This window comes from Megalobrama amblycephala, linkage group LG4 (genome assembly GCF_018812025.1).
Source record: "Megalobrama amblycephala isolate DHTTF-2021 linkage group LG4, ASM1881202v1, whole genome shotgun sequence".
NCBI lineage: Eukaryota > Metazoa > Chordata > Actinopteri > Cypriniformes > Xenocyprididae > Megalobrama > Megalobrama amblycephala.
Window position 1 is genome coordinate 33468037 of NC_063047.1, and position 116266 is coordinate 33584302.

The following is a 116266-nucleotide window of genomic DNA, read 5'->3' on the forward strand; positions in this document are numbered from 1 at the left end:
GTAGCAAGTCCCATACTTGCTCTTCAGCAGAAGCGTAGCAGATCTATTCTGCCAAGTCCAAACATATCAACAGTAGCCACGTTTACATGTACACTTTTTTTGTCATTCCGTTTAAAATCATTCCGATTGAAAGATTCGGTGGACCGTTTACATGAAACGTAATCTTATCTGATATGGTGTTTACATGTGCCAGCACTTTCAATAGGAATGACTTTGTAATATGCACACATTAGACTATGTCCCGTTTGCCGCCTTTTATTCCTGTCAACATGGAGTTCCATTATTTCTTATGCATGCTTTTTGGTGGCTGTGCATCTCTAAGGAGCATCTCAATACCACCCCTCCCTCCGAAGAAAAGCAGAAGAGTGTGGATGAAGGTCCGTAGTAACAAAGACTATAGAATAACACAAGACGTGTCACTCGTATTGTTTTGAATGGGAGAAAGTGTAACGCGCAATATGGCGGAACAAGTCCCGCCTTCTAAATAAGTGCCAATCGCTGTCTGGTAAAGTCATCGCGTCACTTCAGCGGCCGTTAGAATCACCGGTTTCTATAGAAACAGTCAGACGCGCACCTCCGAAGAGACGCGCATTTAGGTCTGCGCATGCGCATTAGCTTGATCCAGCCTGAAAAATACAGTTTTTTTGTGAAGATTCGAAAATACCCTGTGAAGTCCACTTCGCAGTCCACTTACGGTCGAATGGAACGCACCTATTGTTTTTTGGCCGCCGAGTGAAATGACTTGTCTTAAAGGGACTTTGGTAGTAATGATAGGCTACATTGAGTTCCTTCAGTGTATTTAATAAATGTGTTGTTTCAGTTTTACTCAACCCCCAACCTCTTGACATGATAACGTAGACGCAAAGTAATCGATTTAACGCGTTTACATGTCAGAATTTTTATTTTGTTCGGTTTATAGAAAGGTTTATCCCACCCCTCTCAAACCGATTACAATTTCATTTGGTTTGGGCACTTTTATTTCGATTGAGGTGTTTATATGGAGCATCTTCATTCGGATTGGACTTTTAAACCGATAACAATGCTCCATGTAAATGCACCTATTGTCATATCCATTACCATGCCAAACAGTAAGAAAGATAAAGAGAAGATAAGAAAAACAGAATGAGAAAACAGACCAGTATGTAGGTAGTCAGTGTATCTGTTCCACATGACATCACTAAGAACATTCTCATTCTGTTGCTATAGCAATGCATGAGGAAACACAACAACAGTGACAGAAGAGCAACATAATTACATTATTTATTATTTTTTAATTTATTTTGTTTTTCTTCTATTGTAACACACTGTTTAATAATATAATTATTTATGATAAATTATTTGTCAACTTTATGAATGTAAATGTCAATATTAGATATTGCAAATAATAATAATATGCTAACACAGCCATATTCATAAAGTTGATTTCTAATTATATACATATCAATTAGAATTTCTAATTACGCATATCAAAAAGACTTTCCCAGTATAGCCAATAGTAAACTACTGTGTGTGTGTGTGTCAATTTTGTTTTTGTCACCTCACACTGAGAGGACAACTCCGTAACTTAAAGTTTAGAAATAACTACCTTATCTGTTGAATATGTAATATTCTCTACTACTATCATATCTTTTTTTCATCTACAATATAAAGAAAGTCATATTTCATTTTATGAGACGTGTTTGATTAATAGCTGAGATGGAGAAGGGGGAAACCCTTTTTTTTTTTGTTCTCTCTCTCACTCTTTTAACTTGCTTTTGGCAGATCAACCCTATTCAGCCTAGACCATTACACTTAATCATCCATGCTGGGTCAAAGTCATTATCTGTAATGGCAGGGACAAAGCTCTCCCAGATTTGGGGGGATTCTGGGATGGATTTACATTCTCCTTTAAAGAGAGAGCGGTTCCAGCCACATCAGTCGTGTAAATCAACTTTCATGTGCAAATGTCTGTTCGTCGCTGCCCATCTTAACCAGACTCACTGGGTTTGATTAAGACTTTTTTTAAGATATGGTTCATTTTTAATGTTTTAAAAATAAATCCACTGAGACTATCAGAAGAGAAGCACGTAAAAGTGAGAGATGAAAGGTTGTGCATCTGGTTGCCTGAGCATGTCTGAGTTTTTAAGTGCAACCTGTAGGGACTGAAGTCAGACGGAACAATCTAAAAAGCTTTTTGAAAAAACAACGCTGTTTAATTTGGCAGGAGGATGCAGTCACAAAGCTACATATTCATGGTGGTATACGAGGGATGGAAGAAATATGATAGGCCTTAATTGAATTAAGACACCAGAGATTACATGTTGTCTTCAAGCTTGGTTGACAAAGAGAAATGAGGAGAGAAGGGTAGAAATAAAAACGGACTCCCATCTGCGAACATTTGCATTCCCTGAAACGATGAAAAGCACAGAGGGGTAAAAAACAAACAACTGGAATATGAACTTTGAGACAATGTCCAAGGGAATAAAGAAATGAATATGCAAGACACCTTAAGCGGACATACTTACAATGCAAATGCAAAGACCGTAGTTTCCATATCTCCCCAACCAGCAGACGTTTGTTGAGCTGGCACGTCTCTGCAGCTGCCAATTCTTAGAGTTTCCTCAAAACGGTGGCAGATTGATGGGAACTCTAATGGTTTCCGTTGTAATGGAAAGGGGGAATACATCTGCAAGGGAGGAGTGAGGTTTTTTTTTTTTTTTTTTTTTTTCTGTTCCCGCTTTCTGTGGTGTAGTAAAGCGAGGTACAGGCCTTTCCTGTGGCCTCCGCAGAATGACGCTGAACGTTAAAAACAGAAGTGACTCAGGAGATGATGAAAAACATACTGTCTGCCCACTCCAGAAGTTCTGGAAAATTCTAATGAGGATGGAGATGAAATGTGTCTGACTGAGGTCAATAATCTATGGTTTATCTCATTTCTGATGATTTCTAGTTTATATAAAAACTTAAGAAAACAGCCTGTTTTTGGCTCATACACTGTACTTGCGTAAGAATACCACTTGCCTTTTGTTGCAGTTCAGTTTACGCACCATTTTCAACTAAAAACTGAAAACTTTTTATACGTTTTGGCCATTCATTTGCACGACAATGGTGTTTTGGGGGCCTGAGAATGCAAACTTTTGAAAACGGGTTTCAAAGTGCACTTTTTTGAAAACGATACTGTTATGGTCTCCATGTAAATTACAAAAACACAAATTTGTGAAAAGTGTTCAGTCTATAGGTGTATAGTGTTTTTTTTTACACAGTGACATTGACAACTTCTGGCCTTTCATGAAAAAAAAACAGCGTTTTCAGTCGTTTTTCGCGGATCTGTTTGAACGGGATCATTTTGACAACATTGTTGTCTGTTCACGAAAAACATTTACGGTTTTAGTACATCGTTGTTGTGTAAACGTACCCTTATATACAATTGATTTTATCAATAGTGATGATCTACTATTATCAGTAGTAGCAGCTTTATTAGGAGGCAAGCAAAAACTATCAAAGCAACAGTACACTCAAAAAAGGCCCATTCACGAAGTTCATGCTTATTTACAATCCTCTTCCACCAAACTTTACATATTCATACGTGTTCATCCAAACACTTGTTTTGTTTTTGCTATAGAAACAAATAAAACACTCTTCTCAAGAGAGGAAAAAACACATTTTGCAAAGTGCAAAAGTTGGAGAAAAAGTGTAAAAGAGCTGCTCTCAAGAACTAAACATATACAAGTTTTTGAAAGTAGCCTCACCAAGAGTATTTGATCAAAACCACAGTAAAACAGTAATATTGTGAAATATTGTAACAATTTAAAATGACTGTTTAAAGGTGCCATTGAACGTTTTTTTTACAAGATGTAATATAAGTCTAAGGTGTCCCCTGAATGTGTCTGTGAAGTTTCAGCTCAAAATATCCCATCAATTTTTTAAAATTATTTTTTTTAACTGCCTATTTTGATGCATAATTAGAAATGCGCCGATTCAGGCTGCGGCCCCTTTAAATCGCGTGCTCTCCGCCCCCTCCCAAGCTCTCGACTCTATCACTGCATAAACAAAGTTTACACAGCTAATATAACCCTCTAAAAGGATCTTCACAAAGTGTTCGTCATGCAGCATGTCTAATCGCGCAAGTATGGTATTTATTTGGATGTTTACATTTGATTCTGAATGAGTTTGATAGTGCTCCGTGGCTAAAGCTAACATTACACACTGTTGGAGAGATTTATAAAGAATGAAGTTGTGTTTATGAATTATACAGACTGCAAGTGTTTAAAAATGAAAATAACGACAGTCTTGTCTCCATGAATACAGTAAGAAACGATGGTAACTTTAACCACATTTAACAGTACATTAACAATATGCTAACGAAACATTCAGAAAGACAATTTACAAATATCACTAAATATATCATGTTATCATGGATCATGTCAGTTATTATCGCTCCATCTGCCATTTTTCGCTGTTGTCCTTGCTTTCTTACCTAGTCTGATGATTCAGCTGTGCACAGATCCAGACGTTAATACTGGCTGCCCTTGTGTAATTCCTTTAACATGAGCTGGCATATGCAAATATTGGGGGCGTACATATTAATGATCTTGACTGTTACGTAACAGTCGGTGTTATGTTGAGATTCGCCTGTTCTTCGGAAGTCTTTTAAACAAATGAGATTTATATAAGAAGGAGGAAACAATGGAGTTTGAGACTCACTGTATGTCATTTCCATGTACTGAACTCTTGTTATTCAACTATGCCAAGATAAATTCAATTTTCAATTCGATGGCACCTTTAATATATTTTAAAATGTAATATATTTCTGTGATGAAAAAGCTGATTTTTTCAGTGTCAAATAATCCCTCAGAAATCATTCTAATATGATTTGGTGCTCAAGTAACATTTATTATTAAAGGTAATATTCATAAATGATAATTCATAAAATGTAATAAGTGCTACTTAATATTTTTGTGGAAATTGAGATCAACATTTTTTTTTCAAGATTATTTGATGAATAGAAAGTTTAAAAAATATAAATCTGTTTATATAAATTATATAAATCTGTATAAGTCTTTGCTGTCACTTTTGATCAATTTAATCCATCCTTGCTGAATAAAAGTATCATTTTCTTAAAAAAAAAATATTACTAACGCCACAGCTTGAACAGCTACATAAAAATGTAGTTCTGTTTCTCTGCTTTTCTACATTTCACCTCCGTTTTTGCTTGGATATTATCTACCCTTACACTTTAAACTTGTCTTTGCGTGATACAAATATTTATTGGCTCTTGCTTGTGATGTTCCTCATTTTTAAGTTGTTCTAGAAGCATATTCTAAATGACAAATGTAAATATATATTATATATTAAATATATAAAAATATATTTTCTTTGTGAAAAACAACAAATTACAGTCTGTGGGTCTGAGTTTTGGAACAACATATGAGTGTGAGTATATGACTTTTTGAATTTGACAAATGAATTTTCATTTTTGGGTGAACGATGCCTTCAACAATGTCAATGAAAATGTTGGTATAGTCTTGTAAAGAGATGTAACAGCTTCTCTCAACACTTCATTAGAAGCTCTCATAAACCTGCTGCTCTTCTCATATTCACTCTTAAATAGAAACTCAAGTGCATTGGATAGAACGGCCAGAGAGCCTTCTCGGTATCAACTCAAGTAGAAGTTTACCAGTGTCACTATCTTGAAAACCCATTTTTTTCTGAAATTTACAAGCACTTTCTGAGTAAAACATCAAATTATTCTCAGTGTGTTTACCCATTTGTCTTCAGTCAGATCACTCAACTCTTGACCGAGTTGATTCTGGGAATCTTACGCTTTCCAGCTGAGTTGACTTGTCTGGATATGTGCCTAGCTGAGAAGCTGATGGATTATAAGAGTGACAAGCTGACATGAGCTTTATGAACATTTACACCTGCACAAAAGTGTCAGACGAACGTAAGATGTGCTAAATCCCACTGTTTAACAGGATAAAAAGGTAATGTAATGAGAAATTTGGGCTTTGAAAGTAAACAGGCCAGAACAAATCAGAGAGATTTACCTGCATTTCACTTCACTTAAACTAATCAAGCTAAATAAACGCAAGCACATTGAAAGCATTCACAAAAGAATGTATTCATCTTATTTGGAGTACTGCTCCACTGCATCTCCTTACCAAGGTAGACTAACACATGAAAAGATCTGAAATTAGAACAAAGTATGATTAAACGTCTTCCGTCCTTATCTGTGAAGACCACCATGATGTGGAGCTCCACAACGGTGGTGCGTTTCATCGTTTTAAAGTAACGTCTGCAACCGATTGTTTGGCAAAAGACACAATGAACATCTGCAAGTGGAAAAGAGTGCTAGTTCAAATCACATTCACAGTGGAAACACTTCTCGTCAAGTGGTCCAGATCATTTTAATTGGGGTGAGCAGCGGCCGCACATGCTGACCATCTATCGCTCAGAGTCATCAGGGCAGGGGCCGTACTTACCTCCTGTTTCCCATTCTCTTCCCCACGTTTGTTTTCCGTAGGAAAAGTTACTCCAGTGAAAGCACTTGTGGCTAGAACATGGATAGGTTTTCTGGGGAAGTTTGCCCTTGTACACTGATCCAGAGCCAGCTTCCCTTACGCCAGCGCTCTTTGTGGTTTGTGTGTAAAATGAGACAAATGAACACTGTTTGGGGCTTTATTTCAAAATCAAACTGAATTGAAAAGTAAATGTAGACTAACAAAAAGATATTCGAGAAAAGACCTGCAAACTCACACATGAGCTTTGTTCTAAAACCTAGTTAGCGGCCTCGCTTGTTGCATCCTAACTGTTATGGGATCTTATTATAAGGCCCAGGTGGAATCTGCAGACTTGTAAAATGTATTAAATTGATCTTAGATTACAACATGCTTTTGGTAGCTGGAAGCATATCCAAAATAAGCCAAAATGTTCAATATACAAATAAGGGATGAGATATGATGCAAGAGATGAGACGTGTAATAAATGTAGAATAAGCAGCAACTTTTTTATATTATATACACACTGTACAGTAGTCAACATTTGAAGTGGATCAAATCCTTTCATCAAAGTTGTCCTAAAACCTTCTTCTTAGGACAGCTTAGTTCTTAGGACAACTTTGATTAACTTTTTTGATCCACTTCAAATGTTGACTACTGTATATATATATATATATATATATATATATATATATATATATATATATATATATATATATATATATATTATACAATATAGATTTTAAGTATATGCACATAAATATATTTTGGTAAGTTTTAAATACTAATATATATATATATATATATATATATATATATATATATATATATATATATATATATATATATATATATATATATATTTATTTATTAGGGGTGTAACGATACGCTTAGGTCACGATACGGTACGTATCTCGATACAGAGTTCACGATACGATACGTATCACGATATTTTGAACAAAATGAAACTGAAATTCAAAAGATTTATTCAAAAAACATGAACAAATTTCAATAATTGTTCTTGTTGTACATAGGCTACAAGATCACATTTCAAGGTTTAATAAAAACCTTCTGTATTCAAATTAACAGTTGAATAGGGCTGTCTGTCACTGAAAAAATGTTACATTTAACATGAACTTAGAATTATGAATAGGTGCTGTTCACATATCGCGTCTAAAAACGCGTGGAAGGCGCGGCCGCACCGCTTCTCCTTCTTTCCAAAGCGCTTGCGCTCCCGTGGCGTCGGTCGTTGCTATGCAACCATGAACTGAGCTCTCCAAGAGGATCAGGATGTTTCTGCAAAGGATAAATGATTTCTAGCCCTTGCATTAGTTTTACTACGAGATATATTGATGGAGATAAGATATAAAAACCACCATGTACAGCTAAGATCAGCTGTTCGGCTTAGCTTTTGATGTTTTGTTACGGAAAGGCCATAGCTGATCGGTTGATTCTTGTCACACGACCTGCGGTGCGCTTGCGGCATTCTGAAAAGTTGAGAATTGCATGCGCGTCGCGACCGCGTTGATCCCATTATGAGCGCGCCTGCCGCCCGGCTACATTTGAAAAAAATAACTGACATGCACGCGGAAAAGACGCAATATGTGAACGGCCCCACAGAACTTCTTAAAGCAAAGCATCGCAAGCGTCTTTTGCTTTTCTGTGAGCACAGCTGTTGCTGTGCACTGCGGTGAAAGAAAGACACGACTTTTCTCACGCGACCATGCAAGAGACTGACATGAGAAACGTTTAAACCTGCTTGCAAGATTCAATGTGTGCCCGAAACACTTACTGAACTAGAGAGCTGATTGAGACACACCATTTATATGCGGTGACAACCGGCTTCTCTCACTGCCACCTTGCAGAGTAGGTCACGTCGGCAGCTCAACCAATAAGATTAAACTGCCGTCATATCGTAAAAGTATCGCCATCACTCTACGATGCATATCGTAACATGTTTGCATCGCGAAATATCGTACTACGATAAATCGTTACACCCCTAATATATATATATATATATATATATATATATATATATATATATATATATATATATATATATATATATATATATATACACACATACCTACACTATTTGAAACATTTTTAAGATCATATTTTAAGATTTGAAATAATATTTTCTTGGCATTTGAAGGTTTAAATAAAACATTTTGAAAAAGAATAAAAAAAATAAAAATAATTTGAAAAATATATTTCCTTATACAGTGCTGCTATATATATATATATATATATATATATATATATATATATATATATTTTGGCCAGAAAAAAAAATATTTTGAGCCACATGGTGATTTATTATTTTTCACTGAACAAAATACATTCTGGAACTGTGTTTACTGTGATAACATTTTTAGAAGGTGGCATCATCTTGTTCATACCTTTTGGAACAAACTTTGTGTCAAAAGCACTTCTTTGATGCCTAAAAATGGGCAGCTTAATAAGTTTTGGAACAGAGCTATTCTTTATGTAGTTCAGTCTCCCATTTGTAGTTCACAGCCAGACAACACAATTCTAGAGACAACTTAAAGTCATCAACAGAGGTACAAGTCAACGCTACAGAATACAGACCAGCCAGATCATTCTAGAAGCGGACGTTACACTGATCAGATAATCAGATTTTTTACAGTATTAGCAGACATATCAGTCAAGAAAGATACTAAACTACTGTCCATGGCCAAATATTTAATTTAAAACAGAATATTAAATTAGAAACATAAAATTTATACATAGACTAATACTGTTCATAAAATCTTTTTACAAATGTATAAGGATGTACACTTGATGAACATCACAGTCGTGATGCATGCTGCTGATAAGTCACCTTGCCCTGTTGTTTCATCGCTTCTCTGGAAAAGAAAAAAAAAAGAATACAATATAATTATCAATAATATGTACTAACTATCATCAAACATCAGATATATGGCTATATTTTACATTAGAAAACACATGAAGAAACAATTGCATATTTGCACACACACACACACACACACACACACACACACACACACACACACACACACACACACACACACACACAGGTCTCCTCCCTTTGGCTACCCACAGGTGTACAGAAAGTCCTGGCTCTTTGAATCTGTCCACACCATTATGATCAGAAACACCCCCAAGGTTTTTTCTTTATGGCATTCCAAGAGCTCATTAAGACTATCATCTTTTTCTTGTATATATAAATCACAGGCTTGGGTATGAGAACTACTTTGAGAGAAGATCAGTCTCTCTTAGTCAGTACTTTAAGAGTACACTAGAATATTTAAAGCAAACACAAATGGACTAAAAAAATGATTATAAATCTTTAACTAAACTGCCAAGAACCACCGAAGAACCAAATTTACCCATTTAGACCGTGTTTACACGTGGTATTTAGAAGCGTTTTCGCTAAATACAGCTGTACATGGGGTTTGAAACGTTCTTTCGACCACTTCCAGAGTCAAAAACACATTCCACCGGAATGCGTTTGTACTGTAGACCGTTTACTCTCCGCCTACTGACCTAATGCGTAAACATTATGGGAAGCGCGCTAGGTTGGGATTTAAATGTTGTCGGCTGAAGACCCAAGTTTGGTTTGAAGATGAAAAACGTACCAAGCGCAATGTTCTCTCACCATTTTTTTGATTTCTAACACTTGATTTTGGTGTGGTCTTGCAGCTGTCAGAGAAGAAACGAGAGCTGTTGTTCTCCGAATGTTTTTCCGTCATCTCCTTTCGCGTTCACCTGTAAATTGTGCGAGCTTATTTCGTCCATTAGATCGAAAGATCTGAAAAAGCAAATAAATATACCCACCCATAGACCCCCTCCTTGAAGAAATCAGGACAGAAGTGGTCAAAAGTGGACAAAAGAGAACACTAGATGTAAACGTGAACTTGTCTCCCTCGACCGCTTGTGATCCGATCGATCAAAACGCAGGTGTAAACAGTGCCTTGGAAACAATTCTTTTGAAAGTAGTTATAAGTTAAGAGAAGCAGGTTTTTTGTAGCCCATATATTTAGTGTGAATTTGGCACTTTATAAACCTCCACTCCAACTAATTTCCTTAAATGTTTATAAGCCTCATACACTCCATGAGCCTTTATAATTATAAGATACAGTAGATGTTCAGTAGGCAAAAGTGTTGTAACCATCTCTCCTGTGCGGGCCCCTGCTCTGACTTTGATGTGTGATAGGACCAGAATGAGGAACCATAATAGCACATTAGAGGGAGTGTGTGTGTATGTCTGTGTGTGTGTCAGTGTTAATGACTTTGCAGCAGGAGGGAGAAAGGCCTGCTGAGGCCTGCTAGGAAATCCAATCGCTGGAAAGTACCAGGGACTCTAAGGCAGGTAAGCACGTAACACACACACACACACACACACACAAATGCACAGATGAAAGAAGGAACAAAAGAAACACACTGATGCCGACACAGATACATATACATATGTGGCGACATAAAGACAGACACATACAACACAAACGCACCTACACACATGCAAGCACAGTATACACGTGTTTACAAAGAGGGAAGTAACAGACAAATGTTTTTTTTTAACAATTTCATTTTTATCTACGATCTGACTAAAAGGCTGGAAGACAAAAGAACAGATGCAAAAAAAATCGTATCAATATTTATTTAGATAATTATCAATGTTTTTGCTTTCAGGTAAAAATATCTTAATCTTGGACCCACTTTATATTAAGTGTCTTTAACTACTACTTTACGTACGTACTAACATTTAAATACATATTTGATACAGTGATACAATTGTGTACATGCATGCTTGGGCATTTTACTTATATTTAATAAATACCTGCATGTAATTACATCATTAATTTCTGTAGACACAAGTACATAGTAGTTTGGATAAGGACACCTAATATAAAGTAGGACCTTAATCTTAATCCATTCTTAAAATAAATAAATAAAAATATTTGAGAGGACAAATTGCAAAATATGATAAAGTTTATTCTTAAAATAAAAAATAAAATGATTTTCTAATGGGATAAGAAAAATAAACTTAAGATATATTCTCAGACAACAAATGTTCTTATCTTGTACAATTCTGCTTCTCCAGTAAGTGTATCTTGTTTTATGAATGTTTAAATATTTGTTCTAGAAACCAAGAAAATGTCTTTTATCTCCTTTGTATGTCTATTTGGTGAAAGCCCTCCCAACATAATTATACTGTACATACATTATAATTCTAAGATAGCTCTTCTAAGTCTATCTGCAGAATAGGACATATACATTGGAAAAATTTTTATTTTTTTTTTTAAATAAAATTTTAATAAAATTGAGCAACACTGTAACATCAAACTCTATTGGAATCAATTGTGAGTTGTGAACTATTGTGGCACCTCTGAAGCAGAGCTATTTTGTCTTGGGCGAAGAGTTTTCATATTTGAAAGCTTATTTGAAGTGTACTAGCATGACGACAGAAAAACTAGAATTAGTAATAACACATATACCTGCATATAAGGACAGAAAGAGAGGCCCTGCTTACCTCTATAACCACAAATATAGGGGTCTGTGACTGTGTGGCGTCACACCCTTGAGTTTTATCAGAGTATCTGTATAAGGATAGTCGAGAAGCGGTACATCCCGCTGAACACTGACTCTCTCTCTCTCTCTCTCTCTCTCTCACTACAGGTGTGCACCTTTGACTCCGGCGCTCTGATTACCTTCCCCCACAGGATGAAAGAGGGATGGGTTTTATGAGGGGCAGGTGAGACATATTACCCCCCATGGCTGAAACTCTAGACATGATCTAACTGAAAGCTAGAGGCTTTATACAACCGGGGGAAAGAGGAGAAAGGAGGGGGGGATTACTAGAGTGGGGGGCGGAAAAGGTTAGTGGTTGAGAGGCTGTTAATGTCTATTTTTTGTTGATGATAACTATGCCATCACATTCTTTGTGAACGTGAAACTGTTTAAACTGACATGACATAAAAAAGACTTAAAAAATATATATATAACACACGACGGTGAAAATGGACAAGATAAATGGGTGATACAAATCATGTTTACACACCAGAAAACAGTTGGAATCTGTTATATGTCTCTGATGTCTTCTGTGACATCAGGTTTCAGGCCCAGGTGTGATCTTTATCGCATAACAAGATTATATATGACAAGAACAAACATTTGATTAGGAAAGTTCAAATATGACACATTTGCTTGATATTTCCCCATAAATTACTCTCAACAGAAAAAAAGCCGGTTTGACTGCAGTAATTAAAGGGGTGGTTCATTGCCATTTCACTTTTTTAACTTTAGTTAGTGTGTTTGAGCATAAACATCTGCAAAGTTACGACGCTCAAAGTTCAAAGCAAAGCGAGATATTTTCTTTTAAAGAATTCTCTGTTTAAGGACTACAACAAACGGCTGGTAGGGACTACAACGAGCTTCTTCCTGGGTTGGTGACATCACTAACCCTAAAATTTACATAAACCCCGCCCCCAAGAACATGCAACAAAGGGGGTGAGGCCATGTTATTGCAATACAGAACATAACACAAATGTCATAGCATGTCATAAAAGCAAGATGCCAACATAAGTTATAACCGTAACTAAATTAAACTATACCTGTTCTATCGTCATGCAGCATATATTCTCTGGCTCTGTAGGCATCTTACAACAGTTCCCACATGAGCGATTTATAGATTATCATGACAGAATATTCTAAACACTAACTTTAAGATAGTTAACTCCACATCAGCTACATAAATTCATCAACTAACCATTCAGAAATGTCCTGTTCTTGAGTCTCTCCATCATTGTCCGGATTGAATATAAAAGGCTGAACAGTTTCTGACATTTTCAGTGATTCTGAGGTAATCGGCGCTGCTAACACGAGCTCTTGAAACTCCGCCCTCTTCTTGGGAGCAGCAGCTCATTTGCATTTAAAGGGACACACATAAAAACTGAGCGTTTTTGCTCACCCTCAAAAATAGACAAATTTAACATGCTATAAAAACTGTCTGTGGGGTATTTTGAGCTAAAATTTCACATACACAATCTGGGGACATCAGAGACTTATTTTACATCTTGTAAAAGTGGCATTATATGACCCCCTTTTTTATGAGACAAATATTGAATAGTTACAGTATATATATTCAAAGTCATGATATTAAACCCATTTAACATGAGACATATTTGGAAAATTGTACTGCACATTATTTCCCATGCAATTTCAATGAATGAATGGGGACAAAAGACTTTATTTCGTATAAATATCCTCAAAAGTTTGGTGTCAGTATTTTTTTTATTTTTTTTTTAGCAAGGACGCATTAAAGCATTAACTTGAACAAAAGTGATAAATGCGAAATAAATGCTGTTCTTTTCAAATTTTTATTCATAAAAGAATCCAAAAAATTGTGGTTTCCACAAAAATATTAGGCAGTAACTTGTTTTCAACATTGATAATAATAATAAATGTTTCTTGAGCACTAAATCAGCATATTAGAATGATTTCTGAAGGATCATGTGACACTGAATACTAAAGTAATGCTGAAAATTCAGCTTTGCCAACATGAATAAATAAACAAATAAAAGTATTTTAAATTATTTTATTAGTTATTTTAAATTGTAATAATATTTCACAATATTACTGTTTTTACTGTATTTTTGATCAAATAAATGCAGCCATGGTGAGCATAAGAGACTTCTTTCAAAAACATTTAAAAAAATTACCGACCCCAAAAAACTTTTGAGCGGTAGTTTATATACCAAAACTTTAGTCCCAGTTCATTGTAATTGAATGCGAAATAGTGCCCAGTACAGCTCTTTACAATGTCATCTTTTGTGTCTTGTATGGAAGAAACAAAGTCATAAGCTGCGTCCGAAATAATATATTGTCTAAAAAAAAAAATACGTTCTATATAGTATGAATATAATTTCATATAGTATAAATGAAATTCAGATGTAATGCATTTTTTGTGTACTATGAATTTGGACATAATAGTCTTTTGATGTTCTGTTTTCCGCACTCTATAGACCTTATGTAGCCCCGCCCCTTTTCAGCGTTGCGCTCGTTGTCTTTTGACTTCCGGTTTGTATTTCCACAGCGATTTTACATTTATGAATGAACTGCTCGTTTTAAAATCTTCCCGATCTACTGACATGTGTTAAGACATCTGCTTTAAACATAACAATGCTCATGATAACTTTCATTAACTCTACAACAAGTAAATCCACTTAACCAACTAATTATTCTTTGACAGCGATGCCATAGAAATGAACAGAGCTACCGCAAAACGGAAGGTCAAAGACAATTTTATAAAGATGGCGGAGCGCTTGTTTCTGTGGTAAATAAGGTCTATATAGTGTTAAAGTAGTATTCCTTAAAATAGCTCATACTAGGGGATTGTTAAATGCTTGAATCTGATTGGTTGACGAACGTTCTAAGGTGTGCTATAATTTTCAGGGAAACGTATGGCTAAAGTAGTTCCAGGAAGGTCTTGATTGCATTACATGTCCATATCACTACGCCAAAAGATTTCAGTTATTTCAAAGTTTCTTACAGCCTACAACAGCAAAAGAAACAAAACCCACAACAACACTGACCAAACAAATAAATATAGTAAACAATGGGATAAAACGACTAATTATTTCCATGTTTTTTTGCCACAAAATTGTGTTGGTTTTTTTTGCCACAAAATTGTGTTTTTTTTTTTTTGCAAGGAAAGCACATCCTCTCTTTCTCCCGCTCTCTTTCCCACTCAAACACACACACATACAGTACGGACACACACTCGCACAGAAATGTGTTGTCAGCACTGCTCTGATGATTTTATCAGTAAAATAGTTTAGCAACTTAAAAGCTACATGACATTTCTGACTAGCAGTAGCGAGGTAATAACGCCGCTGTTCTTGAAGCAGATAAATGTACAGCTTTACTATTAGTAAAAACGCTGCTGCAGAACACTGTTGAGAGACACAAGGACTCAGGTAATTCATACACACTTAATCTCTCTCTGCAATAATAACTAATCTGACTAATTGATAGTCTGCTATCAATGGCTCAACCTCTGTTACTAGCTCTAAAATGACAGACAAGAGCATTTTAAAGACAAAAACCTGACAAATGTCTTGAAATACAACATCTGAACAATGTCTTGAGGTGTGGTAACCGTAGTATGATATGGTGTCGCGCCTTGGCCGCATCACCACCTCAAGTGTGCATTATTTTCTAATAATTCAACGGACCGGAGTCAATTATTCCTTACATAATTTCACCTAATATTCAACATATTTACAATAAACAAATGAACAACTTGAAAAGAAACACATTTGGACTCACCTTTTCTGTTTCTTTGTGTACACAACAATTGCTATCACCATGACAACCAACGCCAACACCGCACCAAGACTCCCCAGGACAATGGCCAACGTATTATCTGTAAGGAAAAATGTCGATATACATTTGTAAACAATTAATAATAAAACATGAATATAAATTTGAAGAAGAAAAAGATGGCAGTGCTTCACTAACAAAACAGTAACAAAAAGTAACACCATGGCTTTTGGACAATAGCAATATGTTTTTCTTGGTATGTATTCATTGAAGTACTTCCACACAGTAGTTTCTGTGTAAGGGTTGTTTTAACAGTGGAGCATTGCAGAAATATTTAATTATGAACCTTATTACCAATTCAAACTAATTTTTTTCTACAGAACTTTGTTTCTCAAGCTGAAATGATATACACCCTGTACAATATTAAAGTGCAACAATACACTACACTTGCATTCTGTACATTTTCATTTATTTACAAAAGAGGAATACTACAACTCTAATACTGCAGCTGCATGCAGTGTCTAAACCTGCTTTGCATTTCATCCAGTTGAGTGTTCTTCTGTTGATAAAGTTAAATAATCAGTCGAGCTTTCCAATGCAAATGAAACGGTGTTCTTCATTAGAACACAAACTTCCTTTAGCCTCCGGTTAAATTCCTGACATGTCAAACATGGCTGAAGACATGTTTGGTAAAACAATTTCTGAGCATTTTATCCAGGTGCACTTGGCATGTTGTTCCGACACTGGAGAAGTCTTTATAACAATCAAAAACTCTCTGAAGGACACATGCACACAAACACACACAGCCCCTGATGTTCTGAGATGTCCTTCCTGAAGATTCCCATTAATATTTCCCATTTGTATAACTCTTTCTGAGAATTGACCACAGGATAAATGTGTTTGTATGCAATCCCTCTGAGAAGATGTACCATGCAAGTGTGTATGTGCCTCTGAACTGATCTCAGGTCCTAGACTGTTGCTATGGCATTGTTAGGTGTTCTAAATGGTTGCTAGGGTGTTGCTAAGATGTTTTGAGTGGTTGAAAGGGTGATTTGAGTGGTCGCTTACTGGGCTAAGTCAAATTATAAAACGGTTAGTTCCTGTCCTAGATTCTGATTGGTCAATAGCTGTGTTTTATTCATGATAAAACACGGCTATGACCGCTTCACCCAACGGTTCTGTGCATCACTACACAACACTCTTAGCAACCACTCCTAGCAATGTAAACTGTATGTTCTCAATTGATATTGTTCATTGAAGCTTACTGCATTATGTAGAAGAGTACTGTGAGAAAGAGATCGAGTGAGCGAGTTTTTTTACCTGCATTCAGGTTTAGAATTTTCCTTCAGCTCAGTCCAATGTACATAATAAAAATATCTGTTTAAATGTCTGATGTTTTATCTTGTCCTTTAAACAGTCAAGGGGTTTTCCCATGACTGACAGCACTAGTCAAAGCATTTGTCAGTTGCGTTTTGTTCCGTGTTTAAAACAATTCAGTCTTTTCAATGTTAAAGTCTTTGCTACTGACTGACACACTCATAAAGACAGTCTTTGCCTCCATCTAATGGCGTAATAATGTAACTTTTGTTGCTGTTCACGGTCAGGGGCTATTTTAATGGTGGAAGGAAGGCTATCAGTAAGAGTTTACTTCATGAAAGTTGCATTGTTATATATTTTTGGCTTTAATATTTGTATTGTGTGGTAACCGTTTTATAAAAGTAATAAGGTACTCAAGGCTAGTGCTGTATCGTGAATAAGTCACGGCTGTAGGGGTTGCAAGCACTCCGCTTCGCGTCGCCCTTCAGCCGTGACTTATTCACGATACAGCACAGCCTCTCGTACCTTATTGCTTTCATAGACAAGTGTCTACAACATTTTGATTCTTAAATGTGCTTTGCGACCCTCCTTTACTACAAGTCTTAAATCCATGATATTTCTTTGCCTGCTTTATCATCAGGCAAGTCTAATGACTTAAAGTAATTGCACAGTTCTCCTCAAAAAGGCACAAGTATCAAATTTGGCAGTAAACTCTTACATTTTTACAAATATATCTATTTCAAATAAATGTTATTCTTTTGAACTTTCTATTCATCAAAGAATTTTGAGGGGGAAAAAGTATAACGATTTTCAACAATTATAATAAGAAATGTTTCATAAGCACCAAATCAGCATATTAGAATCATTTGTGAAGGATCATGTGACACTGAAGACTGGAGTAATGATTGAAATCACAGGGATAAATTACATTTTAAAATATATTCAAATAGGAAACAGTTATTTTAAATTATGATCACAATATTAATGTTTTACTGTTTTTTTAATCTTGGTGGACATAAGAGCCTTCTTTCAAAATCGAACTGGTCCCAAACTTTTGAACGGCAGTATGTAGCACAAAAGATGTTATAAGTTGCAGATAAATGTAGAACAAACTCCTTTCAGTAATAATAGTATGAGCAATAATAATAGTCATGTTTGTCCTAACAAGCACAACTAGTTAAACTCATCATTCAAAACGTACAGTACAGCTGCTGCTGGCTCTATAATGTATACAGCACAGTTTTTGCTGCATTGCATGCGATGGGAATACTGATGCCAACAGTCCGGCATGTTTTTCTAGCCCCTCTCAAACGCACTAGAGGGCTGCAGGTGACTTGGACCGATGCTGATGACACGTTCCCTTGGGAACAAGAAAAAGAGCAAGTTAGCGGCTAAACTTACACTGTCAGTTTTATTCAGCATCATATTCTTCCTCTCGCTGCCACTGAGTTCAATCTGTCATAATGCATTTTCACTGGCGGCTGTGTCCGTCATTTCTTCATGCCCCCTCCTGTCATGCTGTTCCGCATCCTTCTGTCTCATTGGGTTGTGCACTCATACGTGAGTGTCCTCTATGAATATGAATATGAATATGAATATATATATATATCTCCCTCTGTTCTTGGAACTCTGAGAAATGATTTCTTTTTCACTTTCACTGCTCTTCCTAATCGACTTCTTTCCTTCCCTGTAGCCCCCTTTCTCCCATCTTGTGCCTCTTTACGGATAGAAAGTTATAACCAGTGTAATTTGACAAAGCGGTACAGCATCAGTACCATATGTTGAGACTCGGGGCATCTGCAGTGCAGTGACGCATATTTATATACACACAGAGTCCAGATGCGGTCGGACCCAACAAAACAGTGATAATAACTCTCAAAACTAGAGCTGCAACATCCAATCAATAACCTTTTTAATCAGAATAACAATAATAAACAACAAATGTAATTAGAGATTAGTCTTCTATCAAGGAATAATGCAATACTATGAAATAAAAACTATGTAAAACATAGAAATAATGTGAGCATTTACATTTTTCAAAACAATTTATATAGTGCCTGCATGCATGTCAATCAAGTGGAGTGTAACAAAAACAAACTTTTGGGGAAAAAATACTACATATGCAAACAATACTGGTCAAAAGTTTGGAATCATTAATTTTTTTTATGTTTTAATTTAATTTTTCAGCATCATTACTCCAGTCTTCAGTGCCACATGATCCTTCAGAAATCATTCTAATATGCTGATTTACTGATTAAACATTTCTTATTATTATCACCAATGTATTATCAATGAAAAGGTTTATTACTGCTCAAAGGGATAGTTCACCCAAAAATGAAATGTCTCTCATTAATTACTCACCCTCATGTCGTTACAAACCTGTAAGACCTTCATTCATCTTCGGAACACAAATAAAGATATTTTTTGATGAAATCTGAGAGGTATCTGAACCCCACATAGGCAGCAACATCATTGCATCTTTCAAGGCTCCAAAAGGTAGTAAAAACATCGTTAAAATAGTCCATGTGACTACAGTGGTTCAATCTTAATGTTATGAAGCGAAGAGAATACTTTTTGTGCGTGTTCTGACGTACAACCCAGTTGTGTCTACAACGTCAACAGCATAGGAGAATGACAGGGAAGAGAAGAAATTGTTGAATAAAGTCATAATTTTTGTTTTGTTTCTGTGCACAAAAAGAATTCTAGTCTCTTCATAATATTAAGATTGAACCACTGTAGTCACATGCGCTTACTTCTCTATTATATAGTACGCGAAAAACAGTATGCGAACAGAGTAGCATGTCCGAATTCATAGTATTTGAAAAATAGTAGGCGAAAAATACCCGGATGACTTACTACTTCTGTTGAGATACATGAATATAAATAAAGTGCGCATACGATGGACAATTTACTATCCCATGAGGCCACGGGAGAGGATTTGTGAATGGAGTTGAAGGGACGTAACTGATGCTGGTAGGTCATGTGACAGTAACAACATAGCGGATGTAGTACATCCAAATTCATTCATACAATATTCATTCATTCGTACTATATAGAACGTACTTTTTCAATGGTCGTGAAGTAAATTTAAATTCAAATGTAGTACCTACTCAACAGTACATGATTTCGGACGCAGCTATGGACTATTTTAACAATGTCTTTACTACCTTTCTGGGCCTTGAAAGCTGCAATGACGTTGCTGCCTATGTGTGGTTCAGAAACCTCTCGGATTTCAACAAAAATATCTTAATTTGTGTTACGAAGATGAATGAAGGTCTTACGGGGTTGGAACGACATGAGGGTGAGTACTTAATGACAGAAATTTCATTCATGGGTAAATTAACCCTTTAATACTTTATGATTGAGGAAATAATCAACAGGTTATCAAAATAACTAGTTAGGTTACAGCCCTACACAAAACCACATGATTGTCCTTTTTGTTAACATGTACTTTTCAGTTCCTTCATTTCACCCTCACTTTCCTGCTTTTTGCTCCTCTGAATTTGAACTGCGCTGGAATGCATGCAAATAACCAACCGTTGAGGGTTATTTACTGAGGGTTCAGAGCGCTGTAAATGGAAGTCAATTACAGGCCGGAGCAGCTCTTTGATCCTACCGCCGCTGACATGCTTGACAGGGATGTGGGCTAGGATGTCAACCTTTATCAGCCAGAACAAAAGAAAGAGAAGGAGAGAGCAAGAGAGGGAAAGTAGAGGAACAGATAAGGAGGAAAAGATCACTGAGACCTCACATTGTCTTGGAACATGGGAATAAACATATGTTTAGTGGGACTATCAATTCAAGTGAAGGTGGAGCCCTGAGCCCCTCACTCACTGAGACACTATGACACATATCAGCTCTTAGGAGCGCCAGTCTGGGAAGGCTGACCTTCAAAACGAAGATAATGACTATAGACGTGCTCAAGAGCAACAAATACGGCCATACCATAGGAATGAAATATGTACTGTATGTGTGTGGAGGGCGGTTATCTGTAGGTCGTACTTTCACGTTAACTAGAGCGTATCTGTCTGAATCCTATTTGACAACTGAAAAATTACTTTTGTAAATACAAAACAACCACCAAACTGGTCTTGCGTCATTCTCATGAACAACACGATGGATGTCAGTTGCTGATAATACACACTCATACTTAGAGAAAAGAACGTCATCTCTGCATCTGCTCTGAGTTTGGGTTGCTTATAATGTGCATTCAGGAACGCAACATACGGCAACCATCTTTCCAAATTTGTAATGAGAAGCTCTTATATACTGCTGTCAACAAAAGAGAAGCTTCAGAGGTTCTCTGTGGTTTTCTGACAAAAAAAAAAAAAAAAAAAGCTGGATGGTTTTACATTTGAAAATGATGACATTAAGACAACCATAAATATTAGTATTGCAATTTTACAGTTGTACTGTAAAATAAAAAAAAATTATAATATTTTCTTTAATACTTTTTAAATAAATAATAATAAAAACATTTAACAGTGAAATAATACAATAGTAATATTTTGTATTTAAATATTTAATTTAGCGAAAAAATAACAATTATTATTATTATTATTATTATCATCATCATAATTTTATAGTCATATTGATATATAATCAACACTTTTGGCCAAATTGTGCAGCCCTACAAAAACCAGGAGCTTTCATTTAAAATCACACACACACAGGTCTGTTTTTGTGAATTGTGGGGACATTCCATAGGTGTAATGGTTTTTATACTGTACAAACGTCTCGGTTACGTATGTAACCCTCGTTCCCTGAAGGAGGGAACGGAGACGTACGTCAGTAGTGACCGACGAATTGGGATATCGCTAGAGAGCCCTATCAGCTTCGAGTGAACTAAAACAAGCCAATGGAATTGGCGTGCGATATTTGCATAATGCGCACCGCCTCCGACAGGTGTATATAAATAGGAAGCAGATGCAATCGCACTCTGTTTTTCGCTGAGGAGACAACTTGTGTCCGCACTACAGCGAGGGAACGTTCAGGGAACGAGGGTTACATACGTAACCGAGACGTTCCCTTTCAGTCGGTCACGTTCGACGTACGTCAGTAGTGACCGACGAATTGGGATCCCAAATAAAGCGCCACAGTTACGAAACCCCTTCCAGTGCCCAGCGCAAGCTCGGCCACCCATAGCACCAGCTGGAACGGTGAAGGGGGCGAGCTTACGCCGAGAGAGTTTACTGCTGTCTTACCGAATACCCACCAAGTAAACTAGACTACACTGGGGAAGCGAACCCGTAAGGGACGCTGCGGAGACCACAACCTGCCCAGTGGGGAGGAATTTACGTGGGAAATACACATATGGACTGGCCCGTAAGCCGTACGCATATGGAGTCCCTGGGATGGCTCTGCCTGGTAGGGGGAGACTCATCTGACAGGTGACAGCAGAGCTGGCTCTGCTAAGGGAAAGACACGGACTCACCCGTAGGGAGTTTTAAACCGTGGATAATTACACATATGGGACTGCTCACGTAGAGGAGTCACGACATATGGACCCCAGCCAACAGACAGCGTCAGCGACAGATGTAGGCCTGGCATCAGACACTCCGCAATGTCCGAGCCGAAGGGGGAGGCGGAGGAACTCGACAGGGTTCGCCAAGCGGGGAACACGACTGGAGTGAAAAGTATGCACGTATCCGGCCCAGGGGGCGGGAATGGCATTGCAAGCCGACACTTAGAGCGGGTACAACACGTCTACCGACTAGTGGATGCGAGTACACGTGAAGATACCAGCTCTACACGTAGGCTATAAAACCTAGCGAACGTGTTAGGTGTCGCCCAGCCCGCAGCTCTACAGACATCTGTCAGCGAGGCGCCATGAGCCAGCGCCCAGGAAGAGGCCACTCCTGGTGGAGTGGGCTCTCAACCCGAACGGGCAAGGCACGCCCTGGGATTCGTACGCCAGGGCGATGGCATCCACTATCCAGTGGGCCATCCTCTGCTTGGAGACAGCCTTTCCCTTCTGCTGGCCTCCGTAACAGACAAGAGCTGATCTGAGGTCCTGAAGCTTTGCGTTCTGTCTACGTACACACGCAGAGCGCGGACGGGACAGAGCAAAGCTAGAGCTGGGTCTGCCTCCTCCGAAGGCAGCGCTTGCAGGTTCACTACCTGATCTCTGAAGGAAGTGGTAGGAACCTTGGGCACATATCCGGGCCGGGGTCTCAGGATAACGTGAGAGTCACCGGGCCCGAATTCCAGGCACGATTCGTTCACCGAAAATGCGTGCAGATCCCTAATTTGCCAACAACTGCATGGTGATGTGCGGCGATAGCGGCATCATACACCTTGAGGGTGGAGGGAGACAGCCTTCGCTCCAGGCCCTCATGCAGGAAGGAAAGCACGGATCTGCCGAGCATAATCGGGGGTCCTCTCGAGAGAGGAGCACCATTCAACGAACCGGTTCCACTTCAACGCATAGAGGCTCCTAATGGAAGGAGCTCTAGCGGAAGTGATGGTGTCTACGACCGCTTGCGGGAGACCACTCAGAACCTCCGCATCCCGTCCAGGGACCACACGTGGAGGTTCCACAGGTCGGGACGCGGGTGCCACAGGGTGCCCCGTCTCTGAGTCAGGAGGTCCTTCCTCAGAGGAATCGGCCAAGGAGGGGCTGTCGTGAGGAGCATTAGGTCCGAAAACCAGGTCCGAGTGGGCCAAAACGGAGCCACTAGCAAGATCTGCTCCTCGTCCTCCCTGGCCTTGCACAGGAGCTGTGCGAGAAGGCTCACTGGGGGAAAACGTACATAGCGTAGACCCCGGGGCCAGCTGAGTGCCAGGGCATCCGTGCCGAGCATGCCGCCGGTCAGGGAATAGAACCACTGGCAGTGGGCAGTTCCTGGGGAGGCGAACAGATCTATCTGGGCCTCGCCGAAAGCTGCCAGATCAGCTGGACCGCCTGGGGATGGAGTCGCCACTCATCCGCAAGTGGAGGCTGCCGTGAGAGCTCATCAGCTGCATGGTTGAGCACACCTGGGACATGAATGGCACGAAGCGACCTCAGATGCTTCTGACTCCATAACAAGAGATGGCGGGCGAGTTGCAACATGCGACGGAAGCGTAGACCACCTGATGGTTGATGTACGCAACGGCCGCAGTGATGTCCGAGCGGACCAGTGCGTGCTTGTCTGACAGCAGCTCCTTGAAGCGGCCCAGTGCAAGACGTACTGCTAGCAACTCCAGGAAATTGATATGCCAATGCAGTTGAGGCCCCGTCCAAAGACCCGACACTGCATGCCCGTTGTACGTGGCCCCCCATCCGGTGGCAGAGGCATCTGTGTGGACCACAGCGTGCCTGGACACTTGATCGAGGGGCATTCCTGCCCGCAGGAACGAAGGGTCCGACCACCGGATGAGGGTGCGACGGCAGCTCGGTGTCACGGGGATACGGAGCGTGCCGCGCTGCCACGCCCATCTCGGGACCCGGCCGCGGAGCCAGTGTTGAAGCGGCCTCATATGGAGCAATCCGAGCGGCGAGACCGCGGCTGCAGATGCCATATGCCCCAGGAGCCTCTGAAGTCTTTCAGTGGGGCCGCTGTCCTGCGCTTGAGCGAGCTCAGGCAGTTCAACACTGACTGGACGCGCGCCTCGGTGAGACGCGCAGTCCGTGTGACCGAGTCTAGCTCGAGACCGAGATAAGAGATCCTCTGCCCAGGGGCGAGTTTGCTCTTGTCCCAGTTGACCCGAAGACCCAACCGGCTGAGGTGAGCTAAAACCATGTCCCTGTGTTGGCACAACTGCTCTCGCGAGCTGGCCAGGATCAACCAGTCGTTGAGATAGTTGAAAATACGAACGCCTTGTTCCTGAGGGGAACAATGGCCGCCTCCGCAACCTTCGTGAAGATGCGGGGTGACAGGGCCAGCCCGAAGGGTAGGACTTTGTACTGACATGCCCGACCCTCGAACGCAAACCGCAGGAAGGGTCTGTGTCGAGGAAGAATCGAGACATGAAAGTACGCGTCCTTCAGGTCGATCGCTGCAAACCAATCCTGGGGACGGACGCATTCGAAAACGCGCTTCTGCGTGAGCATCTTGAACGGCATCCTGTGAAGATACCGGTTCAAAATGCGCAGATCCAGGATTGGCCGTAGCCCACCACCCTCTTTGGTACAATGAAGTAAGGGCCATAGAACCCTGACTTCATATCGGCTGGAGGGACCGGCTCGATTGCATCCTTCGCCAGGAGGACAGCAATCTCCGCCCGGAGAACAGGTGAACTGTCCAACGACACCTAAGTGAAGTGGACACCCCTGAAAACCGGGGGACGCCGGGCGAACTGAATCGCATAGCCGAGTCTGATAGTGCGAATGAGCCAGCGGGACGGGCTGGGGAGCGCTATCCAGGCTTCCAGACACCGAGTCAGCGGGACCAAACGCACCACAGACGTACTGGGGGTGGGGCAGCGAAGCAGAGTACGGGGACCCGACTCCGACGGCATGGTAGCGGCCGGGAGTGTGATCAGACTCTGCAAGGTAGCAGTGCGTATGGGAGACGGCACACGGGGTGCGGCCTGCACCATCACAGTGGCACCTGCTGGCGATGTGAGAGGGGCTGCGCGTGGCAAGGCGGGGCCTCGCACGCTGACAGCCACAAGCAGAGTACGGGGACCCGACTCGAATGGCATGGTTGCGGCCCAGAGTGTGGTCAGACTCTGCGAGGTAGCAGTGTGAATGGGAGACGGCACATGGGGTGCGGCCTGAACCATCACACTGGAACCTGTAAGTGAGAGGGGGCTGAGAGTGGCAAGGCGGGGCCCCGCACACTGCCAGCCACACCCTCTCGGGACCTGGAGTATCAGACAGCAGTTCTATTCGTGGGTACCGCTGGACTCCGGAGAGCCAGCGGCGGAACAGACCAGAATTCTCCCCCCAGCCCTCCTCCGGGGAGAAAGAACTGTTTACCTCAGCTCCAGGTCGCCATATCTCCAGGACCGCTTCCCGCTAGCCAACTGGGTTGACTGCGGGCTAAGCGGGCTGGGTTTTAGGCCAGCTTGTTAGATGAGTGCATCGAGAAAGCGTACTTTGACGACGACACATCCCAGCAAGACTAGCCAGGGGTGTTTCCGGACCACCACGGTGGGCATTGTCTGGCCAGGGGCCTGCGCTATGACTTGCACCATGCGTAGCTCAACCCCGACTCAGAACTACCCAGATGCAATGAGTGCTTTGGCCTACCACGGACTTGCCGGTGACCAAGACCCATGCAGGGCAGAGGTGGTGTGATCGTAGCACTGCCACCCCACCCCAGAGGGTAGTGAGAGAGAAAAAACTTGTAATGCAGATTATGGCCCCTTTGGCGTTCCATATTTGACACCAAAAAAGGCTACAAACCGCCAAGTTTTTCCATGCACGTCTGGGCTAAAGACAGGGGGCGGGGCAAGGCGAGTATGCGTCGCACCACGCCCCCAGGGGCCCGGGAAAGCATGGTTGTCAAGTCTGAATCTGATTCAGCATGAGCACATCACAACCGTGGGACACTCAGCCTCATCTTCACGTTCAGAACTCAACAATACTCTCTACAATGTAGCAGTCGACGTCTGATCCTCTGCTGGAGCCCTGACTAAGACGCTAGGTCCCCCATGAGAAGGACCAGCAATCCATGCAGAGGTTACCAGCCTTGTTGGACCGTGAACGTGGCCGTCCAACTGGACGACACACGGCGCACTGGGCGCCGACGTGGCTATGTTGAACTAAACATGAACCACCCACGAACAAAGTCACAACATGTTTGCGATGCACTAGAGGAGTGGGGGGCCCACGGAGAATGGCTCGGCGGGTAATGCCCCACTGTGATCCTCTGGTCACCCAGGCTTATTAACCAAAGTAGTATTTCTCTGATTCAGAAAAATAAACTAGATCGGGGAATAAGTGAGGGGACTCCACCTCATTAAAGGCACTCGAGTCTCGACTGTGCATCTAGAGCGCCAGACAGCGCGCAGGGTCGCCATGGCAACGCGCGCTGTCAGCCGGCAGCTCGACGGCACACGGCGCGCTGAGCGCTCAAACCCTTACGAGAAAGACGCAGTGTCTGTCTGTGAAGCTCTTTTAGAAGCTTTTGTTCTTTGTGCCGAAGCACACAGGGAACAGCCGCGATGTGACTGCAGGAACAGCTTTCACTCCCTGAGTCACATACACAGAGGAACCGGCCCAAATCGCAAACCAAACGGGGCAAATAATGCTGTGAAAACAGCAGTTGAGAGCTAAATAACAGCTCGGAAAGCTCACTCTGGAAGCTCGCAGCCTCGCTGTACGGTGCCATAATACCAGCACTGTAGAACGAAAGCTCTTCAAAGGCTTGAGAAGTCACTCTCAGTCTAATAGCAGGAACACACAGGTTGGCTCCGAAGCGAAAGACAGAGTGCGATTGCATCTGCTTCCTATTTATATACAACTGTCGGAGGCGGTGCGCATTATGCAAATATCGCACGCCAATTCCATTGGCTTGTTTTAGTTCACTCGAAGCTGATAGGGCTCTCTAGCGATATCCCAATTTGTCGGTCACTACTGACGTACGTCGAACGTGACCGACTGAAAGGGAACTGTATTTTCTATCGCCCTACACCAGGGGTAGGCAAGTTCAGTCCTAGAGAGCCGCTGTCCTGCAGAGTTTAGCTCCAACCCTGAAAAAAACCTTCAGCTGCCTATAGCCTTAGTAATCCTGAAGAGCTTGATTAGCTTGTTCAGGTGTGTTTGATTAAAGGGTTAGTTCACCCAAAAATGAAATTATGTCATTAATGACTCACCCTCATGTCGTTCCAAACCCGTAAGACCTCCGTTCATCTTCGGAACACAGTTTAAGATATTTTTGATTTAGTCCGAGAGCTTTCTGTCCCTCCATTGAAAATGTATGTACGGTAGACTGTCTATGTCCAGAAAGGTAATAAAAACATCATCAAAGTAGTCCATGTGACATCAGTGGGTTAGTTAGAACTTTTTGAAGCATCGAAAATACATTTTGGTCCAAAAATAACAAAAACTACGACTTTATTCAGCATTGTCTTCTCTTGCGGAATCGTTTCCATTGAATTGATTCCATTGAATTGATTCCATTGAATCCTTTCATCTGTCGGCGTTAGTAATGCACTTTTACGTCGCCGTTGTTGTTTTTGGCGATTAGGACATCCGCGACATGCACACTTACGCACCATTTTAAAAAATGTAGCAACACCAAAATACAAACTATGTAGAATAGCTTGAATACAGCAGCGTCTTACATCAGCAGTGTCACTAATTAATTACATTAATTACATAATTTTCATTTTTGGGTGAACTAACCCTTTAAGGTTGGAGCTAAACTCAGCAGGACAGTGGCTCTCTAGGACCGAACTTGCCTACCCCTGCCATACACCAACCCTACACCTAAACCTACCCATCACAGGAAACTGTGCACATTTTTACTTTCTCAAAAAAAACCTCATTCTGTATGATTTATAAGCCTTTTGAAAAATGGGGACATGGGGTAATGGGTGTAATCATCCTCTCCTTGTAATACCTATGTCATAACCATGTCATTATACAAATTTGTGTCCTGATATGTCACATACACACACACACACACACACACACACACACACACACACACACACACACACACACACACACACACGCACACACACACACACACAGGTTTCCATGTTTTATGGGTACTTCCCATAGCAAAAAATGCCCCTGTAAGGACAAAATTTACTGGTATGACTATCCTTGGAATACCAGGTACATACACATTATTTTCCCCCCCAAATTGTGCAATTCTGTAAAGAATCAAGGGTTATACTTATTTTCGATTGTCCACTTTAGACATTTTCTTAACTATAAGTAACTTGTCAACTATATGTCAAGTAACTTTTATTAGTATTAGTAGACTGTTGGGTTAGGGTGTTAGGATTCGGGTTAGTAGAATAAGTTGACATGCAGTTGCAAAGTTACTTCTAGTCAGTAGAGTGTCTGTTTGAGGAGCATCAAAATAAAGTGTTAGCAGATATTAAGCAGACAGTCTACTAATACTGTAATGAGAGTTAGTTGACATGTAGTTGCAAAGTTACTTAAAGTTAGTAAAATGTCTGAAGTGGATCATTAAAATAAAGTGTTACCAATTCAAGAGAGACAGTTAGGGAGAGATGGATAAAGAGGAATGTGAGAAGGTCAGTGAAAGGGAAAGACAAGAGGGAGAACAAAACAGGTACAAATTAAGAAGAGACAGGTAAGAAGAGAAATAAATGGAAATTGAAGAGATAGAGGTAGGTTGTCAGAGAAGTCAGGTGAAGAGAAAAGAGACAGTTAAAAAGAAAAAGAAAGGTAGGGAGAGAGAGACTTGTAAGGAGAAAAAGAGATAAAGGAGAGTGAGACAGGTAAAGAAGAGTGGAAGATGAGTAAAAAAAGGGGAGACAGCAGTAAAGAAGATCAAGACATGTTAGTAGGACAGAAAGAAAGTAGGGAGAGAGATGAAGATGAAACCGAGAGACAGGTGGGGAGAGATAGACATAAAGGAGAGACTTGAAAGGAGGAAAGGGCAAGAAGAGTGAGACAGGTAAAGAGGGAGTGGAAGACAAGTAAAAAAAGAGAGATGCAATGTGAATGAACTGGTACAAAGGAAGGAGAGATAGGTAGGGAGAGAGATACACAAGTAGTGAGTCAGAGAGACAGAAAAGAGAGACAGTTAAAGATAGGAAGGAACAGAGAGAATGAGACGGGTAAACAGGAATAAAAGACATGTACAAGAGCAAGACATGTTAAAGGGATAGTTCACACAAAAAATGTAATTTTTGTCATCATTTACTCACTATGGAAGAGGATTAGGGCCAAGCAATAATAAAAAAAATAAAACCTTCTCGAGATTAAAGTTGTTAAATTTCGAGAAAAAAGTCGTTAAATTTTGAGAAAAAAAGTCGAGCTAAAATGTTGAGAATAAACTCGTTAAATTAGGAGAAAAAACTTGTTAAATTTCGAGAAAAAAGTCGAGATAAAATGTTGAGAATAAACTCGTTAAATTAGGAGAAAAAAATTGTTAAATTTCGAGAAAAAAGTCGAGATAAAATGTTGAGAATAAACTCGTTAAATTTCGAAAAAAAATCAAGATAAAATGTTGAGAATAAAGTCATTAAATTACGAGAAAAAAGTCGTTAAATTACGAGAACAAATTTGTTAAATTATGAGAAAAATGACGTTAAATTTCGAGAAAAAAGTTGAGATAAAATGTTGAGAAAAAACCCGTTAAATTTCGAGAAAAAAGTCGAGATAAAATGTTGAGAAAAAACTCGTTAAATTACGAGAAAAAACTCGTTAAATTTTGAGAAAAAAGTCAAGATAAAATGTTGAGAATAAAGTCATTAAATTATGAGAAAAAACCCGTTAAATTTCGAGAAAAAAGTCGAGATAAAATGTTGAGAATAAACTCGTTAAATTACGAGAAAAAACTTGTAAATTTTGAGAAAAAAGTTAAGATAAAATGTTGAGAATAAACTCGTTAAATTACGAGAAAAAACTCGTTAAATTTCGAGAAAAAAGTCGAGATAAAATGTTGAGAATAAACTCATTAAATTATGAGAAAAAACTTGTTAAATTTCGAGAAAAAAGTCGAGATAAAATGTTGAGAATAAACATTAAATTACGAGAAAAAACTCGTTAAATTTCGAGAAAAAGTCGAGATAAAATGTTGAGAATAAACTCATTAAATTATGAGAAACAACTCGTTAAATTTCGAGAAAAAATTCGAGATAAAATGTTGAGAATAAACTCATTAAATTATGAATTTGTTCTCATAATTTAACGACTTTTTTCTCGTAATTTAATGACTTTATTCTCATAATTTAATGAGTTTATTCTCAACATTTTATCTCAACTTTTTTCTCAAAATTTAACGACATTCTCATAATTTAACGAATTTGTTCTTGTAATTTAACGACTTTTTTCTTGTAATTTAATGACTTTATTCTCAACATTTTATTTTGACTTTTTTCTCAAAATTTAACTATATTTTTCTCGAAATTTAACAACTTTAATCTCGAGATGGTTTTATTTTTTTTTTTATTGCTTGGCCCTAATCCTCTTCCGTAACTCACCCTAAAGTTGTTCCAATCCTGTATGAAGTTCTTTCATCTGCTGAACACAAAAGAAGATATTTTAAAGAATGTTGGTAATCAGACAGTTGACTGTAGCCATTGACTTCCATAATAGGGCAAAAATACTATGGAAGTCAATGGCTACAGTCAACTGTTTGATTACCAACATTCTTTAAAATATCTTCTTTTGTGTTCAACAGATGAAAGAAACTCACACACATTTGGAACAACATGAGGGTGAGTAAATGATGTTCATTTTTGGGTGAACTATCCCTTTAACAGGACAGGTGGGGATTCAGAGAGACAGAAAAGAGAGACAGTCAAAGATGAGAGAAAGGAATAAAGAGAATGAGACAGGTAAAGTGGAATGAAAGACTGTATGTAATGTAATGAGGAGACAGGTAAAGAAGAGAGAGACAGGGAGCAAGAAATAAACAGGTAAAAAAGGAGAGAGAAACAGGTAGGGAGACATCTGGGAATGACAAAACAGCCCTAAATAACTTGTTAAATTCAGTGTCAGTGCCAAAAGTTTAATAAAACCCTTCATGCATTACCGACCTGCCTGACCGCAGCGGTGTGAGCGGTGCCTTGTCTGTGAGCCCCCATATATCTAGAAAAATGCTCTCCTACAATTTCCTGATGATAAATAATGATCTGTTTAGCTGTGCGAGATGGCGGCGAGCGAACGATGGCCTGCCGTAATGGTGCATTAATAAAAGAGCACCTACACAAACCACAAAGTAACTTTGCAGGTAGGTAACTGTGTGTGAGTTTAATAAAAACCCTTTATCTGAAAGTTTCAGAGTTCACAAATATGATTATCAAGCTGGATAATAAACTCGGCGATCATTAATCAAAGCAGATAATGTCTGCTTTATTGATTTAAAAAGTGTACTTGTATGCAATGTACTTTTACTACCAGCAAATAAAAGGCAAACATTGACCAATATCATGTTTGACAAACTACAAGCTTCAAAGCATTGGCTGAACGCCAACAGTACCACATTTACTTTTTTGTTTATATGGATTTTTTCCCCCAATAAGAATTACCCAACATGTTTGCAAAAGCGTACATTCAGTAAATTCATTGCACAATTATTTGGATCGCAGGCCTGATGTGTTTTATAAAGCGGGTTGTTGCTTTGTTTTGGCTCCTCAGTTATCCAACGAACCCCCAGAAAGGCCAGAGAGCCAGCGGGGGATGAATTCTCAGCAGCTGTGGGGCAGATAAACGATTCATGTGTTTGATGGAGAGAGTCCAGATCAGATTCTAAACAGATCCATCCTGTAGATGCCTATCGAGAGGAAGTATGCCGTTCCGCTCTAATGAGACCAAGGGGTCAAGAGTTAACAAGCTCAAGTACATCCAGGTCGGTCTGTATGACTGCTGCGCTCTGTCTGTCTGCATGACTGACAGATCAATGGACCGGTCTGTCTGAAGAGAGGCAAAGACTGTGGAGGGAGGAAGTGTAGTGCCCGACAAGACACTGGGTATACACTACTGTTCAAAAGTTTGGGGTCAGTAAGATTTTTTAACTTTTTTAAAGCCATTAATACTTTTATACAGGAAGGATGCATTAAATTGATCAAAAGTGACCATAAAACCATTTATAATCTAACAAAAGCTTTCTATTTCAAATAAATAACTTTCTATTCATCAAAGAAACCTGAAGAAAACTTTTGAATGGTAGTGTATACAAAGACTGGGCAACAATTGTTTGACCGAGATGATTAAGATAATCCATAATGCAATTAGGAGGAAAAAGTAAAAGCTAGAAAACTCTACTACAGCCTTCAAAGAATTACCACACAGGGATATGAACCTTGAAAAGGGAAACACTGCCATCTAGTGGTTTTGAACAACATGATGACAGAATTTTTATTTCCGCTAGTACGCTTTTACCTACCAGCCACACAGTGCGTATCCTGTCCAGACCACATGCCATCCCCTTGACAGGTGCGTTCCTGGGACCCATAGAGGCGGTATCCACTGTTACATGAGAATGTGACCGTTGCCCCCTCCAAGTAAAAGGTTCCTTCCTTCTGACCGTGGTTAGGTGGTGGCAGCCAACCACAGGACTGCACTGAGATCACAAAGTTACAGCCATAACAAAATCATAAAAATATATTATACAGATAACAGTCAGATCATACGCAAGTCTCTAATGCTTTATAACTGAGATATGGTCAGCGATGACATTTTTAATAGTGTGCTGCTGTATATTAATCTGCAACTGATGATGTTGAAAGTTCAATGAACAGCTAAATGTAGTTGTCACTATATAATGCTGGCATTGGTCTTTAACCTCTTAACAAAATATAAATGCTTAACATATGATAAGACATCTATGAGCATGTGTAAAAAAAGAAAAATAGTGCTAAGACAAACTTCAGGTGACCACAGTAAGCACCTTTTAGAAGATAATCAGTAATGAAATAAAATATAAAATAAAATAAAATAATTCAGCAAATTGAAAATAATAAATAAAATATAATATAATAAATAAAATATAATATTATAATATATAATAAATAAAATATAATATTAATATTAATCAGCATATATTCTACTACTAATAGTAATATTAATAATAAATCAACAAAAAATAATAATGAAATGAAATAAATATTCAACAAAATGCCTGTTGTAAAATTAAGCAATTAGCTACAAAAGGCTCTAGTTATTATTACTATTATTATTATTATTATTATTACTACTATTACTACTACTACTACTAATAATAACATTACAGTAATTATTCCATGGTTTTGTTAGGCTTAAGGTAAATAAATAAAATATAATATTAATTAGCAGTCCTGTAGATAATAATAATAATAACCTATAATCTATAATTAATAATAGATCTATTTTCTATGCTTGATTAGGCATTTCATTAACTATCAACTTTATGGTGCCAAGCAACAGAACTTAATGTAGAATTAATTTGATGTTGAATTAATTGATGCATGAATACATAATTGAATAGGTTTATGTTAAAGCAGCTTTGAATGCGGCTCATTCGTTCAGATTTTAGGGCCAGAAATGCATGCTCTTTAAAGTGTATTGACACAGAGCACCTAAATCATATAGAAATCTGGAAAAGGAAATACTGTAATTAACATTCCTGCAAAAATCCAAATAGTTTGAATTGGAAGCTTCTTCAGAATAGGTTCCCTGTGTTCCCACTCACCAGGTTCCAGAGCTTTCTTGGTGGACGTATGACTCCGGTAAGACAGTAGTGTGGCATTGCCTTGTTGCAGACTGCGCATGCTTAATGCATCGTATTTACAGAAGGAAGCCCCCTCTCCTGCACATAGGTTCAGCGTTGGCTCTAGCAGGGGATCCTCTGGGTCTTCAGTCATAGAAAAGTTAGGGATAAATGACGGATCGTGCTTTGGGGCATAATAATATTCATTCAGGAGGTGGGTTGAGTCGTATGTAAACAGTGAAGTCTCATTCGTAATGGCCCCTGGTGAAGAAAAACACATGGTATTTTGTGAGGAAAAAAGCAGGCAAAACATTTAAACTATAGCTTGAAATTTTAGAAATGACTTTTCTTATGACTGATCTTCACAAGTTTGTAATGAGAATGGTTTATAAATCTGCTGCCAACAAAAGAGAAGCATTTTTAAAGTTTCCCTGCAGTTTACAAAAACTCTATGGTTTACTATTTGAAAGCAAAGAAAAAAAACACCATAAATAATAGTATTGTAATTTTACTGTTGTTAAATAAATTAATAATAATAATATCTATTATTATTATTATTATTACTACTATTATTATATAAATTGAAATGATTATGAAATACTTTATAGTTCAATAGTATTATAGTGATTTCTTTATTAATGTGTTTAATTTAATTAAACACATTAATAAAGAAATTTGACTGTTATGCATACACTTTTATTTGTATGCCTAATAATTAAAACCACAAAATGTTTCTTGTCTCGTCTCATTCAGTTAGGAATGAATCACGTAAATGATACCATATTTCCAATTCAATAAAACCTCAATTCAATTTCAATTTTACTATTACTTTTAACATCACACATATTTTAAAAGCCACACGTAATGCATGGATTAGTCACGGAATAAATATGAAATGGCTTTGAATTAGCAAACTATCGCTTTACAACAGATTTTTCAGAGCATTTCTTAAATAGTGTGACGGAATGGCTGCCTCCCTCTTATTATCAACGCCACCCCATCCCTTAAAACAACTCTCTTCGCCAGGTTCTCGACAGGACTGGGTATGAGAAAGGAGGGCGTGGTAAACAACCAGGACTGGCGGCGCATGATGAGAGACCAGAGACCTAAAGGTGCCCTAGATTCAAAAATTGAATTTACCTCGGCATAGTTAAATAACAAGAGTTTAGTACATGGAAATGACATTCAGTGAGTCTCAAACTCCATTGTTTCCTCCTTCTTATATAAATCACATTTGTTTAAAAGACCTCAGAAGAACAGGCGAATCTCAACATAACACCGACTGTTACGTAACAGTCGGGGTGTACGCCCCCAATATTTGCATATGCCAGCCCAATGAGCCCATGATCGAGGCATTACACAAGGGCAGCCAGTATTAATGTCTGGATGAAAGGCATTAGACAAGGGCAGAACGTCTGGATGTGCACAGCTGAATCAACAGACTAGGTAAGCAAGCAAGGACAATAGCAAAAAATGGCAGATGGAGCAATAATAACTGACATGGTTCATGATAACATGATATTTTTAGTGATATTTGTAAATTGTCTTTCTAAATGTTTCGTTAGCATGTTGCTAATGTACTGTTAAATGTGGTTAAAGTTACCATCGTTTCTTACTGTATTCACGGAGACAAGAGCCGTCGCTATTTTCATTTTTAAACACTTGCAGTCTGTATAATTCATAAACACAACTTCATTCTTTATAAATCTCTCCAACAGTGTAGCATTAGCCGTTAGCCACGGAGCATAGCCTCAAACTCATTCAGAATCAATGTAAACATCAAAATAAACACTGTACTTACGCGATTAGACATGCTGCATGACGAACACTTTGTAAAGATCCATTTTGAGGGTTACATTAGCTGTTTGAACTTTTTTTATGTTGTTTAGGCAGGGAGCATGAGAATTAAAGGGCCACACACCCTGAATCGGCTCATTTCTAATTATGCCCCAAAATAGGCAGTTAAAAAAATGAATTAAAAAAATCTATGGGGTATTTTGAGCTGAAACTTCACAGACACATTCAAGGGACACCTTAGACTTATATTACATCTTTTAAAAAAAAAGTTCTAGGGCACCTTTAAGAGTCTCTTCCCCTGTGCATGCACATTGGTGTCCTCGTGGGTCCAGGAAGGGGAGCATGGAGGTATTCATGCACCGCTGTATGGACTGAGTCACCAGACCCACGGTAAGGATGGGAAGCACAAGTTTGCACGGCTAGGATGCCGGCCGGCATTCACTTTCACATGCCGTGGCCTCAGGGAAGCGTGTGCGGCCGCCGGGCCCCGCCCCTTTACCTGGACCCATTCTGACTGAACACTGTCCCTCCTTCACGATTCCCCCGCATGACAAGGACACCAGATTCCCTGTTTCCCTCTGACACATTTTTATGTTTTACTTTTGTTAAATAAAACCCCACACCCAGTGTCTGTCGTTGCTCCCCCCACCACAATAGAGTAATTTAAATCAGATGACAAGTAGTATAAATTTTCAGTTTCAATCAATTTCATTGCAAATTCATCACTGACTGTACTGGCAGGTACATTGAGTAAAGTAATGTGAAAGTGAAGTGAAATGGTTACTCACAGCCAGCACAATAGGTGAATATGTCTTGTGCACTGCTATTGAAAGGGATGATCACGCCATTACTAGAGGTGAATTCATCTTCAGGGTCATCATTCATTGTACCGAGCAGACCCTGCGTGTGGTTGTGTAAGTCATGGGGCAGCAGAACAGTAAGGGTCATGACCCCTCCACCTGCTCGGACCTCTACTCCTGTCCCCGACGGAAACATCACCGTCACATTAGTAGGTTTAGGGGAAAAAACAAAAACACCTGGAATGACACAGAAAGAAAAAAAAAAGACAACAGAGACTGTAAAATAGACCAGGAAGAAACAGATGCATCATATACTGTATATTACTATTTTCATTATTATTACCAGCAATTTATTTCATTATTTTATCTTTATTTACAAGTAAAAACGTCACAATTACAGCCTTACTGAGCAACGTTGCAAACCGTTCCTTTGCGCTACCTGGTGGTGATTTCTCGAACAAGCGCCACACGTGACTGGGTTGTATTTAGAGGTGGCGGTAATAGGCATTTTGGTTGACTACCGTATATAAACAAGTAACACAAATAGTGTTACTTGTAAATATACAAGTCTATATTTACTGAGAACAGATGGCCCATAAAATTAGTCTGCTAAGCATAACAGACTATGATTTTTCATCTTACACATCTGCTGTAAGTTTTTTTTTTTTTTTTTTATTTACATAAACTATAAATGTCAATGCTTACAGTACATTAAGAAATGATGTCAACTTAAACTACTACTCACTCTACTCAAGTACACTATTACTGCAGTCTTCAGTGTCACATAATCCACATGAAATCATTCTAATATGCTGATTGGGTGCTGGAGAAATATTTCTACCATTTTGTGCTTTTGATAGACTGTGTTTAGCTAAAGCTGACTTTGAGAGGATAAATAAACTGGTCTTACCTTTAAGGTCGATCCATTTTTGCTCAGAAAAGGAAAGCACCTGTTGGTTCATTAAGATCTGGAGCTCATCTACTTGGTCTCCAAGACGCACCTCGATGATATCAGAGTCTTTCTCCCTCATGGCCACTGAACAGAGTCGTGTTGCCATAACCACAGAACCTAAAAGGACAATTTTCGTAGCCGACTCAATGTAAGAGGTCTGATTCAATCCATCCTTATTACAGGAGGTTATAGAACTCACCATTCTCTGATTTCATTGGTTCAGTCCTGCCTTGCACAGACAGCTCATAGGCTGAAGAGTGAACAAGACTGTACTCTCCTTTCCCATTGAAGGTAAAAGTCACGCCATCGAATGTCATGAAGTGAGGGTCACCAAGGACAGCAGCTAAAGGAGGAAAACAACAATTGAACAAAAATCTAAAGATTTAGAGCAGTGGCCTATCAGATTTGACAAGTTTGCATTTGGTTGCATCTGGTTTACGACATTTCTCGATCTTCTCTCTATAATTTTCTGTGATTTCTCTAGTATTACTGTCAATAAAAGTGGCAAAAATGTAAATAGAAATAATAATAATAGAAAACAAAATAACATTAAACATAACAATGAATAAAAGAAAAGAAAAAAAAGACAGATATTTTCTTTACCTGCTCTAGGAGGACGATACGTTCTGCAGTCACTGGACGGACGGTGGGTAAAGTAGTATTCACAGTTGTCTGACCACAGGCAGCAATAGTAAAAACTGATGACATCATACTTCCAGTGTGAGAATCCTGGAACTCTAGGAGGCTTCTTGTACGGCGGCGCCCCCCAGTCGTGCCCTCGATCAGGGGTGCTGCCACCAATAGAGTCCCCCGTGAGCACCTGAGCTCCAGTGCTGTCATAGCAACACTGCTGACCAGCACCATATTCAGGACTGCAAGAAAACAATATATCAACAGGCTAAATATAAAACAGAATAAAATGTTTTTTACATGAATGAGAATAGGTTATTAAATAAGTTAAGATTTGGATATTTTCTACAGTGTGTTACTGTTACTGTGTAATTTCCCCACATGCAGTTTTGGTATCAGTATAATTGATATATTGGGCAATATCGACCATTACAAAATGTACTTGCAACCTCATGAATAGATAGTGGGCATTTTCTGTTTTGAAATATTTTTTGTGAATTTTGAATATTTAATACAAATTACACAAATTAGCAACTTTGTATACCAGTGTGTATGTATTTATGTATGTATGCATGTGTAATATATATATATATATATATATATATATATATATATTACATACATACATAAATAAATATATTAAAGTAGAAAACAGGTATTTGAAATTGTAATGATACTGTATTGTAAATATATATATATATATATATATATATATATATATATATATATATATATATATATATATATATATATATATATATATATATATATATCTCCTCATATTGGCAAAAAGTTTCATTGCATTATCACAAATACTGTAAAACAATGGACTCCAACTTTTGGCCACTACTGTACACACACACACACACATATAAAATCCATATCTCAACTAAACTGAAATTCTGATAAGTGGCATATTACCTGCCCTGTATGGCTCTAACGCAGTGAACTGCACCTGGATGGTAAACGCAGAAACTACCTGCCTCAATATCACAGCCATAATCAGTCTGAAAAATAAACACACATACATAACTCATCAAAAGGAGCTCTACTATAGACACTTTAATAAATAAAGATTTAGCAGATTTAACTTACCCCATGTATCTATGATCACAAAGGCCTAAATTTGTGATAGGTGGAGAATTCAAAATTCTCAAATAATTATGATGTTGCTGGTTATGCAACTTTCATATAAAGTTTAGATAAAGATATTGTTACCCACATGAAATCTGCCGGTGTCAGCACGAGCCTGGGCCAGTGTGCAGGGGCAGTCAGTGATCTCTGTAAGGAAGTTGGGCATTGCTTTCTCTTCTTTATCCCAGTTGATACACTTTTCCCGGGCCCAGCCTGCAGAGTCCTTCCTGAAGGCCTCCTCTAGATGCCAGGCGATCGCATGCGCCCCACTCCACAGGGCGTTAACATCTCTGCGCAAAACATTATCGTCTCCGTTATTCATCAAAAAAGGAAATCAACTGGTTTTAACCACAGTGCTTTAATAAAATGCTATGAAAAGAATAACAAATTTTAACAATTGCTAGGACCCATTTCTCATTACTTTGGTAATTTTTTCAAAACTCTTCACACAGTTCTCCTAATTTTGGCACAACAGTTAATTTTACATTCATGCACTAAAAATAACAAAACACTTCAAACTTCATGTCTCAAATCCAAACATTCTTCCAAAAAACTAGCAAAGTTGTGACTAGTTGTGACCTATCAAATACCTTTTCACTCATAAAACAATGACTTAAAATACTAACAATGTAGCATTACACAATGTTGTCTTTTGTAAAATTTATTTTCAAAACAAGAACGACAGCTCTCCACTGTTTAGAAATCACTGTAGTATATGTGACATGGTCCATGTTTAAATTACAGTTAAAAGTTTCCCCATTTTCCGATTCCAATTCCAATTTATTTATAAGGCACATAATAAAACACCAGTGTTGACCACAGTGCTGTACAATATACTGATAGAATAAAATAATTGCAAAAATAAAAAAAAAACTAATTACAAAAGATCTGCAAATACCATTCGAGAAACATTTTAACAGCAATACCTACGACAACAATACCTCGTCACTCATTCATGATCAAAAGCTAATGTAAAACAAAATGTTTTTTAAATGTCTCTTAAATTCACTCAGAGTTGATGATTGTCTAATATACTCTGGTAAACTGTCCCATAGCCTTGTGGCGGCTGCTGCAAAACACTTTAATTAAATTCTGGATTCTGGACTTTAATTTAGACCAACAGTAGGAACATGTAGGAGTTTTGCATATGAGATCTCAGTAATCTTTTCAACACCGTCCACTAATAATAACAAATGTTTCTTGAGCAGCAAATCGGCATATTAGAATGATTTCTGAAGGATCATGTGACACTGAAGATTGGAGTAATGATGCTGAAAATTCAGCTTTGTCATCACAGAAATAAATTGAATTTTTAAATATATTAAAATGGAAAGCAATTATTTTAAATGCTAATAATCTTTCACAATATTACTGTTTTTACTGTATTTTTGATTAAATAAATGCAGCCTTGGTGAGCATGAGAGACTTCTTTCAAAAACATTAAAAACTTTTAATGTTTTCAAACTTTTAACAGGTACTGTGTATAGGGTTTTGGTGGTGTTTGTGTCTGACTGAGAAATGAATTAATGTAATTTGAAAGATGTCCTTGTTGAATGCATTTTGTGCCAAAGCATTGATAAATGATCCACAGTTTAGCCCACATGGACTGCTGTTGTGCTCACTGTTTTGAAAATGTGACCCAAATACTGAGAAATGGGTCCTAGTGATTGTATATGAAAAGAAAAAAAAAAACCTGTAATATAAATAATAATATTAACTACTAAAGGCTCTTACTGGGCTCCGTCTTGTTTAGAGCTGGGGCTGACCCGCATGCTCCCTAGGTCCCAAAGGAAGTATGGTTTTTCTGCAATTTGTGGGGTGAAACTGAAAAGTCCACTGTTGGGCACATCTCTGCCCACGGTGTACAGATACTTCCACTCTGCCTCCCAATTAGCAGAATATGACTCTCCTGTTAGTTTATCATAATAATAATAATAATGTTAGTTAATCCTAATAATAATCTCCTATAGACAGATCAATTGATAGAATAATAGATAGACAGAACGTCAGAAAGAAGGGTGGATTGATAGATAGAATGATAGAACAGTAAGTAAACAGAACAATAGATAGAATGATAGGCAGAACAACAGAACAGTAGACAGAACTATAGAGAGAACAATAGACAGAATAACAGAAACAATAAAAAGAACAATAAATAGACTGATAGAAGAACAGACAGAATGAAAGATGGCTTTGGAGACAGAACAACGGAAAAACAGATAAATATAACAGATTCGCAGACCGACGGAATGATAGAACGATAGATTAAATAATAGAAAGAATTATAGAATAATAGATCGAATAACAGATTCTTAGACAGATAGAATGATAGGACAACATATAAAACAGATAGAACGATATAGAAGAACATCAGATTCAGACAGAACAACAGCTAGAACAGACAGAACAATAAAAGGATACACTATAGAATGACAGACAGAATGAGATAAATTCATAGAACAATTGATAGAATGATAAAATGACAGAATGATAGACAGAATAGATTCACAGAGAGGTAGAATGATAGATAAAGTGATGAATGGTATAACAATACGGTGATGGATAGAACAATTATTAGGATAATGGAAAGAACAATACATAGATTCAAAGACAGAACAATAGAAAAAGACAGAACTATAAAACAATAGATTGAAAGATAATAAGAATGATAGAACAATAGATAAAATGATTGATAGACAGAACAATAGATCAAATTACAGTAAAAATGACAGAATCAGATAGATATATGGATAGATTCATATACATTCACATATAGAACTGATAGATCGATTCAGACAGGTAGAATGGTCGAAAAAATAACAGAATGATACATAGAACGATGAATAGATTCATAGACAGACAGAAGGATAGATAGAATGTTAGAACAATAGACAGATTGACAGAACAATAATGACAGAACAATAGACAGACAGACAGACAGACAGACAGACAGACAGACAGACAGACAGACAGACAGACAGACAGACAGACAGACAGACAGACAGACAGACAGACAGACAGACAGACAGATAGATAGATAGATAGATAGATAGATAGATAGATAGATAGATAGATAGATAGATAGATAGATAGATAGATAGATAGATAGATAGATTTTTCTATATAGAAACTTGATCTACTTACCAGTCTCATTGTACCCCCACAGCTCGATGTTGACTCTCTCTGCTTTTATTAGAGATGGTATCCATATCATTTTTAAATCCCCGCTGACATCTGGTGTGCCGTAGTACTGCCACTGTGTGGCATTGACCAGAACGATCTTGTAAACAGGACCCAGCTTACTGTGATGGACTAATCAATCAATCAATCAATCAATCAATCAATCAATCAATCAATCAATCAATCAATCAATCTTATCATAAAAAGAAGCAGTACTACATTAAAGAGATAGTTCACCCAAAGAATTTCATACAGGTTTGGAACAACATGAGGGTGAGTAAATGATGACAGAATTTTCATTTTTGGGTGAACTATCACTTTAAGACAAATAAATTCCAATGAACTTGAGTTGTCAAATGTCAAATGCCTCAGGAGGTTGGATTACTGATTATTCTAATCAGTACATTATGCAATAAACCATACAATCATACAGTAACTGATATCAACTAAGAACAACACTAAAGGAATGTTCTAGAAAGGAATGTCTGCTAGGTTAACACAATGTCAGCAAGCATTTATGCAAATGTGCATTAGGAAAGCAAATTAGGTCAATTTTAAGGGGTTAGTTCACCCAAAAATTTAATTTCTGTCATTAATTACTCACCCTCATGTTATTCCACACCCGTAAGACCTTTGTTCATCATCGGAACACAAATTAAGATATTGTGATGAAATCCGAGAAGTTATCCTCAAATGAAAGCAACAAAATGACCACATTCAAGGTCCAGAAAAGTAGTAAAAACATCGTTAAAATAGTCCATGTGACTTCAGTGGTTCAATCTTAATGTTATAAAGAGACTAGAATACTTTTTGTGCGCAAAAACAAAACATAAAATAACGACTTTATTTAACAATTTTTCCTCTTCCCTGTCAGTCTGATAAGCAGTTGACGCAGTGCTGCATTTCCGTGTTTACGTCCGAACGCCTGCTCATTATTGGCCGGCTCCTGCGTCAGCATCACACACATGCACTGTGGTGCTCACGTGAACAGCGTCGGCCAATACTGAGCTAGCGTTCGGATGTAGAACCTGGAAGCTGCGACGAAAGTAGCGTAGCAGAGGAGAGACGGGGAGAGACAAATTTGTTGAATTTTTTGTTTTGTTTTTGCGCACAAAAAGTATTCCCGTCTCTTCATAACATTTAGGTTGAACCACTGTAGTCACGTGGACTATTTTAACAATGTTTTTACTACTTTTCTGGACATTGAACGGGGTAATTTCATTGCTTTCAATGGAGAAAAAAAAAACCTCTTGGTTTTCATCAAAATATCTTAATTTGTGTTCCGAAGATGAACGAAGGTCTTACGGGTTTGGAACGACATGAGGGTGAGTAATTAATAACAGAAATTTCATTTTTGGGTGAATTAACCCTTTATTTGACATTCCCACAAACCTTAGTGTGCACTGTGATATCTGTAGCTCACCTGAGAGCCACCTCCCTGCTCTGTCATAGTTGACTCCATCTGTGGACACCTCAAAAGGGATCCAGCCCGACTCATAGAGCAGTGGAGAGATACAGTGACCCACGCCGCTCACATCCACATAGCCCTCTGTCAAAATCTCTGAGTTGAACCTGTGAAACATACTCTGTTAAGCACTGGTAGAATAATAGTTAATTTACTATGTGCTTTTATCAGAGCGACTGAAGGATACAAAAAAGCAATTCACCCTAAAGTGGCAGTAACATGAGAACATTTTCATCTTATCTCATTCAGCCTTCACCAAAGCCACTTGTTGTACCAAATAAAATATTTTAACTCAGACTTTGACCTTGAGGATTTGGGAGGAACACAATCAAGACTCAAATACTTGGAATATTCTGGAACAAGCTTCAGCCAAAACTTCCTTGATGCCAGAACATCATATTGCTGAACATTGTGCATTAGTATTCTGTTCATACATAGTAAGTACATTACTATATAATATTACTTATATATTAAATCAAAGTCTTAAGTCTTATTTTAGTATAATTGAGATGCTTTTATAGTTTATTAATATTTTGAATTTGTTTTTATTTTTATATTTTCAGGTTTCATTTGAATTTTAGATAAAGTCTTAGTAAATTTGTTGTATGTTTTATACATTTCTATAATATCTCTCTATATATTTGTATTCATTTTTATTCCAGTTTTAGCCATCTTAGTCAGGTTAAGAAATATTACATCTGGTTAAGAAATACAGTGGGTACAGAAAGTATTCAGACCCCCTTAAATTTTTCACTCTTTGTTATATTGCAGCCATTTGCTAAAATCATTTAAGTTCATTTTTTTCCTCATTAATGTACACACAGCACCCCATATTGACAGAAAAACACAAAATTGTTGACATTTTTGCAGATTTATTAAAAAAGAAAAACTGAAATATCACATGGTCCTAAGTATTCAGACCCTTTGCTGTGACACTCATATATTTAACTCAGGTGCTGTCCATTTCTTCTGATCATCCTTGAGATGGTTCTACACCTTCATTTGAGTCCAGCTGTGCTTGATTATACTGATTGGACTTGATTAGGAAAGCCACACACCTGTCTATATAAGACCTTACAGCTCACAGTGCATGTCAGAGCAAATGAGAATCATGAGGTCAAAGGAACTGCCTGAAGAGCTCAGAGACAGAATTGTGGCAAGGCACAGATCTGGCCAAGGTTACAAAAAATTTCTGCTGCACTTAAGGTTCCTAAGAGCACAGTGGCCTCCATAATCCTTAAATGGAAGACGTTTGGGACGACCAGAACCCTTCCTAGAGCTGGCCGTCTGGCCAAACTGAGCTATCGGGGGAGAAGAGCCTTGGTGAGAGAGGTAAAGAAGAACCCAAAGATCACTGTGGCTGAGCTCCAGAGATGCAGTCGGGAGATGGGAGAAAGTTGTAGAAAGTCAACCATCACTGCAGCCCTCCACCAGTTGGGGCTTTATGGCAGAGTGGCCAGACGGAAGCCTCTCCTCAGTGCAAGACACAAGAAAGCCCACATTGAGTTTGCTAAAAAACAAAAATAAAGATTCTCTGGTCTGATGAGACCAAGATAGAACTTTTTGGCCTTAATTCTAAGCGCTATGTGTGGAGAAAACCAGGCACTGCTCATCACCTGTCCAATACAGTCCCAACAGTGAAGCATGGTGGTGGCAGCATCATGCTGTGGGGGTGTTTTTCATCTGCAGGGACAGGACGACTGGTTGCAATCGAGGGAAAGATGAATGCGGCCAAGTACAGGGATATCCTGGACGAAAACCTTCTCCAGAGTGCTCAGGACCTCAGACTGGGCTGAAGGTTTACCTTCCAACAAGACAATGACCCTAAGCACACAGCTAAAATAACGAAGGAGTGGCTTCACAACAACTCCGTGACTGTTCTTGAATGGCCCAGCCAGAGCCCTGACTTAAACCCAATTGAGCATCTCTGGAGAGACCTAAAAATGGCTGTCCACCAACGTTTACCATCCAACCTGACAAAAATGGAGAGGATCTGCAAGGAGGAATGGCAGAGGATCCCCAATTCCAGGTGTGAAAAACTTGTTGCATCTTTCCCAAAAAGACTCATGGCTGTATTAGATCAAAAGGGTGCTTCTACTAAATACTGAGCAAAGGGTCTGAATACTTAGGACCATGTGATATTTCAGTTTTTCTTTTTTAATAAATCTGCAAAAATGTCAACAATTCTGTGTTTTTCTGTCAATATGGGGTGCTGTGTGTACATTAATGAGGAAAAAAAAAAAGAACTTAAAATGATTTTAGCAAATGGCTGCAATATAACAAAGAGTGAAAAATTTAAGGGGGTCTGAATACTTTCCGTACTCACTGTATTACATTGGTAGCTAGCTGAAATAAAATAAGTTTAAGTTTTTGTATATTTTATTAATGAAAATGTAATTTATGGTTTTAGTTAACTCTAATAACACTGTATTAAATATAAACATATAAATCATGCTATAGCTATGCAATAATTATTTTACAACAATTATTTGAATACTGCATCAATTGATTTGTTTCTAATGTAGGGAAAAAAAATTCAAAGGCAACCTCAATAAAATTATTTATTAGTATTATCGTATATAATAAAGAATTGCTATATGAATATAACACAGAGCCCAGGATTTTTAAAGGGATAGTTCACCCAATAATAAAAACTCTGTCATCATTTTCTCACTGTGGAAATTAAAAGAAGATATTATGAGGAATGTTGGTAACCAAACAGTTTCTGGTCCCCATTGACTTCCATAGTTTTTTTTTCATGAAAGTCAGTGGGGACCAGCAAGGTTTGTGGCTCTCTTACCTGCAAGTGAGGTTAATGTTCTGCTCAAATGTAACACTGAGGATTTTAAAGTCTGTTCCTCCCAGCAAAGACCCCGAGTGTGGTTCAATGTCAAGGCAAAACTGTTTATAATCTGCACAGCAGTCCTTCAGAGATTCACATGTTGCATGACAGGAGCATGTGGTAAACTTCTCACCACAACTTTTGGCACATGACTGTGCTGTGAAAGCAAGCGAACACACATTGCTGCAATTGCTCCACAAATTTAGCATTGAATTGCTTTCTCTAGAAGACAGAATAGGGTTTCTGTAAAAGCCCAACAATAGAAACACAACACTTGATTATTACTCCAGTACATGTATGAAGATCTTACCTGCAGTCCTGGATAACAGCTGAAGAAACAGTACTATGAACATACAGAGATGAATTTTGTCCTTATATTTGCACAACATTGTTTCTGGCTGGAATAACCCGAGATGTTTTGAATATCAGCTTAAGGCGTCGTATGCATACTAAAACACGTGTGGTTCTCAGCCATGACATTGTGACAAAGGTCTCTCTCGCTCTCTCTCTCTCTCTAAACGTACCTTGTAACAGTTTAACAGTCAAGGACTCGCTGCAGCACAGCTTGCAAGGGAAAGGCAATAAATGAAACTCCTGGCAAAAGAAATGTGCATATCAATGTCCTGTAATGCTGCTATCTGTGCGATGCATTATCATTGCACGTTCATCACATGTAATGGCATTATAAAGTTTTGAACTTGTCCTCGTGCAACTTTCTGACTTGGCACACACACCAGTTTGGAGTGTGTGAGATGTGACGATAACAGGAATACCCCCAAATAAAGCTTCAAAATTAAAGTCCTTGCAAACAAGCAAGCAAGTAAATAAATACATATTTATTTGAATAAAATTATCTTCCTTCGCATCAGTCGACTCCTGACATGATTCACAGTGGCAGTAAAGCGACTCCCTCTAAATTATGATTCACACAGAAGTCAGGGGATATTACTATCATCCTTGAGTTGACGAAATGTTGGAGCAATATTCAAATTAAGTTTGTAATATTAAAAACTACTTAACTCTATCCTGAAGGGTATTTTATCCACTGAAGAGCTCGACGGCTTGTCATATTGTGAGGGTAAACAAACACGCTTCTGCATATAAAGCTGGTGTGAGATAAAAGCTTTGAGGACAAATACCACAACCATATGAAAGAAAACGAAGACATAACTGATGGTTTTAAAAGTTTAAATGCAACCTAAGGGCACATAAAGTGTCTTTAATGTAAGCCACAAAGAGTGAGAGTATTTCACGAACGCAGCTGAAAAAAAACAAAACAAACACCTTCCGACTTGAGCGAACAAGTTATTTACAGCAATATTTATAGATAAATCAAGCATCGAAGAATGTCTCAAAGCACAAACCTGATGAAGAGAACTTCACTAGATGCATTACTGAGGTCCATCTCAAACTGAAATTAATAAGCATATTAATAAGAGGCATGAATATTTATACGTAGCTGCATTATAAATAATTCAAGTTGCTTATAAAAATTGTCACCAATTTAACTATAAATGATTTGTATAGTCAAAGTATCATAATTAACACAGCTATTTAAAATGGAGAGGCAATACAAATGAAGGAGAAACAACAGCTTTCAGTTTTGGATCATGTTTTTTTTTTTTTTTTTTTTTCTCTTCCATTGCACAAAACATGAACTTAAAACCCATGGCTTATTATTTCAAAAGGAAAAAAAAAAAAAAACAAAGTTACCAGCAATCAGATTTCACATGTTGCACAAGTATGAGTCACAAAACACTTGAGATGTTTACAGTAATTAACATAATGCCTTCATCATAGCCAGGTACACTGGCCTCCACCATCCACTACGAAAATAAAACAATGAGATGCTGATTTTCTCACATACTCTCTTACAGCAACAAAATTTAAAGAGCAGTTTCCCTCTTATCAGTTAAATACAATTACTGATGACAAAATACATAAATCAATAGCAAAATCACAAACATTCACACACATTCTACACTACAAAAGTCTTTAAATATCACTGAATTTAAAACGAGGTACAAAAACTTAAAACTTTTCCCACTGAATGATGGCGTTGAGACTTCCTCCTCTCTTTAAGGCATAAACTCACTTCAGAGGACGTCAATGCATAGCAATAAGACGCCAGCTGAAATAATGGTTTCAACTAACTTGCACACAAAGAACGCAACTTCCACATACACTTAACAGACAAAGGGGCATTATAGAAAAGTAACGCTGATAGTCTAAATGCACAGAATATGCAATTACAACCGTGAAAAAAAGTTATACTCAGATCTGTTGACCAGAAGCTTCACGCTCAGTTCTAAAATGACATTTCAAACAACGAACAGAATGTTCGTGGAGCTGTTTGCTAAACAGCATACTGGGCTGTCAGGTTCAATTCTTATGCAGAATATTAAGAATATTACTATAAGCAATGGAAGAATACATTTTATCTGGAAGACAAAAGTCATAACCGGGGATCTACTGTATTGTGAGCAAAGGTTGATCTGAAGCGCAAGTTAAATTACTGAATCTCATAGTTTTTTCTATTTAAATTGTATTTTGCTGCATAGAAATATAACATATCTGTATCATAAGACCATATGTATAAGAACAGTCCTAATTAACTTCTAAAATTCAAGCCGTTTTAAAGCCGAAGTGTCTTTTTTCTTCTAATACTAAAATCCCATCTTAATATGCAGAAACAAAGTTATAAGTCATTTGTGTGAACCTATCCAAACAATCAGTCAGGATTTTGCAATAACTTTTGAATAAACTAGTGCCACAGAAATTACATACTTCAGCTTTAAATGGTATTCAAAATGTGTTCAAGTGGGTCCTGTCAGTCTAAATGCTAAATTAGCAAAGAGCTCTAAGTAGTGTACTGTAGTGCGATACAGTATATAAAGGAAAAGTGTAACACTGTACAATAAGGTTCCATTTGTTAACTTTGGTTAATGCATTAACCAACAATGACTAATACATTTATTATTATTACAGCAGTTATTTAATTTAGTTTAAATAATTTAGTTAACACAAATACAACTGTTCATTGTTAGATAATGTTAGCTCAGGTACATAATATTAGCAGATACTTTTGATTTTAATAATATATTAGTAAATGCTGAAATGAACATGAACTAAGATTAATATATGATTTAGAAGCATTTTTCATTGTTAGTTTACTAATGTAGTTAACTAAAGTTAACCAATGGGACCGTATCGTAAGGAAATCGACCAGGAAAAGTTATAAGGAATGATCGTATTATTGTAGAGTCACTACGACACCACCTTTATGCACACATTTTGCTTGCATTTCCTAATTATTTCTTAAATTATGAAGAGTACTGCATTCAAATTAAATGAAAAGATGTGGAAAATATTATTAAAGAGTATTTATTATCTAATAAATAATAATAACAACCAGCACTGTCATAATTTGAGAGCAATTATAAACTGAAGTGGGTGTGATCTTTTTTCTGTCTGTCAATTAATATTCAAGGTTATGCAAATTAGAGGAGGGTACAATAAAAATGCACACCAATTATTCTGGTCATATAAATGGAAAGAAAAGTTGGATTTCTCTCAAAGAAACTTGGTCTCTGCTTTTTTCTTAAAGTAGTAAAAAAAAAAATCATCAATAACAAACGAATCCTTAGTGTTTCAAGCTTTTTGCTTGCTATTATGGAATGACGTTGAGGAGAGAAACTAAGTACGGATAAATTTGTGAACAGACACTGCTTTGTATTTAAACTAAAAGCTACTTATGCAACAATGCAGAGTAACCTTTGATTAAAGTGACCTACATGGCGTTCAGTTCAGTAGAATTATGAGTGACAACTAACTAGTCTATACAGTATCTATATATCTTGTCCCTAAGCATTTTTATTTTTTCGCTGTTTATTTTTTCTACTGAATAAACAAAACCATTTGGTTTGAAGCATCAGAAACAACCTGCATTTGACCAAATGTCATTAAAATGAGTCAAGTTTTATCCCATCTGTTACATGTCAGTCAGTGGACAATACTCTAATCATCATGGTCAGGAATACAAACGTGCTCTGTCTCCGAAAGAAAGAGACTTTTTGTTGAAAAAAATTAACATTAGAACACAGAAATCAATACAAAAATACCCAGATGTACATGTTAGGGTACTGGAATCCACTCAGTACAGGGACATTGTGTCCTAAAGCTTTGAGGCAAAAGAACGAGAGAAGGCCTAAACTAGATGAATGGTAAAGCATCCATCCATAGGTCTGGGTTTTGGATGAATTTAAAGCAAAATTCACAAGTCAGTCAATTCTAGCTTCATTCAAACAGTCCAGGGTTTGAGCCCATAAGATTTCAATTTACGTCATCATGACCTAGTCCAGCTGGGCAAACGTTTTAAAACAAGCCAGCACAGCTGGCTCATATTTAAGTCTGGAGGTCCCAGTAGGTCTCAGGTTTAAGTCCAGGTGCTGAGTTAGTCCCTCAGGGTCTGAGTTTGTATTTAAGTCCTCTGCTATCCAAGCTGTATCTGTCCAGAGTACATGGTGAGTAGGAGCATGATAGCAAACCCTGTGAGCAGTCCTGCGTTCTGGATGGCGAAAGTGACCAGAGAGCCACTTCCTCCGGCCTCCTCTTCTTCACGACTCACCTCGTTCATCTCTGGAAACTGCAGAGATGGACAAAGGAATATAGAGACACATGGATTGTAAGACACGTTATAAAACTCAACAGAATCAATTTTGGGATAACCATATGGGTAATGGCATTCTCTGTTTTCATGGTTATTGAGTAAGACTGGAAATTAAACTGCTTATGTGTTACCGGATTAGTCCAAATTTTCTGAAGAGTAAACACTGGTAAACAGAAGCTCATGAGGTTCATTCTTATGTTATGCAGCACGTTTGAGCTTCTGCAAAAACCAATGAGGTTTGTTCTTGTGCGTCAAGCAGGTTCGGTTGAGTTTCTGTTTATGTTCCCTGATCAATGTTTATATGTGAATAAAAGCTTAAATTCAATCTGTTCATCATATAAAGTGATCGTGTCTCTTCAGAAAATTTGGACTAAAAAGCTCAATACATATGGATTACCGTATTGTTCCGAATATAAGGCAATTTTTTTTTTCTTAGAAATACATCTGAAAAAATGGGTTCGTCTTATATTCAGGGTCTAGACTTTTACGTCAATAATACACCCGCAACAATAAGTGGTGCCAAATAAGCGTAAAACAAGTGTGCCAAGAAATATGTGTCAGAGTGTAATGTTAGAAGATCGCAAGCGCAAAAAGAGAGTTTTAAAAATGCAAACAGTCAAAGAAAAGCTTACTGTCTAAGAGCCATGTGACTCATGTTTGGGTGCCTCGCTGAAGGGACCAAAAATCCCCGTACGTGATGTTTGATGGTACCCAGGTTTCAAAATAACAAGATTTCACTTTTTCTGAAATGAAATTTGGTAGGCTACATGGTTTTCACTGTGAGATGTATAGCCTAATTGTTATATAATTCAGATGGGCTACAGGTTATTTTTAAGGTATGCCAAAAAGTGTTTACTTTTAAATGTGATCATTGGTACATTTTACCAGTATTTACCATTCTTTCAATACAACAATTTAAATATGAAAAATATGCAATATACATTTTTTTTTCCAATTAAAAAAAATTTCTTTATAAAATTTTATAAAATACAAGGTTCAGTCTTCAAAAAGCTTTTTTTCCCCAAAAGGTACATCTTGAAAAAGGGGGTTCGTCTTATAATCAGGATCGTCTTATATTAGGAACAATACAGTAGTTTTACGATCTCGTTATGAACTTTTTAAAGCGTCAAAGTATTAGCTGCGTAGCTGTCAATAGAGGGACAGAAAGCTCTCAGATTTCATTAAAAGATCTTCATTTGTGTTCCAAAGATAAACTAAACTAAAGTCTTGCGGGTTTGGAACAACATGAGGGTGAGTAAATGATGACCAAAATTTCATTTTTGTGTGAACTAACCCTTTAATACAATGTGTAAAGAAGGCCTATATCGCCATCTGCAGGTAGAATGTATTTTTCCACACAAACATGCCATCCAAACAATTTCACCCATGTAAATTTTATTTCATATAGTTTTTAAGTGTAGTTTTAAATGTCATTAAATTATTTCAATTTTCATTTCATTTTTTTTTCATGTATTTAAATGAGTAATTTTCTTAATTTTAGTTTACAATAGCACTGGTATTAACTTCTTTTACACCTCATTAATCATAGAAACCTTCAGGAATCAATAAAATGAATCAAATCATTCCCAAAACCCAGCTAATTTAAAGCCAGCAAACGATCAGCATGATGTCTCTTACCATATCAGCTAGTGCAATGTAGAGGAACATGCCCCCGGCTAGAGCAAAGATCCAATTAGGAGAGAAGTTGTTCCCAGCCAGGATGCCGAAGCCCATGCCCAGATAACAGCAGCACGCTGACAGGAAGTTAAAGAACAGTGCCTGCTGGATGCTCATGCCAGCGTTTAGCAGGATTACAAAATCACCTGAATACACAGATGCAGAAGAGCATGACAACACATTCAGCATGTTCATGGCCATTTTGATTGGTCACATTAACGGAAGGGTTAAAGATGCTGTACTACCCACCCAACTCATGTGGAAACTCCTCACACAGAATTGCCACTGACGTACTGATGCCCTGGAACACAGAAGCAGTGAAGGACGCTCCGATAGCCAAACCATCTATGAAATTATGGAGACCGTCGCTTAAAGTGATCATCCACGCCAGAGTACCGATGTCAGAGTATGCCCTGCCCTTCAGCCAATAACATCCACCCGTTCCAGCACCACCTGAACTCTGAGCGTCCTGTGTCAGGGACACAAACAAAAGAAGTTAATATACACTTCTGTTCAAAAGTTTGGGTAGATATTTTTATGTTTTTTGAAAGAAATCTCTTGTACTCATCAACACTGCATTTATTTGATAAAAAATAATAATAATTGTATAAACTGTAATATTATGAAATCACTACAATTTGAAATAACTTTTCTATTTTAATATATTTAAAAATGTAACATATTCCTGAATTTGTTCCATGATCGTTCAGAAATCATTCTAATATGCTGATTTGGTGCTCAAGAATCATTTATTATTATTATCAATGTTGAAAACATTTGTGCTGCTTAATATTTTTGTGTAAACAATGATTCATTTTTTCAGGATTCTTTGATGAATAGGAAGTTCTGAAATAGAAATCTTTTGTAATAAAATAGTCTTTTTAATTTGTTCTTGCTCAATAAAAGCATTATTTTCTTTAAAAAAAAAACTTTTGCACAGTAGTGTAAATAATACCAGTAGTCTTTGACTGAATCGTGAAACATACTCTTTTAGCACCTGCAGGGTTCTTTTAGAAACATTGAAACATAAGAAATGTTGATTTAGAGATAGATGATGTTGCCATTTAATAAAAGTTCTGCATTTTATCCATAAAAAAAAAAAAACACACACACACTGATGCCGATGAATCATGCAGTTTTCAAGTTGTGCTGAAATTATGGTAATTATCAGATGACAACACTGAGATGCTGGTCACATCCTCAGAAACAGAAAAAATTGTTTCTATGGAAACACTCACAACATGACTGGCTCTGATGTTGATGATGACAAAAGCACTATATTAATTCATTCTATATGCTCTTGAAACACATTTATTAGATTTATTTAGAAAATGCACCAGAATTGACATAATAAAATGACATGTGTAGTGGTACCAAGTACCTTGGCTGTTAAAGCCACAGCCATTTTGGCTTAGTTTACATGATGCCGTTAGTCATTATCAAGTGAGAAAAGTACAGGTAAGTGTTCATTAAATTCAGAGTAGTAATTATAAATTAGAAAAAGTCCCGGACAGTTTTTACAAGTTGGAAATTCATAATTACAGTAATTCAGGCATGACATTTAATATCGAAGAGGCCGTATTATGCCTTTTTTCTTGATTTTGGGGTCTACTAGAATAGGTTTTCATGCTTGAATGTTCAAAAAACACATTCCTTATTTAAACATTATTTAAATAAGGAATATTGTGATGTGTACAAACACAAGACTACAATCTAGGTGTCTCAGGGAGTTCAGAAACAGTGCGCACTGATACAGAGAATAATTCCCTTTGGAGCAACTTTGTGCTTTGTAACTTTGCAGACATTTTTCATGCTCAAACAGCAACATTGAAAATGTAAAAAAAAAATAGGTCTTCTTTAATATACCATCTGAATAGTGTTCATTTGGATTTCAAGTGGTCTTTAAGAGATATAACAGGTGTTGTTAGTCAATTAAGCTCAGTCAATTAATTGTACAAAGTATAATTAAAATTTCTTGTCAGATTTGTGTGTGTGTTTGTGATTTGTAATACCACTGGAAAATATAATTTAATCAATTGAAGTAGATTAAGGTTTGCGTTATTTCTCACCTGTACCGTCTGCCCAGTGCTCAGCATTTTGTCATCTTCTCCAACCCCTCTGACATCTCCTTCCACTCTGGGTAAAGATGCTCCTCCAGCCTCTCCATTCTGCAGTTTCTCCATCACACCATCCTCTAGGTCGCCATTAGAGTTGGCATAGCGCTCTGCAGGGAAGTGACTGTGGCCGTGGCCGTGCCCTCCCTAACAAGTGTGAATTAGATAACAAAAAGGGCAAGAAACAACAGTGAATAAGCTTGCAAAGAAAATTCTCCACTAGAGGGTGCTGCATTACAACCCATCACAACCTCAAAAGCAAAGAGTTTAATGATAAATCTTTTGATGCATGTTAAATGATTTGCTGGCTCTGCCTAAACCATTATAGACTACAATAAAAACCCTTAATGCATTTTAATGAGTATTAAGTTCCTTTTTTAAATCCAACTGGATGACGCTGTCTTATAAACTAAAGTATGCTACAAAAGAATAGTGAAGCCCTTGAGGAACTAAAACCAGACAAGCACATTCTGTACATGCTGTTCACACATTTCAATGCAAAACTTCATGAGTTTGAACTTTTTGTTCTAAAAATAACGTCCTCCTTGTGCTGTCAACTAAATACATTTTAGATGTCACTGGGAACCCATGTCACAATGACAATGTCAGATAAAGCCATTTGCTAAAACAATCACTTCATGGTTTACTTGTACAGACCAGTAGTCTAAATTCTCACCTTGTCCTTTGGCTTTAAGATCATCTTCAGGATTTTCTCTGTAAAAAAGAACAGGTAGAATCCTCCAAATACGACAGCGGACTTGGGCACATAATAATCCTCCATAGGGTCGAATCCAAAGGCCTACATAAAGAAAAAAGCATGTTTTAAAATGTCAAATACAATTTTATTCTAATTTCATTATTTGTTATTAATCTCAAATCATGAAAATGGTTTTTACTATAATAAAAATTATACGTAAAATGTTGAACTGAACTACCGTTCAAAAGTTTGGGGTTAGTAAGGTTTTTTTTTTTTTTGACAGCACAGACTTCTTTTTAACTTTCTATAAATCAAAGAATCCTAAAAAATTAAAGTGTCATGGTTTCCACAAGAATATTAAGCAGCACAGCTTTTCAATATTGATAAGAAATGTTTCTTGAGCACCAAATCAGCATATTAGTATGATTTCTGAAGGATCATGTGACACTGTAGACTGAAGTAATGGCCGCTTTAGCTTTGCCATCACAGGAAAAAATTACATTTTAAAATATATTAAAATAGAAAACAGTTATTTTAAATTGTAATAATATTTCACAGTATTACTGTTTTTTTTTGTTTGTTTTTTTTACTGTATTTTTGATCAAATATAAGAGACTTCTTATAAAAATAAAAAAAAATCAACCCAAAACCTTTGAACTGTAGTGTGTGTGTGTAACATTAAGTAGTGTAGGCTGCATATAATATGTTTAAAATCAGAATGTGTGCAGTGAAGTGCATAATGTCTAGTATGGATACAATCCAAATACAAGCCCCTAATCACTCTCCTAGACACAGGGAAAATACTCTCTTTCATCTTAAAACATGGTACTGTTACAATCAAGAAATTATTTATCAAATTAGAAGACTAAAAGTATTCTTCACCTTTATTTCACACTTGGTTACTAGCAGTCAAGAAGAGTGAGTATGGGATTGATTTTAGACTGGGTCTTTGTGTACTAGTTCACTAATGCCTCAGAGATCCCGCCCCCCTTTTTGCTTGGCTTTTCACCTTGTGATTTTAACAAATTAGACCAGACTGGGTCATTCATTTAAATAGTTCACAAAAAACTGTGTGCTCCAGTTTCATGCCACATTGCCTCAAAAATGTAGAGTGAATGGGCATTACTATGATTTTAAAGAGGTCATGACATGAGAAATCAAATTTGCCTGATCTTTTAACATATAAGAGGTCTTTGCACAATTAAAACATCCTGCAAGTTTCATAGTTTAAAACATCGTCCTCGTTATAAACAAAGCATTAATTTTTTTTAATCAAGCACCAAAAATGGCTTGTTTTGATATTGCGGGATCTGTGATGTCACACAGGCAAATACATTTGCATATGCCTGCTTCCAGAGCAAGACATCAACGAATAGTTATACATCATCACACCACAGGCTCTGCCCACTGGTGTTCAGTCATTTAAAGACTGATAATACACTGGATCTGAGTGTTGCGTCAAAAGCAAATAGTACCCATTATAATCACTGACACTGTCTACACTGGATACAGTATACAGATGCCTGTTCACTTTCTGATGTACTCCATGCGCTTTAGTCTGCCGACAAGAGGACAAATAAAAGAGTAAATGGAAGGATAAAGGAACTGGATCGCATCAGACGATTATATGTTTGTTCAGAGAATTTGACAGCAGATTGTTTTGTAACCGAGGCACAATGCTTTGTGCGTAAATGACAGACTTATGTGGATCATGTTCACATGCAATAGTGAGTGGGTGTTGACACTACTGTTGTCAAAAGCACTGGCTTTAATACCAAGTCAGTACTGAAATTTTAAAAATGTGACGCTTTGAGTGCTGTTGAGCGGATTCGTAAACACCTCTGATTGGCTATTGTGTTCATGCACTCATCAGATATGTCTGTGATTGGAGACACGTGTCACGCTCTTTAATTGTCCACCTGGAAACACAGCCGCTGTGACGCCAAACCCATTAATGGAAGAAAGCCATTGTGTTTACAACTGTGACATGAGCGCTTAACGGGATCAACTAAATGCTGGATTTTCAAAAGTATGTGAAGTTCACGGCTCCATTGTTGCAGTAAACTTGCACAATGTTCTTGAATGAATAATTTATTAGATGCATACCGGTCTGTTATCGTATGGACATCGACTTACATTTTCACTCCCCTAAACATAATAATACGGAACAAAACAAACTGATTGGTTGCTTTACAAGTCAGTCAAGTGTCCTCTAGGGCGGTGCAAGGCCAATGAAAGCTGTGATGGAGTCTAGGCCTTCAGCCGACAGTCTGAAGGTCTCGCTACGAGAGACTAACTACACAATAACACTAGCTAATCATAACAGTGGCCATTTACTGACAAGCCTTAAAAACTGATAATTTCAGACAGAGGGTCAGAATCAGGGTTTAAAATAATCGTTTTTCCACAAATATATATATTTTTTTCTGTATGTGTGTGAAGAACTATATTAACATTATAGGTAAACATCAAGGAACATGTTACAATAATAAAAAATCCATGTCATGACCCCTTTAAAAGAAGTCTGTGTCCTGTGTATGAATCAATACAAAGTTTCACTCTATTTTTTAGCCTTCCAGATGGGAAGAACCACTGAGGCTGGGAAAACTTATATTTGTGTTATTATATAAGGAATATTGACCTGAAAATGAAAATTCTGTAATCAGTTACTCTCCCTCACATTGTTCCAAAACACAAAATGATTTAAGGTCAACCTCAAAAATGACAGTCTTCACATCTATGCATCTCTAATTTCTCACTGCATATCTTTAGTAAATCCTTACAGTAGTTTTTAATACTAAAAGAGGGTTTGCGCTGACGCAAGCTGTTAGCAAATCTGGCCCTAAGAACATTTTCATGGCAAGAACAGAGCGGAATCACTTTTTTAAAAATTCTAAACATATTAAAAACAACTTTTTAATTAACAAACGTATTTAAAAGAACACAAGAAACAGAAATAGAATAAATCATTTGTATACAGAGAGAAAAAATTTTTCTTGATATTGCATAAAATATTTTCATTTGCATTGCAGAAAGTCTGGAACAACATGAGGGTAAGTAAATGAAGCGTTTTCATTTTGAGCTAACTATTCCTTTAAATGTCAGACTCAACATTTAAAGACTCAACCAGAATGTTTCCATCTCTAGAAAACCTTGATTTCTAGAACTCTAGAACTCTAGAGAGAGTCTGGTTGTGTGGCACACGTCTATAAACCCGTTTCCCACACGTGTCCACTCTACCTCTGGGATTAGTTGAAAGAGGGCGTTGGAGTACAGAGTACCAATGGCCAGGGCTATGAAGTACAGCAGCAACCGCTTGTAAAAGGTTTTCCTCATGAAGGGAACCACACTCGCCCCGACCAGTGAACACAGAGATATCACTGTCACACACAGGAAACCATACCCCCAAACTGGCCAACCAACCAAAAAAAGAGAGAGAGAGGGAGAACAAGGGAGGTGGAAAAGAAAGGGAGAAAAGAAGAAATAATATTTGAATTAATCAGCAGAATAATTAATACTAGGTGAAAGGTTGATATTCATAATCTCAATTGTGAGATTTACTCCCTGAGGGAGTTCTGTGGGCCACTGATGTATCAAATCAATTCATGCAACCACAATGAGTGTTTTACATTTGAAGGAAATATGCAAATCTCATTCATAAACTGCATTTACAGTAGATCTCATGTTCATTTATATAATTAATTAACAGTAATAAATCATAAACATTTCAGAGTCATGCTATTACACTACCATTCAAAAGTTTGGGCCTGATACTATTTATTTTTTGTTTTTGAAAAAAAAAAAAGAAAAGAAAAAAAAAGTTTCTTATCCTAAGCAAGGCTGCATTTATTTGATTAAAAATAGTTTAAAAAAAATAATATTGTGAAATGTTATTACAATTTAAAAAAATGTTTCTTGTGATGGCAACGCTGAATTTTCAGCCTTTATTATTTCATTTTTCATGACTCTTTAAAAACTAGAAAGTTCAAAAGATCAGCATCGAAACAAATCTTTTGTAAAATTATAAATGTCTTTACTCTCACTTTTGATCAATTAAATGCATCCTTGCTGAATAAAAGTATTAATTTATTTAAAAAAAAATGACTGACACCAAACTTTTGAACAGTAGTGTATGTTGTTCACATTCTAGAATCCATTGTTTCATTCACAGAGGAAGTAGGGGGAGGTGGCTTCCTGTTGACCATCACAGAACAAATGATGCCTTAAGACACGAGGTCATTGAAAGTCATTAAATCTGATGGGTTAACTAAACATTCCCCTCCTCCTCTCAGTCCATACATTCTTAAACTAAGCAACAGAGGAACTGCAAACACCTGTAATTACGTTGACCAGTCAATGAACCATCAACACCCAGCACAAGGTGTACCTGTAGGTCTGTTTGAGCTATGACAGCACCAACAACCCAACAAAAAACATCCTGGGACATGCAGCGCTTCATTAGCTCTTTTAATGTGCATGGGATTTCCATAACCGATGAGCTAGTGAATAAATGGAGTGTTAGTGGTCTACTTTAAAGTATTCAGGGGGTAGAGGAGCAATTTGAAAAGCAGTGGAGGCAAATTAGGGCAGGGGGTATTGATCATCTCCAAAAAAACGGTGGAGGAACATTAGGTTAACTTGACAATCTAAAACCAAAAATCCAAACCACACCTATAGGCACATTCACCAAACACGACTGGCTTGGCTTTTGACAATTTAACCTTTATATTTCAAGACATTTTTCTAAACTTTCAAGCAACACAAAATCCAAAGATATTGTTGAATAAAATAAAATAAAATAAAATAAAATAAAATAAAATAAAATAAAATAAAATAAAATAAAATAAAATAAAATAAAATAAAATAAAATAAAATAAAATAAAATAAAATAAAATAAAATAAAATAAAATAAAATAAAATAAAATAAAATAAAATAAAATAAAATAAAATAAAATAAAATAAAATAAAAAAATAAAATAAAATAAAATAAAATAAAATAAAATAAAAATAATAGTCTGATTCTATCAGGGCCCTTAAGGAGTCTTACATATAAAATTATCCACTCTATAAATGAATAGTAAAAAAAAAGAAAAAAAAAAAAGAAGAAAAACACTAAAAATAGAAAAAGAAAAACAATAAAATAAAATAAAATATCCTTACGAAAAACAATGTGATTATTAAAAATATGTTCCCCTAAAAAAGGCATTTAAAAGACCACTGTGTAAAATCTGGGCCTATTAATGGGTCTTTTTTAGCAATATGCTTTTGCCAGTCATCAGAGTAGTATTTATATAGGAAAAAAGGAGGGGCTTAAATTAAAAATTATCAGCTAAAGTGAGTTAGACAGACCTTGAACAAGGGTTAACAGCTTTTATGGTCCTAAAAAATGTACCAACAGAACAATCATGGAAGAAATAAAGGCAACTGGAGAGGAAGAGCTTCAAGAAGAGGAAATCACCAGACAAAGAGGTGTCTTCACTGTGGTTAGGGGTGTTTTGTTGTGTTTGAAAGGGAGAAAACATTGTGTGAAGGAGGAAAGAAGGAAAAAGGCGACAATTCCAGACACCCCTCTGAGATTAATCTTGATCCGCGGTTGATTTGGTGTGTTTGGGAGGAAATGGGTGGATGGATACTGAACCTCAGGCAGGAGCTGCAGGATGGCGGTGGAGAACAACGTTCCGATGGAGAGTGCGATGAAATAGATGAGAGTTCTGCGCATGAACCGTGTCCTCATCAGGGGCACCACTAAAACACTGGTCAAAGCGAACACACTAACCAGAGTCACACTCAAAATTGAGTAACCCCACACTGCAGGACACACACATACATACACCTTTTAATTACATGACATTACACCCCAGCAGACACATCCCACAGCTTTTGTGTGAGCGTGGCTTATGGCATATATTTCAGTCTGGCAGCACTACTCTGTTAGTATTTCATCCAGTCAGACTGGAATTCCTAGAAATACAAGATATCCATCACACAATACATCACTGAATGGACACATGTGCAGTATGAGAGAGAATGTCATTATGTGGGAGTGGATCGTGGCAGGTGCGTGTTTGTGTACAGATCATATATCAGCTGGCTTTCTCCAAAACCACAGAGCTGCATTTGTTTACAGCTGAGAAAACGGCTGTCAGCACTTTAGCTAGAGAAGAAGTAAATCATTCATAAAAACACTGATGCATTTAGGAAATCTCTTTCTTTCATATAACAGCAGTAACATGGACTCATAACCTTCAGTTAAAAAAAAAAAAAGCGAGTCACTGGGTGTGTTTACACAGAACACTGATAATTGGTTACTTTCTCACCTACTTCAATGTCTTAGGGAGTTTTTTTCCCCACACACTGTTACAACGCACTATATTTCTTTCATCTTTATTATTTCTGTAAAGCACCTTTGGGACAATGTTTATTGTAAAGCAATACACAGATACATCAGACATAATCTCATTATGAAAACCCAAAAAAAGCAAGAAAGCCATGTTTACAGGAGGCTTGAAATCGTTTGGATTTACTATGGTTATGATATCAAATCGTGAACAGGTCAGAGAATTGGGTTTTTGCCCTATACTATGATCCGATAAAGCACACAGTTTAAGCATTTAAATTTTCTTACATATTGTCAGTTTATTAATCAATCGGTTTGTGCATGTAAATATCAAGTTAGGCAGTTTTCAAAGTTTTTTAAAGAAATAGTTCACCCAAAAATGAAAATTCTATCATTTTATTTACCTAGAATGTGGCAGCCCATCTAATCTGTCACACCAGTTTCAAAATAACCCGAAAATATATTTACACTTGTCATAAAACGTAAGAGTTTTTTGTGACATTGCTTTGGCAAAGCATATGTCAATCGAACTAAAATCAATAGTACGATATGGCTTAGTGCACTTATCAAATTGCAAAAGTCTATGATGAGTGCCAGTTATGCTCTTTCACATTTACATTATTTCCAACATTTCTGTGGACAGATGATTACAGGATTTCACTAGACTTGTAATGTGAAGGGTTTGTAAACCTGTAGTCACAAAAACTTAGTCTCCCTACAGTTTTCTGCCAAAATAAAAGCTTGAGAGTTTAACTCTTGCAAGTCAAGATATTAAGAATTTTAGGATATACTGATGAAATATTCATTTTTCAATTACATTTGTTTTACAATAGTAATATATTACTGTAGTATTTGTCCATACAACGAAAGTCAATGGGGGCCAATGTTGTTTGAACACTGAAGTTCTTTAAAATACCTTCTTATCGATTCGACAGACATACCGTTTTGAAACTGTGAAGGAGAGTAAATTATGACAGAATTTTCATTTTTGGGGTGAACTGTCGTTTTAAGTTGTTTATTGTAAACACATTCAACAATCTGGCTTTTATAAAGAACAAAATGAATTTTAAACTGTTTAAACTTTTTTTTTTTATGTTTAAATTTGCACATGAATGTATTTTTTTTTACTTTGTACTAGTTTAAACTTTCTTTTCTTTATTTTTTCTTTTCTTTTTCATTTTGGGACTCCAAATGAACACCTTAATCTTCCCACATTCTGCATTGGGAAGGGTGAGACAGAACCCAAAAAAAAAAAAAAAAAAAAAAAAAAAAAAAAAATTGCAATCTTTTTGAAGTTTTGGCACATGCTACGTTACATTTTATGCACACTGAGCTGTGGCGCTTATGCAAATGATTCTGGTTTGGGTCTGGCATACACCCAGTCTTAATCCTATTCCCCTTCTCTTTTCTGATCACTTCATGTCCCAAACCACCAGAAATACCATGGAATTATTTGGTACATGAACGTAGTAATACGCAGTACAAAAGGCATCACCGTCACTGTACCGTGGTGCCAGTACAGAACTTTTTGTTAAGGACTGAATGGGACAGACTGCATTAAAATAGGATGCCATAAGACTTCATCTCTAAAAGAACGCATTTCTCTCTCTCCTTATCACTTGAATCCCGGTGGGAAGCGGCACTGCGACATCTTCCATTTCCTCTCCCGCTGCCAGGATGCACAAGAAATGCCAAAACCCAGAAGTGCCTTGTTTATTAGATAAAGAACAGCAGGAGGTGACAGGAAATATCACTGAGCCAGAAAATACGGCGCACAGATGTTGAACACGTTCATTCACAAAGAGTCATATGCAGGCTGATTAAAAACAAGAATTTCAATAAATGAAATAAAATCTATCCGTTACAGACATGGTTTATTTTAGCTTATGGTGAATACGAAAAACTGCACAGATTTGAAATGTTTGTAAAAATAACAAATCACAGATTATAGAGTACATGTGAAATTGTTTCCTGTTCTCCATCTCTATGACTTTCTCTCCTGAAATGTCCCAGCAGGCTTCACACACGCCCATGAAATTCTCTGAACTCTCCCTGTCTTGACTTTTTATATCGGTCGCCTACACAAGGGATATTTCAGTTCAGCTTTTGAAAGACTCTCTAAACTCACAGACTCCCTTCAATTCTCCTGTCTGACCAGAGTACTGTGATTGAATCCAGATGTTGCTGGCATCTGAAATATACAAGCTTAGCCATTTTAAAAGTCAAGAGATCTTATTTTGATAAGACAAGAAAACATTCTTCCAAATTGTCTAAAATGCCAGTACATAAATGCCTACATTCTATTTATACCTATATACACAGTGACCCCAAAAGTATTTGGGCACTTAAGCCGCGGCATGTGGGGAAAAAAAAAAAAAAAAAAAAAAAAAAAAAAAAAAAAAAAGGACTTTATTCAACAATATCTTCTCTCCCCTGTCATTCTTCTACGCCATTTCCGTTCAGCGCTTCCATGTTCTACGTCAGAACGCCGACTCAGTATTGGCCGACGCTGTAATAATAATATTAGCCAATAATGAGTCAGCGTTCTGACATAGAACCTGGAAGTGCTGAACGCTTCAAAAAATATCTTAATTTGTGTTCCGAAGATGAACGAAGGTCTTGCAGGTTTGGCACATAATGCAACAAGGACCTACTAATCTCTGTGTAAAAATAAAATGATTCAATTGCTTCCCCTGTAATTTGGCTTCAAATCTCAGATCAAAATAGTCATTTTGACCCCCTTCTACAAAACAGTGGATTACTCAGTAAATATTCATAGCATTTACATTCACAGCATTTAACATTTTGGCTTACTTCTTCATTTATTATTATTTATTTATTTATTTTATCAAAATCAAAATTTCTAGCAGGGGACCTCGGGCTGAGTTGACAAGGAATGACCCTATTTCATCACATTACCTATATGAGCATGAACTAATAAAGTTGAAAGGGTTTCAATATTTTTTTGTATTTATTTTTTAAAACACTATCATTCAAAAGTACGATTTTTTTTTTGGGGGGGGGGGGTATTACTCACTGATATGATTTGATATTTTGTTTTCTAAATCATTAACATTTCTGTTTTTCACTGTTCAAAGAGTTGACTATTCCTATCATTTTAAAAGGAGATCAAGGCTCAACACAAGAGAACACCTGCACTTTTCCGACTCTCTCAGTCAGATTTCAAAGAAAACCAGCTGATTCACTGTATTTTTCCTAGAAGCCTAATTTGATGGCCAAGTCAAAGATTGTCTACGGTGTACAACAGATATGAACTAGACTAGTCTGCTATAAATACGGCAAGATGTTGCTCTTTATCTATATTGATAAAGTTTAACACACAGCGTCACCTGAGGACGTGCAGCACATGGCGTTTTAAAGAAAACATTCCAAGAACTGTTAATAAGTGTCATGGCATTCACAGTGTGCACAAATATAACAAGGCAGAACAGTTAGAAGCCACACATTACCCTTGATACTTGACCAAAATATGTTGACACCTGAACGTAACACAAATATGTGATTCTTGAACAATTTTAAAACAGCCAATAAATTGACTTTATTGTGCATATCCTATTTAAATGTTTGTTTAAGGAGACTACACACCTGTGTGATTGATTTAACTTATTTGTTACTAATAGGTATAGCTAAAACAGTCAAATGAGGGTGTACATATACCTTTGGCCATGTATTGTATTATGATTAAAACTGATAATAAAAATTAGACATCAATAATATTATCCATAGTCTCTCAATGGATAGTCAGTCTTACCCTCAGCGTAACTGGGTCTGGGGCTGGTCTCAGACTCTTGGTCCTGTTGGGTCTTGCATGCTTGTGAGTCCAGCTGCTGTATCATGGTAGGGCAGATCTCTCGCAGGCCTCGTTCATCTATACGAGACTGTTCGCTCATCCCGTACGCTGCCAGAGTGTCTGCAGCCAAGCACTGAGAGCAGAGGACAGGACAGAGGTTTCAATTACTGATCACAGAGGAGAAGCTTGAATTACAGCACTGAGAGTTTGTGCTGGAGCTGTTGCAGCACAGGATAGAAACCAAAGACTTGACCTTGAGGTCAAACAATGCAACATTTCAAGGTCATACTGAGATAAATATCAGGATTACGGCTCAAAAATGTTGAAGACATACCTTATAATTACTTTTATGAAAGCGAAAAGAAGAGTAAAACATACATTTCCTAAGCTGTGTTTACAAAAACCTTCATACTATGAAGTGGAAATTGTTTTAAATATGAGATCATGAACAGAAATATGAGATCAAAATATGATACAACGAAAAAAATAAAAAGTACATATTCTGTCATGACAATTAAATTAAAATTTGGTATATATTTTTGAAGAGAAAATTTACAAAAATAGTTTAAAGTAATTAAATGTATAATTCATTAAATGGGACCTATTATGCTCTTTTTCAAAGACTTGTTTTTGGGGTCTACTAAAAAAAAAAAAAAAAACATTATTTTTCACTTATTTAACATTGTTGCAGCACCTCTCTTTCCAGTCTGTCAGTAACACTCTATTTCCTGTCTCTATGACGCCCCTCCTTCCGAAAAGCACAATGTGCTCTAATTGGACGGCTGGACCAGTGTGTTGTGATTGGTCAACCGCTTCGAGCAAGTTTCGGAAATGTCACGTCAACTATAACCTATAGTTACTATAACCACGAGTTTTATCACTCTATTAACGCAACACAACAAGGCCTCAACCCCTTTTTGTGAACATGCCTTGGGCAGGAATACTGTGACGTTTACTTTCTTGCAAAAAAAAACCCCTCAAGACTACAATCAAGGTATTTCATGTAGTTCAGAAACTGATATAGAGAATAACTCCTGTTGGAGTTTGACTTTGTCACTTTGAGTGGCTTCATAGCTTTGCAGACCTTTTTCATGCTCAAAAAGTAAGTTGTAAATGTAAAATAATAATAAAAAAAAAAAGCATAATAGGACCCCTTTTAATTTAATAAAAGGTCAGAACAATCTTAGGTCAATTGAGGTCACAGCTGTTTAGCTGACAAAAATGCATTAAAAACCAGGAAGCATTTTATTGCTATATTAATGTATTGAATAAACTCAATATTGGACAATCCTTCCTTCAAGGAGAAAAAAAAAAAAAAAAAGATGTGCAAATAGTGTAGATATTCCACTTGTGGTCCTTGTAAAAGTTACACATTTAATCCTTTAACACAACACATGCTATCTGTTAAGTAGAAAATTAATGACAGCTCAATATAGCCTATTATCAGTGTAGACAAACTGATACAACAGTACAATATGTTACTCTTGGCTAACTTACAACTTGAGAGGTGGCACAAGAGATAACACCTCTGATAAAACACTTATTGACGCAAGTATATAAATGCCAAATCAAAGACAATATGTGTGTGTGTGTGTGTGTGTGTTTGTTCATGAAGGCTGGAAATGAAAAAAAAAGCCTTATATTGAGGGGTTTTAATTATTATGCAGGTTTTCTTTTACAGGTAAAATGAGCCAAAAAAGACATTTAACTCTTAAATGCTCATGAGAAGGAAGCAACACTAACTGCATTCTAGTAAGTTCAGGCATGACCAATGGACAGCAAAACGCTCATTGGGTCAGCAGTGTCAGACAAAAACAGGTGGAGAAGAAAAGACACGTTAACTGCAAAATAATTAACAATTAATGTGAATAATTATGTCTAAAAACAACAGGAACCCTTTAGTCTCCAGTGCCACCATTTTCCAGAATTGCAACCTACCTGGAGTCTACAGAAGTGCAAGGTTTCAGGATCTCAGAGACTTAGGTTAGGTAAAGAATGAAAAAAAAATGACCCCCACTTAATAAGAATCACAAGCTCAAGTGTAATAAAATACATGAAGACATTATACATTTTATAGGCTTTATAGACAGACAGATGTAGAGTGACTCTTGAAGGACCAGCACCACATCCTCTTGTACCACTGTTTGAAGAATTTATCTTCCAGAATCTGGCAGTAAGTTTTGAGAGTCAGCAAACTCAGCAAAACGGACTTCACGGTAGGAGATGGACTAAATATATATATATATATATATATATATGATAAATGAAAAGCAGTGAGGGCTACTCTGTGCAATAACACCTGTCCTAACAGTTCAGTGACTGGTGTTGTGGCAGTTGGTGTGGCAGAGGATTAGACCTCTGTCATGTCTTATAAAGAACCCTGAGAAGATCAAACTCTCATGAGTTAGCATTGAATCAGGGCTGACACTGAGCTTTAAAAGTATTTAAATCATCCCTTGCAAACCGAAGCATGTGAACCAAAGCATGAAAACAGCACATTTTAGATCAGCAAATATAAATCTAACTTGCCATAAAGAGGGTTACAATAAGGGATTTTCATATTCAAATACACACATGTAAGTGAAGCCATTGAACATTGGACAAAATATGCATGTATTTGTTTGTGCAACAAGCAACCAATCAGAGGCACTAAAGTTCCAACAGCCAGTTAGACATGTGAAAACGCTCTCTGGGAAACAAACACAAATATTTTTGACTCACCTTAGATACATTGGTTTTGGTGGGCTGTGTTTGTGCGTCATGTTCTCCACTCTGCCCTCCGTTTAACCGCATGAGGAGCGATCGGAGCTGAGGGACAGAGATGCTGGTGTTGTCACCATAGCGTGTCAGCAGCTCCTGAAGGACTTGAGCAGGAGACAGTCCATCCTGACCACTAACATCTTCTATTGGCCATTGCAGCAGGCCTAGAGTCAGGGTCAGGCTAATGGTCAAGGTCAGCTGTTTGCAGCCATTGGCTTGTCTCAGGGTCATGACTCTACCAGCAACACGGTGAGCACTGCGTAGACATGTAGAAAGAGGGAAAAAGAGATGAGAAAATTAGGTAAATTAATAAGAATTACATCACTAATGGCCATCATGAAGTTTATCTTTCAACCCATATCATCTTTATACAGCCATCTTTAAAGTGTGTGAAATCAAAATTGACGATTTACTTTCTATATATTTCACAGGTGTACATTATTAAAAATAAATGTTTAGGTATTGTTTTAAGTATTGTTTTGGCAAACTTGCATTTAAACTGACTCCATTATGTATGTAATTTAAGTACATTGAGTTCAGTAAATATTTTTTGTTTCAATGTTTCAATTAATTCCTGATAGATAAAATCTAGTCCCACCATTTTTCATTTACTGTACCCTCAATATCCCGTCTGACTCTGAAATGAATGAATGATCGAACAAACAAACAAACAAACAAAAGCTAATTGAGCTAATTCAAAGAGCTGATTATAAGCTAATTCAAAATATAAACCAACTAACCAAGGTACCAGAACTATTCAGACCAGGAAAAATAAAGTCCAGTTGTAAATGAATGAACTCATAACATGCGATAACAAACACTGGATAATTGGCCTCAAAGGGACCCCTTCTGAACAGGTCCCAAAGGTTACTGTTGTAGGAGGAGGGGGAGCCGCAGAGAAAAGCCAAATCAGTCAATACCACTGAAAATGTGAAGAAAACTGAACTCAACAACTAGTTGTTATTAATGACATGGAAATGAAGCAGTCAGTCAAGTTAACATTATTTAGTAAATGGTTTTCCATTTAATTAAAAAAAAAAAAATTATCTTAACTACTGGGTGCAAACTGTACATTATTATTAACTAATATATTTATTAATGAATAGTTTCGATTTGGCCTTTGATTATTCTGTTTTTACTAGTTGCTGTTATCGTTACTAGTAGTGGTTAAACGGATCGTTGATCCGAGAGAGAGAGGTGCGTTTCAGATCGCTCACGAACTCCAAATTGATTTCTCTTTCGTGTCCTAAATGCACTTGGATGGACACATACACACATTATATCAGTCAAAATACCCCTCTCGGCAAGTATTCTCGCAAACACATTCGGTTATGTCTTAATTGAACGAGGTGAGAATTCGGATGTGTATCTCTCGGATGTGTGCGTGCATGGGGTCTTACTCTTAAAGTGACAGCAACCTATAAATACCTGCTGTTGTCCGTCATGTGAATCAAACAACAAGACAAGCTTTAACAAAGATTAATCTATATTAAATTTATACAGTGAACAGTGTCATTTTATATTTAATTATTACATTTCTGTTCATGAAAATTAATACTACAGTTAGACCCAGTGCTTCCCACAGGTTTGAAATATACTTGTGGTGGTAGCCGGGTAAAAATCCTCCTATTACCCACGGCACAAAAATGGTCTACTACATGTGACAAACAAATAATGTGTGATTTTTAACTGTATTTTTATTTATTGAAATTAATTTTAATTACATAGCATACTATTACATTTAATTATATACTAATATTATGCATTATTATGCATTGTAAATTATGCAAAATTACAGCATTTAAATGGTTCTCCTTTCTGTCATATACAGTAGTGTCTTTCTCAGTGAATGGGACACAGATTTGAATAGTAAAATTTATAAAATGAATAATATATGTGTCAAATAATGTTCTTAGTCTTTTCTTCCTGTGGTGGAGACTACAATAATTAACTATGAATTAAATGGAAATCAAATTAAATACAATTTATTGTGTAACTAAAATACCAATAATGCCCAAAAGAAAAAGAAAAAATTTAGCGTGTGACAAGCCCGAAATACACCGGGACTCTTATTTTGAAATTTCTACACAGTTGCAGGCTGATCCTTCAGATTCTTACAACCGTATAAAACATTTTATATAAAAGGCCATGAAGTAGACATTGTAATAATTCATCAACTTGAGTTCATTAGCAATCGCTTGGCATAAATCTGCGCTTTTCATTGATTGAGAATCACTTTGAAGCAGTCTGAAGCGCGAGCTTGTAGAACGGGCAACAGCGCCACCTTGTGACTTTGCAAAATGCAGCGCCCGTGGGAATGTTAGCGGGAGTAAACAGCTCTGACGCACACATAACGAGCAGGTACGAAATGCCTAGTTAATCGATCGCGGATGGTTTCATTATCTTGGGCGGATATCAAAGTATAAGAGGATAAAAATAATAAAAGCAAAAATGTGTCTCCAAATATACTTGGGCGGCCGTTATTAAACCTGGGCGGCCCGCCCAAGTAAAGTCTATGTGTGGGAAGCACTGTACACCTTATACTTTATTTGTAACTTTATGTTGTATTTATCTGTGCTTTGTAATTGGTGTACAGTATTTGTAAATGTGGAATCAAGGAAAGAAATATTTATTTTGTGCTTTGCATCAGCTTTGATCTCTGGATGTTGTGGAATGACAAAAGGGTTTTTATAATACTTGATCGCTTTATGATTCAAGCCCAAACAACAAGGTCAAATTTCTTATAATAAGTGGACATGGCAACACTGCAAGTGAGCAGCCATCAAAGCATAAACAAAACAAGACGCCTCTGTCAATGGAGGTTTGGTAAAACTGCCAAACATAGCGAGTCTTTTAGGGGTATAACTTTGGTTTAACTTTGGTAATATTACAGAAAAAAAAAAAATTTAAAAAAAATTATTTAGGGTATTCACTCCCGTGTTTAAATACAGATGTCACTTCTGAATCGTGTGTATGTGGCCCATGACTCGTCTGCACCAGGGTTAATCTGGGTCAAAAAGACTGAATGTACTAATGAAGTACCAGAAATGGCCCTAGAAAATCAGCCATGACTAAGTTTGCTTAAACGTAACTGGCCAAATCCTTGGCTGACTGTGGGGCCAAGACAGAAAGAGAGCAAAGAGAGAGCGTCTTCAAAGATCAGTCAAAACAAAAGTGTGCTTGTGAAAGAGAAGTAAATCCTGCTTTCTGAAGTCAATACTGATTGCTACCAAGTCAATTTGAGGAAGTAACTAATAGCTTCTTAATTTTATTTCATGAAATATATCTGGTTAAATATTGATTCTTCAGCATGATGCGTAATCCAGGGTATAAATTACTTTGTGGGTGTAAAAGTGCATGAGAATGTTTATCAAAAACAGCAGGGTGTGTGACGGAGAGGTTAACCATGCCATGCTGATGTCGGTTGTGGTATGCTGACTATGCTTATGCACGTAAGTTGGAGAGACAGAGGAAATGTGATCCTCGATGACTTATTGATAATTTATGAGGGCCTTCAAAAAGCAAGGTGTGCTTCTGTAGTACAGCACACACCTTTGATAAGTGGTGCAACAGACCACAAAACTCAGTTCGGATCATATTACGGTTTTCGAGTCACGGATCGGATCATTTTTCGGGATCAGCAAAAATAAATAAATAAATTCAAAAATTTACAAAAGCAAATCCTTAGCCCACCTAAAACCAGCATTTATATTGGACCAAGCAATCACATATTAACACTGTCACGCTGCACTGATATGATTTCCAGCAGCATTGCATCTCAGATAATGGCAGGGGGTTATGATGACCCTGTCTGAAGAGATCCTTGTGGACTGCTGCTATTTCAGGAGACAGATTCATAAAGAAGAATGTCTGGTATTCAGTCTGAAGTGAAGTAGCTATTGCATCTGCATTACAAAAATAATAACAATAATAATAATAATGCTAGTTTATTATCATCTTTAGAACTAGCATGGTATGTCTGTGATTGCTCATTTCCAAAAGATTTGAGGTAAGACACAGTGCATTTAACATGGATTGAAATGTACATGAATTAATATAAATAGTTTAGATAAAAACAACTGTCATCAATTTAAATCCAAGTAGAAAAACACCAAAATAACTTAAGGAAAACATTAAGGCTAGTTCATTCTTCCCAATATAGGCTAAAAGTCATGTGTTTCTACATACCCGTTACGTTTTGTGAAAATCCGTGAAAAATAGCAGGGCTTTTAGAAGGACCGTTTTAAATTTGAAGTGGTGTTACCCTGTTAAAATTTGCTAATAAGATCAATGCTAGCATTGTTTTTGTTTTCTTCCATCTTAAAAACAGAAGTTTTACAATAAGGTTCAATTCGTTAGTTATTAAAATTAAAATTTGATATTTATCTGTTACCCCCAGGGCATCCAAGATGTAGGTGACTTTGTTTCTTCAGTAGAACACAAATGATGATTTTTAAATTTTTAAAAACATGCATAGACAAATCCAAATTAAACCCTGAGGATCGTGACGACACATTGATGTCCTAAGACACATAACAATCGGTTTGTTCGAGAAACCAAACAGTATTTATATTATTTTTTACCTCTAATACACCGCTATGTCCAACTGCGTTCAGTATCCGGTTGGTGAGGTCTGAAAACGCGCTCTGATGCCGGAAGTGATCTCTTGTTGCGTGTATATGTCAATGAGTGCGAGCGATGACTTCCGGCATCAGAGTGCATTCAGACCTCACACACCGGATGTGCAAGGCAGTTGGACATAGTGGTGTATTAGAGGTAAAAAATTATATAAATAGTTTGGTTTCTCACACAAACCGATCATTTCGTGTCTTAGGACATCAATGTGTCGTCACGAGCCTCAAGGATTAATTTGGATTTGTCTGTGCATGTTTTTTTTACTCTTATAGACGAAGTTCCCATTGACATGCATTATACGACTAACAGACCACACCGGTTGGAGTTAAAATTCATCATTTGTGTTCTACTGAAGAAACAAAGTCAACTACATCTGGGATGCCCTGGGGGTAATTTTCATTTTTGGGTGAACTATCCCTTTAATGCATTAGGTATTATGAACTAACAATGAACATTTACTAATATAAGTTAAAGGTGCAGTAAGCGATTTCTAAGAAACACTGTTCATATTTAGAATCAACCCAAACAAACACATCCCTCCCTTCATTGCTCCGACCCCAAAATGCACAAAAGCGAAAAGCAAAATAATGCTTCAAAATAAAGCAAATATGATGAACAAATGAAAAGGAAGAACAAAAAATGAACATAGTACACAAGAGTATACAAGCAAGAGTTTGTTGTTAGTTGCCAGCAGAACATATAGTTAACATTACAATATAGTTTATATAGTTAACATTACAACAACAGCATTTCTTGGTTCTATGAAACAGCAAAACAAATGTTACTCACATATGGAGCAGAAACAACGCAACCTCGCTGTCCGTATTCAGGCCTACCCGCACTGGAAAGCTTTTCTAATTTTATTGCGGGTCTTAAAGCTCTCCTGATTATAACCCTTCTTTTCCCAGTGATATTCCTCTGAACTTTTGTCTTTTGTAATGTCTCTCATCCATCTCTCTTTCTACAAATCTCTCTCTTGCTCATTCTCTCTTCTCCTCCATCATGAGTGGATACACCCGATTGGCTACAGGTGTGTTTCAACAGCTTCTCAAAAATGGCTAACTGTATCATTAATGTTAATATATTATATATATATATATATATATATATATATATATATATATATATATATATATATATATATATATATATATATATATATATATATATATATATATATATATATAAAATACAATTGTATGTTGTATTGTTAATTCATGTGATTCCTAAAATCTTGAAATTTAGTTATTTCAGATAGAAAAGGCAACAGAAATGTAAAATGACCTAAATAACCAGAGACTTAAACTCACATTCCATCTGAATGTCTCTGGATTAGGAATGCAGACTAACCTGCACACTAGTGGAAAAGAAAGCAAACCTTTCCACTTTATAGACATTTCACTCTGCTGACGTGGCAGGTTTTATAGCATGACTCAGGGGAAAAAAACAAGAGAGGTTCAGGTTGTTATCAACAACTATACACCTGTTGTCAAGCAGACACTCTAAGAACACGCAAAACTTCAGGGAAAAGACAACAGGGAAAACAACTGACGGAAAGGTGACAGAGAGGGAAAGCTCTCCAAGGAAAGCACTGGAAAAGCTTTTCAAAGTTCAGAGACGACGTGCTGTGTACTATGCCTTACAGCAAGCTGTACAATAATACTTTTTGCTCCAAAAACAACCCTATCCAGCCAAATATGAGAAAAGCAGTTTAAGTAACAGTGTTCTAGGTTGGATTAGCATTACAGCTACACTTACACACAAGCCTGCTGGCTGTTTATCACTACCACTTTTACTTTGACACTTTTACTTAGTAATGCTTGCACAGCCAAACATCACTACTGCTTATATCCTCATTTTTAAAGGGACAGTTCAACCAAAAATAAAAATTCTGTCACAGAAGAAGATATTTTGAAGAACACTGGGATCCAAACAACATTGGTCACCATTGACTTTCATTGTATGCACACACACAAAAAAAAAAAACAAAAAACAAAAGATGACAATTTTCAAAATATATTGGGTTCCACAGAAATTCATACAAGTTTGGAATGACAAAGGTGAGTAAATGATGACAGAATTTTAATTTTGGGGTAAACTATATCTTTAAGGTTAGAATACACTAAGAATTAGGCGATTACTATACCGCATAACTTGTCCCACACATTTCTGCAATATGGCTTATTGAGAAGATTGTTCTCAAACTCTGGTAACACAAAGCCAAATTGCTTTAGTCACACAATGCAATCAAAATTTGTTGTAGTGCAGAAATGAACGTTACTGCTTACAGCAAGACATACTCTATTGCAGAACAAACCGTCTTCAAGGTTATAAGGAATTTGAGAGCTATGACTTTGTTAATGTAGATTTGCTGACTGCTGACAACTTGAATGCTGTTGTTGGCAAGACTTACAATCTTTCTGTAGGCTGACAGCTTCTGGCATCATTCGGAGACAGAGCAAATATTAAAATCTCTGGAACAGTCACTAACTCCCATATTCAAAGTCCATCAACATTTTGAATCCACAAGCAATGTTAAAAAAAACAAATTTACCTGTTGCTCATCTACTTTATACAGGAGTTCTTCTTTAGTCCTAAACAGCTGGTTCAATTGACACATACAGTCCAAGACTTTTCAAATGCCCAGGGCCTCAGTGATCAAAGCCCCTTTATACAGGAGACAATGAGGTTAACAGAGCCACTGTAATTAAATCATCAGACCTGTCATTAAATAAAACGACCTAATGCCAGAGAGCACTTCCCTTCAGCTAGTGGGGGCATCCTCAAAAATAATTACCACCAACAAACAGGCATCAACATCCAGCATTAATTAAACCCTTGCCTAACCACTAAGCTGGAAAAATGGATAACAAGCAGTTCTGCTGTTTTCCACAATACGTCAAACCTGTCAACCTCCCCAAGGATTTTGTGAGAAGATTTTAGTCAATGACGATAGTCAGAGGAGTAATCAACCCTGGTGATTACTGTAACTTCTGTTATCTTTATTTTTATATCAAAGAACAGCGAGAAAAGTACACAGTCTCGGTTACATTTTAATATAAATCAAGACAATTTATTAATTTAAAACATATTATATAATATTTTTATTATCATGGATCCCACACTTTTTGGCCAATTAATTTCTGTATTTATCCATACTAGTTAAGCTTTTTAAAATCATTTTTTAAATCATTTATAGACTCTCAAAAAGAGCAATTTCTACGTGACAAAGTAATTAAGGAGAAAAAATGAGAATCATATTCACTACAAAAATTTCCAACTTTATTATAATTACAATATTTTGTTCTGTGAAAACAGGAAACCTGTATTAATAATAAAAATGCATTCGTAATGCTTTAAAAGTTATTTATCAAAGTTATTTTGATATTAATTTGGTGAATTTAACAATTCATAAAGGCATAGTTTCTGTTTTCATATTTTTGTGACTTTGAACGAAAATATTATGTTAAATAAATATTAATTAATTAATTAATTTTTTCAGACTCATTTGCCACCATTAAACTGTTCTATATCTGCATTGTATTGCCATTGTTCATCCTGTTCTCTATATATCTCTATATAGCCGCCTTTAAAAGACCCATGCGATGCCATTAACAAACATTATTACACAGTATAATGCTTAACAATTCAACAGTTAATGGACAGAATGAAAATTACAATTATTGCATTATTATCATTATCAACACAGCATAGACAAGTCAAGCTGTAAATCTTCACAAGATATGCAGACAACACACTTCATGTCTATACACCATGTCAGAAGAACAAAAATAAAATCTTAACAGACTTTCTTAAAACTATTCCTTTAGATTCACCGATTTAAGACAACAAAATAGACCAGTTTATTACCATGATGTAACACTGCCTGCTCTAATATAATAGTGTAGTGATGATAATAATAATCACCAGGAGTAGTAATAACACGAGTGGAAAACACTGGCTCTCAGATTTGTGGTTGGTCATGGCCAGTAAACGGCAATGTAAGACCTAAAATTGTGAGAGTAAACACTACTGATGAAGGCACGATACTCATACTTCTGCGTATCATGATAAACATCATATCATCTATGCTAACAACAGGCCATCAACAAACATCAGTCTAGTTTCAGCGTCAGACACTCTCACATCCATTAATACAAGTAATTACGCTACTAACGCATTGCCTATAACACGATTTATACTCGCACGGATCTGATGAGTCTCAGTAAAAGCAGCAAACCTCCTTGACGCGGTTAATGGTTAGCCAGATAGCCAAGTAACGTAAATTAAAAAAGATGCCGCTCACCAAATTTGAGATTTCTTGATCTGTCGGCGCGCGACAGGTCCGTTATCTGAAGGTCCAGAATGTACGGAGGGACATAGGGGTAACCGTTTAAAAGCGAGAGGCCGAATGGCTTTCTGTTTTTTTTTTTTTTAGTCTTGACCCATTCACAAGACAGCAGCGTGGAACTGACACACAGGGCGGGGGGAGATGACGTCACTAGTGAGCGCCGCCCCGCGAATTTCCGAATTCTACTTAATATTCAGCAGCCCAAGCTTTCGCATACGTTCGCATAGCGTAAAGTCATTGAATATTAATTAGATAAGCATCTCCTATTGGAGTTACTTCGGAACAATATTTATTATTCATGATTAAGTATTTGCCTATTTCAGTCTTTTGTAGAGAATCCGCTTTACACCAGAAGCATCCAAACAGCGGAGAGAGAGTTTTTGGTTATATTTTAATACTTTGAATCGAGATCGTACGTGAGCAATTCAACGTTCATACCATTTAGTTAGTTAGATGAAGTTAGAAGTTAGATAGAAGACGATTTTTAATGCATGGGGGGGAAATGGGTCACAGATTGTGCACGTGGCGAATCTCGCGTTTTCGTTTCATGATGTCGAACGTTTTTGATAATTAACTAATAAAAGTGAATTGTCTTTTATTTTCATCGAATTAAAATCCCTAAACGCAAGAATGCAACGGATTATTATTTGAGGAGACTTGCTGTGAATTTACATAAACATATTATGTATTTTATATTTTAAATCTTGTACAACACACGTCAGTGAAGGTATCCCATATTTATTTGAAAAGACGTATTATTATGTATTTTATGTTTTAACCCTCTACTGCACACATGTTGATGGCACATGAAAAAAAAAAAATATTCCACATCATTTTTTTGGTTCTTTTGGGAACTTTTTATTGCTAAAACATTTTTTTGCACCTCTTTGGGTGTTTCTGCACATCTTATATTGCCAGTGTGAGGTATTGTCCAAAACATCCTCGAAAAGTACCCCATATCACACAACGTTGCCCTGAGGCAACAAAAGAAAAACTGAATTTCTGAACATGCAAACAAAACAAAAAACTTAATAAAACCTGACAAAAGGCTTCTCTACATCATACACACACATATTTTTTTATGTACAGTTTATGTTAATTTAAATAAGATTACTAAAGCAAATAATCTTGCCTTCTTCTCACACCATGTGCTCCTGTGACCATGTGTCAGAACAGGACGTTCCACCTTTAAATGGTGCTTGATAGTGACTCCCACACCTTACTTATATTTTCTCGACCTTTCTAATTCGTTGTAATCGTTCAAAGAATAATGTACTAAACATAGGGCTTAAGAAATCTTTCTGTTGCCTGAGGGCAACGCTGTGCTGTAGAGGGTTAAATCTTGTACAACACAAAGAGAGCAAGTGTCCCAACATTTGAAAATACGTAATATTATGTATAGCCTATTATTTTCAATTTTAAATCTAGTACACGAGAGTGATCTATTTGAAAATACGGTTTGAGTTTAGAACTGAACATATTTTCATCATTTTGGTCAAATATTTGTAATCAACTCTATGGCAATGTTGACAAAGAATGTTCACTTTCTAAAAATTATTCTGCCTAGTATTTTTTAAAGTGAAATCTGCTTCTGATTATACACACTGAGGAGGTAAGATAAGCAGCTGAACATGACGAGACAATAATATACAGCAATATTTGCCTACTTTGATAGAAAATGCAGTCAAATAGTTGTTTTCTATGTGGATTTATTGTAAAATGTAGTTTATTCCTGTGATCAAAGCTGAATTTTCAGCATCATTACTCCAGTGATCCTTCAGAAATCATTCTAATAGGCTGTATTTTTCATAAACATAAGAATTTTTACACTCTTTTCCACAACTGGACCTCTATTCCATAAAATGACAGTTGCAAAGCTCCTGAAAGGACAAATACTATGGCACCATAAAACAGTCCACATTCTGCACTACATTCTAAGTCTTAGACAATACCAGAGCATTGTTATATATGGACTTTAATGGTAGGTATTATACTTTAGTGATTTTAAACTTCCCTGTATGGAAAAGAGATTTGAATTTGTTTTCAAAATTATGTACTATAACCCGAATTCCGGAAATGTTGGGACATTTTTTAAATTTGAATATAATGAAAACTAAAAGACTTTCAAATCACATGAGTCAATATTTTATTCACAATAGAACATAGATAACATTATAAATGTTTAAATGGAGAAATTTTACACTTTTATCCACTAATGAGTTCAAATTTGATGCCTGCTACAGGTCTCAAAAAAGTTGGCACGGGGGCAACAAATGGCTATAAAAGCAAGAAATTTTGAAAAGATTCAGCTGAGAGAACATCTAGCAACTAATTAAGTTAATTGATATCAGGTCTGTAACATGATTAGCTATAAAAGGGATGTCTTAGAGAGGCAGAGTCTCTCAGAAGTAAAGAGGGCAATAAGCTCTCCAATCTGTGAAAGAGTGCATAGAATGATTGTGGAATACTTTAAAAACAATGTTCCTCAATGTCAAATTGCAAAGGCTTTGCAAATCTCATCATCTACAGCAGTGGTTCTCAAACCTGTCCTGGGGACCCCCCACCACTGCACATTTTGCATGCCACCCTCATCTAACACAATTAGTAGAGACTGCAAGTGTTGAATTGGGTGTGTTAGATGAGGGAGACATGCAAAATGTGCAGTGGTGGGGGGGTCCCCAGGACAGGTTTGAGAACCACTGATCTACAGTGCATAACATCATCAAAGGATTCAGAGAAACTGGAGAAATCTCTGTGCATAAGGGACAAGGCCGAAGACCTTTATTGGATGACTGTGTTCTTCGGGCTCTCAGACGACACTGCATCACTCATCGGCATGATTGTGTCAATGACATCACTAAATGGGCCCAGGAATACTTCCAGATACCACTGTCGGTAAACACAATCCACTGTGCCATCTGCAGATGCCAACTAAAGCTCTATCATGCTAAAAGGAAGCCATATGTGAACATGGTCCAGAAGCGTCATCGTGTCCTGTGGGCCAAGGCTCATTTAAAATGGACTGTTTCAAAGTGGAAAAGTGTTCTATGGTCAGACGAGTCCAAATTTGTCATTCTTGTTTGACATTTAGCCTCCGGGCTAAAGAGGAGGGAGACCTTCCAGCTTTATCATCAGCGTTCAGTCCAAAAGCCAGCATCTCTGATGGTATGGGGGTGCATAAGTGCATATGGTATGGGCAGCTTGTTTTGGAAGGGACTATGAATACTGAAAGGTATATAAAGGTTTTAGAGCAACATATACTCCCCTCCAGATGATGTCTATTTCAGGGAAGACCTTGTGTATTTCAGCAGAACAATGCAAAAACACATAGTGCAGCTATTACAACACCATGGCTTCGTCGTAGAAGAGTCCGGGTGCTGAATTGGCCTGCCTGCAGTCCAGATCTTTCACCTATAGAGAAAAATACGTCAAAGACGACCACAAACTCTTCAGCAGCTGGAAACCTACATCAGGCAAGAATGGGACCAAATTTCAACACCAAAACTCCAGAAACTCATAACCTCAATGTCCAGATGTCTTCACTCTGTTTTGAAAAGAGGAGATGCTAAACCATGGTAAACACGCCCCCGTCCCAACTTTTTTGAGACCTGTAGCAGGCATCAAATTTTAAAGGTGCCCAAGAACGTTCTTTCACAAGATGTAATATAAGTCTAAGGTGTCTCCTGAATGTGTCTGTGAAGTTTCAGCTCAAAATACCCCATAGATTTTTTTTAATTAATTTTTTTTAACTGCCTATTTTGGGGCATCATTAACAATGCACTGATTTACACTCGGCGCCGCCCCCTTAAATCGCATGCTCCCTGCCACACCAGCTGTCGACTATATTACAGCGCATTTACAAAGTTCACACAGCTAATATAACCCTCAAATGGATCTTTACAAGATGTTCGTCATGCATGCTGTATGCATGCTTCGAATTATGTGAGTAAAGTATTTATTTTGATGTTTACGTTTGATTCTGCATGAGTTTGAGGCTATATGCTCTGTGGCTAATGGCTAATGCTACACTGTTGGAGAGATTCATAAAGAATGAAGTTGTGTTTATGCATTATACAGACTGCAAGTGTTTAAAAAATGAAAATAGCGACGGCTCTTGTCTCCGTGAATACAGTAAGAAACGATGGTAACTTTAACCTCATTTAACAGTACATTAGCAACATGCTAACGAAACTTTTAGAAAGACAATTTACAAATATCAGTAAAAATATCATGCTATCATGGATTATGTCAGTTATTATTGCTCCATCTGCCATTTTTCGCTGTTGTTCTTGCTTACCTAGTCTGATGATTCGGCTGTGTGCAGCTCCAGAAGTTAACTGGCTGCCCTTGTCTAATGCCTTTTATAATGTTGGGAACATCATGGGCTGGCATTATGCAAATATTGGGGCGTACGCCCCGACTGTTACGTAACAGTCGGTGTTATGTTGAGATTCGCCTGTTCTTCGGAGGTCGTTTAAACAAATGAGATTTATATAAGAAGGAGGAAACGATGGGGTTTGAGACTCACTGTATGTCTTTTCCATGTACTGAACTCTTGTTATTTAACTATGCCAAGGTAAATTCAATTTTTGAATCAAGGGCACCTTTAAATGAACCCATTTGGAGGATAAAAATGTAAGATTTCTCCATTTAAACATTTGTTATGTTATCTATGTTTTATTGTGAATAAAATATTGGCTCATGTGATTTTAAAGTCTTTTAGTTTTCATTTTATTCAAATGTAAAAAACGTCCCAACATTTCCAGAGTTTGAGTTGTATTTGCCATGCGCACCAGGAAAGAAAAATAATAACATAAAGAAGTATGCCAGTCATTCATTAATGTTAATAAGCATTTCAATAATAATAATAATAATAATAATAAAATAGCATTTATTTTTCTGTATAAATAGCATTTATATTTTTATGTTATAAAAAGTGGTGTAAAAAAATTGCTTTGTGCAGAATGAGCTGGTGGGTCCGCCCCTGAATACTCCCCTATTATATACCATGCAAAATCAGATGCATAAAATAAGTATATATTCTGAATATTCAGCAAACAACAATACTAAGATGGTTAATTAATGCATCTACTGAGATTCTCAAGTTTGCAACCAGTGCCAATAGGACACTTTGTTATCCCAAAAGGCCATGAGGTAGAGAGCTGTCAGATTTGCAATGTTTAAAAAAATAAAAATGGCAGAGTGGCTAAAGTGGCTCTTTTCAAGTGTAAGTGTATTTGTACCAAGAAAGTTGCTCCTCGTGGTTAAATTGCACTTGTTTAGCCAAAGTTTCCTCAGTTGTTGTTAGTACATCATAGCTCAAAGAACAAACGGGTCAAAGGTCAATAGCAAAAGTGGATGTAGAATGTCAGAGAATTAAAAGTGGGGTATAAATTTTGTTTCTTTTTGGATTAATTACTACTGAAAAATTATAATCCTAATCCTACATCCGTTCTGAAATCTCAGATGGTTGGACAGTGATTAATCTTTATGAATCGTTAACATGTTGGTGTCTGTGATGCAGTGAGCACAAACACTGTAGTTTTAATATATTAGGTTAAATGTGTAATATGAATAAATAGTGCTCATAAATGGCTGTTGAGATAAAACAGCCATTTTAATATCAAGTGATTGATTCTCAAGTGAACCGAGTAGAGGCTTGGACCCGGAAACAGTATTCCTTTCAAAGCAAGTGGAAACTAAGTATACTTCAAATCCATTAACATATTTATTGACATATCACTTAAGACTTACTGATATAAAATTATAATTAAACATTATTTGGAGTATTTCTTTATTGCACAATGCACATTTTTTAATATTATGCCTAAAAAGTGTTTTAATATCACTATTAATAAGGATTGTATGATCTTTGTATAATATCGGTCTTTAAATGCAAGATATTTAAAGTGAATGTAAAGTATTTTTTTTTATTTAAAGGTTCTGTGAAACATCCTGCTGCTAGTTTTTGCGAATCGATTTTAGCTAGTTTACAAAATTCTTGTTTAGTGATCATGAAAACACTGACATCTAGTGGAGACAAATACTGTTTCACAAATAGTACTAATGTTCCATTGAGCCCTAATGCAATGTCTCTGAATTTCCAGACAGATTGCTCTGCATATTCTCAAATTTAATTTAGATTTACAGGGACATATTGTAGATTCTTTTTGTAGACATTTCACATTTCATATTTTAACTTTAGTCTTCTCCAATACATTAGTCTTCAATGCATCCTTTGTTACTTGTAAAATGCTGAAACGGAGTAATGCAAGTCTTGAGATGTTGATGTGGCATTTTAGAGCATTTTGTTGTGCTTGTGTTGAGAGTCAGCTGCCTAGACACAAATTTGACAGTAAATAGAGCTAAGCTTCTTTGGAATAGAGAGAAAATAATCATGGGTACTTAACAATAGGGCCTCATTTGTTAGCATTTCATAAAACATTAGCTAATATATGAACTATCAGTGAGCAATATATTTTTTACAGCATTAATTCTTTATTAGTGAGATTAAAATGTGACGATTTCTCGTCTCGCGATATTGCCATGAAGGAGTGAGGGTGAAATTAGGATAGAATATGTCACCGCTATTTACATTATGTCTCCACTGTGGTTAACTTGTAGCAATAAAAACCAATTCAGTTGGATAACGGTCACTTCAATTCCATCCAGCTCATCCAACACGAGCTCGCTGATGCATGCAAATATCTTCCAATATGAAAGCTATCTTAGGCTGGGCTGTGTAGTTGTAAACATCTCTTAGCTCTGTATCATGCTTGAAGAAAAATTTGGTCTCTACTTATGTTTGCCCTTAAGACCAAAAGAAAACAGTGTTATTCATTTTTATACTGTTTTTATTTCTATTATCAATTTGGGGAAAGTTTAGTTAGGAGGTCAAAAGTTGAAGCTCATAAATCATGTAGTTCCAAGGTCTGAAGAGAGTCGTGTGAAATCATACAGGAGAAAAGCCAGTCCATTGAGTTTGTGGCAAAACCTTTTACAGTGCTTGAGTATTGTTGTGTTTTACAGCATATGATAATTCATACTCGGAGAGTAGAACTAAAATATTTCAAAAATGATTAGTTAAAACATTTCAAATACACCCGTGAACAATTTTTCTATTTATGCGTTTCATCATTGAGGATTTCTCAAAAATGCTGCGTAAAAATCTCGTCTTGTGAACCCAATCTCGTAACCCTATTCTTTATGATAGTAAAAAATATGTTCACAGTGCATTAACAAGTGTGCAGGATTTATATTTTTCTGAAATGTTGAAACAAATATTAAGATTAATAAAAGGCGTGTAGAAGTATTGCTAGTTCATGTAAATCAATGTAGTGAACTAATGCTAACAAATAATAGCTTATTGTAAAGTGTTACCAAATTATTATTTCCATTTACTCAAGAAACAATCATCTGGTAATATAGAATATAGCCTGGCTCTGCCATGCTACACACCTGAGCATTATTTCGTATCATCAATCACTGATGAGAAAGACACCAAAGAACAAAAACAAAGATTGACATGCACTTTATTCTGTAATGCTCCACAAAAGTGAACAACTAAGAGTTACAGAAAGAAAGAAAAAACACTTGGATGGATGTTATTTGGATGGATTACACGCAAAGAACTTTTTGAACAGTACTTAGAACAGAACATTAATAAAACAAAACCAAGAACAAAATTCGAAGATTCAAAGATGAGGACCACTCTCTGGGGTCCAGCTGAGATGTTTAATGGGTCTCATTCACAGAAAGAACAGTTTCTCTGAGAGCTGGATAGCAGGCTCTGAATGGAGGTACTGGCCAGAGAGGAAGGCCAGTTTGTGGGCGTACTTGCAAGGTGCAGGAACACGTATCGTTCCGGGCCAGTTCCAGTACAGGTGGCACATCTTGAAGGTCAACCTGTGAAAAAAAAAAATTGTAAAGAAATGTTTCATTTTATGTGTGTGTGTTTGAGTTGAAAAATCTGAACAGCTTCAGTTAAAAAACACCAGTAAACCAGAACCAATTTCTTACCTCTGCAAGTGGTCAGGGGTGAGGTTTGCGGTGTTGTACACTGCTATGTAATGAGTGGGCAGGCCGCAACCCTGTCGAATCGAATGTGCCATTAGGTAGAAGTCCACCCTGAAGAGAAGAGAAACGCGTCAATTCATATACCACATTGTTATTCCTTCTGGTAATGCTCTTGACTAGATCTCAGTTCTGTAATGCTTTGCACATCTAGCTGCGGATCCTAGAGCACTGCTAAAGCAGTTTGTAAAATCCTAGTCTGGACATGGAGCACAAGCTTCAGCTCTTATAAACCAACCAGTCTCTGTTTGTGACGGTGTGATCCAGCACGGTTCCTGGCGAGGGGGTGCCGAAGTGGTCTGATCCATAGGAGTACAGGGTGGTGCTGATTCTTTTCTGCACCACGATGAAAGCCAGCTTCGGTTCGTAGTTTGGGATGGTCTCGAAGCATTTCAGGATCTGAGGGATCTCGTAAAGCTCCACGGTCTTCAGCTGTCCATCTGACACACCATCACGATAGATGACAATCTTCTCGGGAAAGGCGTGGTTCACCTGTTTATAAAATAGTAGGATGATCAATTTTTGCCTTTGACCGACTCCCTTTTGAAGAGGCTACAGCTATCAGCTGTTGTAGAGCCTATATTTTATATGATTAAGTTTTTTACCTCATAGTATTTCTGCAGGGCAGCCAGCAGACACACTCTGAAGCCGTTGATTATCTCCTCGTGAGGCATTTGGAAGGTAACCCTGGAGTACCATTTGGTCAGCATGCTACACCGGGACAAACCCAGGGTTAGGTCTGATTGTTTTTAAAAATCAGATTTCACATCTGCTGCATGTAAGCAGCACATTTTCAATTCTGCACCCTTATTAAAAGGTTGCCATATTCACACGCATTTGTTGGGGAAGCTATATAAATAGTAGCTTGATAAATTACAGTTTTGAAGTTCCAATTACTTATAAAGCACATTTAAAAACAACCTCAGTTGAACAAAGTGCTGTACATAAAAAAACAAAAAAAAAAACACAAATGCAGTTGCAAAAGTTTAAAAACACTACAGAAAAGATGTGTTTTCTCAAAGTAGTTAGCTACACTTCTGTTAGACACGCTAACTCTATTAAATGTATCATGGGGGCAATATCTTAAAGTTGGCATGAAATTGAATCAAAATGTCATAACTGGATATTCGGGGGAAAACAACAGACTTCTCTCTGGTGATGTATGCAGGACTTCTCCAATCATTTAGTCTGCTTAGACCCACCCTTGTGAACTCATGTTCATCTGCCTCCACTTTTGAGTGCAACGCCCACATCTCAAAATCGAAATCGCAGCCGAAGCATTATACAGTGGTGGTCAGAATTATTGGCACCCTTGGTAAATATGATCAAAGATGACTGTAAAAATAAATCTGCATTGTTTATCCTTTTGATCTTTAATTCATAAAATTAGCAAAAGTCTAACCTTTCATTGAAGAAAAAGAATTGAAAGTGGGGGGAAAGTCACATTATGAAATAAATGTTTATCTACAAAACACGTTGGCCACAATTATTGGCACCCTTTTATTCAATTTTTGCAACCTCCTTTTCCCAAGATAACAGCTCTGAGTCTTCACCTGTAATGCCTGATGAGTTTGGAGAACACCTGACAAGAGATCAGAGACCATTCCTTCATGCAGAATCTCTCCAGATCCTTCAGATTCCCAGCTCCATGTTAGTGCTTCTTCTCTTCAGTTCACTCCACTCATTTTCTTTAGGGTTCAGGTCGGGTGACTGGGATGGCCATGGCAGAAGCTTCATTTTGGGCTCATTGACACATTTTTGTGTTGGTTTTGATGTTTGTTTTGGATCATTGTCCTGATGGAAGATCCAACCATGGCCCATTGTTGGATTTCTAGCAGAAGCGGTCAGGTTTGGATTTATCTGTTGGTATTTGATAGAATCCATGATACCATGAATCTGAACAAGATGTCCAGGACCTCCAGCAGAAAAATAGGCCCACAACATTAAAGATCCAGCAGTATATTTAACTGTGGGCATGGGATACTTTTTATCCATGTGTGCACCAAACCCATCTGGTGGGTTTGCTGCCAAAAAGCTCTTTTTTTTAGTTTCATCTGACCATAGATGCATAGATGCTGGTTTGAAGTTCCAGTCGTGTCTGACAACTGAATATGCTGGAGTTTTTCTGGATGAGAGCAGAGGATTTTTCTTGAAACCCTCCCGAACAACTTGTGGGGATGTTGGTACGGTTTGATAATTTTTTTTAGGCTTTCTGAGACTCAAGACTCAACTAATCTCTGCAATTCTCGAGCTGTGATCCTTGGAGAGTCTTTGGCCATTTAAACATTGCTCCTTACTGCACATTAGGATGATTTAGACACATGTCCTCTTCCAGGCAGATTTGTAACATCTTTAGTTGATTGGAACTTCTCAATTATTGCCCTGATAGTGGAAATGGGGATTTTCAATGCTTTAGCTATTATTTTACAGCCACTTTCTATTTTGTGAAGCTCAACAATCTTTTGCTGCACATCAGAACTATATTGTTTGGTTTTACTCATTGTGATGAATGATTAAGGGAATTTGGCCTTTGTGTTTCCTCATGTTTATACTCCCACGGAACAGTCAGTCTCGGCTTTCATGTTCATGATCACCCTGGTGTGCTAAAAATTTTTTAAATATGAATGGGAATATACTTCAGAGATATTTTACTCATAAAATATTCTAGGGGTGCCAATAATTGTGGCCAAAGTGTTTTGGAGGACAACATTTATTTCATAATGTGATTTCCCCCCCCCTTTCAATTCTTTTCCTTCAATGAAAGGTTAGATTTTTGCTAATTTTATGAATTAAAGATCAAAAGGATAAACAATTCAGATTTATTTTTACAGTCATTTTTGATCATATTTACCAAGGGTGCCAATAATTCTGACCACCACTGTACCCGTCCTACATTTTTTCTTCATCAATAATCTGACAGTAAAGACTATAATATACAAAAGATTTAAAATAAATGCTATATATAAATGCTATAAATATGCTATTGAACTATATACTCAATGAATCCTGAAAAAAGCACAATTGTCTTCATCATTGATAAGGAATATTTCCTGAATATCAAATTGGAATATTAGAATAATATCTAAAGGATCATGTGACAATTCTTATAAATTGTACTATTTTACAATATTACTGTTTTTGCTGTATTTTTTGATCAAATAAATGCAGTCTTGCTGAGCATAAGATACTTTTTTTTTTTTTTTTTTTTTTTTAAATAATCTTACCAACCCCAAACTTTTTAACGTTTGTGATTTGGGTTTTAAACAAGTCCAACTGCACTATATTTCATGTGGTTTCAAGTTACCTGTTGAGACTTGCCACAAAGCCCATGACAGATCTGCTCTTCTTGCTTGCATCATGGTGAACATCCACTCCAATCACCATCAGGTATTTCTGTTCAAAGGAAAATTGGTGATTAGTAGCTCTCCCCTTTGGTTAATCACATTTGCTGATATTTAATTTTTGCAACAATCCAACATCAATACCATTGGAATAACTCATGACACTTAAACCCGGTTTCACAGACAATGCTTAAACTAGTCCTAGACTAAAATGCATGTTTGAGCCGTTTTAACTGAAAGGAACTTGCACTGACATATCTTAAAATATGTTGGAGCCATTGTTTTGTCTCAAAATGCACACCAGTTTTTTTTCCCTCTCTAGGGTATGTTTATAAAAGCTAAATACCCTAATTGAACTAAGGACTAATTCTGGCTTAGTCTAAGCCTTGCCTGTAAAACCGGGCCATAGGGTTCTTAAGTTCATGCCTTTTTTTATCCTGCATTACTTCTCATTTAATCAATTATAGGTTATTAAAAATTGTGAACAAAGATAAGTGAAAAATGATATTTACAAAGAAACATTTTAAAAGGCTCATTTAATATTATTACTATTTTAACATTAATGCCATTTTAATGCTCTCCCGCCAACTTGAGACTATTAATTAATTTGTGACTGCTGGTTTTGAGGTAAAAATGTCACTTAAAATATGGAGGAACAGTTTTATACTGAAGAAGAAAATCAAGATGTGAACCCATGAAACTTGCATTAACAAAAATAAACAGAAGAAAATGGATCACACCTAGCTATCGTATATCGGTTCTCACTGTGCAGTGACTGTTTTCAGGTTCATTCCCAATACTCAATATTTACTTAAGCATTTTTTATTTAATCAAGAGTGACACACAGTACAGTAACTCCAGTACCACCCATGGGCAACAGGTCTGATTCGCACACACTTACCAGAGGAACATTCACCGTCCACAGCTCTCCTCCCAGTTTGCAGTTAATCTGCAGAAGGATCTTTTGAGCGATGCTGCGGAGTTTCTGTGGCTGGGAGATGGTCCGTACGTTAATGGCCTATGAAATAAGAGTCACTGCGATTCAGACATGATATGTCTAACAGCACTGAAGAAAGCAATGTCTAAATGTCTAAAAGGAGCACTGAAGAAAGCAATGTGCTGAAACATCTGTTCGTGCTTGTTTAGCTTTTAATTCACATGCACCTTGCACTTTTTGCAAAATGCAGTTTATAAAATAATGCATTTTTTGTCAGTGTGTGGTTAGCAATTTTCTTATTTGTATGGAGTGTCTAATACAAATAATACAAATACATGCTGTTATTTATAGCTAATTAATTCCACTAACATAGGAACACAATTTTTTTAATTAACATTATGTAAAATTTTATTTCAGTAGAAACGACTTTTGAAAGAAGTATGTCCCTGCCCTAAACTACTTCCTGTTGTATATTCTGCTTCACATGGAACACCACACTTCCAAAATTAACGGTGTTGTCTTTCAGGCAAATACATTTAAATTACTGTTAAATCTACACTACTATTCAAAAGGTCCTAGTAAGTGAAAAAATGTGTACCTTTATTCAGCAAGGATGCATTACATCAAACAAACAACTTTACAAGGTTTGGGGAAAAAATAAATTTCAAATAAATGCTGTTCTTTTGAACTTTCTATTCATCAAACAATCCTGGAAAAAATGTATCACGGTTTCCACAAGAATATTAAGCAGCACAAAAATTCAGCTTTGCCATCACAGGAATAAATTACATTTTAAAATATAATAAATATAAGTTGTTTTAAAATGTCATTTCACTGTATTTCACAACAGTACTGTTTTGATCAAATAACTGCATCCTTGCTGAGCATATGAAACTTTCAAAAACATGGAAAAATGGAAGATAGAGTACATGTTTGGTTTAAATTCACCAAATGAACTATAAAATGCAAAGACAATGTGATTCACTGAAACCTGTGACGGCACTGGACTCTGTATGCAGCAGAGCTTTTTGATGGCGCTGTACAGGTCATCTCTGTTTCCGGTCATGATGCACACGACCAGCTGCAGACGGGGCTGAAGACCAAAAGAGAGCCATTAAAAGAGAGCCTTAATTTGATTTCAGCCAAATTAAGAACTATATTCATTGACTATGGTATTTAGATTAGGGCTGTCACTAACGATTATTTTTGGTAATCGAACGATTATTTTGATGATTAATCAGATTTTTTTTTTTGTGGTAATAAAAATAGAAATGCTACTGTCACAAGAACATGTGGACATCAAAACACGCAAATTCGGAGCAAGGGTTTAAACTTTTATTTTGAAATCGTGATGACCAATTCACATATTTATAAACATATTGATATATTCTCCTGTGCTGGCATAGGTTTATAAATAATTTGCCTTACAAATCTGATGAAATGGCGGAGATTGTGTTCCCAGATGAACGTTACAAGCAACCCACAACAGCACATGCAGAGATGGAGTTTGAGATGCGCTCCACGCATGTAAATAAATGATAACGGTAATGATATACATGCAAATAATTAAAATGCATACATATTAAACCTGCAGGGCATATATTTATTTAATTGAAGCGCAGCCTTTGTGAATTCACAATAGCACTATGCTATAGTATGTTTTTATCTAATCGTTGTAATACATTGTGCAGACTTAGAAAACAGTCTAATAATGCAGTTCACGGATTCCCATCTGTGGAATGAGCCACTTCCGGTATTTTGCCGGTTACTCAACACAGGTAAATTGCAATTGAGGATTTTTATATATCTTTTTATAAAAAAAAAAAAAAATAGAATACTCAAATTTAATCAAGGAATCATGACAGCCCTAATTTATATAATACTTCAATATACTACAAAAACAAAAGAACCATGGTCCTTGGAGAGTAACATGTTCTTTGAATAGTACATTTCTTAAAGCTCTTCAGTTTTTCAAGTCTATCTGTGTACTTTTCTTCACCTCACAGGTGAGTTGAGAGTGAATGGTCTTAACGAAGGTCTCAGTTCGGTCATCCCGTAGCTCTACACGGATGGGCCGATCGACTCTGATGCCCATAGGTCCGGCTACCCTTGTAAAAGTGGTCACCAGCTCCTCAGCCTGATCGGTTGCCCGCCGAGGAAAGAAAACAGCCCAGCAGTCCAGAGGGACCTGACAGAGAGGAATCATGGAACAGGAGACAGAGAGGATTAACTACAACTTTGGTGCAATGTGAGAGAATGAAAGATTAGGGCTTTCAAATTCAAATTTGACACATTCAAAACAACAAAAAACATTTTTACAGCATAATTATCTTCTTTTTTTACAGTTTAGTCAGATTAATTCAGTAGATTCACAAAAAAAGGATAATAAGAGTCATTCATTCAAGAAACAGCTGGGCCACGGTAGAATGAATATTTTTGATTTACTAAAACAAACCTGCTCAATAAGAGTCGTTTTGTTCAGGAATCAGACTACACTGTTCCAGCTTTTTTTTTTCTTTCTCTAAAACAAGCCCGTTTATAAGAGTCACTTTGTTTAGAAATCAGACTATACTCATCCTGCAGTATGTTTTTGCTGAACTAAAATAAACTGCTTTATAAGAGTCATTTTGTTCAGAAATCAGACTACACTGGTATAGATGTATGTTTTCAAGTCACTAAAACAAATCTGCACATAAGAATCATTTCGTTCAGAAAACCAGGGATTCATCTTTATGTTTCTGATTAATTAAAATGATCTGGCTCATTTTTGTTCAGAAATCAGACTTACAGTAGTTGGTCCAGCTGTATGGTTTTATTTCACTAAAACAGACCAGTTTATAAGAGTCACTTTGTTTAGAAGTCAGACTACACTCGTCCAGCAGTATGTATTTGATTTATTTTTGAACAAAGTGACTCTCATGAGCCGGTTTGTTTTAGTAACTGGTTCAGCTGTATGTTTCTGATTCATTAAAATGAACCTGCTTAATAAGAGTAATTTTGTTCAGGAAGTCTATTCAGTGTTTTTCAAAGACCCATACATTAAGGGTCATGTGTGATGTGCCTCAACAGTAATGTGTGAATTTCTTTCACTTAGGCCAGACAAGGCTGTTCACTCATGCCTTCAGTCTGACATACGCCCACTGCACATGTGCACTTCCCCTGCAAACCAATGACTCACAGTGATTTTGTTCAAACACCCTGTTCTGTGTCTGAACTCTCTGATTGTGCTGACTCACAGTGCTGATGGAGGGGTCTCGAACCACCTCTCTGGACCAGTCTACTGACGGAGACGTGACGAAAGAGGCAGTATGCATGCAAATAGTCTCGCTAGGCAGAGTTCTTCCTTGGGTCTGTGCAAAAGCAAAACGTTTAAAGGGTTAGATCGCCCAAAAATGAAAATTCTGTCATTAATTACTCACCCTCGGTGTCTATGGAGGTGTCTCGGATATCATCAAAAATATCTTAATTTGTGTTCTGAAGATGAACAAAGGTCTTACGGGTTTGGAACATGTGGGTGAGTAATGACACGATGATTTTTTTATTTTAGGCTGAAGTTAACTAACCCTTTAAGTAATTAAATTTAGCTACAAGCACACCAATGGCTCATGATGAACAAAAAATACAGTAAGCCAATCAATTAGGGCTGTCAACATTAAAATCCTTAACGTGTTAAAATAAGTTAACACAAATAAATTACTGAAGCTTAACTTAAGTCACACAGTTAGATGATCTGGTGAGTCGGAGTTCATCACACTGAGCATCTACAATGGCGTAAGCATCTGTAAATCTAGTTGGCAGAAATTTCTATTCTAACCCGATTTTGCTTCTCTGTTTGCGATCAGATCATTTTAAGCCACTAAACTCAGAGAAAATTTTCAGTCCAATTATTTTTATTTTTTAATCCAAGTGAGTACATGCAGATACACAGATTCTCACAGAACCATAAAGGTTCTGACTGTGCATGTGCAATATTATAATATTATTCTATTTCTTTCATTTAAAAATTAAGGACATTTAGAGAAATTTTCAACTTTTAGAGAAAAATCCAGAAAATAAAGGGAAGAATAAATGCTCATTTTTAAAAAAAAAAGAAGCTTTATATATTAATAAAATTTTATAAGAGATATCTAGATATAAAAGGAGTTGAACATTAACATACTTCTAGTTTGGTACTGATAGAGGACCTGATGGAGCTGTGGATGTGGAAAAAAAAAAAAAGTGCACTGAACTACACTGTTGGAGGTGTGCGTTTCCATTCTCACCACTAGAATCTCCTGGCTGATGCTGAGGCCCCAGCGGCCCAGCTCTGAGAGAGCTTCATTATTGCTGTTGATGTTGTGCAACAGTTGTTTGAGACTCTGGGTGTGTTGCTCGGCTCCCACATTGATGTGCATGGTCAGATCCTGAAACACAGGGACCAAGAGGGATAGATCATGACCCCATCTGAACAGTTTCCAAAATAGAGTTAAAAAGTTAAAAACTGTTAAATACTGACTTAGTTTGACACTTGTTAATGTGCCAAGATTGTTTGACTGGTGAAGGATTCGTACCTTCATGGCTCTGAAATCTTTCCTCATTTTCTCAGGGATGCCAGTCATGAAGGAGAGTTCCGGCAGCAGCAGGATTTCACCCGTTATTACCTGATTTGAAGTAGATAAAATTCATGTTAAAAACGATCCCAATCCTAACAATCACCCAAAAAACAAAACAAAAAACAAAGGAATGAAATATGCCTCAATGTTTTTATGATGAGACATTTTACCAAGAGAGTTAGTTAGTTTACTATTGAGAAGTTTAGTTTTGACAAGAATTTTTAATGTTTTTAGAAGTAGTATCTTATGCTTACCAATGAAAATACAGTACAAATAGTGATATATTATTACATTTTAAAATAACTTTGCTATGTTGTTAATATGATTTAAAATGTAATTTATTCCTCTGATGCAAGCTGAATTTTCAGCATCATTACTCCAGTCTTCAGTGTCACATGATCCTTCAGATACCACTCTAATATGCTGATTTGCTGCTCAAGAAACATTTCTTATTATTGCATTTATTTGAAATGGAAATCTTTTGTAACATTATAAATGTTGCTGAATAAAAGTATTTAGATCTTAAAATAAATCTTACGGACCCCAAACTTTTGAACAGTAGTTTATGTGACAGGTAAATTTTCTCAAATTCTCATCTTTCAAGTGTGGTAAATAGTTAAAAGCAAACCCTGCCAACTAGTTACCATCCCAGTTAATTTACTATTAATGTACAGCACCCAATGCCACCACTAGATGACAGCATGGAGTGTGAATTAAGTCAGGCCCATGAAACATGCTATTCAAACAACCACTGACTAAAATGCAGCTGTCACTGTCATTTCTTAAACATTGTAAAAACTCAAAACATTATAAGCAAACAAAACAGTATCTACTTCCAGTCCAACCATCCTGATATGCATTATATCACCTTTCCTCCTGGTTTGGACCTCTCTTTTGGACGATGGATGAGCAGCGGTTGGTCCAGTTCCTTTATGGTAATGCCATAGTTCTTTCTGTGCATATAAAAATCTAATTAGAAAATTGTCAAAACAAACAATAAAACTCATAATTTATCGCTTTAAACCAGCATTTATCTGTCACGATGGGCTAAAATTTATGAATGCAAGGACTTTCACAATGTCATTTGTGTCATATAATCCAGTTATACAATTTAATGGCCAGCTGTCGTGTCTTTTACATGCATTCTGGTTTTAAATCAGAGAAGTGGGTTCCCCACATAACAGATGAACCTGTAGTAATCGACAAACGTGGTCACAGATCCGTCAGCCAAGGTGAAAGTGTCTTTGGGAGACTTTGCCCACTCAATGTCATCAATGCGGTAAGTGCGGTTGTTATAGCGAGTGATGACGATCGAACCAACAAACTCCTTAGTGCATTCGTCCTGAAAGCTCTCGCGACTTCCTTGGTAAATCAGGTTCCTATGGCAGACAAACAGGCATTCAGAGACAGCAGGTTAAGCAACTGATTATAGTGATTTTAGCCTAAAGTTTACCAAGCATTTGAAATATTTTATACAGATCCAAAACCTAGTGAGCCGCATTTCTGTCTACATAGTGTGCTGCCTTCGATACATCGCAAATCGAGAAAGGATTCTGGATGGATTCTGAGATTGTCCAAATGCATCATGATGATTCTCTCTCAAAATTAATTTGTTTTATTAACAAAGTTTGGGAGGAGCAGGTTCAGATAACCTAATTAGCACAGGTGGAGAGCATTCAATTAATCAACTCAACCAATGACAAGAGGTATAAATTCAGCAGACTTACCTCTGTTCATCTGAGAGTTTATCAGCATCCCTCCTCCACCCCATCTCCTCACTTCTAGCTCTATCTACTTTTACCACACCGGGGGGAGTACTCTGGGTTCGGGCCAAAATTCCGAGCTCGGAGCCCTCTCCCCGGACAGCACGCCAAATATGCATAACTTTACTCCATTTAATCATATGGATGTGTGAACTCGTGAATTTATTCTGAGCTTTTTAACAGCAGATGGCACTGTGTGCTTTAGAAACAGCTGTACTCTGCTTGCTTCCAATTCCTTATACACACACCATTCAAACCTTCTATAAAATAATCATTCATAAAGTTCGAAAAGGTTGAAATGAATTACAAGGCTGTTTGCAGTAGGCTGTTATCATTAATCTCACGTCATAAAAGCATTCTGAGGTGCAAGTACATTCTCAGACTCAGCCAAATGCATGAGTGCTCTTAAGCGCTCTTTTTCGTGAGCGTTTGAGTGTGAGGTTAAAAACTAGCTAAGGCGCCATCTGCTGTTAAAAACTAAGCTCAGAATCGATCCACGATTCGAGATGCATTGATTTATTGTTATATCCCAAATAGGTGGGCAGCTCACTAGATTTTAAAACAGCTTTGGAGTGGAACAAAGTATGAAACTGACAAAATGGCAATGACTTTGCACATGTGGGCATGTCTGAATGAGTTTTTACACTGAACAAACTCACATGACATCCAGCACAGAGTCGTTTCGCAGCACCTTATGTGAGACGTCCACAATGAGGTAGAGGCCACCATCAGTGTGCTTGATACTGGTTGAGTATCCAGGCCACACCTGAAGCCTGATGGACGCACATTCACAAACAGTTAGGTACAGAAAATCACCAAGATGCTGAACAGAAAATCAATATGCAAACCATTATTGTAAGTGGTGCTGATGCGATTCACATGCGTCTGGTAATCATAGGGCAGGTGGAAAAACACCAAAGCTTAAGAATAGATTTATTCAGTGTGAAACCAAACAATGTGGAGCACAACAATTTCAGTTGGAATGTAATCACCAACAATCAGGTTGGTGCAAAATACCTGTGTTTGCCGAGAATCACAACAGCATTGGGGTCGTAATGGTTTCTGCCCACTAGCTTCAGCCCCAGTAGTTTCATCACTCTGGAGCAGGAGAGAAAGAATCAAAAGAAAGTGAGAGATGTCAGAGCTGACTGTCTTTAAGACATTATAGCTATGATACGCACAGGAAAAAGTGGAGCAATACTCCACAGGGCTCAAACATACGGCCTGTTTCACACCGCTTGCTCATGTGGTGTGTAAGTGAACAGCTTAACTACAACAGCAGGCTTGAGTTGTGTTTTCACACTGGCAGTGCTTCCCAATACAGTACTGAATATTTGCTTTAATAATGGCCATAAAATATCAAATGGTTATTGGTAGGCAGCCTTTGAGTTTTTTTTTTGTGATAAAACTTGATAATGATGAACTAATTTACATGAAGAGGGGGGATCAATGTTAATCTCAATCAACAGCAATCGATAGGCAAGGCAAGGCAATTTTTTATTTATATAGCACATTTCATATACAATGGTAATTCAAAGTGCTTTACATAAAAAGGAAACAAATACAGTTTTGGAGCAATTGAAGAAAAAGCCCTATCACCCATAGATTTTAAACGAGTAAGCGGAACATTAAAAGGCCAGCTTCAGAGGAGCGGAGATCATGTGTTGGTGTGTAGGGGGTTAAAAGCTCAAAGAGATAATGAGGAGCCAATCCATGCAAAGCCTTATAAGCAAGCATGAGAATTTTAAAATCAACACAGAATCTGACAGGGAGTCAGTGTAAAGACTCCAAGACAGGAGTGATGTGATCCCTTGTCATGTTTCCAGACAGGATTCGAGCGGCTGAATTTTGAACCAACTGTAATTTATTTAGGGTAGCTTTTGAAACACCAGCCAGCAAAGCATTGCAATAATCAATTCGAAAAAACAAAAGATGTTAAATTAACTTTTTAGCAACCAGGAATGACAACATAGGATAATCTGGCAATATTTCTAAGATGAAAAAATTATGTCTTAAGTGTGTTCTGAACATGAGGAACAAATGTTAAATGAGCATCAAATATCACCCTGTCAATGTCCTGCAGAGTTTAGCTCCAACCCAAATTAAACACAATTGAACCAGCTAATCAAGGTCTGACTAGACATAGGCCCAGTCCCAAATGGCACTCTAAACTCTCAAGGTCTTCCTCTGAGTCCACACTTTCGTGATGTAATGCCGCTTTGACTGCCCAGTAAAGTAGCTCGCAGACTCGCGGGCTTGACTGTGGGCATCGAGGGCGTATAGTGGCTGCAAAGGGGGTGCTCGTGAACACCCTTCTGAAACCTAAAATGATGAATGGTACACCTCTCGTGGCCTTAACGGACATGTGCACGTGGCAGCCATTGTTTTCCTGAAAGTTCGCTTTGGCAAACCGTTTCGAACTTCCAAAAAGAACACAAAACGAATTTTGTTTTGGCCTGATTTTGTTCAAAATGACGTCACATCAGTTCATTCTTCGATTTCGTTTGAAGTATACCGGGGTCTTAAGTCCACAAGACAGAAAGTGCATAGAAGTGTGCGATTTGGGATTCAGCCATACTAGAAACTTCCAGACAGGATTGTTGAGGCAAGTGGGAGTTAAACACTGCAGGACAATGGCCCTCCAGGACTGAGTTTGGACACCCCTGGTTTAGATAAAGAAAATTTCTAGACATCCATTTTTTAATCTCAGAAATACATAGAGAAAGAAAGGACACAGCCACATTAACATCAGGTTTTGAATGTATATAAACCTGGGTGTCATCTGCATTAAAGTGAAAGTTGAAACCAAGTGATCTTAAAAGTTGACCAAGAGGATAAATGTAGATGCTGAAAAGTAAAGAGCCCAAAACTGATCTTTGAGGAACACCAGATTGCACCACACCAATTTTAGACCTGCAACCACCCATAGCAACAAACTGTTTTCGATCTGATAAATAGGACTTAAACCAGCTCAGTGTAGTACCAGAAACACCAAAGACAGATTCTAAATGAGGAAGTAAAACTGAGTGATCAGCATTGTCAAAAGCGGCCAGTACACAGAGAATCATGTATAATACTCAATAGAGCAGGACATAGGGTAGCAGAGCATGAGTGAAACAGACCGTTTGGTACAGGATCAACTATAGAAGTGGCAGCTTTCATTTTTGAAAACACATTGCAAAGGGATGAAAGTCTAGTGTGGAAAAGTTTAAGTGAGGGGTACTGGAAAATTTTAAAAATTGTTAAAGAAGAGTAGAGATAATACATTTACAAATGTAATCAATCTTGGAGCTGAAGAAATCGAGAAACTTATTACAGAGGTGAGTTGAAGAAGGAATATTTGAAAAACTGTTGCATTTGAGTAATTTGTTAATAGAAACAAATGACAGGCCTGGTGAAGGACAGTCAAGCCAGACATATGCCACCTACGCCTCCACTGTACGAAATGATACCTTCATTGCACGCAGATTATCACTATACCAAGGAGAAGAAATAATACCTCACTGTAACTTTGATTTTGGTCTTTTGAAGTCAAAATTAATTTTGGTGGTAATCAGCATAATGCCACAAATACTGTCGAATGAGTTTAACTTGTACTGAACCCAGAATATTGCTTTAACACAAAACGGAACCCATAGTCTTCATTCCTCTTCGGGCTGCTACGTCACGTGGCCAGTAATGCGATTACACTTATTTAATTTTCCAAAATTGCTTGATGACCCCATCTCTGATCTTCAAAAGATGCTGTGGAGGGAAATGGAGTGAGGCAGGCGCAGCTGAGCGGTCTCTCAGGAGCATGTTTTCACTCCTGGCTATCAAGAGCAAACAGGGTGTTTAGTCCCCACAGAGACCGCAGCTAATTGTAGATTTCAAACATGGTTGACTTCAGACAGGCCCAGTGTTGAAACTTCAGGACACCACATGAGGGAATCTGCTGAGTGATATGACTGCTAAGGGTTTTGTCTTACAAGAGAAGAGTTCTATCTGTAACTGAGAGGGCAGAATTATGCCCACTGAAAACACAGGGAGAGATGTTACGTTCTCTCAAGAGGCCGGGCTATTCAAGATTTGCTTTTTTTAATGCCATTTAACAATTTTTGAACTGTTTTCAAGATTGATAAAGTATTGCTACGGATCACAAAATTCTGGGCTTCTGGCCATACCTAGGATATCTAAGTCTACTAAAGGAGGGAGAGCGGTCAGTTATATCATATCAAATGCACATGATTATGTTTGGTTAATGTTATGAACAGCAGCTATGCTAATTATTTTCCATTTGATTTTCTGCTTTATCTCAGGATCCCTTTCACGTGGTGACTAGAGAGTACATCAGCTCCAGTTTGGAGCCAGTCTCTTATGAAGACTTCAGATGCCTCAACATCTGTTAAGTGATGACCCCCAACCCCTGCAAGGACTTCAGATGATGCAAACTCTGGATCAACATGCAGGTGGAGTAACTTCCTGTTGACGTTCGAAGTGTTGTCAAACAAAACAGAGGCTAGCTAGACCCTCCCTCCTCCTCCTCCTTCTTTCAAACACATCTCAAAAATATTGCCAGCCCCAAACTTTCGAATGGTATTGTAAGTGACCTCTGTTATAAGTGGCTAACTTTGATGTATCAATATACAATTTAATTTGATGCAAATTATTTTTCTCATGCTTCTGATGTCACAACCTCACCTGTTTTTGTAGCTTAGTCTGCATAAATGGATCAGGGAAAGAACTCTGCATTGTGAACATTACATTATGTCTATATAAAATATCACTCTTATTTCAAACCATTAGTGAGGTCATGCATTAATAAAAGAAAGCACATTTGTTTTCTCCCAGAGGAGGACATTTCAAACCATGAAAGAGTAAAACAGGGAGAACAAATTAAAAACACATTTAACCACTGTGGTGTCTTGAGAATCCTGATACTATACATGAGGAATACACACCTCCTTAGAACCACATTGTAGAATGGGATACACAGGTCAGAGCTGGGCGGCAGAATCTTTGTCAACTGGATCTTGATGTCGATCTCCTGATTGTCAGTTTTTCTCTCAGCTTTAAGATGAACGACCTGTCACACCGCAAAGCCAAAGTAAACTTGGGAAATGAGGCATGTTTAAACATGAAAAACAACAACATCTAACATGCATACAAACCTCATCAAGACGTTTTGGCAGGTAGAGGATAGATCCGTCAAAAGCCACCACCTCTCCCGTAGTAGGACGATGTTCCTTCATCATACCGAAGCGCATACTGATAGACTCAACATTCGGGCTGAAATACAATAGCCAATCATTCACTTCATTAAAAAATGCTGCTAATCATAATTATTCAATCAATACTAGTCACAATATAGGCCATGAACTAAATGTCTACTTTATTCTGACAGGCAGGGGTAAACAACATGTTGTTTCATTTAAATAATGATCCACTTGGTCATCTGGAGTAAATGCTTCACAATGGCAAGTGGAAATACTGGTTTAATCGGCCATATATGTTTGAATCAGAAACATTCAGAAGAGAGGAACAGTGAATTTGTCTACAAGTCAATGTATCAGAATGACAAAAAATTTTATGTATCGCTTTCAATAAAATTGGACATATAACGGTATTGGTTGACTACATTCTCAAACAGCTAATAATGCATTGCTAATGTTACACAAACCATGTTCCCATTTGCCATCTCAGAGTCAGACAGCAGCTAAAAATGTGCATTCTTTGCATCTTTGGTACACTGCAGTTTTAATGAGAAAATACTAAGCAATGGTGTTGACTGATGAATTTTGCACATGGCTTGACAAAGCATATTTTTTTTCACATTTTTGAGAATGTAATACACAAAACACACTCGCATTTAATTTGAACCAATTCAAAAATGTCACACCTGCTCAAAAGCATTTTTTAAGTTCATGATTAATATAGCATTGCATAATGTGTGCTTATACAAACTGACAACCACAAGTGAATGTGCTAGTTTTCATACAAAATGAGTAGGCTATGTAACATAATTAGGTACTTTAGTTTAATTTAGTACTTTAGCCATATAGCGATTTCAATTTTATTTCGATTTGTTGTTCAACCTTACTTGATCATTTTATACCCGTTTACCTCAAGGAGTTAGAAGTACCGTGACTGCTGTACTGTCCTCGCTTGAGATTTCAGTCACTGAGACGGTGGGAATGGAAGGAGGGACTGAGCGGGATTTTGTGTTGCTGTCGATCTGCAGTCTCTTTTTAATGATAGGCCATATACGCAAAATACCAACCTTTTTTCTTTAGCCTGATTTGAGTACTACATGTGGTGTGCACCGAGCTGGGTTTTTGCATAGTTTAGAGTGACAAATAGTACCAGCGTGCATTGAGGTCAAAATGCGTACCCGCTACGCAAAATGTGTACATGTTGGCAGGTCTGATATAAACATCATCAAAAGCTTGATTATCACCACAGGGAGTCTTTAAGACTCACGTAAAAGTAACATGGTACTGAAACACAGCTTCGTTTTTGCAGCAGATGGGGATGTAGTTTGATCCGATGGACACGGGACTGCCTTTGGTTCCTGTTTTCTGCAGAGGCTCCCTGTAAGAACACATTGTAGAAGAGATAAAAGCTTGTACCAACCGGTTGGATTGATTTACTGTAAAGAATTCACCAATCAAGCATTTTATTTGCAAATTGGGTCACAACTCAGCTAGAACATATATAGCCTACACTAACATACTCTATTTATTATAGTGTTAAAAACAGTTGTTGCTTAATATTTTTGATTGTTTAATGAATAGAAAGAACAAATGAGCCATTTATTTTAAATAGAAATATTTTGAAACATTTTGATTAATGTAATGCATCCTTGCTGAATAATATAATATATATATATATATACACATATACACACACATCTTACTGACCCCAACCTTTGAATGTTGTATATATTGCAAATTACATATCATGATGTGTTTACAACTTGTTTGAAAATATCCAAAAAGATACAAACAGGACAAGAGGTGACTGAAAGAAAATTCATACTTCACTGTCTCAATTTTCACTTCAACTTTAGGGGGTGTTCCTGGAGGAACCAGAGCTTCTTCAGAGACAGAGGGAGCAGATGGCAAAGAGAGAGGGGCAGCAATGGGAGACATAAGGCCTGATGGGCCAATCGGTCCACGACCTACAGCCATATGAGGCAATGCTGCTCTGCCAACACCAACAAATCCTCTGCCCAGGAAACTGTAACCACACAGAGCAAAACTCAAATGACCAGAATTTTGATGCATTTCAGTAATCATATTTTAAAGAGATAATTCAACCAAAAAGGAAAATTCTGAAATCATTTATTCATCCTCATGTCGTTCCAAACCATATGACTTTCTTTCCTCAATGAAGCAAAAAGACAACAAAAGTCCCATAAAATGATCATACAGGTAACTTAACTTTTCTGAGGCAAACAGACCCAAATTTAAGTTGTTATTCACTTATAATATTCCCCAATCTTGCAGAAAAATATTAAGTCATGCAGATTTGAAATGACATAAAAGAGAACATTATTTTCACGTGAACTATTACTCAAAGGGTTAGTTAGTTAGTTCAGCCAAAAATTAATCATTAATCATCATTAATCATTAATTACTCACCCTCATGTCGTTCCACACCTGCAAGACCTTCTTTTATATTTGTAACACAAATTAAGATATTTTTGATGAAATTTGAGAGGTATATGACTCATCCACAGACAGCAATTCAACCACCACTTTCAAGGTCCAGAAAGGTACTAAAGACATCATTAAAATAGTCCACATGACTACAGTGGTACAACCTTAATTTTATGAAGTGACGAGAATACTTTTTGTGCACAAAAACAAAACAAAAATGACTTTATTCAACAATTTCCTCTCTACCCTGTCAGTCTCCTATGCAGTTGAAGCAGTGCAGCATTTCTGTTTATGCCCGAACGCCGACTCAGTATTGGTCGACACCATTCACGTGAGCAGCACACCGCTTGTGTGTGATGCTGATGTAGGAGCCGGCCAATAATGAGTTGCCGTTCTGACGTAGAACCTGAATGTAAACAGCGTAGGAAAATGACAGAAAAGAAATTGTTAAAGGTGCCATAAAATTTAAAATTTAGTTGAATAACAAGAGTTCAGTACATGGATATGATATAAAGTGAGTCTCAAACTCCATTGTTTCCTCCTTCTTATATAAATCTCATTTGTTTAAAAGACCTCCGAAGAACAGGCGAATCGCAACATAACACCGACTGTTACGTAACAGTCGGGGTGTACGCCCCCAATATTTGCATATGCCAGCCCATTATCGAGGCATTACCAGTAGGCATTACAAGGGCAGCCAGTATTAACGTCTGGATCTGTGCACAGCTGAATCATCAGACTAGGTAAGCAAGCAAGGACAACAGCGAAAAATGGAAGATGGAGCGATAATAACTGACATGATCCTTGATTACATGATATTTTTAGTGATATTTGTAAACTGTCTTTCTAAATGTTTCGTTAGCATGTTGCTAATGTACTGTTAAATGTGGTTAAAGGTACCATCGTTTCTTACTGTATTCACGGAGACAAGAGCCGTCGCTATTTTCATTTTTAAACACCTGCAGTCTGTATAATGCATAAACACAGCTTCATTCTTTATAAATCTCTCCAACAGTGTGTAATATTAGCTTTAGCCACAGAGCACTATCAAACTCCTTCAGAATCAAAGGTAAACATCCAAATAAATACCATACTTATGCAATTAGACATGCTGCATGACGAACACTTTGTAAAGATCCATTTTGAGGGTTATATTAGCTGTGTGAACTTTGTTTATGCAATGATAGAGTCGAGAGCTTGGGAGGGGGCGGAGAGCGCGAGCAATTAAAGGGGCAGCAGCCCTGAATCGGCGTATTTCTAATTATGCCTCAAAATAGGCAGTTAAAAAAATTAATTAAAAAAAACATCTATGGGGTATTTTGAGCTGCAACTTCACAGACACATTCACATTCTATTTTAATGATGTCTTTAGTACCTTTCTGGACCTTGAAAGTGGTGGTTAAATTGCTGTCTATGGACGAGTCATATACCTTTTTCATTTGGATTTCAACAAAAATATCTTAATTTGCATTCTGAAAATGAACGAAGGTCGTACAGGTGTAGAACAACATGAGGGTGAGTAATTAATGACAGAATTTTAATTTTTCTCTCCCTCTGAACGAACTCCAATCTGATAGTTTTTTCTGCACTTTTGATGTACACCATGATGAGATTTGAGACATGATCAACAGAGGGTTTTTTCACAGCCTACCTGACTGAAAGGCCTCATTAATATGGAAGTCATTAGAGCTCTTTATGTGATTCTTTAGTCTTCTCAGGTGAGAATCACCCTTTATTCATGATGATTCACGCCTCCACGCACACTGTGTTTCTTGACCAAAGATGTTTTAGAAAATTTAAATCTCTCTATTGTTTTATATGAACAAGCAGGCAGCATAATTTTTACCTCATTCTGAAGCAAAAACTCTAGTCTACAACCTCAAATACCCAGAAGTCTTGTGAACACAGATTTAATATACTTTTTTTGGCCCTATTTCAGTGACTTAAGTTTTTTGTTTTTTCAATAATCACGCATAAACGTTATTCATTCAAAAACACAAACATGTACATACATGTTCCTCACATATTATTGTAGCCTAGTTTGTGCTGAATACAGTGTAATGATACTTTTTCCATGAATATGTTTATGAACAACTGAAAAAAGCACAAATGTCAGGGCATGTCAAAACTTCTCCAGGGTCCCAAAAATCCTCAGACCCCTGAGGGTTAACCCTCTGGAGTCTGAGGCTGATTTGGGGCCTGGAGAAGTTTTGACATGCCCTGACATTTGTGCTTTTTTCAGTTGTTCATAAACATATTAATGACACAAGTGTCATTACACTGTATTCAGCACAAACTAGGCTACCATAATATGTGAGGAACATGTATGTACATGTTTGTGTTTTTGAAGGAATAACGTTTATGCGTGGTTACTGAAAAAACAAAAAACTTAAGTCACTGATATAAGGCCAATAAAAGTATATTAAATCTGTGTTCACAAGACTTTTGGGTATTGAAGGTTGTAGACTAGAGTTTTTGCTTCAAAATTATGTAAAAATTATGCTGACTACTCTTTCATTTATAACAATATACTGATTTAGTTTTTGTAAGACACTTTTTGCCAAGAAACACGGTATGCGAGGAGGCGTGAATCTCCATGAATAATGGCTCATTCTCACCTGTGAAGACAAAAGAATTGAATAGTAATGACCTGAAAAGACTTGCATATTAATGAGGCATTTCAGTCAGGTAGGCTGTGAAAAAAAACTTCTGTGATGTCTCAAGCCCATCATGGTATATGAAACATACAGAAAAATGTTATTACAATATAAAATAATGGTTTTATATTATACTTTAAAATATAATGTATTTCTGTGATGCAAAGAGTCTGAATATAGGCTTTTAGTTTAAAAGCATGCACATTTGGAGAAATATAGGATTCTCATATGTTTATGTCAATTTTCTATACAGAGGAGTTATTTTTTATTTAATATTCATTGTTATCTCTATGAGCGCTGGTGTTTGCAATTCATACTGCAGCCGGAGGGCGCTCTGTGCATTTTAGTCCACAAATTCACCTAAGAAGAAGACGATATTCCATGAATGGTGTTTACCAATTCATACTACAGCCGGAGGGCGCTAAAGAAACAAAAACTCACTTAAAACTTATCAATAGAAGAAAACAAACAGGAATTTACTGCATGTCTTCCAGAGATCGCTAACCATGGCTTTTTCATCCAGATAAACAATTTTCAAGGCAATAAATACACGATTGAGATGATGAATGCATGTGTTGTCTCTGAATTTGCGTCTGAATAGCGCTGGCTCCGTGGGCGTGGCCGCATTAGTGGGTAATGAGCTGAATCACGGACTTCTGACATGGCTCTCTTTTCATACAGATTACATAAACACAGAATGTTTGTTTTCGATTTTACTTGCACGATTTAAAACCTGACATTTCAACGTTTTGTTAGAAATAAGTATGAATTTTTTGTGATTAGTATTCACTAAGTTACACTTCATTTTCTGAGAACTATCAGATTGGACTTCGTTCAGAGGGAGATGAGAGATCACGCATCATGTTAGTTTTCTTTATTTTACAAAAAGCACAACATTTTGTTTTTACTCTGAGTGTATACAAATAAAAGGAGATATTCTATAGTTTCAATTGATGTATTACTTATGTCTCTATGACAACAAATGACAGAGTATTTTAAGTCTGTTTTGCTGCAATGTGAAAAAAAACCTGCAAAACGCGCCGGCGCGTTTTTAGACCTCAGAGTGTTAATGTTATCCATGTGCAAATAAAAAATACAGAGAATTAGTGAGAAAGAAACTGTACAAGGAAAACAAGCAAGAAACAACAATCCTGCGTGGTGCTGGAGAACATTACCTGATGGATTCTTCGAAGCGAGCTTCTTCTCTTTCTGGAGTCAGAGCAGCTGCCCCAATGATGCTCGGCTTAGGCTGGACATCTGCCCCCAAATCACCTGCTGCCCCCCTACCTTATTAAGGACAGAAAAAACAATATTCAATAGACAGAAATAACAGAATCATATTCGCAGATGAACACTTAGACAACCTGCTTCTTTATTAATTAAACTGTAGAAGATATGAACAGAACATAAAAACGGAATTTACTGTGTAGCGCAGAATGTCAATGAATTTGGAAAAATTTGGATAAATCAAATTTAGGTAAAGACTGCTACTGAAATGTGAAGTTTGCATGTTTTGCGAGTCTGTGTGAATGGTGCAGTTTCAGATACTTCACATACTCAAGCACGTGCAACGCTTGTAGTGTTTTCAGCACCTGCTGTTTCACTATGAGGACACTCCACATGAACTGGAGTAACTGAACCCAAGTTTAATTAGGTTCAGAATTGTTTAAGTCTTTTTTTGGTACTGTCAGACAAATCAAGTGGGAACAGCTGCTGATTGGCAGATGTTGGTACAGACAGCTTGTTTCATTCCAGACCTGTTGCATTATGAACAAGAAACACTGTGTGTATGAGCCACAGGTTATTATAGTGCTCGAAAAGGTTGGAAGTCCTATCTTAAAATGTCATGTTTGCATTGAAAAAATTATTTAAGCCAGTCAGTCTGCTATGAAGCACGGCCCAAAAAAAGCAGAGGCTCCCCAAGAGTCGTACGCAAGGCAAAAACGTAGAAAGGTCACTGACTCAGAAGCCAAGGACTATTTCAAGCACTATTTAAGTCCTTAGAAAGAAAAAAGCTCTTAAATATAAGATTAATGGGCTTACTTTCATCATTTGTATTTACATTGCAGATTAAGTTTGTTTTCATTATTATCTACTTGACCTTCCTGCTGTCTTGAGCAGTAAATTACAAGTCTAAGTGGTGACTATTCAACATTGTTGGTGTTGCCAAGGATACAAGAATGATGGTGCACAATTTAATGCCCACTCCAATCAACCTAGCACTGACATGAATAATGAATCAGGTACTGGTTTGATTAAATATAGTTTACAGCAGGGTTGATTCAGAGGTATTGCATTAAGACAAACAAAGAAACAAAAATAAAATATCTTCTCTCTGTTCTCTCACATACCAATAGGTGCTGCTCCTCTGCCCCATGTCTTTCCTGGCTCAATGCCCAGGCCCCTGAACATGGAAACCAGCGATGAACCTGTCCCAGGAGCATCAACCTAAAAGAAAGTCAAGCCTGAGACTTTAAGCATAAATCTATTACCAAATCAAATGTGTTTATCTGGAAGGTGCATTACAATATCCACTTAATTCCTGTACTTTGGTGAAACAAATATTAATTCTAAACCATTTTTGAAATAACCATTAATGAAAACAAAATCACAATCGCGATATGGCTCAGTGCGATTTAAAAATATGGGATTTGGTAATGAAATTGTAATGAGAAGCACTTATAAACTAAAGAAAACTTTAAGGGCTCCCTGCAGTTTTCTGTCGACATAAAAGTTTGATAATGAAGAAATTAAGACAGCCATAAATACAGTAAAGTGTTAATATTATATTATTTTTCTTCAATAAAGTGAAATATTACAATAATATTTTGCTTTTATTTGGTAATTTTTATATTTTTATTTAGTAGTAGTAATAATAATAGCCATATTGATATATAATCACAAAATGTTGGCCAAATTGTGCAGCCCTACAAACAAGCAATATTCAATGTATTTGTATTTGTATTTAATATACATTTTTAACAGTGATACAACCCTACAAACTTAACAAGAACAGCAAATTTTAATCAGAGAAAAAAAACAATTATTTTAAATTAATTCAAATTAATTTTTCCCCCAAACTGCAGTAGCCCCTCACTGCAGAACACTTGAGATCCAGGGGGCGGAGTCGGGTAGGTTAAGGAATACGTAAAGTGGGAGGGGTTGGATTCAGATCCAGGGGGTGGAGATTCATAGGTTTAGATCCAGGGGGTGGAGACAGGTAGGTTATATGTAAAGTGGGAGGAGTTGGATCTAGATTTGGGAACTAGATCCAACCCCACCCCCTGGATCTTGTGTTCTGCAGTAGCACCACTCACCTTGGTAATCATTGGAGCCTCCTCTGCTTTCAGCTCAGGCGTCTTTTCCTGCACACCTGATCTTTCAATGTCCAGGGTAGGCATTGGTGCCACAGTAGCCCCTCTACCTATCCCAGGAGTGGGCTCAGGAGTGGGCAGCAAAAAACCTCGACCTCGCCCAAAACCCCCCTCGTCCATCGGTAATCGCACTCCTCTAGCCATGCCCACAAGAGGCTCACTTAAAGACTGAGTTACTCCTCTGCCAAATCGCACAGGCATTTCTCCAGGTACACCTAGGGCTCTACCTCGTCCAGAGAGAAGTTCGTCTTTAGACAAGACAAGACCTCTGGCTCGCCCCAATGGGGGCTGGTCTGGCAGTTGACCCTGATCTTCTGCCTGCTGCAGCCATGGTATGCGGGTGACCCCTGGGGGACCAGGAAAGGGTGGTCGTTTTGGATCCATTTCTTCCTCTGATGCACTTCAAAGCAACTGGCAAAAACAATGCACAGAAATTAATGAAGGTTTCTTGACATGTCTTATCTAAAACATTGTCAAAGCACTGCAGACCTCTAAGGCATTAGTAAATGTCAATACGCATTTCTTAACACATTTGGATGAGTTAATCTAAACAAGTCTGAGTCACTGTACAAAATTTCGGCACAAGAGAAACGTGAAACATGCTTTAATACACCAAATATAAAAGTTAACTGATTGTAATCGAGGCTAATGTCTTTTTTGCAAATAATGAATGAAAGTTCGTCGCCACAGTCGACATGAGCACGTGCCGTGCCTGCCTGACAGAATCTAAAACAATAGCTGAGATTATTTCACTTACAATATTTGGTTTGCAAATTCAAGTAAATTACATTTTAGATTTTAGAGCAAGTTAACACTACCAATGTGAATATTGTTATAAAACAACTGATATTTGCCTGTCGACTGTACAGGTTAGACAGCGCGCGAAATCAAATTGAGCTGATTTTTCGACAGAATGACGAACATAATAGCAAAAGGCAGTTATATTCGATGATTTTCACAAACAAATGGTTGACGCGGGCATAAAAATCGTAAAATGAGTGTAATTGTACCTTTTATTTTGAGACAATGAAACCACTGTTCTCTTCAGCAGCCAGGTAACGTAGACTGAACTGATTCAACTGAACAAATACTGATTCAGTAATGTTATTCGATTCAGGATTCTTTTCAACGATTCATTCGAAACAATTCATGAATCATTCTTAAGTCAAATTAACTTTTAGGAACACGAATAAATCGGTGAATGCTTTCACTGGTTCATTGAAAATAGCCATTCAGAAGAACCGATTCGCTTCCCCACTATTGGCTTTAGTAGTTGCCGCGTGGTTACATCTCGTTTGCAGAGATGCATGGGACAGATGGATAGGCCAACCCATCAAGCATCTTTTAGCATTACATAAGAAACATCAATTCTCTTTTTATTAAGATTTTATTAAGAATTAAGACAGCATTAAGGCACAATAAATACAGGCAAGAATGTCTAATAAATAATCTTTACTTTTTCTTCTAGCCTATAGCATTTCTGTATTTCTTGACAAAGATGTCTATAGAGATATTTATTTTGTATGCACACTTCTGCGTATTTTTGTAATGCCCTGACTAAAAGTTTTCCAGTTTATTTGAAAATTAATCAGCAAGATCCTGTCCCTCTTTCGATAAAATGTAAATAGGTGATATGTCTGATATTGTCAAACCCAGGAAAGGACGTTGTCAAGGACAAATGGCTGAATTTAGTAGCCTATCTCTGAAAGCCCAGGATGCCCTCTTTAAGACACACTACTTAAAACAGTAACATGTGTGATCTCAGAGAAATTTATAAAATACAAATGTCCTCTACAGAGAGCAAAAATGAACTGCTAAGCCCAAGAGATAAAAAAAAAAAAAAAAAAAAGGCAGAGCATTAACCTCTTCATGCTTGGTGTCCTCTAATGAGGACAATACCATACCATTTTAATAAAACTAAATTCAGTAAAAATTTGATTTGGTTTTGAATGCAAGCTTTTAACTAATAAAACCAAATATGGATTTGCATGAAATGTTTTTAAAGTCAACAGGGAAGGAATAGTCTACTTTGAATACTGAGTAGGCTATACTTTGAATAGTTAATCAAAGTGTTCACCCCTTTTCCTCAAGGACTCTGGTGAAACTTTGTATGAGAATTTCTTTTTCCTGCCACTACTGAACAAAGTTCACCATGTCAAAGCCAGAAAACATTTCACAAAACAGATGATGCCGCAGTCTTATGTGGAAATCTCAAGAGACACTGTATACAGTATTCCATTTGTTTCACTGTGCAGGAGAGAGATAACTACAGATAAACTACTATTACTCTGACTTATCTGGTTCTGTTTTCCATATACAGTGTCCTGCTATAGATAAACATGTATGCCTAGTAGAAATATTCCTCATCATTCTTCAGGAGCATTACTGTAACATTCTGCTCTGTGTAGCAGACACAACTAAGAAGAAAGACTCTGAAAAGCTTGACAAATGTACATTGGTTAAAATGAGTTATACTAAATACAAAGTTATTGTCATATTTATCACAGTCTATTGCTGCATGCCACATTTCTTAATTTGTGAAAAGTACACTTCATTTTTCAATTTTAATTTGCATAGCCAGTTTGTCTCCATGAGTGTTGCTTTTATTATAAGAAAGCCCATCAAGTCAAACATCTCCTGCCTCCTGCCAAACGTCTTTTTTGTCTCCATTCCTTTAGAGGATTGTGTGACACATTTCTTCTTTATTTACCCTGCTGTATGATTGTGAAAACACAAGCTACATAAAGTAAACACTGTTTTATTATGCAGCCACAAACAAGCTCAACAGACATCTCAGTTAATTATTAAAAATGTCTATAGAGAGAACAAAACTACTGGAAGGAAACTTAACTCTGCCACATGTCCAAATTGTCAGGTTGGAGAATAAAAAGGGAAATTCAGGACAAAGTCTGGTATATTCAACAAAGCTCAAAACTGTTCTGGTAAAAAAGAAGTATTTACAGTTCCTTCACAAGTAACTATCCTGAGTTATGAAGCAAAAAGCAGCAGATAGGGAAAATATTATTTCATATTTGTCACTTGTATGCAGTATTTGTATTGAGACTGGTCAAATGTTGGCATTCAGTGTATCGCACTGCATCACACTGCAAACTTGCACTCTTGTGAACAACATTTTTATACATATTTTCATTTTTCAAAGTTTTTATTCATCAACTTTTTAATGAGGAACAAAATTCTTTGTGCACATTAACATACTTCAGAGATTTAGTTTAAATTAAATGTCAATCAAAAAAACTTTAATTATGATGCAGTGCTCCTATGAGGATGCAGGTTTGAGTCAGGCCCTGTGTCTTGATCTCATTCTCTGCTTGAAAAAAAAAAAACATAATTATTATCTTGATCATATACATGTCATTACATAATGGGTCTTAGCACTGTCGCCTCACAGCAAGGAAATCCCCGGTTCCAGTCCCGGCTGAGCCATGAGGTCTTTCTTTTCCTCCGAAAATCCAAAAACATGCAGTACAGGGGAATTGGAGATGCTAAAAATGGTCCGTATGTGTGAATGTGTGCATGTGTGAGTCCTAAGCCATGTAATGGGAAAGACTTGGCAACCTACCAAGGAAAAATTCATCCCAAGAAAATTCATGGACAGCCTCTCGCATATATATACGGATACGACTGAAATGGTTAATGAATTAGGCCTACACTAATACAGATGAGATTTGCAAGTAAACAAACACCTTTCCCAGATCTACTGACTCACCTGGAGGATCATATCTGAATTGTAGCATTTCAACATGGGTAATTTCAGCGACAGTCAGTGTTGGTCATCAGAAGCAAATCACTGCAATGACTTTTAATTTAAGCTGACACTCATCATCACTGCTCTGCTTGTCAGGCTACTCTCTGAAAATTGACCAATGAGGCTTGAGGGAAGCAGAGAGCATGCTGGGTCAAAGCAGCTGTTTGGCTTTCATCTCTCTAGCAGCACTTGACCCAGGTGCTTTGACCTTGAGCTTTTAAAAGAGAAGCCAATATATTTTGGGTCATTAGAGGCATCTAAAAGATTCACACACAGAAAGAAGGCAAGCTGTCACTTTAGATACTAATATGTACCTTTAAGATACTAATAAACACTGTTTAGGGGTAAATAAGGTACAAAGGTGTACCTTTTGAAAGGGTACTTCCCCAGTGACATCTTTTCTGAGAGTGCTGAAAACCCTGTTATAGCTTTAATTCGTAAACCAGATTATAACTTTACCCATAAAGTTAGAAATGGTCCTAGAAAGTATGCATTCAGATTCTAACATAACATAAGGCTCTGACATGCCCCACTTGAACAATTACGAAGAAGATGATGATGGTGGCTTTTTCAAATTAGCCTGGAAACATGCTGTCCTATTCTGTGCAATTCTATGCTTCATTACGGATTCATTTTTCATGCCACTTAACTCCATGAGGTTGAGTGCTCACCATTCACATACAGTACATGATGTGTTTTATCATTTTTTGTTCAAGCATTGTCTCTGTAGCTGTCAACATTCAGCTGATAGGTTTTGAATGTTCAACTTTTCAGGGCTTTTGTTATCTCAGAGCTGGTGTTCTGAAAGTCTAAAATGCTAAGCATTTTTTTTTTCTGGCAGTTTATCCAAAGTGACACAGTACGCTTATATCATGGACAATATCCCCTGAAGCAACCAGTTTAAGGGGCTTTTTCAGTGGCACTGTCAGTGGTCATGAACCGCCCCTTGCAGGGTTTGAACCAACATTTTTATTCACCAACCTAAGGGGTGATTCACTGCTGGCAAAATGGGCTTTTAATAAAACTTGAGAAAAAAAAAAAAAAAAATATATATATATATATATGTTACTATATACTATATATATATATATATTAGAAAGGCAGTTTTTACCCCCCAAATTGGTGCTAAATGACTACAGAAAACAGGAAAAGAGGGCTGTGATGTTCTCTTTTACCAAAGTGGTAGGGAAAACCCCCATAATGCACTGGGCTCAAATTGACTGACAAATAAACCAGGTGATCTGGGTCAGGGTAACATAGAGAACGGGTACACATTGTTAATTTAGCCTACATATAGGCTACAACCGACACTGAAAAAATAGAAAGCTTTTTAAAAAATGGCGAACTTGACCTTTAAAGGGTTAGTTCACCCAAAAATGACATTTCTGTCATTAAAGGTGCTCTAAGTGATGTCACGCGTTTTTAGGCCAAAACATTTTTTGTCGCATACAGCAAACATCTCCTCACTATCCGCTAGCTGCCTGTCCCCTGAACACACTGTAAAAAACGCGGTCTCTGTAGTCGCCACAAGCTCCGAAAACGGCAACAAAAACAAACTGGTGCAGCCTGGACCACAAAACATAATAAACATGCTCCAGCCAATAACCGACAAGAATGATTTTAAATACGCGTTTATGACTGTTTCAGGAAGCATGGAGGGGAGGGGGAGGAGGAGGAGGAGGGAGGGTCTAGCTAGCCTCTGTTTTGTTTGACAACACTTCAAACGTCAACAGGAAGTTACTCCACCCAGGATCACTTAGAGCACCTTTATTCACCCTAATGTCGTTCCAAACCTGTTAACTCATTCATCTTCAGAACACAAATTAAGATATTTTTGATGAAATCCAAGAGTTTTTTTTTTCTCCATGGAAAGCAATGTAAATACTATTTTTCTAAGGTC

General features: G+C 37.2%; 3 protein-coding genes across 7 annotated transcripts; all 3 read right to left on the reverse strand.

The window, feature by feature from the left end:
* Positions 1-8771: 8771 nt before the first annotated feature.
* On the reverse strand, positions 8772-48630 carry susd2 (sushi domain containing 2). 2 transcript variants are annotated; one of them, XM_048188951.1, is made up of 15 exons: positions 47483-48630; positions 47131-47329; positions 44289-44437; positions 42830-42997; positions 41420-41594; positions 39774-39975; positions 39473-39558; positions 38525-38793; positions 38121-38264; positions 37880-38038; positions 36958-37206; positions 34355-34633; positions 33071-33247; positions 15792-15888; positions 8772-9346 (listed from the first exon to the last, which is right to left on the reverse strand). In XM_048188951.1, the coding sequence occupies exons 1-15, from the start codon at positions 47559-47561 to the stop codon at positions 9289-9291; spliced, it is 2490 nt and encodes an 829-aa protein (XP_048044908.1). In that variant the 5' UTR covers positions 47562-48630; the 3' UTR covers positions 8772-9288. The 2 variants fall into 2 exon arrangements, with proteins under 2 accessions (XP_048044908.1, XP_048044909.1); XM_048188952.1 differs by lacking the exons at positions 47131-47329; positions 47483-48630 and having other exon boundaries at positions 42830-42941; positions 44289-44422.
* Positions 48631-48767: 137 nt separating this feature from the next.
* On the reverse strand, positions 48768-78364 carry slc39a14 (solute carrier family 39 member 14). 3 transcript variants are annotated; one of them, XM_048188955.1, is made up of 9 exons: positions 78179-78364; positions 69199-69493; positions 66439-66610; positions 59570-59739; positions 56309-56431; positions 55588-55779; positions 53768-53987; positions 53480-53664; positions 48768-51817 (listed from the first exon to the last, which is right to left on the reverse strand). In XM_048188955.1, exons 2-9 carry the CDS (start codon positions 69466-69468, stop codon positions 51665-51667), a joined length of 1485 nt encoding a protein of 494 aa, XP_048044912.1. In that variant the 5' UTR covers positions 69469-69493; positions 78179-78364; the 3' UTR covers positions 48768-51664. The 3 variants fall into 3 exon arrangements, with proteins under 3 accessions (XP_048044912.1, XP_048044911.1, XP_048044910.1); XM_048188954.1 differs by lacking the exons at positions 59570-59739; positions 78179-78364 and adding exons at positions 61968-62137; positions 76427-77057; XM_048188953.1 differs by lacking the exon at positions 78179-78364 and adding an exon at positions 76427-76919.
* Positions 78365-85738: 7374 nt separating this feature from the next.
* On the reverse strand, positions 85739-111811 carry piwil2 (piwi-like RNA-mediated gene silencing 2). 2 transcript variants are annotated; one of them, XM_048188957.1, is made up of 24 exons: positions 111611-111811; positions 110544-111011; positions 109578-109674; positions 108402-108513; positions 103947-104147; positions 103389-103499; positions 102080-102197; positions 101870-101994; positions 97947-98027; positions 97589-97702; positions 96357-96545; positions 96035-96119; positions 95125-95214; positions 94837-94977; positions 93811-93924; positions 92574-92762; positions 91566-91667; positions 90539-90655; positions 89601-89689; positions 86902-87007; positions 86535-86788; positions 86243-86350; positions 85958-86128; positions 85739-85927 (listed from the first exon to the last, which is right to left on the reverse strand). In XM_048188957.1, the coding sequence occupies exons 2-23, from the start codon at positions 110982-110984 to the stop codon at positions 85972-85974; spliced, it is 3141 nt and encodes a 1046-aa protein (XP_048044914.1). In that variant the 5' UTR covers positions 110985-111011; positions 111611-111811; the 3' UTR covers positions 85739-85927; positions 85958-85971. The 2 variants fall into 2 exon arrangements, with proteins under 2 accessions (XP_048044914.1, XP_048044913.1); XM_048188956.1 differs by having other exon boundaries at positions 85739-86128.
* Positions 111812-116266: the final 4455 nt, after the last annotated feature.

Bases quoted from the DNA above. Each gene is read 5' to 3' on its own strand.
- piwil2 (XM_048188957.1), bottom strand. From the start codon at position 110,984: ATGGATCCAAAACGACCACCCTTTCCTGGTCCCCCAGGGGTCACCCGC. The intron at 96,120-96,356 runs GTTCATCTGTTA...TTATATGCACAG, and splicing joins ACGTTTGTCGATTACTACAG to AAAGAACTATGGCATTACCA. The intron at 91,668-92,573 runs GTGAAGAAAAGT...TTTGGTCTTCAG, and splicing joins ACTCTCAACTCACCTGTGAG to CCCCGTCTGCAGCTGGTCGT.
- slc39a14 (XM_048188954.1), bottom strand. The intron at 62,138-66,438 runs GTAAGACTGACT...TGTGTCCTGCAG, and splicing joins CAGACCCAGTTACGCTGAGG to TGTGGGGTTACTCAATTTTG. The intron at 53,988-55,587 runs GTGAGAAATAAC...TCCCTGACACAG, and splicing joins GCACTGGGCAGACGGTACAG to GACGCTCAGAGTTCAGGTGG.
- susd2 (XM_048188951.1), bottom strand. From the start codon at position 47,561: ATGTTGTGCAAATATAAGGACAAAATTCATCTCTGTATGTTCATAGTA. The intron at 39,559-39,773 runs GTGGGTAACAAT...TTTATTTTTCAG, and splicing joins CTGACACCGGCAGATTTCAT to ACTGATTATGGCTGTGATAT. The intron at 15,889-33,070 runs GTAGGTAAAAGC...TTTTCCTTACAG, and splicing joins GGATACGCACTGTGTGGCTG to ATAATACGTTGGCCATTGTC.